Below are 121,896 nucleotides of genomic sequence, written 5' to 3' on the forward strand. Positions count from 1 at the left end.
TGTCTATCGAAGCCGCCCAGCTTCTAGCATCTTTTCATCGCCCAACATGCCTCAGTTACGATACCTATCAGGGGTCTCTGTGTAGCGTGTAGCTCCTGTGGAATACATCACACATATCTTTCATATTTGTTCACACAGACTATTACACACAGTGCAGAAAAAAAAAAAACCTTAACAAATAATTCAAGAGCTTGTAAATCAAATCTCACACGTTTAGTCAGGGAAAGATAAGACAAGAGGGAAAGAAATAATTCATCTGGATGAAATAGAATAGGCCAGGTTACATCTGCTAGAGAGGCAAACTACACTGTGTAGATCATAAGAAATGACAATGGTATTATCATTGCACACATCTATTAGCAAAACCATTTCAGTATATGATTGAAAAACCAAGAAAAGCCTATGTTACAGCCATCTGCAGATAAAAGGTTGGCAAGAATATGTTTTTGGAATAAGATTGGAATAAGACTGGATAAAGACTGTGCACAGTTCCAAATAGGGATATTTGATGAATGGTTAAAAATTGTCTGTCTATAAACATTCTTGCCTCTTTGCCTCATCGGGCTTTATGTAAAATGCCTCCCAAACTATTGTTAAATCTGGTTTCAAGCAGCTTCTCTTTCCTGCCAAACAGCTTAGTCTATTTCTGATCAGTGACCTTCCACAATGTTTCATCTCCCAGCAAAGCCAAAGTTTAGTTTAGTTTAGAGATACAGCGCGGAAACAGGCCCTTCAGCCCTCCAAGTCCGCACCGACCAGCGATCCCCGCAAATTAACACTATCCTACACTCACGATAATTTTTACATTTATACTAAGCCAATTAACCTACAAACCTGTGCGTCTTTGGAGTGTGGGAGGAAACCAACGTTCTCAGAGAAACCCCACGCAGGTCACGGGAAGATCATACAAACGCTGTACATACAGCACCCATAGCCAGGATTGAACCCGGGTCTCTGGCACTGTAAGCGCTGTAAGGCAGCAACTCTACTGCTGCGCCACCGTGCCACCCACAAAGTAGGTTCTCCCCGTGACTGTGTGGGTTTTCTCCGGGTGCTCCGGTTTCCTCCTACACTCGAAAGACGTACAGATTTGTAGGTTAATTGGCTTTGGTAAAAATTGTAAATTGTCACTAGTGTGTAGGGTCGTGTTAGTGTGTGGCGATTACTGGTCGGCGTAAACTCGTTGGGCCGAAGGGTCTGTTTCCGCGCTATCTATCACACTAAACTAAACTAAACATGGTTGATCTCTCATCTCCACCCTCTAACATCTGCTCCTCTTTGCTGCAATCTTTTGATTTACGCTTGAAATTTACAGCACAAAGAAAGACCATTCAGCCCATTGACTCTATGCAAGTCCAAAAAGTATTTATGGTCTCTACACTATTTATACTCTGGTATCTATGCCAGTTCTACTTCTCAGTTTCTGTCGATAGCCCTGTAGATTAAGTTAAGCAGCTCATTGCTGACAAGGGCCTTTTGTTCTGGAACTGCTGAAAATCTATATTCTGCACTCTGATATTTTTCTTTTCACCCTACCTGTTCCATGGTTTGATTGTTTTCCAACATAATATTATCAGGTTTGATTGAATAGCACGCAAACAAAAGGTTTTCACTGTTGCTCGGTACACATGACAATAAAGCAAACCAACCCAAAGGTGATGTTTTAAATGTGATAAAGGCTTTTAGTCTCCACTGCATTTTGTGTGAATTCCCATCCTCACCATTGTTTTGGTGATAACAATCTTGTCCATTCCCCCTTCACCCCCAATCAGTAACCGGATCAAATCTCAATTTTAATTCTCTACCTGGTGAAATATGCTTTCCTAATCAACCTGTCCTAATAAATGCTTTGCCCTTTAAACCCATTCATTGCAAAGTAAACATTCACAGCCCAACTAATCTCTTCTCATAAATACGAATCAACAGCCTAGCATCTACATCATGAATTTTTGACTGCACCTTCACAGACAGAATCACACCCTTCCTCTGATGTGGCCTAACTAATGTTTTACACAGTTCCACATTCCCTCTCTGTTTTTGTATCGGTAAAGAGAGTTTTCCTCTCACTTTTTTACCATTTATCCTGCTACCCTCAGGGATGTGCTGCATAATCACCATGTTTCTATAAATACAATGATCCGTTTCTCTCTATTTGTACCCCAGCAAGTAACTCTTGCTTTCCCTCTCTCTCCATCCCTCCCCTTCCCAGTTCTCCAACCAGCCTTACTAATAATAATAATGATGGATGGGATTTATATAGCGCCTTTCTAATACTCAAGGCGCTTTACATCGCATTATTCATTCACTCCTCAGTCACACTCGGTGGTGGTAAGCTACTTCTGTAGCCACAGCTGCCCTGGGGCAGACTGACGGAAGCGTGGCTGCCAATCTGCGCCTACGGCCCCTCCGACCACCACCAATCACTCACACACATTCACACACAGACTGTCTCCGACTACATTTTATCTCTGCTTTGTTGTTACCTCCTCCCAACAATGATCTACATTTTCCTTGATCTCATTCCCTTTGTCCTGTTTTCACACCTTACACTTCCTTATCTATGTACCTCATTCTCCCCTGACATCAGTCTGAGACATCACCCATTCCTTCTCTCCAGAGATGCTGCTTGTCCCACTGAGTTACTCCAGCATTTTGCATCTATCCGATTTAAACCAGCAACTGCAGTTCCTTCCTACACATCTGACTATTGGTTTGCTCACTTTTCCCAAGTGCATTCCCTTCGTTCAAGTGGGTGGAACAGTGCCACAGCTGGTAGAGCTGCTGCCATAGCACCAGACACGGTTCGATCCTGACCTTGAGCGCTGTCTGTGCGGAGGTTGCATGTTCTCCCTGGGACTGCATGGGGTTTCTCCGGATGTTCCAGTTCCCTCCCACAACCCAAAGACATGCAGGTTTGTAAGTCAATTGGTCTCTGTAATTTGCCCCTAGTCTGTAAGGAGCGGGTGAGAAAGAGGGATAACATAAGTAATCGATGGTCAGTAGGGACTCAATGGGCTGACAGGCCTGTTTCCGTGCTGTATCTCAAAACCAAACACTTCTCTGAAATGAACACTACTTGCCACCTGTTTGCCCCATGTAACCAATCTATTGATTCTGTGTGCAGCCTACAACATTTGTCCTTATTGTCACTACACTGCCAATTGTTTAACTACTTGCACACATTTGCACACATCTTAATCATAGCTCCTGAATTTAGATCCAATTTGTTGAGTTTGCCACAGCTCCACAGAAAGCAAGATATTTTGTATTCAGCTCTTTGGAACCCCACGCAAGTACTAAAGCCACCATCAATCGTTGCTGTTAGAGTCATACAACATAGAAACAGGCCCTTCTTCATGCTAACTCAAAGGCCTGCTTTTATGCTTCAGGAATCTAAAACAGGCCCTCCATCAGGCTAACACATCCACGCCGACCAAGATTCCCCCATCTAAGGTGGCAGAGCAGTGCAGCAGTAGAGTTGCTGCCTTACAGAGCCAGATCCCGGGTTCAATCCCGAATACTGGTGCACTGTGTATGGAGTTTGTACATTCTCCCTGTGACTGCATGGGGTTTCTCCACTTTTATGTTTATTCAGTCACATGGGTCCTCATCACAAAGCCTTGTTAAACTAAATCAAATGTACCACAGTGTGACCCGTCATTTGTAAGTCAGGCACAACGTTCTTTTAACAAATCAATTTATCTTCCACTTAGAGGTGGCATTGATTGATTGATTGTAAGATACAGTATAGAAACAGGCCCTTCAGCGCACAGAGTCCATGTTGACCATTAATCACTCGTTCACATGAGTTCTATGTTATCCCACTTTCTCACCCACTTCTACGTACGGGGGACAAGTTACAGAGGCCAATTAACTTGAATGGTGTCAGGTTAGGAAAAGGGAAGTACAACGAGACCTGGGTGTCCTTGTACATCAGTCACTGAAAGTAAGCATGGAAGTACAACCGGCAGTGAAGAAACATAATGGCATGTTGGCCTACATAACGAGAGAAGTTGAGTACAGGAGCAAAGAGGTACTTCTGCAGTTGTACAGAGCCCTGGAGTATTGCGTACAGTTTTGATCTCCTAATTTGAGGAAGGATATTCTTGCTATTGAGGGAGTGCAGCGTAGGTTCATGAGGTTAATTCCCGGGATGGCGGGACTGTCATATGATGAAAGAATGGAGGGACTGGGCTTGTATTCACTGGAATTTAGGATGAGAGGGGATCTTATAGAAACATATAAAATTATTAAGGGATTGGACACGCTAGTTGCAGGACACATTTTCCCGATGTTGGGGGAGTCCAGAACTAGGGGCCGCAGTTTAAAAATAAGGGGTAGGCCATTTAGAACTGAGATGAGGAAAAGCTTTTTCACACAGAGAGTTGTGACTTTGTGGAATTCTCTGCCTTAGAAGGCAGTGAAGGTCGATTCACTGGATTCATTCAAAAGAGAGTTAGATAGAACACTTAGAGAGTTAGATAGAGCTCTGGAGGGCCCATTCCTGCTCTCCAGAGATGCTTCCTGTCCCGCTGAGTTACGCCAGCATTTTGTGTCTGTCTTCGGGTATAAACCACCATCTGCAGTTCCTTCCTGTACAAGACAGACATTGCCACTGGTTCTGCTTAAGTAACAGCAGGGAATCCTTCATTTGGTCTCCTTCATTTGCCATCACCCCACATATATAAAATAGTAATTCACCTCTTTGATAGGATCTTGGTATTCACAAGTAGCTCGTGTTTTTGGTTATAATACAACTAATTGAATTGGAATGAATAAGTGCTTGAATAAACTTTCAAGAACACGGTGCATCAAAATACAAACAGGGCTCCTCTTGAGTGCTCAGTCTAAACTTGTATATGTAGCATTAAAACACTGCTTCCAAATTGAAGCTACTTTTTTGTACAATTCGCACACATTTAAAAAACACAAAGTGCTGGAGTAACTCAGCGGATCAGGCAGAATCTCTGGAGGACATGGATAGGTGACGTTTCAGGCTGGGACAATCCGAAACGCCGCCAATCCATGTTGCCCACAAGATGCTGCCTAACTCACTGAGCTACTCCAGCATTGCGAGTTCTATACAAAAAGGGTGCCGACCCAAATCATCGTCTGTCAATGTTGTCCAGAAAAGCTGCCTGACCTAGAGTTACTCCAGCACTTTCAGTTTTAATCTTAATATTATAGCTGCTTGGGAGCAAACAGAACAATTTCTTTACATTAAAGTAGGGGAGAAATCTCAAACTCTCTGCAAAGGCAATGGATGTTGTGCCTATTGTAGCTTTCAAGGCTGGCTAGGGTCAATGGATCAATAGGCAGGACATCACTAAGATCAGGTAACGGTCTGTCATAGAGGCCAGTCTTGATCTAATAGGTTGATGGGCTGAATGGCCAGGTTGGGAACATTGGAACAGGCCAGCAGAGTAGTGCAGCAGTAGAGTTGCTGCCTTACAGTGCAAGAAACCAGAGTTTGATCCCAACTATGGGTGCTGTCTGTACGGAATTTGTACATTCTCCCTGTGACTGTGTGTGTCTATACGGAGTTTGCACATTCTCCATGGGACTGCATGGGTTTCCTCCAGGTGCTCTAATTTCCTCCCACACTCAAAAGACGTGCAGGTTTGTAGGTTAATTGGCTACTGTAAATTTTCCCCCTTATGTAGGATAGAACTAATATATGAATTACCATGGGTTGGCATGGACAAAGGGCCTGTTCCATGCTGAATGTCTAAACTAAACTAAACTATACACGTGGACACAAAGGACTGGAGTTAGCACTCAGGCAGGTCAGCAGGTCATGCAGGGTGACGTTTCGGGTCTGGACCCTTCTTATGACATACTTTGTTTCTATCTCCAGCATAAACCAGCATCTGCAGTTAGTTTCTAAACATGTGGACATTTCTACCCTCTGTTACAAGGTTAATTCTCATCACCACTCCGATTCATCATCACATTTTTCCATCTTTAGCCACATTATACGTCTTCAGTCGTTCAAGGTACTGGTGTCACAGGCAAGGCCATCCCCAAGTCCTCAGCACCTCCCCTGTCACCTTCCTGCCTGGCCTGCAAATCCTCCTCAAGACTGTATTCACTCTAGCATCTTGACTAGCTGTCCATTCCACCAGCAGACCTACAAATGTTCAGACCTATCTGTCTGTGTGTGAGGGAGACTTGAGAAAATGTAAACTTGTTTGTTAATCTCAGATGAAAGGCAGGGTTGAACTCAATTCTTATTTCGCAGGTCACAACAAAATGTCAGAATGAAAGACATAGAGGGACGTAACTACATTTGCAACCAAGATAGATACAAAATGTTGGAGTAACTCAGCGAGGCAGGCAGCATTTCTGGAGAAAAGGAATAGTGACATTTTGTGTCAAGACCCTTCTTCAGATTCTCAGTCTGAAGAAGGGTCTTGACCTGTCAAGTCACTTGTTCCTTTTCTTCAGCGATGCCGCCTGAACCGTTGAGTTACACCAGGATTTTGTGTCTATCTTCGGTGTAAATCAGCATCTGCAGTTCCTTCCAACACAACAAAATGTTCAACATTGATCTCTCAAAGCAGGGCAGTGTCCAAATTCAAAGATAGACACAAAATGCTGGAGTAACTTAGCAGGTCAGGCAGCATCTCTGGAGAAAGGGAATAGGTCATGTTTTGGGTTGGAACCCTTTTTCAGATTGAAAGATAGAGTGTGGGGAGGGGGGGGGGGGGGGGGGTGACGCTGGATGTGAGAAAAGACCCAGAACTTGGATATCTTCAGCATTTTGTGTCTATCTTCGGAATAAACTCGTATCTGCAGTTCCTTCCAACGCACAATGTCTTAATTCAGTTATTTCATAGCATGGGTGACAAAACACGTTAGACTTAACCAGTTGGTTTAATTCCATATAAGAGCAAGATTAAATCACATCATCAGCTGTTAAATGAACACCTGGGTTTTACAATTGTGCTCTCTGGTTGCAGATCTTTGAACACCCTCCCTCTTCCGGCTGTGAAACACTCCATGAAGCCAGCCTCGCGAAACCACTTAGTCTCACAGCTCCTTTTGCGACGGGGTCCAACCGATAACACCATTTCCCTCTGAGGTGCCAATGGTTAGAGGCGCGAGGTCGATCAAGCTAGTCTGGTGACTAATGATGATATAAGCATTAACGCTGTTCGATTTCCAAATAACTATCGTCTTGTGCGTGTTTGAATCGGACAAGTCGCCAAAAACAATCAATGCGACACCGCCGCTTCTGGTCGGGACTTTGCAGGGGATAAAATATTGGCCAGGTTTTAAGCAGAATTTGTCAGAATCTACCGCTAAATGGATAAAGTTTGTTGATCGTCTAAAGCGGACGCGGATGCATTTTTAGACGGCGAGGTATTTTTTAACCAACAGTAACCAACAAGTTGGCTTATCTTGTGCATATAAGCCTGTAATCAGAAGTCCTCGCTACGGCTTTTACATTGATAGCAATTTTGATAGCAAAAGTTCGGCGAATTAAAGCGTCGATTCTGTTTCCTATCGCCAGAGTGACTGGCTGTCCTGAGTCACCTTGCGACAAGGGAAACAGTGAAGCTGAGAAGGATGGGTTCAGAAGGGAGAAAACGGGGGTGACATTTACAGATAATCCAATTCCCAAGCTTGGCCGGAGCTCCGAGATCACTTGTCTAATTCTATCTGGCCAAACAAGTCTCGCACGCAGTGAACTTCCCCCCACCCCCAGCAACACCCACTGGGATGATAGAGACTTTAATGCAAAAATAACAAAAAAAAACAACATTCCTTTTTATTCCTTGCATTCATAAATATACAAAGTTAAACGTGGGAGGCAGGGTGCAAAAAATAAGACCCGCAATCTCCGCTTCACTTCAGACTTTCTGCGCCTTCCTTGTCCTGCACAAGATCTTTTTGAAAGCCTTCCTGAAGTCGTGGTTGAAGATGGTGTAGATGAGCGGGTTGAGGGAACTGTTACAGTACCCAAACCAGAAGAAGAATTTGAAGAGTGTCTTGGGCGGGCGGCAGCTGTCGGGGCAGATGGCGGTGAGGGAGTAGGTAAAGAAGAAAGGGAACCAGCACATGACGAACACCCCGATCACCACGGACAGCACGAAGGTGAACCTCTTCTCGCGGTTGTGTCTTCCCTTCCAGCGGCCCGCCTTAGGGATACTACCGTCCTCCGGCTTGTGCAGGCCGCTCACCACCTTGCCCTGCACCGTCTGCGTCACTCCCGTAGCCTTGGGCCGGACCTCCAGCTTGGACTTGGCTGGGCAGTGGTGGTCGGAGGACGAGGATTCATCGTGTTCCAGCCCGTTGGCTTCTGCCGCTTGGCTGGGACACGCTCTGCTGGTGCCGTTCCTCCTGTCGCCGTTGGGCGAGGGTGAGGGACGGAGCCCGTTGTGCCCGGCGTTCTTGCCGGGCTGTTTCTGCCTGGTCCTCGACTTGGCGATCTGGTAGATCCTCACGTACACCAGGATCATGATAACGCAAGGGGCGAAGAAGGAACCGATGCATGAGGAGATGATGTACCATTCATCGTCGTTGATCTCACACTGGGGGTTGTCCCGGAGGCCTGTCTCCTTGCCGATGGAGATAAGCGGGGGGAAGGAGATGACGGCGGCGATCACCCACACCGTGACGATGATGCATTTGATCCTCCTGGGGGTGCGCTTCAGGTTGTACTCGATGGCTTGGGTGATGGACCAGTATCTGTCCAGGCTGATGGCGCACAGGTGCACGATAGACGAGGTGCAGAACAACACGTCCAAGGCCAAGTAGATCTCGCACCAAACTCTGCCAAAGTACCAGAAATCCATCAGCTCCTTGGCCAGAGAGAAAGGCATGACCAGAGTGGCGACCAGGATGTCGGCGGATGCCAGCGACACCAGGAAGAGGTTCTGCGGAGCCCTCAGTCCTCTGCTGGTGAACACGGCGATCACGACCAGCACGTTGCCGAAGATGGTGGCCATGATGATGAAGGCGACCACCGAGGTCAGGGTGACGGCCGCCTGCACCGAGTAGGAGTGGACATCGTGGGGAGTGGTGTCGTTGCAGCTCCAATTACACGGGGTGACTACCGGCCCCGCCATCGCAGCCCTCACCGACCCATGCACCCCTTGTAACTTCAGCATCAATCACAGCGGCGGCGCCTTGGACTCGCAAGGCGACTTAGCCCCGTGCATCGTCGGCGGCTTTACCTGCAAAGCTGGCGGGCGGGCGGGCAGTCTCCGGCGGAAAGGTGGGCTTGGAGTGTGAGCACAGGACAGGCAGAGTCGGAGCTGAAGAGGGGGACAGCGAGCGCCAGGGAGCAGCTGAGCCGAGCACAAACACAAGATAAGAGAGCAAGCCCTTCGCCTGAGCAGCCGTCCGCCTTCCCTTTATATAAACCCAGCGGCGTGAGGCGGTGCAGGACACTTCATCGTCAGGGCACCACGTGGGCTCTGTGTCGGCTTCAAAGGCGGAAAGTTGGGCGGAGGGGGGGCGAATCTTCCGCTGGTACTTGGAGTCCTTCAGTCAGTGAGTCAGTTACCGATTGAGACAGAGAGAAAGAGAGAGGGGGGGGGAGGACGAGAGGATGAGAGGCAGGGAGATGGAGAAGAGAGAGGAGGGAACCGAGAATGAAGGGGAGAAAAGGGGGGGGGGGAGACAATGAAGGGAAAGAAAGGGTGAAACAGTAGTGGCCCCGCTGCCAACTCTTAGGCGACTCGCTAAACCCCGAGACGACCTCAAAGCTACAGCAGCCTCCCAGTCCCCTTAATTTCATCAGTTTTGTTGAATAACATCAAGTGCGAAACTGTCGCCTGTAACTCCGTCCGTGGTTAATCGCACCCAACTATATGTGGAAACAAATAACCGCAGAAGCTAGTTGATACACAAAAGGACACAAAGTGCCGGAGTAACTCAGCAGGCCAGGCAGCATCACTGGAGAACATGGATACGTTTCAGGAGAACGCCTGAAATTTCGTTGTATGTATTTACAATGACAATAAAGTATATTATTATTATTATTATTATTATTATTATTATTATTATTATTATTATTATTATTATTATTATTAGTGATGTTTCGGGGTCGGGGGCTTTCTTCAGCCGCCGTGTGTTGGCACAGAGGACGCTTACAGCAAATCGGGAGTAGCAGAGTAACCGGGAGAAAGGCAACCGCTTCTATTTATCAAGATTAAAATAGTGGAGCTGTAACAATATTAGCGTGTATTGACATGGCAGGAAGTCTGTGGTCTCGGCAGCGCTACAATAAACCAACACCTCACTGTGCCCGTTCCCTCCGAGAAATTATAATGTGGGCCCGCGATTGTAAACGATAGCAAAACCTAATTTTGGTTTGAGAAGGCTAATTTATATCCTGCAAATATTCTGAAGCACGGAAGATGGACACAAAATGCTGGAGTAACTCAGCAGGTGAGGCAGCATCTCTGGAGAAAAGGAATAGATGACGTTTCGGGTCGAGACCCATCTTCAGACTGAAGAAGGGTCTCGACCCGAGGCGTCACCTATCCATGTTCTCCGGAGATGCTGCCTGATGCGCTGAGTTACTGCAGCTTTCTGTGTCCATCTTCGGTTTAAACCAGCATCTACAGTTCCTTCTTACACAAATATTCTGAACCAGTCTGAAGAAGGGTCCCGACCCGGAACGTGACCTATCCATGCTCCCCAGAAATGCTGCCTGACCCGCTGAGTTACTCCAACACTTTGTGCCTTTCCTTTGTAAACCAGCACCTGCAGTTCTTTGTTATTGTAATATTATCTGTCAGAGCGGCAGCTTGCATTGTGTGTCTGTAATAATGTAGAGGGGGGCGCATTGTAAACCCGGTGTTTCATTAGAATGGATAGGCGAGGATAGTTAGCTGAGTTAGAAACATAGAAAATAGGTGCAGGAGGAGGCCCTTCGGCCCTTCGATCCAACACCGCTATTCATTGTGATCATGGCTGATCGTACCCAATCAATAACCCGTGCCTGCCTTCTCCCCATATCCCTTGATTCCACTAGCCCCTAGAGCTCTATCTAACTCTCTCTTAAATCCATCCAGTGATTTGGCCTCCACTGCCCTCCGTGGCAGGGAATTCCACAAATTCACAACTCTCTGGGTGAAAACGTTTTTTCTCATCTCAGTCTTAAATGGCCTCCCCTTTATTATAAAACTGTGGCCCCTGGTTCTGGACTCGCCCAACACTGGGAACATTTTTCCTGCATCTAGCTTGACCAGTCCTTTTATAATTTTATATGTTTCTATAAGATCCTCTTAGTTGTGCGGGGCAATTTTTTTTAACACACACAGAGGGTGGTGGGTGCCTGGTTCGCGCTGCCAGGGGTGGTGGTGGAGGCAGATACGATAGTGGCGTTTAAGTGGCTATGGATCATGTGCAAGCAGAGGAGATAAGTTTAACTTGGCATCATGTTGGGCACCGACATTGTGGGCCGAAGGGCCTGGTCCTGTGCTGCACGGTTCTATGTTTCACACTACCTGATTATAGTGCAACTTGCGACTATAAATGGACACGTCCTAACGACAACTCTGGTTGAGCAAATGTTCCATCGATTTCCAGCTAGTTGTCTATTTATCCGTATCCCAGGAAAGCAGGCGGATATTAAGCTGTGATAAACCACGAGGAAATGACTGGCGTTCTTCTCTTCTTGGGAATGTGTAGGAAGGAACTGCAGATGCTGGTTCAAACCGAAGATAGGCACAAAAAGTTGGAGTAAATCAGCGGGTCAGGCAGCATCTCTGGAGAAATGGAATGCGTAACGTTTCGGGTCGAGACCCTTCTTCAGACTGTGTTCACTGACGCAGGGTGAAGGCGTTTTTACCCCCCCCCCCCCCCCCCCCCCCCCCCTTTGTAAGGCGCTAGTTCGTCGCTGGAGATCGACTCTTTGGATTTACAGCGAACGCACGTCTTCAGGCGACTCGAGTCTGTAGGATGAGAAACGTCATTCAGGGCTCATGCTAAACAAACCACTCAATCGAGCTGCCGGAGCGACTCAGCAAGTCGGGCAGCATCTCTGGAGGGAGTGCGATGGAGGGCGTTTCGAACATGTCTAAACCCCGAACATTGCCCCCATAGATGTTGCTTGATCCGCTGAGTTCCTCCAGCAGGGTTTTAATTGCTCGGGATCCCAGCGTCTTCAGTCCCAGAAATACGTCCTGTCCACATTTTATATTTATACTGGAAATAATTGCATTTGAAATCCCCCAAGCCTGCATTAGCAGCCTCCCATCCGCGGCGCTGCCCCAGTGGTAAAACGTTGCAATAACAACACATCAAAACGTGTCCATTTATCTATAGCCACTTCAACGATTAAACTGCCAACCAAAGTATCTTTGCTGCCAACCGCTTAGATGGAAGAGCGCACCGTTTGTCGGCGGCAACAAGGTAGGTGACGCAGCAAGGAGGGGGGTTACAAAATCAGACTGGGCAGGTCTGTGGCAGATGACGTTCAGTGAGGATAAAAGTGAAGTCCTCCCATCTGGACTTTTAAACTGTGGAAAGTACGGCAGTGGATGTGGAGATGTTGAGAGGTTCTTCTACAGAAATTAAAGAAAGTGAATGGACAGTTATATAAATTGATATTTTAATGGCGGAGATTGAAAGATTCTTGATTAGTGAGGATGTCGGGGGTTATGCGGAGATGGCAGGAGAATGGGGTTAAGGAGGAAAGATAGAGCAGCCACGATTGAATGGCGAATTAGACTTGATGGGCCGAATAGCCTAATTCTGCTCCTAGAATTTATGAACTTATACCACCATCCCTAAGACCCCAGAAATGAAACTTAAGTTCAGGAGGGCTGGAATGTAAGGATGGGCTTTATCGAATAGTTGATCAAGTGTCTGGATGAATCGGAATGTCATCAGTTCTTGGCCCTGCTTGGATATTCATGACAGTTCCAATTGAAAGAGTTGAGCTTTGAGAATAACTTGCATTGACAGGATACACCCTTCAAATGCGAAAATTGAGATTCTGTAATTTAGATGAATAAAGGATTTATCAAAAGGTGGATAGAGGTTTCATTGAATAAACAGGAGCGGCACAGTAGCGCAGCTATGGAGTTGCTGCCTTGCAGCACCACAGACATGGGTTCGATCCAGACGACGGGTGCTATCTGTAGGGCGTATGTACGTTCTCCCCGTGACCTCGTGGGTTATTTCCCGGGTGCTCCGGTTCCCTCCCACACTCCAAAGACCTACAGGTTTGTGGGCTATTGGCTTCAGTAAGTAGTAAAAATTGTGTGTAGGACCGTGTTAATGTACAGGGTGATCGCTGGTCAGCACGGAATGGTTGGGCCGAAGATGCTGTTTCCCTGCTGTATCGCTAAAATCTAAAGGGGGCAAATCCTTAACGTTAGACCGAAGGCAGCAGTGGATTGAACTGCATCTTCAAAAGAAGTGGGGTAGAGGACGCTTTGAAAACAATTAGAAAATGCTGGATACAGTATTTTTATTTTGGTTTTTATTTCCGTGACCCAACATCAGCAGTTTCAATAAAATCATTTGCAGAGAAAACCTTGAGTTCACTTCCTCAAACAGTGGTATTAATTGAAAGTTCCAAAAGCGAGACTGAGATTTTTCTTATGATTTTCTGGGCATTTATTTCCTAGAGATTGACCAACATAATAAAATTTGAGGCAGATGACAGTAGCATGGACACAAGGTTATCCATTCACCTATGAATGGATAACCCCCAAAAAATGCAGGTCCAACAACTCTTAAAATTAAAGCAGGAAATGCTGGGAATATCAAACAGGTCAAGCAGCATCCGTGGAGGAGAAATGGAACGTTTTTTGGCGGTTTTGTGTGTGTGTGTGTGTGTGTTTGTGCTGAGTATGTGTGTATATATATATATATATATATACAGACTGGACTTTTTTTCTCGTTTATCATATTGTTTACAGTGTACTATGTTTAAATTTTCTGTTGTGCTGCAGCAAGTAAGAATGTTATCTATCTATCTATCTATCTATCTATCTATCTATCTATCTATCTATCTATCTATCTATCTATCTATCTATCTATCTATCTATCTATCTATCTATCTATCTATCTATCTATCTATCTATCTATCTATCTATCTATCTATCTATCTATCTATCTATCTATCTATCTATCTATCTATCTATCTATCTATCTATCTATCTAGTCTGTGGCTGCCGCCTGCCTTTATTCCTTTTGATTCGTTCCATCGTGTGATGTCACAATGCCCAATGTTCACATATGTCCAATCGGAATGGACTCATTTACATATGCCTTTGCAGGAGCCCCAGCCCATGGTGAACGTTCCATTGTGTGATGTCACAATGCCCAATGCTCAAAGGCATTCTTGCCATAGAGGGAGTACAGAGAAGGTTCACCAGACTGATTCCTGAGATGTCAAGACTTTCATATGAAGAAAGACTGGATAGACTCGGCTTGTACTCGCTAGATTTTTGAAGATTGAGGGGGGGATCTTATAGAAACCGATGTTGGGGAAGTCCAGAACAAGGGGTCACAGTTTACGGATAAGGGGGAAATCTTCTAGGACCGAGATGAGAAAAACATTTTTCACACAGAGAGTGGTGAATCTCTGGAATTCACTGCCACAGAAGGTAGTTGAGGCCTGTTCATTGGCTATATTTAAGAGGGAGTTAGATGTGGCCCTTGTGGCTAAAGGGATCAGGGGGTGTGGAGAGAAGGCAGGTACAGGATACTGAGTTGGATGATCAGCCATGATCATATTGACTGGAGGTGCAGGCTCGAAGGGCCGAATGGCCTACTCCTGCACCTAATTTCTATGTTTCTAAGTTTCCCTCTTCTCACCCCTCTCCCTCTCCCACCCATCCCACTCTCCCCCACCCCCCTTCGCTCTCTACCCTATCCCCTTCCCTCTCCCCCCCTGCCCCCTTCCCCCTACCCCTCTGTCCCTCTTCCACCACTCCCCCTGCCCCTCTGACCCCTCCCCACTTTTCCACCTCTCCCCCCTCCCACTATCCCTCCCAACTCTTTCCCCCCTCCCTCCACACTCTTACCCCTCCCTCCTCCTCTCCGTCCCCATCCCTCCCCTCCCCATCCCTCTCTCCTCCCTCTCTTCCACTTCACCTCTCTCTCCCCTTCCCCCTCCACTCTCCCTCCCCACTCTTTCCCCTCTCTCCACCCACCCCTCTCCCCTTCCCTCACTCCTCCCCTCCCTCCCTCCCCACCCACCCCCCCCTCACCCACATCTCTCTCCCCATCCCCCTCTCTCACCCCCTACCCCGCTCTCCTTTCCCTCCCAAATCTGTCCCGTTTCCTCCTCCACCTCTCCCCTCCCTCCCCTCTTCTCAGCCCCCCACCCCCCCCCCCCCCCCACCTGTGTGTTTGGGGGGTGGTTAATGTGAGTGTGATGCCTCAGCCCCCCCCCCCCCCCCCCCCGCAAACGCCGTTGGGGAAACAGACCCAACGGGTCTGCACTTGGTCTAGTTATTATATAAAAGTCTGTGGCTGCCGCCTGCCGTCCGTCCGTCCGGCTGCCGGCTGCCTTTCTTTCTTTTGATTCGTTCCATCGTGTGATATCACAATGCCCAATGTTCACATATATCCAATCGGAATGGATCCATTTACATATGCCTTTGCAGGAGCCCCAGCCCATGATGAATGTTCCATTGTGTGATGTCACAATGCCCAATGCTCAAAGACATTCTTGCCATAGAGGGAGTACAGAGAAGGTTCACCAGACTGATTCCTGAGATGTCAGGACTTTCATATGAAGAAAGACTGGATAGACTCGGCTTGTACTCGCTAGATTTTAGAAGATTGAGGGGGGATCTTATAGAAACCGATGTTGGGGAAGTCCAGAACAAGGGGTCACAGTTTAAGGATAAGGGGGAAATCTTCTAGGACCGAGATGAGAAAAACATTTTTCACACAGAGAGTGGTGAATCTCTGGAATTCACTGCCACAGAAGGTAGTTGAGGCCTGTTCATTGGCTATATTTAAGAGGGAGTTAGATGTGGCCCTTGTGGCTAAAGGGATCAGGGGATGTGGAGAGAAGGCAGGTACAGGATACTGAGTTGGATGATCAGCCATGATCATATTGACTGGAGGTGCAGGCTCGAAGGGCCGAATGGCCTACTCCTGCACCTAATTTCTATGTTTCTAAGTTTCCCTCTTCTCACCCCTCTCCCTCTCCCACCCATCCCTCTCTCCCCCACCCCCCTTCACTCCCTACCCTATCCCCTTCCCTCTCTCCCCCCGCCCCCTTCCCCTACCCCTCTGTCCCTTTTCCACCACTCCCCCTACCCCTCCCTCCCCACTCTTCCACTTCTCTCCCTCACCCCACCCCTTTCCTCCCCCACCCCTCTCTCTCCCCCTCCCTTCCCCCTCCCTCCCCTCTCCCCCCACACCCCTTCCCCCTACCCCTCTGACCCTCCCCACTCTTCCACCTCTCCCCCCTCCCACTATCCCTCCCCACTGTTTCCCCCCTCTCCCCCCACCTCTCTCCCCCTCCCTCCATACTCTTCCCTCTCCCTCCACACTCTTACCCCTCCCTCCTCCTCTCCGTCCCCATCCCTCCCCCCCCCACACATCTCTCTCCCCTCCCCATCCCTCTCTCCTCCCTCTCTTCCACTTCACTTCTCTCCCCCCTTCCCCCTCCACTCTCCCTCCCCACTCTTTCCCCTCTCTCCACCAACCCCTCACCCCTTCCCTCCCTCCTCCCCAACCCCCCCCCCCTCCCACATCTCACTCCCCATCCCCCTCTCTCACCCCTTACCCCGCTCTCCTTTCCCTCCCAAATCTGTCCCGTTTCATCCTCCTCCTCTCCCCTCCCTCCCCTCTTCTCAACCCCCCTCCCCCACCTGTGTGTTTGGGGGGTGGTTAATGTGAGTGTGATGCCTCAGCCCCCCCCCCCGCAAACACCGTTGGGGAAACAGACCCAACGGGTCTGCACTTGGTCTAGTTATTATATAAAAGTTTGTGGCTGCCGCGTCCGTCCGACGTCCGTCCGGCTGCCTGTCTGCCTTTTGATTCGTTTCCATCGTGTGATGTCATAATGCCCAATGCTCACATATGTCCAATCGGGATGGATCCATTTACATATGCCTTTGCACCAGCCCCTGGTGAACGTTCCATCGTGTGATGTCACAATGCACAATGCTAACAGATGGCCAATCGGAATGGATCCATTTACATATGCCTTTGCACCAGCCCCAGCCAGATTCCCACCCCGCAACCGTGCTTTGGAGGAACAGACCCAATAGACCCAGGTGGTTAGTGTGACGTCTCACCCCCCCCCCCCCCCCCCCCCCCCCCCCCCCCCCCCCAACGCGCGTTGGGGAAACAGACCCAACGGGTCTGCACTTGGTCTAGTATGACAATAAAACTCTCTTGACTTGACTCTTGAAATGAGCAGTTATTGACCTGAAATGTTAACTCTGCTGCCTGACCTGCTGAGTGTTTCCAGCATCCAGTTTGGCACATACATTGTGGGCCTAATGGCCTGTTTCTGTGCTATGCTGCTCCATGTCCTATGTCCTATGTTCAGTTTATTTTTTTTAATTTCACTAGACCTTAAAGTCTGATCTCAGAATAAATGTTTCATTATGAGGTGCAACCATCCTAATTCATTCAGTGTTTCATACCAAGGGTATTACATTCTTAAGAACCAAACAACCTTGTAATAACTGAATTAATAATCCCGCACACCAGTAGTATTACTGCTTCACTGCTACATCTATCAACCGTATTTGCAAACTTCTAATTATCTGCAACATGCTGCAAAGCCAATATCATTGCTACCTTTGGATTTTATAATTCAGAAGGATTATAGATTTTATTGTTAATAATATGAGTTTTATATCAGGCACTACTTTCTTCCTATAAGGAAAATAACCAATCATAGCATTAGGGCCAAATGTGCAGAAATCTGACATATAAACAGAAAGTGTTAGAAATAATAGATCTCACAGCATTCACAGAGAGAAAATCAGCGTTAAAATTTCTGATCAAAATTGAGTTGACAGAACTGTTAAAAAACAAAGAACTTAAGATGCTGGTTTACAAGCTTCTTCAGACTCAACGACTGTAGATGTTAAGTCTAAGATGGGTCCTGACCAGAAACGTCACCCATCCATGTTCACCAGAGATGCTGCCTGCCCGCTGAGTTACTCCCACACTTTCTGTCTTTTTTTTTTTTTTTACATAATTCTTGTTTATCTTTCTATGAATGCTACCTGACCTATTGCATCCGCTGCTCTAGGTGTCAGCTGCTTTACATCGGTGAGACCAAGCGTAGGCTTGGCGATCGCTTAGCCCAACACCTCCACTCGGTTCGCAATAACCAACCTGATCTCCAGGTGGTTCAGTACTTCAACTCCCCCTCCCATTCCGAATCCGACCTTACTGTCCTGGGCCTCCTCCATGGCCAGGGTGAGGCCCACTGTAAATAGGAGGAACAGCGCCTCATATTTTGCTTGGGTAATTTACATCCCAGTGGTATGAACATTGACTTCTCCAATTTCAGGTAGTCCCTGCTTTCTCCTTCCTTCCCCTCCCCAGCTCTCCCACAGCCCACTGTCTTCTCCCCCCCCCCCCCCCCCCACCACCCCCACGCCAGTCTGAAGAAGGGTCTCGACCTGAAACGTCGCAATTTCCTTTGCTCCATAGATGCTGCACCCTCTGAATTTCTACAGCATTTTTGTCTACCTTCGAATTTCCAGCATCTGTAGTTCCTTCTTAAACATGTTGAGTATTCCCTGTATTTTTTGTTTTTATTCCAATCAAGATCTGGCTCTAATACATGCACTCGTCAATATATTCCTATAGAATCTTAGGATAACTCTTGGTATGGAAAGGCTCCATTGAATCTATAATGTTGGGGCAGCACAATGGCAAAGCTGCTGCCTCACAGCGCCACAGATCTGGATTCAATTCTGACCAAGGGTGCTGTCTGTGTGGAGCTCACACATTCTTCCTGTGGCCACGTGGGTTTCCTCCAGCTGCTCCGGTTTCCTTCCACTTCCAAAAAACACGCAGGTTTGTAGGTTGATAGGCCTCTGTAAATTTCCCTGTGTATGTAGGCAGCGGATATGAAAGTGGGATAACATAGACTAGTGTTTGATGATCGTCGTAGACTCGGTGGAATGAAGGGCATTTTCTATGCTGTGTCGTTCAATCAATTATCTCCCAATATACATATCCCATCTGGTCAATAGTCCTGCAAATGGTTCTCTCAGAATCTTGCCCGATTCCTTTTTGAAGGCATTCACTGATCCTTTATTCCACTATGAATCACCAGTGCTAAGAACTCAAGATAAAAATCACCATCATAGAACTTAGGAATCAATACTCACACAACTGAACGGTTTCTGTATGACCTCCAATAAAGTGTTTTGCGGACATTGAACTGCATAGTAGCAGAATACCACAAAGGCCTGTGAAGCCAGTAAAATTAACTAAACTGAAAGTCAAATATTCACCAATTCGCTGGGGAAAATTTCAAATGTAAATGTGTGGAAATCAGACAGAATAATAAAGTCAGCTTTAGGTCAAGGCATTTGTGTGAAAAATGGACCGTGATTCTTCAAAGGACACTTGTTCCTAAGCACCATTCTAGCCTCGCTGCTACCGTGTGAAAATGAACTCGGCGTCACAGAATGTAGAAGGGTGCAGCACTGGAACAGGCCCTTCAGCCCACAATGTTGATGCTGTGCATGATGCCCAATTCAACTCATCTCCTCTGCCTGCACATAGAAACATAGAAGATAGGTGCAGGAGTAGGCCATTCGGCCCTTCGAGCCTACACCGCCATTCAGTATGATCATGGCTGATCATGATCCATATTCCTCCATTCCCTGCATATCCATATGTCTATCTAAAAGCCACTTAAACGCCACTATCGTATCTTCCTTCACAGCCACCCACGACCTTCTGTGTAAAATAAACTTGCCCAGCCCATCTCCGTTAAACTTTGCCCCTCTCATCTTAAAGCAACAATCGTTGCCATCTCAATGGGTAGTAGCAGGAGACAGCCAAGTGGTGCATCTGAAATGCTGGCAGTTTGTTACAACAATTCACATTTTATGTGGTGAGTCTTTAATGGCCTGATGAGCCTACTTGGAGAACATGGGCATGGTGAGAGTAAACTCATGTACTTATGTTCATGCCTGATTAAAGGTGCTCCATTTGGTCACTGCTGTACTCGATGAGGCATTGAATCTGTGGGCTGATTGTATAAGATACAGAAAGGGTGATGGAAAATCATGTATTAAAACAATGAAGACTGCGTTAAACACACCTGACATCGTGGAAACCATTTAGAAATCTCAGGCTCTGCTTTGAAGTGAACAGTACAAATGACGGGTATTAAAAGTGAACATTAAAATTGCAAGTGGTGGATATCTGAAGTTTAAAAAGAAAATGCGAAGAATACTCAGCAGGTTAGACACCTCTGTGGAGACAGAAGCAAAATCAAAGAATCAATGTTTCAGGTCGACCATTGGCCGGGTCTTCATTAACCCCGTTTACCGTGCTACGTATGCTGCCATATTTCTGCACAGCAAACTCACTGAAAATTAAAAACAATCTAGAAAACAGAAATAGACATAAAGTGCCAGAGTAACTCAGCAGGTCTGGCAGCATTTCTCGAGGAACAGGATAGGTGATGTTTTGGGTAGGGACCTTACCTGAGACTGAAAGTAGCATGAGGGGGAGGTGAGAATAGACCAGGACTAATCAGGGCTGGCAGCAAATGACCACGGGCAGGGAGGTGCTCTGGTAGGCCCAATGTTGGCTAGGGAGGGTGTGATATCAAGAGTTAGGTAGGTATTTAGTTAGTTTAGTTTATTGTCACGTGTACCGGGGTACAATTAAAAGCTTTATGTTGCATGCGATCCAGTCAGTGGAAAGACTATACATGATTATAATCGAGCTGCCTGCAGTATACAGATACAGGATAAAGTGAATAATGTTTAATGCAAGATACAGTCCAGTAACATCCGATTAATGATAGTCCGAGGATCTCCAATGAGGGAGATGGTAGCTCAGGGCCGCTATCTATTTGGTGATAGGGTGGTTAAGTTTCGTTTAATTTTAGTTTAGAGATACAGCGCAGAAACAGACCCTTCAGCCCATCGAGTCCGCACTGACCAGCACATTAACACTACCCTACACACACACTAGGGACAATTTTACATTTTTACCAAGCCAATTAACCTATGTCTTTGGAGTGTGGGAGGAAACCGAAGACCTCGGAGAAAACCCACGCAGGTCACGGCAGAACATACAAACTTCGTACACACAGCACCCGTAATCAGGGTCGATCCCAGGTCTGGCGTTGTAAGGTAATGGCTCTACCGCTGCGCCACCTTGCCGCCCAAGAGATAACAGCTGGGAAGAAACTGCCCCTGAATCTGGAGGTGTGCAGAATTAGAGGGATATAATGTGTTGAACTGTGGAACTGGTTAAAGGGGCAAGGGGGAGGGGAGGAGATTGTTAGGAGAAGATACTTACAATTAGAGAATTCAACGTTGGGTTGTAAACTAGTGGAAATGTATATTAAAAAAACACAGGCAATGTTAGAAGTACTCAGCAGTTCAGGCTGTCTCTGGCGCTGTGAGGCAGCAACTCTACCGCTGCACCACCGTGCCGCCCTAGTCTTCTTTTCTGTCCTGGAGAAGGGTCTCCGTTCTGAACCGTTGACTCTGTTCCTCTTCCCCCAGGCGCAGCCTGGCCTGCTGAGTATATCCAGCATTTGCTGCAAGCGTCAATTTGTCCGGGGATTTCAGCACCGCGGACAGAGCGAGCCCATGCTGCCCCCTGGTGACAGGCGGCGCCAGTGCAATCACGGCCGGGAGCGCCCTTGTGCCATCCAGCGGCCACAGCCTCGCACACCCATCACTCGCTTCGACCTTATCGAAGAGATTGAGTTACTGACAACTCAATTGTCACCCATTGTCGCCTTCTCAATACAAAAAAAAACACTGGTCGGAAGTGCCCGTTAGGCTCCAAGCACAATGAAAATAACAAAATGGGATAATGTGTGCACATCCTGTGAATTAAAAGGCCATTTGTTTAATTCTGTAAAATTAACTGGATTGTTTTACCCAGTGGGATAAATTAGATTTCGTCTTAAGGAGGATGAATGGATGTTTTATTTTCGGGGTCATTCCATCACCGCTTCCTTTAAAATGCTCGGCTACCTGGAAAACATATTTAATTCAACTAGTCACATCACCCAGTACAAACACTGACCTGAGAAGACGTCATTTGTTTGAATTAAGAGACCTGCCGTCTCCTGTTATTAGCTTTCTTTTAAATCTGTTTTATTAAACAAAAACAAACAGCTCTTGCAATATCCCGAGGCCACGCAGCGTCTCCGATTCACCGTTGAGAGAGTTGCGGAAGTGCATTCTCTCGCAGTTCAGGAAACAAGAGAGTGGACGATGATGTATAGATCAGAACATTCAGAGTGTACCTGGTATCAGTATCGGTTTATTATCTTCACGTGTACTGAGATACAGTGAAAAACGTGCTTTCCAGATAAACTATACTGTACGTGAGTACAATCTAGCCATACATCAGTAAAAGTCAAGTATGCTTAATTGTCATATGTACCGACAACGGAACAATGAAGTTCTTACTTGTAGTAAGTAGCATGACAATCCAATAAACACACTACTCATAGTTAATATAATAAACAAAACAATACATTAAACCCCCCAATAATAGTGCACGAAGCCCGTCGGCCCTAGTGCAACCAACACAGTTTATAATTCATAGTTTACTTAGTAAGTAGAACAGGTAACGCAAAGTGAAAAATACCAGATTGTAGAATACAGTGTTGCAGCATTATAGCGTTAGGTGGAACAAATGTACCGACTCCCAGCTTAAATGTTTCATTTTCCACATTTCCAAGCTACGTGGAATGAGGCAATTCGGACCATCGTGTCGATACCACCTCCTTTGGAAAATAGCCCTGACCCGAAATGTTGTCTGCCGATTCCCTCCACGGGTGCTGTCTGACCCGCTGAGTTCCACTAGCACTTTGTGTGGGGGGGTTTTAATTCAAAATTCCAGTATCTACAGTCCCTTATGTCTTCCATCCCATTTCCTTGTTACTTTGCCATTAATTCCACCCACTATCCACATTCAGAGAAGGCGGGCTCAGTGTAGGAATAAAGAACTGCAAATGCTGGTTTATACACAAAATGCTAGAGTGATGAAAATATCACCTCCCTTCAACCCCAACACAAGAAGGCTGCAAAAAACAAAGCGCTGGAGGAACTCAGCGGGTCAGACAGCACATGTGGAGGGAAATGAACAGAACCTTTGGGTCGAGACCATTCTGAAAGAGGAGAGCGGAGTTGATCAGTATAAGCAGATGAGGGTGGGGTGGGGAAGGAGCTGGCATGTTAAAGGTGGATCCATGTGAGGAAGGGTCAGTTGCGGGTGGATGGGGGAAGAGGGGTAAAGACGATAGAAGGAGGGACATGGTCGACAGCAGTAACTAGGAGCTGTGGGTGGAGAGGGAGGAAGATTTGGAGACCAGATACAAGAGGTGGGATGGGCAGATGGGAACAGTGGGGAGGAGATACGATGGGAGAAATGTGTGGGAGATGGGCAGATGGAGTGAGTGGGGAAGAATCAATGTGGATAGAGGGACAAAGAAGAAACAGGTGACCCAAAATTAGAACATTCAATGTTTGTGCCACCAGGTTGAAGACTACTCAGATGGTTAACACGCATCTGCAGTTCTTTTTTTTCTACATCCTCACCCTTCCACAACTGATTAAGTGTGCTGCAGCCGGTGAAGTAGCAGGAGTGGTGCCACTTACACAATCACAGGATATCTTTGAGATAATGAGGATAAGTTCAGTATGTCAGATCCTTTATTGCAAAATTTAAAAAATGTATATCCAGGACCCCAGATACCTTGCATGCACTTCCGTAGTATAGATTTAGGTTTCGAGATACAGCGCGGAAATAGGCCCTTCGACCCACGAAATTCACACCAACCAGCGATCCCCGCACACTAGCACTATCCTACTCACAAGGGACAATTTACAAACCTCTATGCCTTTGGAGTGTGGAAGGAAATGGAAGAAAACTCACACAGTCACGGGGAGAACATAAAAACTCCGTACAGACAGCACCCGTAGTCAGGATCGAATCCAGGTCTCTGGAGCTGTAAGGCAGAAATTCTCCCACTGCACTACTGTGCTGGCCCATAGTTCCAAGGAATTTTTCTGCAGTCATTTGGAGAGGGCTTCATTTCAGTCTGGAGTTCAGTTGAAAATCTCATGAAAGACTGAACCTCTGACAAGTGTCCCCTCATTGTTGCGTTAAACTTCACTCTGAACCTTTGTGCTCGTGTCTGGATTTAACCACAATCTTTAAAGTCAGAAACAAGCAATCAATGTCCATCACAAGGCCAACTTTTTTTCTGAGACCAATACTAACTGTCCGGATTAATTAAATTATGATATCACAGCTTTCATAGACTGCCGTAAGCAGGACTGGAAGGCAAGGTGTATGCCCATCGAGGTTGGCTGCAGAGGTTTTGCAGGGCAATCGCTCTACAAAGCCTTGAGTGCACTGGACATCAACGGAATGGAGAGGAGAAGAGCCATCAAGAACACCACAGAGGCAGTGGAGAAATATAGAAACATCGAAAATAGGTGCAGGAGTAGGCCATTCGGCCCTTTGAGCCTGCACCGCCATTCAATATGATCATGGCTGATCATCCAACTCAGTATCCTGTACCTGCCTTCTCTCCATACCCCCTGATCCCTTTAGACACAAGGCCACATCTAACTCCCTCTTAAATATAGCCAATGAACTGGCCTCAACTACCTTCTGTGGCAGAGAATTCCAGAGATTCACCACTCTCTGTGTGAAAAATGTTTTCCTCATCTCCGTCCTAAAAGAATTCCCCCTTATCCTTAAACTGTGACCCCTTGTTCTGGACTTCCCCAACATCGGGAACAATCTTCCTGCATCTAGCCTGTCCAACCCCTTAAGAATTTTGTAAGTTTCTATAAGATCCCCCCTCAATCTTCTAAATTCTAGCGAGTACAAACCGAGTCTATCCAGTCTTTCTTCATATCAAAGTCCTGTCATCCCAGTAATCAGTCTGGTGAACCTTCTCTGTACTCCCTCTATGGCAAGAATGTCTTTCCTCAGATTAGGAGACCAAAACTGTACGCAATACTCCAGGTGTGGTCTCACCAAGACCCGGTACAACTGCAGTAGAACCTCCCTGCTCCTATACTCAAATCCTTTTGCTATGAATGCTAACATACCATTCGCCTTTTTCACTTCCTGCTGCACCTGCATGCCTACTTTTAATGACTGGTGTACCATGACACCCAGGTCTCGTTACATCTCCCCTTTTCCTAATCGGCCACCATTCAGATAATAGTCTACTTTCCTGTTTTTGCCACCAAAGTGGATAACCTCACATTTATCCACATTATACTGCATCTGCCATGCATTTGCCCACTCACCCAGCCTATCCAAGTCACCTTGCAGCCTCCGAGCATCCTCCTCACAGCTAACACTGCCCCCCAGCTTCGTGTCATCCGCAAACTTGGAGATGTTGCATTCAATTCCCTCGTCCAAATCATTAATATATATCGTATATAGCTGGCGTCCCAGCACTGAGCCTTGCGGTACCCCACTACTCACTGCCTGCCATTGTGAAAAGGACCCGTTTACTCCTACTCTTTGCTTCCTGTCTGCCAGCCAGTTCTCTATCCACATCAATACTGAACCCCCAATACCGTGTGCTTTAAGTTTGTATACTAATCTCTTATGTGGGACCTTGTCGAAAGCCTTCTGAAAGTCCAGATATAACACATCCACTGGTTCTCCCTTATCCACTCTACTAGTTACATCCTCAAAAAATTCTATAAGATTCGTCAGACATGATTTACCTTTCATAAATCCATGCTGACTTTGTCCAATGATTTCACCACTTTCCAAATGTGCTGCTATCCCATCTTTAATAACTGATTCTAGCAGTTTCCCCACTACCGACGTTAGACTAACTGGTCTGTAATTCCCCATTTTCTCTCTCCCTCCCTTTTTAAAAAGTAGGGTTACATTAGCTACCCTCCAATCCTCAGGAACTACTCCAGAATCTAAAGAGTTTTGAAAAATTATCACTAATGCATCCACTATTTATGGGGCTACTTCCTTAAGTACTCTGGGATGCAGCCTATCTGGCCCTGGGGATTTATCAGCCTTTAATCCATTCAATTTACCTAACACCACTTCCCGGCTAACCTGGATTTCACTCAGTTCCTCCAACTCATTTAACCCCCGGTCCCCTGCTATTTCCGGCAGATTATTTATGTCTTCCTTAGTGAAGACAGAACCAAAGTAGTTATTCAATTGGTCTGCCATGTCCTTGTTCCCCATGATCAATTCACCTGTTTCTGACTGCAAGGGACCTACATTTGTTTTAACTAATCTTTTTCTCTTCACATATCTATAAAAGCTTTTGCAGTCAGTTTTTATGTTCCCTGCCAGTTTTCTTTCATAATCTATTTTCCCTTTCCTAATTAAGCCCTTTGTCCTCCTCTGCTGGACTCTGAATTTCTCCCAGTCCTCTGGTAGGCTGTTTTTCTGGCTAATTTGTACGCATCATCTTTTGTTTTGATACTATCCCTGATTTCCCTTGTTATCCATGGGTGCACTACCTTCCCTGATTTATTTTTTTGCCAAACTGGGATGAACAATTGTTGTAGTTCATCCATGCAGTCTTTAAATGCCTTCCATTGCATATCCACCGTCAACCGATTAAGAATCAATCGCCAGTCTATCTTGGCCAATTCACGTCTCATACCCTCAAAGTTACCTTTCTTTAAGTTCAGGACCCTTGTTTCTGAATTAACAATGTCACTCTCCATCCTAATGAAGAACTCAACCATATTATGGTCACTCTTGCCCAAGGGGCCACGCACAACAAGACTGCTAACTAACCCTTCCTCATTACTCAATACCCAATCTAGAATAGCCTGCTCTCTCATTGGTTCCTCTACATGTTGGTTTAGAAAACTATCCCGCATACATTCCAAAAATCCTCTTCCTCAGCACCCTTGCCAATTTGATTCACCCAATCTATATGTAGATTGAAGTCACCCATTATAAATGTTTTACCTTTGTTGCACGCATTTCTAATTTCCTGTTTGGTGCCATCCCCAACTCCACTGCTACTGTTAGGTGGCCTGTACACAACTCCCACTAGCGTTTTCTGCCCCTTAGTGTTTCGCAGCTCTACCCATATCGATTCCACATCCTCCAAGCTAATGTCCTTCCTTTCTATTGCGTTAATCTGCTCTCTAACCAGCAACGCTACCCCATCTCCTTTCCCTTTCTGTTTATCCCTCCTGAATATTGAATATCCCTGGATGTTCAGCTCCCAGCCTTGGTCACCCTGGAGCCATGTCTCCGTGATCCCAACTATATCATAGAAACATAGAAATTAGGTGCAGGAGTAGGCCATTCGGCCCTTCGAGCCTGCACCGCCATTCAATATGATCATGGCTGATCATCCAACTCAGTATCCCGTACCTGCCTTCTCTCCATACCCTCTGATCCCCTTAGCCACAAGGGCCACATCTAACTCCCTCTTAAATATAGCCAATGAACTGGCCTCGACTACCCTCTGTGGCAGGGAGTTCCAGAGATTCACACTCTCTGTGTGAAAAAAGTTCTTCTCATCTCGGTTTTAAAGGACTTCCCCCTTATCCTTAAGCTGTGACCCCTTGTCCTGGACTTCCCCAACATCGGGAGCAATCTTCCTGCATCTAGCCTGTCCAACCCCTTAAGAATTTTGTAAGTTTCTATAAGATCCCCTCTCAATCTCCTAAATTCTAGAGAGTATAAACCAAGTCTATCCAGTCTTTCTTCATAAGACAGTCCTGACATCCCAGGAATCAGTCTGGTGAACCTTCTCTGCACTCCCTCTATGGCAATAATGTCCTTCCTCAGATTTGGAGACCAAAACTGTACGCAATACTCCAGGTGTGGTCTCACCAAGACCCTGTACAACTGCAGTAGAACCTCCCTGCTCCTATACTCAAATCCTTTTGCTATGAAAGCTAACGTACCATTCGCTTTCTTCACTGCCTGCTGCACCTGCATGCCCACTTTCAATGACTGGTGTACCATGACACCCAGGTCTCGCTGCATCTCCCCTTTTCCTAGTCGGCCACCATTTAGATAATAGTCTGCTTTCCTGTTTTTGCCACCAAAATGGAGAACCTCACATTTATCCACATTATACTGCATCTGCCAAACATTTGCCCACTCACCCAGCCTATCCAAGTCACCTTGCAGTCTCCTAGCATCCTCCTCACAGCTAACACTGCCCCCCAGCTTAGTGTCATCCGCAAACTTGGAGATATTGCCTTCAATTCCCTCATCCAGATCATTAATATATATTGTAAATAGCTGGGGTCCCAGCACTGAGCCTTGCGGTACCCCACTAGTCACTGCCTGCCATTGTGAAAAGGACCCGTTTACTCCTACTCTTTGCTTCCTGTTTGCCAGCCAGCCAGTTCTCTATCCACATCAATACTGAACCCCCAATGCCGTGTGCTTTAAGTTTGTAAACTAATCTCTTATGTGGGACCTTGTCGAAAGCCTTCTGGAAGTCCAGATACACCACATCCACTGGTTCTCCCCTATCCACGCTACTAGTTACATCCTCGAAAAATTCTATAAGATTCGTCAGACATGATTTACCTTTTGTAAATCCATGCTGACTTTGTCCAATGATTTCACCACTTTCCAAGTCGTTAATAGCTATCTGCACATTCAACTCATCCACCTTATTACAAATGCTCCTTGCATTGAGACACAAAGCCTTCAGGCTTGTTTTTACAACACTCTTACCCCTTATACAATTATGTTGAAAATTGGCCCTTTTTGATTTTTGCCCTGGATTTGTCTGCCTGCCACTTTTACTTTTCACCTTGCTACCTATTGTGTCTACCCTCATTTTACACCCCTCTGTCTCTACACTCACACATTTAAGAAACCCTTTCCCTTTAACTCCATCCTCAACTATCCCATTGGACACCCCACCCCCCTTATTCAGTTTAAAACCACCGGTGTAGCAGTGGCAAACCTGCCTGCCAGAATGCTGGTCCCACACCTGTTAAGATGCAATCCGTCCCTTTTGTACAGCTCCCTCTTACTCCAAAACAGATCCCAGTGATCTAAGAATCTAAATCCCTGCCCCGTGCACCAGTTCCTCAGCCACACATTCAGGTCCCGTAACTCCCTGTTCCTGCTCTCGCCAGCACGAGGAACTGGAAGCAAACCGGAGATAACAACCCTGGAGGTCCTGCTTTTCAGCATTTTTCCGAGCTCTCTAAAGTCACGCTGCAGAATATTCATCCCTTTCCGACATCGTTTGTGCCGACATGCACTACCACTTCTGGCTGTTCACCTTCGCCCTTGAGGATTTTCTGTACTCTGTCCGTGACATCCTGGATCCTGGCACCAGGAAGGCAGCACACCATCCTCGAATCCCGTCTGTTGCCGCAGAAATCCCTGTCCGTACCTCTCACAATGGAGTCTCCCACTACAATGGCGTTGCCTGACTTTGGCCTTTTTGGTTTTGGCTCAACAGCCCTATTCGCATCGAAAGCCAGTCCGCCGCTCAGTGTAAAAACGTCTTCTGTCCTGACAGCTTCTAAGTGGGTGAACCTGTTCACAAGAGGTACAACACCCGGGGACGTTGGCATTCCATGCTTCCCTCCCTTTCTCACTGTCTCCCACCTTCTCTCTTCCAGTACCTTAGGTGTAACAATCTTACTGTAGGACTTGTCGAGGAACGACTCCGTTTCTCGGACGAACCCGAGGTCATCCACTTGCTTCTCCAGTTCCCCAACACGGTCCTTCAGGAGCTCTACCTGGATGCACTTGTCACATTTGTAGCAGCCAGAGGCACTAGCAGTGTCCTTGACCTCCCACATACTGCAAGTATCACACGGAATCAGCTTGCCTGATATCTCCTTCTTTCGTCTCTCCTTCTGCAGTGTTTTGCGTAGCCTCCTCGCCTTAGACTCTCGAGCCAAAGACTCACACTTTACTCACAGGGCATTTGACTCTCGAGCCAAAGACTCACACTTTACTCACAGGGCACTTCCCTCACAAGGCCGCTCACTCACTGCCGCTCCCTAAGAGCAGTCTTGCTTATATTGACTGATAAATTGCCATTTGGGCTAGAGCCAATCAGTGTTTTCTCTTGCTAAACTTCTCCTGCTGTTGCTTCCAAATCTACAGCAGCTCTGAGAAGGCCTCGAGATGGCTCTGGATCAGGAGAGAAGGTCCAGGGGGAGGAGCGAATGCCACCTGAACACAAGTCGTGGTCTGATCAACCACGTCTGGGTCGCCTGGGTGAGGGCGTCTGATGTTGAAAGACCCGAAACACCCAATGACCCCAGGTTACATCACTGATGATGTGTTCAGGGGCATCAATAGATGTATTTTTAGCAATCATTAACATGAAAATTGGAACTTTTAAAGGATGTCATAGAGCACAGAAAAGGTCCTTCAGCCCAACTTGCCTATGCCAACCAAGATGCCTCATTTATGCTTGTCCCACCTACCTGCGTTTGTCCCACACACCATCAAACCTTTCCTCTCTGTATTACTATGCAACGCCTTTATGTAAATATGATACAATGTGTAAAAAAGTGTCAGAGTTTATATAAATTATGCGCAGATATTAGGTATTTAAAATAAGACAAGTGTAATATCTCATTAATATGATACAAATGTACAAATTGTTCATACTTGTTTTATTTTGACAGACTGAACATTTCCCCATGTACCTCAGCATATCCTGCAATTGTGTAAATGGTGTGTTCTCCTGCTTTGACATTAGCTGGAGAGTAGGTGTCACGCGTTGCTTTGTACAAGCATCGATACATTGGGTATTTTCATAGAAATAGAAAAGAGGTGCAGGAGTAGGCCATTCGGCCCTTCGAGCCAGCACTGCCATTCAATATGATCATGGCTGATCATCCAAAATCAGTAACCCGTTCATGCTTTTCCCCCATAATCCCTTGATTCTGTTAGCCTTAAGAGCCAAGTCTAACTGTCTTGAAAACATCCAGTGAATTAGCCTCCACTGCTTTCTGTGGCAGAGAATTCCACAGATTCACAACTTCCTTCACTGTTCAGTAAAACAGCTCGTCCCGCGGAGACCAGAGGCTGGGAGGCTGGAGCTGGCAACGATGGATGCAACTGGTGAGCAACAAGGCCGGTAGGAGAGGAGAGGAGAGGGAACCAGGGTCTGGCCTACTCTACCCTGGAGGTTGGCTGTAGGATGCACTCCGCAGGGAACAAAGGTGGACGGGATGAGGAGAGGGATGTGGCGTCCAAGGAAGGAGATGGTTGGAGGGCCACAACAGCCTGGGATTTGCCTGGAACATGCACAGGTCATAAGAACTAGAGCGTAGACTTTGAAAATGCTGCCAAAACATGACGCCTCTTACACGCAGGCTCAGTACACTATTTCTGTACAGTTGCTTATTGGGAAACAGGAATATGACAATACTCTATTTTATGAAAAAGAAAATCATTGTTTTAGCACTTTGCACGTGACAATAAAAGCTCTGTTGAGATGCAGTAATGGTCTCTATTATTATGCTCAGTGATACAGAAATGATCACATCCCCAAACCCTATCAGTCTGCCACCATTTAATGCCATTGAGAGATACAAGAACTGTCAGCCACCAAGTAACCAACTACTGGCAGGAAACCTCAGCACAGACGCTAGAAACAAGCCATTAATTTGTCCTTCGTGGATCCGAGGGATTCTGAGGGAGGGGGAGGAATGTAATGGGAACAGGCTGGTGTCAAAAGAACAATTAAAGGAATGCTGAGGGTGAATGTCTTCATATTACCATTCTCCGAAAATTAACACACTCACTGAGTTTGAGCGAGTTTAGTTTATTGTCGCGTGTACCAGGGTAAAGTGAAAAGCTTTCAGTGAGCAGAAAGACAATACATGATTACAATCGAGCCATCCACAGCGTACTGATACACGACAAAGGGAATAAAGTGAATAATGTTTAGTGCAAGGCACCAAGACCAGATGGCATTAATACTGATTGAAAAGAAATAATTATGACTCCGGCAAATGATCAAAACTACATCCATCAGATTCTGAATTTCATATTTGGTAGAAACGCTATCCACATTCAAGAATGTTCAAGTCAGTGAAAATGTCCATTTCTGAATGGGTCCCAAAGGGTGAATACCGTACTCTCCCTGATTGCTCCCAAAGATTTATGGGCTTAATGACATTTGACGTAAGGCTCCTAGTAAATGGTGATCCTTAAACTCTTAAGGAAAATGATGGCAGGATAGAGATATATTTTCTCCCCCAACATGCCAAGTGTTATAGGACAATTAAATGCAGGTGATTTAAGAAAAATGTTTTCACTGATTGCTCTCAGGCTGTGGTATGCACGAGTGGAGTTACTGACTGAATCATCTCCATTTAGAAGCACGTTTGGAAATAATTAACGGGATATGGGATTATGGTGTCTAAGTACCATGGTTACATATCTGTTGTGCTGCTGCAAGTACGAATTAATTTTGTTCCATTTCGGTACATATGATAATAAAACACACTTGACTTACTTACCGAATAGTGAAAGGCCTAGATAGAGTGGATGTGGAGAGGGTGTTTCTACTAGTGGAAGCATCTAGGATCAGAGGCCATACCCTCAGAATAAAAGGATGCACCTTTAGAAAGGTGATAAGGAGGGATTTCTTTAATCAGAGGGTGGTGAATCTGTGGAATTCATTGCCACAGACGGCTGTGGAGGCCAAGTCAATGGGTATATTTAAGGCGGAGATTGACAGATTCTTGATTGGTGCTGGTGTTAGGGGTTATAGGGAGAATGCAGGAGCATTAGAGGGAAAGATATTTCAGCCATGAATGAATGGCGGAGTAGACTTGATGGGCCGAGTGGCCTAATTCTGCTCCGATAACCTGGCACTCAAGGCCACAAGCAATTACCTGCATAAACAGATTTTACTCTGTAAAATTATACATAGCCGTCTAGAATTTTGAAGACAGTTGATTGCGTACACACAAGATGTGAAAGAAAATGAAAGTATGTGTTTGAAAATTATTGCCCAGCAATGCACGGCCTCAAATCCATCTCACCCTCTGCCCCACTGCTTTTCAATTCAGGCTACATTGCTCTCAGTGTCCAAAATGACTTCAGTTCAGCTCAGTGCAATACTTCACAAGGTAATTATGGATGAGGCAGCTGTTCTGCCAATTATGGTTCATCCACCCAGAAGCCCTAATAGTAAGTAATAGTCAATTTATTCTCAAAAGATTTAAGGTTTTCCAGTTCCACGGCTCTATCTGTTAGTCTGTTCCATGCATTTACCATTCATTAGAAAATCTTCCTGTTATGTGCTTGAATATTTGACCCCTCCAAATGAAAGGTCAGTCTAAAGTGATTTAGCCAATTCCTCAAAAGATTGGATCTCCATTCAGAATTGATGGATAGCTCATCGTTGTGGATTCTTTGCAACCACCTCCTTAATGATTTACTCCTTTCTCATTACGAGTTTATCACCAATCTTAAGGGTCGTGATCCGAAACAGCATCTATCCATGTCCCCCACAGAAGCTCCAGCATTTGGTGTTTTGCTCAAGGTTCCAGCATCTGCAGTTTCTTGTATCCATATCTCCTTAAAATTTGATGATGTCTGACCAAAGCCTGTAGATTTGATGGCAACTTCCTTGGACTTTCCATCCTCTGCTTTGGCCTCACAATACGCTATGTTTTGGCTACATATTGGTTTCATTAATTGCTGCATTGTGTGATTTAACCTACTTTACACAACATGGAAATAACCCATAAACCCAAACATCTTTGGGATGTGGGAGGAAACCGGAGCATCCGGAAGAAACCTCACACAGTCACAGGGGAATAGACAAACTCCACACAGACAGCACCTGAGATAAGGGTCGTACCCGGGCGTCTGGTGCTGAGGCACCAGCTGTGAAGCTGTGAGGTGAGTTAAAGGATTAATAGTAGAAATTCTATTAACTGCAGACGTATCATCAGCCGACTCACGCACTCTTTCTAATTCAATTCCAGTGCAAAAAATCCTCAGAGGCAGTACATTTCGAGAATAGAAAACTGGAAATATCTGGAGCTTTAAAAGAAACCTTTAAAATAAAGTTTAGTTTTAGTTGAATTTAGAGATACAGCGCAGAAACAGGCCCTTCATCCCACCAAGTTCGCACTGACCAGCGATCCCCACACACAAACACTATCCTACACACACTAGGGACAATTTACAATTTTACCAAGACAATAAGCCTACAAACCTGTACGTCTTTGGAGTGTGGGAGCTGGGAGGAAACCGGTGCACCCGGAGAAAACCCACCCGATCACGGGGAGAACGTACCAACTCTGTACAGACAATCCGCAGTCAGGATCAAATCCGCTGGTGCCGTAAGGCAGCAACTCTACAGGGCCTCTCCCACTTATGTGTCCTTGGCACGCAAATTCCGCGACCTTGTGGTCGCGTTGAGGCGCACGGGCATCGTATGGCAGCGCGGGGCCAGTCCAACTGAGAAGCGCGGAGGGGTATGGAGTTGTGCGCGACATCGCACATGCCCTCCACGAAATTTTTGTAGCGAACAAAATCTTCGCGCGCCAACGGCCTGTCGCGGAACTGACGGCCAAAGTGGGACAGGCCCAAGACCCTGGCGCGACGCAACGTCTCACCTTCAACAGCAGCAGAAGCAGGCAACCAATCACCAAACTCAGCCTGGGGCTCACGGCCGTTGCGGTACCTATCCGCCCCCACTTCTACTCCCAGAGCAGTGCCAAGAAAATTGAAGATGGGCACAAAATGTTGGAGTAACTCAACAGGACCGGCAGCATCTCTGGAGAGAAGCAATGGGTGACGTTTCGGGTAAAGACCCTTCTTTTCAAACTGAAGAAGAGTCTCGACATGAAACGTCACCCATTGCTTCTCTCCAGAGATGCTGCCGGTCCCGCTGAGTTACTCCAGTTTTGTGTCCATCTTCAAATGACGTCACGAGCTCCAGACGGCTGTGCGTACGCATAAAAATCGCGCGCGACCTTCGTGGGACCGTCGCGGCTCAACGCGACCACAAGGTCGCGTAATTTGCGTGCCAAGGACACGCAAGTGGGACAGGCCCTGACTGCTGCACCACTGTGCTACCCTAAGTAGTCTTCTTACTTGCTGTAAAACACTGCCTGGCTTATTATATTTTTCCATTCAATTTGCATTTAATGATTTTTTAAATATTCATGTTTTCGCGGTACAATAATATATTTTGAACAAAATCAAAGGAGTTTTGCTTTGCATCTGTATTACAGGACTGCAGGAGCAGGACATATGCTTGAACAGAAAGAATGATGCAAGTCACGTTCATCATATCTCTCAGGCTCTAATGACTTACTCGATTCTAACTACAAGCTTCTCACCACAGGAACTTCCCTTGTGGAACCTGCAAGAAAAATTAGGTTGGATCACATGTAAACCCTTTTTGGTACCATTAGGAACTGCATCACTTCTGTTGAACATTATCGCCAAAACAGTCAATACCCTTGGTAGATAATAAACATGCCACTCATCTCAGCTGGCTCATACATTAAAAATAACTTAATCCAGAGAACATACCATAGCTTCCTCTGAAATGTTGGGAAATTTGCAGTTAATTGCTCTGTGGGGAGATTAATAAAACACCTTTAGATTAATAAAAACATTAATTAAATTTGATTTGTATAGGAAGGAACTGCAGATGCTGGTTTACACCGAAGATAGACACAAAATGTTGGAGTAACTCAGCGGGTCAGACAGCAACTCTGTAGAAAAGGAATAGGTGACATTTCTGGTCAGAACCCTTCTCGACCCGAAACATCACATATTTACTGTATCTTCTCCATAGATGCTGCCTGAACTGCTGAGTTAAGTTTGATTGTTGCTCTTACGGGTGAAGATTTGAGTTAACCTGTGAATATTACTAATTTATTCTACTTTGCTATGTAATGTTTTACAATTTACATTTGTAATTTATTACGAATTCTGTTAAGTTTTACCTTGACAGAAAAAAAGTCCACCATCTGTAGCTGTATCTAAAATCTAAGCAAACATAAATTATATATTGAATTAATAGAAATATTTATTTCAATGATTCAGTGATACTTTATTGTCACATGTACCTAGGAACAGTGAAATTCTTTGTTTTTGCATACAATACACAAAGTACACGGCAAGTATCTGGCACCGACAAAGTTATGAAAGTACTCATGAGTCCGGGTGGTCTGTCTTTGTTCTAGGCGAATCTGCCGGGTTCCTCTGTTCTTGGCGGCCCGATCGCCTCTCCATGGCCCGTCCTCAGCCCTCTCATGGTTCACCAGTGAACCGTCCCTCTCTTCTCCGGTCCTTCAGCCTTCATGCCCCGGGGGACACGTCCCGCAGCCAACCTTGTATATCATCTAATAGTCAAGATCTGCCAGTCAGCACCAACACACTGAATGCCAGAATAACAGAATTCTACTGGACTTAAATTTGGCTATTGAAACTAAACTTTACAGAATGCTGAATTAATCCTTTTTTCCCCCCCCATCAACCCTCTCATAATTCCATTCTTGATCTCATTCAATGTTTCTCCCACTGATAACTATTAACTAAGCGTTACAGCCCTAGTGTATACGATTGCTTGCTGTTGCTTTAATACTGGTCGTACAGCCTGAATGAGAACTAGGTAGACATGGGCAACATGGTGGCACAGCTGGTATAGCCTCAGCACCAGAGACCCAGGCCTGATCCTGATCTTGGCTGCTGTCTGTGCAGTGTTTGCACATTTTTCCTGAAACCGCGTGGGTTCCATCCGCATGCTCCGGTTTCTTCCCACATGCCAAAGACATTTGGGTTTGTAAGTTACTTGGCCTCTGTAAATTGCCCCTGGTGTGCAGGGAGTGAAATGACAAAATGGGGTAACAGAACTAGTGTGAGTGGGTGATCGATGGTCAGTGTGGACCGAACGGCCTGCTTCCATGCTCTTATATCTAAAGGGTAAAATCATACAACACAGCAATTAATTAGTGCATTATAAAGACCAAGCAAAGGACTGCAAATCCATGGACGTTGTCATAAAACATAGGATTTGGTCAGACGTCATCAACACTTGTGAAAAGATTAAAGAGGCAGAGACACAAGGAACTGCAGTTGCTGGAATCTTGAGCAAAACAAAGTGCTGGAGTATCTCAGCAAGTCAGGCAGCATCTATGGAGATTTCAGAGAGGTGCAGGTGAAGTTGCAGGTCAGCATCCATCCCAAAGATGTGCAGATTTGTAGGTTAATTAGTTTCCGTTTAAAAAAACAGAGACTAATTAAACAGAAACTGCCCATAGTTTGTACGGGATATGAGATGACAGTACTTCTGTGAACGAGTGAACCATGGTCAGTGTGGACTCGATAGGCCAAAGGGCCCAATTCCATGCTGCATCTTTAAACTAAACAACAGATGAACAGAGAGTAAGCAAGCAGCTTTGACCTTGTGATTTACATGGGCTACAACTTGTTGCCCCATTTCTCAGATCATTGGACAGATCAAGATGAATTGCATCACACCTTCCACAATTTCTCCCATCACCTTACTCAACAATTATAACTGTGCCAGTTGTGTTCCTGGGTAAGGGTCCTCATCCGTGGTATAAAAAAAACCCATCCACCAATGTAGGGAAAGCCATTATTTTCTTACCCTGCATCTTGGGGGCCTATATTTAGTATTTGCCATGACTAGAATCTCTTTAAATGGTGCATGTATATTTTTCATGATGTAACATGCAATGTTGTAAACACTAACACTAATGATTTAAGCACGTTAGGAACAATCCTGGGGATACGTTCCAGCTTTGCGTGATGACAAAGATAGTTAAACAGACAAGAAAAACAATCTATTTCCAAGAAATGGAGCAATTGCTAAATCCGATTAGTTTCTCATCGATCCAGCTTCCATGCCTTGTTTTGAAGTGCGTCTATGTTCTAAAAGAATTATTTTATTTTACAAAAGGCAAGTTTATTATTTTAAGACATATGTTTATTTCTTATACCAAGATTGTGAATAAAGTTTGTGAAGCCTATCACTTTGCTTTTACAAAATTCAGGTTAGTCTGTGTGGAGTTTACATGGTCTCCCAATGACTGCATAATGCCCCACAACCTCAACCCCCCATGCGCAGTTTCCTCTCCCTTTAGATCTGATGTGCTGATTTGTGGATGTACATTCCCCCAAATGTACATAGGAGGCAGGAGAGTGTTGATGCGAATGGCCCACAGGTAAATAAGTGAAAGCCAGCATGGACTTGATGAACTGAATGGCCTCATACATCACAAGGAAATATTAAGTATTTCAATGAGATAAGAGTTTTGATAAATTTTGTTCCATTCCCCAAACAATTCTTGATAAATTTCATTTTCCTCTTACCCGTTTGATTACAGTTTGGTTTCCCGCAGGATTTTGTGTTCCCATTTGATGCACTTGAATCACTTTGCTTCTGGAAATGCTATTTGCTTTAAAAATCTCAGCTGAAATGTAAATACCTCTGTGATACAACTGACTCAATCATTCTGCTCGACTGCTCATGATCAAAGTGTGAAGTAGGTCAGAGTTACAAAGCATAAGGATGTGGCAGGCAGAACTATAAACAGATTCATCAAACGTGCAGATTAGGAGGTTTTTATGTCTTTGAAATACAAGTGAACACAATATCAAATATTTTCCCTTTGTACTCAAATCCTCATGCAATAAAGGCCAATAATATTGTTAGCTTTTCACATTACTTGCTATACCTTCACATTAACTTTCCACGATGCATGAACAAGGAGATCAAAATGCCTCTGAATTCCAAAAGCTTTCAATCACTCACCATTATTTAAAAAAAACATTTACCATATTTTTAATCAAAATAATGTCTAATTATTCTCCATTATATTCCACGTACTTGCCCATTCTCTTAACATATCTATGTCCTCCTGAAACCTCCATAGTCTCACAGTCCACACTGCCATCTAAATTTGAATCATTAGCAAACTTCCTGAAATTTGAATTTTGTTGGCACAGAAAGAGGCCGATCTATTCCGAAATGGAGGAGAGTGATAAATGCCAGGGAATAGACCAGCTGCTTCAAGACATGGTACCTCTGTAATACTGGCAAGACACATTCTAGCTGAGGCTTTACAGCACCCATTAACTATCCAAACCTTCAATACAACATCAAAAAAGGTTTCATATTGCATCCATATTGTAACTGCAAATTCATCCAAGCACACGCCAACACTGGAAAATAATTAACCATCAATTACACCTAGTTTACCCCGATATTATCCTTCACCCGAGACTGACGACACAAAGACCAAGATATGCAACAGCCATCTCTGGAAAGTGGCATACTGCTTGTGAGTTTGATGTGCTTAAGGTCTTGGAATTTAATTTCACCATCTCATTCAACAACGGAGGAATAGTTTAGTTTGTTGTAACATGTACCGAGATAGTGTAAAGGTTTTGTTTGCATGCTGTCCAATCAAAAAAAGATTATACGTAAATATAATCAAACAAAGGTAAAGAGTAAAACATTTAGTGCAAAGATGTAACATTGAAGTCCGATAATGTCCGACTAAAAAAAGCTCAAAGGTCTCCAATACGGTACTGCACTCCAGCATATGAGCAGACCGTTCAGTTGCCTGAATACAACTGGGAAGAAACTGTTCCCGAATCTGGAGGCACGTGTTTTAAACCTTTGTACCTGATGCCTGATGGGAGAGGGTTAAAGTGGCAGTGATCGGTGTGAGACTAGTCCCGGATTATGCTGGTGGCCTTGCAGAGGTGTGGATGGAGTCGATGGAGGGAGATTAGTTTGTGAAGGCTGTGCACCTGGATGGAGTAATTCAGCATACACCAGACTCACAGATGACTCATTAACAATGCACATCTCCACTGAAGCTCTCCAATCAACTAGTTTTCCATTGGGAGAGTTATATGACTAGTAAGACTTGCTCATTATTTTATTTTAAAGCATTGTTTGAACATGGTGTACTGATATTTATCTCATAAAGTTGTACATAGAACAGTACAGGACAATAACTTTATCCCACAATGTTTGTGTCAAACATGGCACCAAGACCATCATTTACCTCCTGCACATAACCCATATCCCTCCAGATTCATATGCTTATCAGTCTTTTAAATGCCACGAACGCATCTGCTTCAACCACCACCCCTGACAGTGCATCCTAGGCACTCACCACCCTCTGTAAAAAAACACATCTCCTTTAAACTTTGCCGCTAGAAGTTGAAAACAATTAGCATACCCATTTAGTTATTGTTAAATATCAACCAGGATAGATGAAAGTCGTAATTAGCGAGAGGCAGTTTGAATGCAAAGATGCATACCTTTTAGTATTTTTAGCATTTTAGTGGGATATGTTTCTTGTTTCAATTTTGCTAAATCAATGATGAACTGTTGCATCTTTAGTTTGTGAGATACTAATCTCACTCTACCCATACTAATCTAATTTCTACCCATTTGTGCGAGTTTATGAATCAACTATCAGATAAAGCTAAATCATGTTAGTTTAGTTTTTAGAGATACAGCACAGAAACGGATCCAATGGCATAGTCTACACCGACCAGCGATCCCGTACACACTAACACTATCCTACACACTAGGGACAATTTAAATTTTTTAATCCAAAACCAAATTAATCTACGAACCTGTACACTTTTGCAATATGGGAGGAAACTTGAGCATCCTATGCGGTCACAGAGAGAGCGTACAAACTCCGTACAGACAGCACCCGTGGTCAGGATCAAACCTGGGTCTCTGGCATTGTAAGGCAACACCTCTACCGCAGTGCCAGTGTGCTGCCCGTGTCAGGTAAGGTAATGGGGCTGACTCAGTTTTTACATTTTTCTAGGTTAAATGAAATATTTGCCTCAGAACAAAAAAAGTGATTTTCATATTATTAGAGCTTGATGGTTTTTCAGTTAATTCAATCAATTTCACACTTGCTAAAATAATAACTCTAGGCATGATCAACTCCTAGGTTCTACAATTATATTGGATTTAAGGAATATGATCTGGCAATGCGATTACATACTTCAACAGAAATTCAAGCCAGTTCTTATAAAAGCATGGCGTTAGTATGCCAGAGAAACATCAAGTGTCTCGACCCAAAACATAGTGCATTCCTTCTCTCCAGAGATGCTGCCTGTCCCGCTGAGTAACTCCAGCATTTTGTGTCTATCTTCAGTGTAAACCAGCATCTGCAGTTCTTTGCTACACAAACATCCGCAACACAGGTTGGTTGCCAGTCTACTTCACTGGTGGAGATTTCATCACTCCAATCAGTCACAGTCTCAGTAATTTTATGAAGGATCAAAAAGATATTCTGAAGTGCCAGATTTTTATCCAGGTTTACAAAGGAGCGCCGAGATTACGTTTTTTAAATTCTTGGTGAAATCATGACATCCTTGGAGGTAACACCTCAAACACTCTGGATTAATAAAAAGAGCGCTTTCCATGTTGCACTGACAAAGTGTTTTAACTCATCTTGCAAAATAAATCAAGTCAGCCCACTTCCATCTGTCAGCATCTTGCCATAAGCTCTTAACGCTGACACTCAACAAGCAATATCAAACCTGCGCAAATTTTGCAATTCTTAACCACTGGGAACCATCTTAATATATTTTACAAGAATATAAACCTAATTAACCAGGAAGGAGAATTGTATCTCGTGTTATACATGTACTCGGATTTAAACAGATATTCTAAACCAAATGGGCCCTTACAACAAAGATAGACACAAAGTCTATCTCGGCGGGTCAGGCAGCATCTCTGGCGAAAAAGGATGGGTCATGTTTTAGGTTCTTCAGGCCCTTACAACTATTGTTTATAAGTGAGAGTTTCTGTGATTTACAAATTCAAAGCATTTCTTGCACAAATGCTTGAAGACCTAAAATTCATGATCAAAATAAACATTTCATTAGTCAGGGCAGGCTTAATTAAAATACAAATAGTTGTAGTTACAATATTGAAAATGTAAAGCAGCCTTTAATGTTTAATATCATCAGAATTAATGTGTGTGTGTGTACATATATGTGGGTGTGCGTGCATATCTGTCAATCACTATTGTGTGCTGTGTACAATTGTGCATGTGGTTTGCGGTTTTTGTGTGACATTTTGTGCAACATTTATTGCCCATCCCCAATTGCTCTCCAGGTGGTGGTAGTGAGTCAACACCTTGAAATGCTACATAACAGTACACCCACGGTGCTGTTAAGCAGGAATCCCAGGATTTCTATCCATCAATGAAGGAAGACCAAAGATATATCCCAGTCAGGATGGTGTGTGACCTAGTGGTGACTTTACCATGTGTCTGCAAGGTTTGTTCTCTTGACGGTAGAGTGTACAAGTTTGCAATGCTATTAGAGAAGCGTGGGTAAGTAACTGCAATAGATTTTGCAGCTCTATATACTGCTAGTGGAAGGAATGTCATGAGAAAATAACCTTCCTAATCTACACTCACAAACATTTGAGCTATAATCAAGATCAGTGATAATAATCAAGAAATATTTAGAATGTGAAAATGTCAAGTTAATTTATAAATGGTACCACTCCATCTGATACACGGGTGGGGGAGGGGGGTTGAATCACATGGGGGATTGGATTGGGGAGAGTTCACCAATGAGATATTGAAATGTTTTGTTTGAATTAAAAATGTTCACATTACAACCATGAAAAAATATATTTTTGTACATTAAATGATTTTCATGTGCAGAGGTATTGGCTACATGCCACAATTTTGCTAAGTGCCTTTAAAATCTTGTTAACACTTACATCTACTGCTTGGGAGCTGCATTAAAAAAAATAAAGTGAAGTTACTTGATAGCTTCATTGGAAATAAAAATGTCCCAAACCCGTGAGCTGTGATCTGTCCAAAGATCTGGGAGACTAAACATAGTAAAGGCCATCAGATTAGTTTCAAGGGAGGAATGAAAAGAATGTAGTAAATTGGCCAGATCCCCAATTTATAACAGCAGCTGGCAAAGGAATAATAATTTTTTTTAAAGGAAAAAAATCTAAATTACTTCTGCAAGGTATGTAACTTAACAATTTAAAAGGTACTTCCATATGCAAGGAATAAATCAATACAAATCATTGTTACCAAATTGAAACGATTTTCATGAGTGTTGCAAAATTATGTCCTTTTGCATTTGAGGTGGCTTGGATGGGACAGTGGCACAGCAGTATATTGCCTTCCAGCTCCAGAGATCTGGGTGCCCTAATGAGACCACACCTGGAGTATTGTGTGCAGTTTTGGTCTCCAAATTTGAGGAAGGACATTCTTGCTATTGAGGGAGTGCAGTGTAGGTTCAGGAGGTTAATTCCCAATATGTTGATAGAATGGAGCGACTGGGCTTGTATACACTGGAATTTAGAAGGATGAGCCAGGATCTTATTGAAACATAAGATTATTAAGGGTCGTGAATCTGTGGAATTCTCTGCCTCAGAAGGCAATGGAGGCCAATTCTCTGGATGCTTTCAAGAGAGTTAGATAGAGCTCTTAAAGATAGCAGAGTCAAGGTATATGGGGAGAAGGCAGGGCCGGGATACTGATTGTGGATGATCAGCCATGATAACAGTGAATGGCGGTGCTGGCTCGAAGGGCCGAATGACCTACTCCTGCACCTATTGTCTAATTGACCTCCGTAAATTGCCCTAGTGTGTTGAATGCTAAACTGGGAATAAGTGGTCGGTACAGATTTGGTGGGTGGACCGACCTGTTTCCAAGCTGTATCACTAAACACAAACTGACTTGCTATTTCCTTGCTATAAATTAAATCTAAAGGCATGACTTTTTTGATATATTGCATGTTATGTAAACATTATAGCTGCACAGCATAGATGTCATCAACAAAATATTCACCAGGAATTCTTTGGTTTGGTGACTGGAGTCCAGGATCAAATTTTATTTCAACATTCAACAGGATGAGGTTACCATTAGCATTTGTAGTTTATCCATGAATTGGATATGCACTTGAGTCAATCATTACACTAGGTTGTGATGAGGATTATGTTTGCAGCAGGTCTTCTATTCTTAAACGTTGAAGAGAAATTATACACATCTCTCACGCAGACTCGCATTGAGGCTTTTAGCCCAAGGCTAGTGTATTGTATACGTGGTCACGTTTTCCAAAATTTATGTCACATCTTTTTAGCTATTTCCGATTATCCCATCCATTTTGATGGCAGTCAAGCAGATACAAACACAAATATTTTTTAGTTACGAAATAACTAAACTGGGACTTGTAAGTTAATTGGCCTCTGTAAATTGCCTTAGTGTGCAGGGAGTGGATGAGAAACTGATAATATCCAACTAAAGTGAATGGATGATCAGCGTGGACTTGTTGGGCCTAAGGGCCTGTTTCCATGCTTTATCTCTGAACTAAACATTAACCACTTGCAAGGGGAGGGTGTTGGGTTAAGCCATATTCTGAAAGTGAATCTTTTAAAAGATTTGTAAGAGATCTGGTCAGATAAGTGCAAGTAGTCATTAAACATGATCTATATTTTGAAACTAACTTCAATGATCCTTCACAAAGTCATATTGAAGCACATTAAACCAATGATGCACAGAGGGCACACATTTGCATGTGGCCTCACCATAGCAACATTCTGTTCCACATGAGCACGATGATATGTGCAATAGAATCGGCCTTCTACATTCAAAAGTGCACAAAGGCTTTACTTCTGGTAGCTGCACCTTAACAGGAATTCAGGTAGGTCACATTCTAAAAGATAGAGAGGGGAAAATTAATCAGGATTTTTAGGAGCATGTTCAGTAATTAAGTTTTAATTAAATTCATTTATAGAATGCGTAAAATACTACTGCATGAAAATAATTTCTTGGCTGCTGTCTTTAAATGGGAATGCTTATGTTTTAATATTTAGTTAAAGTGGTAGAGTTGGGAAAAATAAAAGTTAACCCTCTTTTTTTAAACTGAGAAAAGTGAATGAATTTATAGAATTAGGAAACAGTATGCAGCATTTCAAATATTCAGAATGTTCCCATTTTTTCAGAACACTTAACACATTGTAGAATAACTGAAGTTTCAGTAAATAGTTTAATATTGTTTACACCTGAAACAATGGCAACACATTTAAATGTCAATTGCTGTGTGCAAAATGAAATAGCAAATCAGATACACAATTATCACCTGTGATACTTGTCTTAATATTCTTACCTGAACAGAAATATTAACGGTCTTACGTTACAATGGAAGTGAACGCTCCTTCCAAAAACAGCAGCCAAAAGTCACCCCCTTCCCACACCCATGGATCAAAGTTAATTGTACAGTTAAGCCTTTAAAAAGTCATGCAACAGTTGCAAAAGACTCAACAACAGCTCATTTACAAATTTACTATTTATAATGAATGCACGGATACACTGAATGACTTTTATAAAAACAAAACAAAAGGCAATTTTTTTTAATATATATATATAGACATAAATGACAATTGTTTTAAAAATATTTGTTAACCGGTTTGTACATTCGTTATTTTGGTGAGTGGATCTAATGGTCTGATTGCACTGCCAAATAAAATATTTGTGCTATCTGGTAAATGGCTGCCATAGAAGATTGGCAAAAAAATAAACAAACCATTATTTAAAGACTTACTGGTTAAATTAGCCAATTTAGTTTCTCCAGAACCTACAAGGGCTGACGCAGAAGAATTGAAAATAAGCTATTTGATGCCACCAGTGATATGCATGTATAAAATTATTGATATAAATTGCAATTAAATTCAAAATGCATCTTGGATGATCTGATCTATTGATCTTTGACTTTGCAACAATACAAGTCCAAATGTTGTAATTTAGAAAGTACAGATAGAGCTTTAAAGGGCCTGCCCCACTGTACGAGATAATTCAAGAGTTCTCCCGAGTTTAAAAAAATCAAACTCGGGATAAGTACGTAGAATGTACGCAGCGGCTACGTCGGAGCTCGTGAATGTCTTGTAGCTGCTCGTAATGCTAACGGCAGGTACTCGGGAAACGTGGTAACTCGTGAAGTTTTTTCAGCACTGTGAAAAATGTCCACGAGAGCCCCGAGTACCTACGAACGGCTATTACCGTAATTCTCTGAGTTCGAATCAGGGGAAACGCAGGTGAACTCTAGAATTACCTCGTACAGTGGGACTTAAGTAGTGCACGAGTGATAAAGCTGTAGTAGATAACAGTTACTTCCAAGGAAGCAACAATTCAATGTGATGATGACTTACTTAAGGAAAAAAAAATCCAATCTTTTCAGATGGCTGGATATGACTCACTAAATTTGAGTTTCTCATCAGTCTAACCTAAAATCTGAGTGAAATAATGAATTTTGCAACTAATCCAATTAAATGACCGTATGAATACTTTTGTAGCTTAATTTAGCAACATTTTTAAAACATTCAGGTAATGGCATAAGGTACAAAAATAATTGCCACTTTAGATTTCAGTAATGCTTTCAATAGTTCAGTAACTATATTAAGATTAATGATTGCACTGCTTCTCAATGCATTTCCTCACTGAAATCCCCAAATTAGTTTTTTTATTGATCTGTAGCCAAAATGCAAATTAGAAGGGAATTTACAAATCTAATTTACAGTACCAGTGAATACAATAAAGTGAATACTGCAAATTTAAAACACCACTCTAAGGCTGAAAACCTGGAGTTATGTTGTTATTTAAAACAGAAGAACAGCGAGTTTTAGACTTCACTATGCATTTGAAAACATAGATACAAAGGCTATTTTTTTGTAACTTCTAATCAATGTGTAAAAGCCGATTATGCTCTATACCTAGACAAATATAAAGTCAGACACAGCATTGGAGAAAAATGAAACCGGAGACATTACAAAAACACCTCAGAATTTAGATAAAAACTGACATTTAGCACATGAACCGAGTTTTGTTGTGGTATATATTAATACAATTAGCAGTGCCATATATTAATACAGTTAGCACCCCACAGTTGTTGGAATAACCACATTCACACCTAATTTTGAAGTTTTGCTATTCAATACAGTTGAATGCACTTTGCTTTGATGTCTGCTTTTTACTTTTGCTCACGTTTTAATTACAAGAACTTTATATTTTAACATACCTTGAATACCAAGATTTGATACGCAGAATAGATAGGATCAAAGTTGAAATTTGGTTACATCAGGAAGTGGCCTTGATCACATTCAAAGTACAAATCAGTGATAGTAAAAAATGTTTGCACTGCAAAACAGATTGCACAATGCGGCCAAGTCAACACATGCTGGAGAGTACGGATTATGTCAAAATAACTGGTTATTAAAGGTTACACTGGCAGCAAAGTGCAATCATCTAAAGAATGCTGCTTCAATATCATTTTGCGACCTGGATTTCTTCATCACTAATTTAGGATATGTTTGAGTTGCAGGTTAAAAAAGTAATCGCAGATAATCAGGCAATATCACTGCAAAAGACAAGTTTTTCAACAGATTACTTGTTGGATAGGTTTACAAGCTTCACAATTAAGCGTAGAGATTATTCCATGTGCCGAATAACCATAATACATCCATCCCTTGGTTTACAGACTTCAATTTCTACTTAGTAAATTTGCAGGAAATGGAAACCAGTTGAAAGAGATATAACAACACAAATTCCGCCGATGTGCAGAATAAGCTCATGGTGGTTTTGTGCAAGGCTCCGAGCAAGTATTCTCCAACAAAGGACCAGGACCAATCACAAAAACAGCAAAATGTAGACAAATGACAATTTGTTATTAATGTGCACTATCGTACAGCTAGGAGATATAGAAGTGGTTTCATTTCAGTGCAGGTTCTGAGTTTTGTCATCTTTTGAGAGGGAACTGAAAAATTCCACTATTTTTACTTCAGTAATTAAATTTAAACCTTAAAAATACAGTATTATGAGAGATGAGTGCAATCAGATGATGTAATAGCCTTCATGTAATCAAAAAGATCCTGATCCTGATTTGGGGATGATCAGCCATGATCACATTGAATGGCGGTGCTGGCTCAAAGGGCCGAATGGCCTACTCCTGCACCTATTGTCTATTACATGCAGTGATATGTACCTGCACCAGCCCGTAAAAGCAACTGGCAATAGACTGAACAAAGACTGAATCAACTGTGTCCAACTGGGGAGCATTCTTCAAGTGAATACTGAACAGATTGACTGGCTTATATCAATACTATGTGCATCTCATTCATAGGATGGTTCCTACAAACAATGACATTTTTGGTGGATTTACTGCACTCGCATTCACATTGATAAACTAACAATAAACTGTCTGGACTCAATCAGCCCATGCATACAGTTTGGAAAAATACATGCAGCAGCAAAAAAGTACTCTTATAGCCCTCCGCACACAGGTTCATGAGCAGATACAACATGAAGGACACATTCAGAACAATACTGAACCTTGGATTGCCTGAACAAACTTTACACTGATCACTATCTGCTTGAAAGCTGTAAAGATATAGGATGCAAGGTGGTTTGGTCACAGGGTTTGGGAAATAAAATAAATATATATTGCCCGTCTATGGTCCAATATGTTTCAGATTGTATATGGGAAAAAATTTACTCTACGAGTCATTCCCATGGATGATTTAAGAAAACATGAGCAATGTCTGGGATCATCCCTATGCTTTACTCTTAAGCTATTTGCACCATCATTGGGAGAAAATGAAATAATGGGCAACAGACTTTAAAAAGCCATAATCCTGTGCATTCTACATAGACTACAGTATGGGCAAGCTATGAAGCAATGCAGTGTTCGACCAGAGTATCTGTATTGTACAAATATTGCCTGTCAGCTTCATACCATTGCTCAAAGCAACTGGAAAACCCGGACACTATGAAGGAACTAATCAAGAATATACAGAATTTAAGGACAATATTTTACTCCCAGAAAAATCATTTAAGTAGTCTCTTACATATATACAAAACATCTGCGTGGGGAGAAAAGATATTTAAACCTTCTCTGCATTTTTGTCTCTCTTTGGTTTAATTGTTCTTCCCACCATTGGCTTTTGCATGCTATCTCGTGTTCTCTAACTTTTATGTTCTAGAATACCTTGCAATTTTCTTCCCTTTTAAAAAAAAAAAACCAACACCTTTTCTAACTTTTTCAAATCTTCCCTTCAACCCCAATATTTTCACGTCTTTGCTTTCAATCAAAAATAGACTTGGACACACTGGAGAATGACAGGCCTGAAGCACTTACAGGCTTTTGCAATTATGACCATCGTTTACCCTCTGGTGACAAAAATCAAAGATGCAAGATAAAACAAGAATGTAATTGGCACCTACACACTCAGAGGAGAATTCCTGAGGGCTTATGCCTGCCATTTTGAGTATGGTAATTGTAAAGAAAATAATATACTGTGTATTAAATACCCAGAATAGCATCTCAATAATACACTGTGTATTAAATACCCAGAATAGCATCTCAATAATATACTGTGTATTAAATACCCAGAATAGCATCTTCAATGCATACTTTTAAAATTATTTATGATTTTGCAAGATCCACTCTCACCCCCACCCACAAAAAAAACCGGTACTTCTCACCTGAAACCTCAGCCCAGCACGGTAAATTTTTACAGGTTTTTTAAAAATTCTAAATGGCTACAATTCCTCTATTACCAGAAACACATACTGCAGTCTTAGTAAAATTGCTTTACATATAGTGACAATAACGCAATTTATATTTTGTACAGTGTATTGAACATTTTGATTCAGTCAAACCATGGCACGATAGGGGCCCTGCATCTTCAAGAACTGGATGATGAAGGACGGGCCGCCAGCTACAATCTGTGGTGGGAGATGGCTGAGTGGGCAGTTCTCAATGCTCATGATGGACAACTTGCTGCAGAGTGCCAGCTCAAAGGGAAGGCTGTGTAAGTTCGGATTATCATTTAAATACAATTCTTCCAGATTTTCCAGTGTACCTAAAAAAATATCCAAAGGTTCAATTAATAGAATATTTAGCATTGGATGAGCAACTTATACAATTGTTATATTGTACAGACTTGTAAACAATTACCCTCATGTGCTCTAGACCCAGGCTGTCAGAGAAAATTAACCAGGCTTCAGCTCTTCACCTGAAACATCACCTATCCATGTTCTTCAGAGATACTGCCTGACTTGCTGAGTTACTCCAGCATTTTGTCTTTCTTTGGTAAACCAGCATCTACAGTTCCTTGTTATTACATTTCAGTTCTTTATCATTTGTTTCAGTCACAATGTTATTATTACCAGCAAATTTAAACAATGTTAAGATACACCTTCACAGTATGCATGAACGAATTCGTAGGAATAACTAAAATAAAGGCTTTATGTTACCATGTTAAAGTGAATAGAGTATCAGAAACAAATTTCTATAAATGCAGAGAAATGTAAAATACATAACCTAAAAAAATATTAGTATCTTTTCCACTTATCACATAGTCATAGTTCATATTTGGCAAGTTTTATCCAAAATGGCTTATCTATTATTGGCCGGTGATCATTACAGAGAGGATTCTCTTGAACTACGAAAAGTGTAGAGAGCATATTGACTGGTTGCATCGGCCTGGTTTGGCAACTTGAACGCCCAGGAGCAAAGAAGACTGCAAAGTGTTGTGAGCACTGCCCAGTCCATCACGGGTTCTGGCCTACCACCATCGAAAGGATTTACCGGAGTCGCTGCCTCTAAAAGGCAGCTAGCATCCGAAACCCACACCACCCTGGCCACACACTCATTTCACCCCTTGCCATCAGGAAGACGGTACAGGAGCCTGTAAACTAATGTCCAGGTTCAGGAACAGCTTCTTCCCTACAGCGATCAATCTATTAAACACTAAAACCTCAAATAAGCTCTGAACTACATAGACTATTATTGTTATTATTGCACTATTATTGTCTTTGTTTTTTATATGTACTTATGCTTTGTTTTTTTATATACCCGTGTGCATATGTGAGTATGCGATATACATATATATACACTTGGAATATCGTGTACAGTTCTGGTCGCCACACCAGAAACGACGTGGAGGTTTTGGAGAGCGTGCAGAAGGGGTTTACTCGGATGTTGTACGGAATGGGGTGTTCAATGGTTCTTTATTGTATACACTGTACAGTGTACAGTTAAATTCTTGCACGAGGAGTCGAACAAACTTAGATTGTTTTCTCTGGAGCATCAGAGGCTGCGAGGTGACCCGTTGGAAGTATATAAAGTATACAAAATTATGAGGGGTATAGATTGAGGGAAAAAAGACTGTTTATCTACCCAAAGTGAAAATGTCAAATACTAGAGAGCACAGGTTTAAAGTGAGAGGAGTAAAGTTGAACAGATATGGGAGGTGATTTCTTTTTTAAACAGACTGATGGGTGCCTCGAATGCACTGCCAGGGAGATATAGCTGCAACATTAACAGTCAAGCCACAGAGAGATATAGATCAAGTGCTGGCAGCTAGAATTAGTTTACATTGGCATAATTGTCGCTGTACATGTGGTGGGCCTTAGACCTGTTCCTGTTCTGCACTGTCCTCTTTCTATTTAAAATATATATTTTTTAAATTTAAACAAAATCAGTACTTAATGCAGGTTTGCTGTTGTCCTGTGCATTTTTTTTTTTAAATCATTGGCCAAGGCAACAAAAAAGTAATTGGGTTAACGAAACCAAAACTTTCACATACGTGTCTCGGGATTTTAAACTAAACAAATAAATGCTGATAACATCTGCAGCCTGCAGCTTGCACAGTCAGAAGTGTGGAGGCACAAGAGATCGGAGATGGTGAAAGAGCAAAAATCAAATCAGGGGAGGAACTCAACAGGCCAGGCAGCATCTATGGAGGAAAATGGGAAAGGGCCAGAGTATGTTTCTGGTCAGACCAAGGGTCCAGGAGGGGACAGAGTTGGGTGATGAGCAAGAGGCAGCTCCAAATTTCCAATTTCCACACCCGCCATTCCTATCTAACTACCATCTTCTCCTAGTCTGATTCTTCTGGCATGTGTTCTGGTTTCACATTTACTCATCTACTTTTCTTATGCCATCCCTACTACCTGCCGAGGGAATTCATCTCAGCTATCTGACGGGAGTCTCCATCTCTCCCCATGCAGATGTCAAGCTTGCTCCGAATGAACTGTACTCCCCCCCCCCCTAATAGCCTGGAGACAAAACACCCCAAAGCCCCCCTGTTCATCATAGCTGGGGACTTCAATTAAGCCAACATCATGAGGGTACTACCAAAATACCATCAGCATGTTTCTTGTCCCGCCAGGGGCCAGAACACCCTCAACCACCGCTGCACATCCGTAAAGACCTCTACCGTTCCATACCCCAGCCACATTTCGAGAAATCTGGCCATCTAGCTGTGCTTCTACTGGCTGCCTACAAACAAAAAACTGAACAGGAAGATCTGATACAGAGAGTTGTTCAGTACTGGTCTGAGGAGACGGATGACATTCCACACGACTGTTTTGTGTCAGTGGACCCGGCCAACCTGAATGAGTATTTCACTGCCTTGACTGACTTTATCTGCAAATGGGTAATGTGACGAAGACAATAATCCAAGTGTTCCCCAACCGGAAACCATAGATGAGCCATAAGGTACACGCCCAGGTGAAGGCTAAGTACACTGTAGACGGCTTGATTGTAATCATTTTTTGCTGATTGGATAGCACGCAACAAAAAGCTTTTCACTGTACCTCAGTACACACGACAATAATAAACTAACAAATTAGATTTCACCATCTGCTTTTTATCTTCTCCACATCACCACCAACCTTTGCAAACTACTTCCTTACATGGATGAACCTTCTTGCCAGCTCTTACCCCACCCTTTCCCCTCAACTCTTCTTGAGCAAGGATCCTGACCCAAAACATTGTCTATTTCCCTCCAACTGCCAAGCATGGTTAGATGGGGTAGATTGTCTATATATTGGTATAACGCAGCAGTAGAGTTGCTGCCTTACAGCGCCAGAGACCTAGGTTCAATCCAGACTATAGGTCCCGTCCGTACAGAGTTTGTATTTTCTCCCCGTGACTACGTGTTTTCCCCCAGTGCTCTGGTTTCCTCTCACACTCCAAAGACACATAGGTTTGTAGGTTAATTTGGCTTTGGTAAACATTGTAAATTGTCCCTAGTGTGTAGGATAGTGTTAGTGTACGGGGATCGCTGGCCGGCGTGGACTCCATGGGCCGAAGGGCCCATTTCCGCACTGTATCTCTAAACTAAACTAACATGGCAAGCTCTGACCTGCCATAAACTCGTACGAGAAATTTGGGAGGTGTAATCTCTGTAGCTTGGATTCTGATAATCCCAGAGTCCAAAGCTCTCTGTTGGCTGCAGTGATGCTGCGATATGTGGCTTCCTCTGGGAAAGTGCCATTAATTACATTCCCCAACTACCCAAGGTGAATTATAAAGAAATGAAAAAATAAAATCACTTTAGGGCAACAAATCTGGAAGGCGAGACATTATTGGGGCAGAATAAAGCCTATGGTATGATGCATCATACCAACATTGCACACTGCTGACTGAGATGATCAGTAGTGGGAAATTAGCTCTCTGGTAGCACATTTTGGAAGCTTAAAGTCAACATTTAAAACAGACCAAAATGAAATGCATTATGGTTATATTTCTACTTGCTAACCCAGGGTTCAAGCAACATCTCCGGAGAGAAGGAATGAGTGATGTTTCGGGTCGAGACCCTTCTTCAGATTTCAGACCCTTCAGATTCAGACAAAACCCATTCCTTCTCTCCAGCGATGCTGCCTGTCCTGCTGAGTTGCTCCAGCATTCTGTGTCCATCTTCAAGATTATGGAGATGTGCACCATAGGTTGAAAAACTTACCGATCTCTTCAGGTAAATGAGTAAGCAAGTTCTCCCCTAGGCCCAGGTGAGTCAGACTGGTTAGGTGACCAATTCCCCTGGGGAGGGTAGTCAGCTGATTGTTGGTTAAAACCAGTTTCTGTAGGGAAAGAAAGGTTTATATGTGTATATAAAACCAAAATGAACACTCAGATCAAATACATCAGGAACAGCAATTACAAAGGTAAAAACTTCTCCACAATGCAAGGCATCTTACCCCAATATTGATAGTTAGTGTCAGTCGCACACCACACAAACAGGCCCTTTGGCCCAACTGGAGACCTCTCCCATCCTTGTAGTGGTCCAAATATCTTTTAAATGTTTCTATTGCACCTGCCTAAACCGCTTCATCGGGTAGATCATTCGATACATACAGCCTTCAGAGTGAAAAGGTGGCCATTCAGATATCTATTAATCTTTTACCCTATCACTTTAAACCTATGCCCTCTAGTTCTTGATTCCACAATACTGGGATGATGACATATTTAAGCTCATCATGATTTTGTGCACCTCTGTAAGATCATCCCTCAGTCCTACACTCCAGGGAACAAAGTTCGAGAATGCCCTGCCTCTCCCGATAACTCAGTTCCTTGAGTCCTAACAAAATCCTCTTAAATCTTTCCTGCAATCGTCAGAGCTTAATGACATCGTTCCAATAACAGAGTGACCAACACTGACCACAATACTCTAAGTGTGGCCTAACCAATGTCTTGTACAACAGTGATATCCCAGCTTCTATACTCAATGCCTTGAATGAAGGCTAATGTCCAAAAGCCTTCTTCACCTCCTTGGCTATCTGAGAATCACACTAAGAACCTCAATGTCTCTTGATTATTATTGATTTACATTCGTAGATTTGTAATTGGTTGTGATGCAAACAAAAATGGAAAGGACCATAGCCAAATTAAAATAAACTTGTGCTAAAATCACCCTACCATAAATACTTTGAAGTAAATCTGAACTTAAGTGGTATCAACCTTTTACACAAAATGCTGCCATATACAGTGCCCTCCATAATGTTTGGGACAAAGACCCGCCATTTATTTATTTGCCTCTGTACTTCACAATTTGAGATTTGTAATAGAAAAAAATTACATGTGGTTAAAGTGCACATTGTCAGATTTTATTAAAGGCCATTTTTAAGCATTTTGGTTTCACCATGTGGAAATTACAGCAGTGTTTATACATAGTCCCCTCATTTCAGTGCACCATAATGTTTGGGACACGTGGCCTCACAAGTGTTTGTAATTGCTCAGGTGTGTTTAATTGCCTCTTTAATGCAGGTATAAGAGAGCTCTCAGCACCTCGTCTTTCCTCCAGTCTTTCCACCACCTTTGGAAACTTTAATTTTTATTGTCTTGTAATAATTTTTTGTTCATGATTAGTCATGTACAGCACTTTGTTGCGACAGTGGTTGTTTTTAAAGTGCTCTACAAATAAAGTTATTATTATTATTATTATTGTTAATTGCTGTTTATCAACACAAGGACCAAAGTTGTGCCAATCAAAGAATCATATGAGACTAAGAAACAATGTCAGTTATAGCAATTAAATCATTATGAAACTGAGAAAAATCAATGAAGCCATTATGAGACTGAGAAACAAGAATAAAACTGTTATAGACATCAGCCAAACCTTCAGCTTACCAAAATCATTGGTTTGGATTGGAACATCATTAAGAAGAAAGAGGGCACTGGTGAGCTTACTAATCACAAAGGGACTGGCAGGCCAAGGAAGACCTCCACAGCTGATGATAGAAGAATTCTCTCTTTAATAAAGAAAAATCCCCCAAACACCTGTCCGACAGATCAGAAACACTCTTCAGGAGTCAGGTGTGGATTTGCCAATGACCATTGTCCGCAAAGGACTTAATGAACAAAAAATACAAAGGCTACACTGTAAGATGCAAACCACAGGTTAGCTGCAAAAATAGGATGACCGGGTTAGTTTGCCAAGAAGTACTTAAAAGAGTAACCACAGTTCTGGCAAAAGGTCTTGTGGACAGATGAGACGAAGATTAACTGGTATCAGAGCAAAGTATGGAGGAGAGAAGGAACTGCCCAAGATCCAAAGCATACCACCTCATCTGTGAAACACGGTGGTAGGGGTGTTAAGGCCTGGCATGTATGGCTCACTTATCTTCATTGATGATACAACTGCTGATGGTAGTAACAGAATGAATTTTTAAGTGTATAGACACATCCCATCTGCTCAAGTTCAAACAAATGCCTCAAAACTCATTAGCCAGCGGTTCATTCTATAGCAAGACATGATCCCAAACATACTGCTAAAGGAACAAAGGAGTTGTTCAAAGCTAAAAAATGGTCAATTCTTGTGTGGCCAAGTCAATCACCCGATCCAAACCCAATTGAGCATGCCTTTTATATGCTGAAGAGAAAACCGAAGGGGACTAGCCCCCAAAACAAGCACAAGCTAAAGATGGCTGCAATACAGGCCTGGCAGAGCATCACCAGAGAAGACACCCAGCAACTGGTGATGTCCATGAATCAGACTTCAAGCAGTCATTGCATGCAAAGGATATGCAACAAAATACTAAACATGACTACTTTCATTTACATTTACATTGCTGTCCCAAACATCATGGTGCCCTGAAATGGGGGGGCTATGTATAAACACTGTTGTAATTTCTACATGTTGAAACCAAAATCTATAAAAATGACCTTTATTAAAATCTGACAATGTGATTTTTCTGTTACAAATCTCAAATTGTGGAGTACAGAGGCAAATAAATAAATGATGGATCTTTATCACAAACATTATGGGGGGCACTGTATGACTATGACTCTTTACGTAAAAGGAGAAATGCTCACATTTTTAAAAACTACCTTCAACTACAAGGAAAGGGACTAAGAGTTGGAAAATGGGATTATTCCAACCAACTTCTACAGGGCTGGCATAAAAACGTTTGTTTCAAAAGGGAGACTCCTGCACAGTAAATTTGAGACTTTTGCAAATCTGGAGTATTTGCAAACTTCTGAAACAAGTTTTGCAGGCCGAGTAACTACACTGTTGTGTTTCTGTATGATTGTACGTTTAACCACACTGCACTTTGACACAATTCTTTAGGGAAAAAGTCAAACCCAATTGATATGTCACAAGTTGTGAAAAAACCCAGCATTACTTGAGCAATAGCGCGGGGTTTTGTTTGAGGTCAGAAACTAGAACACTGCAAGGAATAGGGAACCATCTTCTTCTATGCAAACATTCTGATGATAGATGCTACATGCATAAAATAAATTATCTAAAGCTTCAGACCCTAAAGTTCTGTTGCCTTTATACTGCAAGTGAAAAAAGCATAATATTGCTGCAACAAATCCTTGTTTATTGCCACAGAATCTCACAAATTACAACGCAAAGAGAATGTCCAAACCACGGCGTGTTGGTACTAACCACCACAAAAGCAGTCTAATTCTATAAAGTCCCCTTTCATCATTTCTCTTCCTTAAAGTTAGCTGGCTAACCTAGTTTCAAATGTAGGCACCAACTAAAGTAAATATATTCCATAACATGGCAGCTTTATCTTCTGCTTTTCATTGTAACCTCTTCTTTATTTGGCGGCTTGTTGGTAACACTGGCAGTTGATCAAGGAGGCTGTGAGCTCAAATCCAGATTTAGAAGCTCAATCAAGTACACAATCTAGTCTAGTGCTTCAGAGTAATAATACTCAAGGTGCACTGCAGAGGGAAAAGATAGCCATTTGGTCTTGTTAAAAATTCTGCCCTTTGTTGCTGGTGTATCACATACAGCTTGTTAAATATGAATGGAAGTATTTTCTAGTGACCATGTCCTTTTTTTCGTCTGTTTTGGGACTATGCCGTCCGGTATATGAACATGGTTTTCCAACTACATAGAAAACGGCCTCCTCTACAAAAATGTCTTATGCAGTTAGACACCAAAATAAAGTCCTGCTGTAAAAAGATTATTCACTTTAATTTAATTTACTTGAGGCCAATAGGGCAAATTTTAATGCATAAAGGAACGCTCCTGTGACAATCACACGTTTAAAGTGCTGGGACAAAGCTTAAATGACCCAAATTCTGTAAATTTAGTGCAGATAAGATGGAACTTCTAAATGTATTGCGAACATTTACCACAATCCTCACGAGGATAAAAGAGAGTTGTTAATTTAAAATTCAGCTTATTTGGTGAAGGATATCTTTACGCCATTTGCAACATTCAAGTAGAAAGAAATCAAGGAAGAAAGGGTGTTTTCAGCATCAAGGCTGTGGCATTTTGTTCTCCACCATGCCTGCATAGCAACCATTGAACTGAATTCTCTCAATATACTTCAAACGATTGCAACTTCAAACAGCTCACCCTATAAGTAAATGCATTTAGATTATAAACTCAGCTTTGAATTGATATTTTCATGATTCTCAGGTCTTACCAACCTGATTCATCCTGACATTAGGTGAGGTGAGCCACACAATAGAATTGAACAATCGCTAAGGATTTTGTATGATATTTTTCGCAATTTTTTAAATATGCTTTTATTAAAGATAAGAACATTAACCAGTGTCCGTATAGCATTTAAATCATTCAGCTGTTACCTATGTGACCTATCAATCATTCTAAAAGTTAACTCACTTTTATTAACTTTATTTTAAATCATTGATTTTTTTTTAATGCATTTTTCAACTGCCTTCATTTTTGATTACATTTATACATTGTTTTCTATTAATACATGTATTCTATAATGAGCAAAGTTAAAAAAACAAATGTTCTAAATTTACATATAACGCAGCAGACTGATCAAGGGTTATATACACTTTTAAAGTCATCAGACAGTTGAATTTTCTTTGACATTTATCAACTGTACTCAATTTACTTTGCACGATAGATGTAAATGAATTAAACCATGCAAAATAGTGCAGAAACGCTATTATTGTTCACTCTAAATTGTAGCAAGGGATGACAAAAAATATTATTGCCATGCACTTCAAATAGGATGGGAGAAAACTGGCATTTGGTGGTGGGAGAGGGTGTGTCACCTGAAAACTCCAATACCAACTGCAGCAAAAGCAACATTGGAAAATCCAGAAGTAACACTTAATGTGGCTTGCTAGTCAATTAGACAATTATGTGCATGCAATTTATTTATTTTTTAAACACCATTGGTTCCCATCTGTAATTCTCCAAGGACCGAAGATATAAAACAAACTTAAGATAGCCTGTGCATTTTATTATAACTTGAGAATACAATACAAACAAAATATTAAAGGAAGACAGCCTAGTTTATATTGGATTAAAGATCAAATTCAAATCACTTACTTGCAGATCCTTAAGATAAGCAATTTCATTTGGAAGAGATTCAAGTTTATTTTCTTCCAAGTCCAACTCTCTGAGTTTTCGTAGGTGTCCAATGCCATGAGGCAGTTTTCGAAGGAGGTTATTTGATAAAATAAGAACCTAAATGGAAATCAGTATGATGGCAAATTTATTCCCCTAAATATCTAATGGCTTTCATATTTGATTATTAAAAATGCACCAAATCTTGAGCAAACCTTAAGTCAGAGAATAAATACAATTTGGCAGATTCAACTCTACACAAAGTCACTTTCTGGGGAAAGGAGATTGATTAGGATAGAAGTAACAAACTAATAGCATGAGAAGGGCATGCCACATTAGAATGCAGGGGCAATGATGAGACAATAGCAGAATACAGCAATAGAGCTGGAAACCTAGTTGTGAAGACAGAATCATTTAGAGTTTTAAACAGCTTTTAGGGAACCCAGAAATTGAACAATAGGATTGATAAGAGTTGGGAAAAGAGTCAGCTTTCTTTCAAATTTTAATGCTTTTATGTTCCATTCTATTCACAAAAATAATTCACTGTACTAAATATCTCTACACGCTGATAATTTAATACAAGGATCCAACGTCTTTGTCACATTTAGCAATGTTTGATTTTTCATCACATTAAGGATTTTGGAAGTGACCTGAGGACTGAGCAGTAAATTCATACATTCATGTCGGGAAAGTTATGGTTTGCTTGTGTGTATGGAAACCAAACAAAACAGGCTGTGGACTTCACAGTTTAGTCCACTTCTCTTCAAGTTGGTTCAGTGTCAAACTCTCACCCTAGGCCCAATTTGTTAACTATTCCTACTTTCTCATTGGCAAAGGATTTTTAAAAATGCTATCTTTTACTTCCAGGAAACAGGTAGATACAACAAAATAAAATCCCACATGTTAACCTTTATAAAATTGAAATAGAGGCTCGACGTTTACTAAATTTGATGAAAGAATGGAGCAACTGGGCTTGTATACGCTGGAATTTAGAAGGATGAGAGGATATCTTATGGAAACATACAACATTATTAAGGGACCACAGTTTTAAGAATAAGGGGTAGGCCATTTAGAACTGAGATGAGGAAAAACATTTTCACACAGAGAGATGTGCATTTATGGAATTCTCTGCCTCAGAAGGCAGTGGAGGCCGATTCACTGGATGAATTCAAAAGAGAGTTAGATAGAGCTCTTAGGGCTAGCAGAATCAAGGGATATGGGGAGAAAACAGGAACGGAGTGCTGATTGTGGATGATCAGTATGATCACATTGAATGGCTGTGCTGGCTTGAAGGGCCGAATGGCCTACGCCTGCACCTTTTGTCTATGTATATTACGTATATGGCATGTTTAGATGTTTTTCGTTTTCATTTCACAACCAAACTCCTCAAATTCTATTTTTCTTGAGCAAGTGAATTGCCTGAAATCCAGGATAACTATTTAAAACTATTTATTGTATATACTAAGTCACTCCTTACAGAAAAAAAGTTTAAACTTACAAATTTCCCAGCGTATAAGCCTCAAGGCAGGTTTGAAAGATTTAAGAATCATTTAAAAAATCATTTGTTTAGATTTCCTTACATACCAGCAAACCACAACGTTCGTCTCCATGAATGTATAAATTTAGCGTAAAACCCAGTTGGTATCTCAGTTCCAAACAAAATCCTTTCTTTGTGTAGCTAATGAACTAAGAACTACACTTCGAAAGCAATAATCATGAGAAATAAAACACTCATTATTTACTGTTCTCCTGCAATAAACCCCATCAATTAATTTATATGCCTCTGTAGGTGCGCAGAATGAACAAATGGGCATGTGAGCTTTTGCAATCAAAACCAGAAAACTAACAGGGTTGTATGGTCAGGTTTCTTACCTCCAGTGAAACCAGGCCTAAAACATCTTCTGGAATTTTTGTGAGTTGGTTAGTGGCAAGGTTCAGCTCCACCATACTTATCCATGTTCCAAAATCCAATGGAAGTGAAGTTAGCTGATTGTCCTATAGCGTATAGAAAATGGGTTAGTTCTTCAATTATCGCTTGGTTGTTTTAGATCTGAAATCCCATTTCTTCCTTTCTGTAATTACTGTTTAAAAATTGAGCATTTTCCCCATTGCCTACAAATGTGATTATATGTGCCAATTAGTAATTAAATTAGGACAGTAGAAAAGTGATCACTCCAATATTCAATAAATCACTATTAAATAAATTTTCATTTGCATCCCAGAATTGAAAAATACTGCAGAATTATTTTTAAAATTATTACTAAAAACATATCTGCCTCCAATGGCAATATTTCAACACGATTCGAGACATGAATATGTCCTGAACAAGTTTCCTGCCAATTATTTAAGTGAGATTGACCAATTGCAAAATGCATAAATGGAACAATGGAAGGACACAGAAACGCTTTAACACCTAAAGTAGGTCTTTCCATAATTACATTGAAAACTCTTACCTGCTGACAAAATGATATGTAGTTGAATATCACCTATCAGCATCAATTAGTAGAAACCACATCATTGATGATAAATCAATTACCTTAATTTATGTGCATAAAACGCATCATCAAGATCCCTAAAAGTAGTGTGCAAGGTGATTAATTAACAGGGTATAATGATGGGGAAAGGAAATCTTGCTTCAGGCAAATTTAAAAGTCAGAGCATTAAGAATTTCTTACATTAGTGAGAAGGCCTAAAATGATGCTGAACTATAAATTGTTGTCAAAGAACTAGCACAAGGCTAGCCACCAGCCAATTTTCAACAACCACAGAATACATTGTATACGTCACCTAATTTTTAAAAGTTCTACAATAAATCTGTAAATTTTTAAAACCTATTTAAGAAACTATTTCCATAATATGAAACTCCTAAATAAAAGGTGATCTATTATGAACTGCAATAATTATAGAGTGTGGAAACAGGGCCTTTGGCACAACTTTCCCACACTGACCAACATGTCCCATCTGCACCTCTCCCACCTGCCTGTGTTTGTCCCATATCCCTCTAAACCTGTCCTATCAATGTACCTGGATAATTGTTTCTAAAACATTGCAATTGTCCCCGCCTCAACCACCAGCTCATTCCATATACCCACCATCCTTTGTGTGGAAAAAAATACCTCTCAGGTTCTCGATTCCCCTGCTCTGAAGACTCTGTGCGTCTACCCGCTCTATTCCCCTCATGATTTAATTCTGCATAAGGAAGCCTCAACATGAATATGGCAGCAACTGAAAGTTTTTAAAATCAAAATGCCAGGCAACATTTCTCAGAGCAAATGTACTGAACTCTGACAGAATCCAGTCGTAGAAATTGTTTGAGCTTCATCCTGTAACTAAAAACGTTACCACCTACCTTCATATTCAGCTTACTCAACACTTTAGCTCTAGAGAAGATCCCAAAAGGTATTTTGTTGATGCGATTATGTTCCATGTTGAGAGAATAGATAGTTGAAAACTGTAACGGTCCACCAACCGGATATGACTGGAAGCAATTCCTTGCTAATGTTAAACTGGTCAAGTTTGCAAGGCTTGAAAGAAGACCCTGTGTGAGAGTGGGAACATTTAAATCCTCCATTTCTAAAATTAATATATACATATAGGATATTAAATATTAATGACAATTAATCATTCATTATAGAAGAAATAAATCATTTTAATAACACTTTGCAATTATAGATTTCTTAAGTGAAGTTCATGGAATTGAAGCCAACAGACCAATTAACGCAAAAGATCAAATAAATTAATGATACAAATATTTAATGTCAGATAGTGTGTCAGGAGCACATGCAGCTAACTGGTTTAAGGATACTGAGAATCTCTGTAGTATAAAACAAAATTAACAAGATCAGAACCGCAAAAACATTTTATTTTTTTATTTGCTACAGAAGTATCAGCCTCAAGGCGACCGTAACCATTTGCAGAGCCAGCTTCTATTTAAGAAAAAAAAACATCTGGACCTATTTAAGTGCCCAATTTTTATAAGGTTTATCAGCCAACTGCACTTAAATTTTAGACAAAAGGCAGGAACTCTTAGCAAGACAACTTACCTCAGGTAATGTTGAAATATTATTGTTCTCCAAGTTAAGCTCATCCAGTTCACTACACCTTGCCAAAGATCTGGGTACAGCTGACAGTCTGTTGTACCTCAGTCCCAAACGACTCAAACTAAACAGATTACCTGCAGAGAATATTGAATATTGAACATTACTGAGGGGAAACAAAAGTTTACAATATTTAGCGTCTTTAAAATGTTTAAAATTTACGTACTGAATTCAAATTACAATATTACTATACCAGTTTAAACTATGCTCCTTGTAATCACATCAATTCAGAAGTTATTCACTGTAGCACTTATAATTATTTAGCACTTTCAAAAAATAGTATCCACAATCTGGTAGAACACTCATTCGTTATTGGTCCTGGAGGCTGACACTCACGGGTAAACCTATAAATGACATTCATTTATATAGCATAATGCTATACTGGGAACTTGCCACAAATCCACACCCTCCCCATGGCTGCACCTGCTACAGGGCATTAATCCCAGCTTTCCCTTTTATCATGGCTGGAATGTGGCATGGATTCCTGCTCTTGCTGCAAGCTGCTGCATCTAGTAGCTAACATGAATCCCTGTCTTCCTCTTTGTTGCACACTCCTGTACCCGTCCCTGGGACAAATCACTGCCTTACCCACTTTCTCTCATGCAGTAAAAATAAAGTGTTTCTGTCTCTGAAGCGGAAGACAGTCTGCGAGGGTCGTATAGTTCAAAGCAACTGTTTAGCAAGATAATAGGACTTTGCGCTATACTCCAGCAACCAATCACTAAGAGTTGAGGCATTTCTGGGGACCCTCAGCATCTGCTCCGTGAGATGACAGACCACATGGTTACTTTGTTCTCTCTCATTGCCTCCTGCTGGAAATGTTGGATGCTGCTATCTCTCCAGCCTGGAGACATCTCTATGATGGCTTTTGGCCATTGAGCTTGTTACCACGGTAAAATCTCTGGTCTGGGGAAGGGATGCAGAACCTATCGAAGAGGGGGTAACAGCAGTCTTTGCGTCAGTATTCCACACTGAGCAATGAGCAATTCATTGTTGAGAAACTATCGGGTGAAAGGACGGGGATCTGCATCAGGTTCATGGCACAGCTGCAGACAGAACAGGAATTCTTGCTAGGTTTCCAGCACAGCAGTATTATCAGTAATCACTCTCTATATAATTTAATAATGACCCCTTAACCACTGTTCCAATCAGCACTTTAATTCCCGGGAATGCATCTGGAGTACTCTGCAAGATACCAGTGTCTGCCAATATCGATCTAACATTTGTCTTGCAGAATCTGTGCTTTAAAATAACTCTCCAAGATTTCTCCTTACAAGCTCAACAGTTCACTCATCCTTAGACATGAAAAGATCTATGTTTTAAAGATTTACAATCTCATTCATCTATATTGTTTAATATGCAGCAATTTCTCACGAGTCACTCAACAAGAATACTCAGTGCCAAAACCAAGTATATATGCAAACCAATTTCAAAAACTTAAGTTTTCTAACTTCAATGTTACAAACATCTAATTTATTACATGATTCTTCAACAAACCCAATAATTCACTGATTAAAATGCTGGAGTAACTCAGCGGGTCAGACAACATCTCTGGAGAAAAGGATTCTCCTTTTGGGTTCTGATCCGAAAAGTCACCCATACCTTTTCTCCATCCTGAGGACAACTGTGAACGGCCCTATTTAGTTCTGGCCTTTTCTCACCACCCGTTTCCGCCCACCTCTATCTTTCAGTATGAAAGGTTCAGACCCAAAATGTTACCTATGCCTTTTCTCCAGAGATCCTGCCTGACCTGCTGAGTTACTCCAGCATGGAGTGTCGATCTTTGATGTAAAGCAGCATCTACAGATGCTTCCTACACAATTCACTGACCAAGGTGGTTGAAAGACTCTGTGAAAGACCAGCACTTTCCACACTCCAAAATTCCCCACATTTTCAAAGCTGCCGCCACTTCCTATGATTGTGTATCCCAAAAAAGAAAACACTATATGCAATTTCACATTCCAACCAGTACAGTCATGCACTGAGTCACAACACAATTCCCTATAAGCGAGTTCGGTATTCCGAAAAACGCAAGGAATCATGGGATTTGTCACAGGTCGTCAGCTATAACGGTAAATAGATCTCAGCGCTACAGATAAAGTGAGCATACCTTTGGTCCGATTTTTTGTCTTTTTTCAGTGGGGGACCGGGCTAGACCTGCAAGCGCTCACTGGTCAATCCCCCCCCCCCACCCACTCGAGACGTCCGGACCAACGGGACACCTGCCAGCAGCCCCAGACCCACAGATCCTCAGCCAGCGCCAACTCCAGCCCAACCCTGCTCCAACTCCAGAGAAACCCGTTCCCCAATGGGCCGCTACGACAAAAAGTGCCAGTTCACCCACGGCCTCAGCCGCTACCCCAAGTACAAGCCGTACCTTGCACACCACCGGCTTCTGCCCCTACAGTACCCGCTGCCTCTTCATCCACAACCCCGAGGAGGAGCGAGGACTCCGGCCTCTCCTGCGCCAGAGCGCCAGCCTGGGCTCAACCTCCTTGGAGTTGGAGCTGGCCCGGACTCTTGGCTTGGGGCTGGGCAAGAGAGGGGGAGGAGGTTGCTGCTGCCGTCAGCACCACCATCACCAACAGTACCCACAGCTCCAGCGGGCGCCCGGCCTTCCTTGGCCGGCAGGAACCCGTCCGCAGACTCTCTCTCCGACCAGGACGGCCCCAGCAGCAGCAGCGGCTCCAAGTTGCCCATCTTCAGCAGGATCCCAGTGTTGGACTGAGGGTAGGGGAGAGGGGGTGGAGGTGGAGGTGGAGGGCTGCCGAGGCCAACCAGGCAGGACAGGCAGAGCCAAGCTGGAGCCAGCGGCTGCAAGTCCGGGGCCATCCCGGACACCTCCGGACAGGGACGGGACACCGGGGAGGGGGACGGGAACGGCCCAACAGCAACTCAACAGCGACGGAGAGCCGACCCCGACTACGGACGAAACGCAAGCCTGCACACAATGCAGCACCACCGTTGCCAAGACTGTTTTATAGCTAGTGACCTATGACCTGAGCATGCGCAGTCAGAAAACCCAACTCGCTTATTCACAAATGCACGGTAATTAAATAATTTTAAATGGTTTAAGCTTAACCTAAAGAGCTTAAGGCATGGATGACTAACTCAGGCAATGTTCTGTTTCTACAAGACCAAATCTAACCAACAGTTAAAAACAGCACCAGAAACTAAACCTCACAGATGGATTCTGATATAAACCAAAAAATGTTCTATTGGCATCTGCATAATTGCTGAGCTAGATTTTGCAACAATGGCAGCAATATTTGATTATTTTGATGTACTTGAATGCACCACTCTCTTTGATAATGACTCAAGCTCAAATAACACAAAATGAAGGCACAAGGATAATATGATTACGATGGGTTCAAATATTTAATTGGCCACTGCCAATCCAGCCAATATTAAGCACACATCAATAAACTATTCATATCCATTTAAAAATACATATATTCAAGGCAGAAAGTTAAGCTATAATGAATATATTACTTGAGACAGGAATAAATTAAACTTTAAATAGTAAAGGCCCACAGCACTGAAGATCTTTTAAATTAAAAATGAAAATGGTATGACCTTCAATTTTTTGTCAACATTCAAGTTCCAAACACTAATGCTTTGGCAGATTACCAGATAGATAAGAAATAGGATCAGAAGTTTTGTCCCCTACCGATTACAGGCTAATTCTAAAGCCAAGTATTATGATCACTGCCCATTTAAAGTTTGTTATTTGGCAGAGCTGAAAATGAACCCGATAATAAAAATGTTAAGTGGTTTTAAAACAGAATATGTTGTGCATTCATTAAAATGCTATTTATTATAGCAATGACTATTGGTAGAGCAACCTATACTGGCAGTTCTGTTATGGTATCAAAATATCCATGCAAGAGTGTAAATGGAGTTTTACTATTGTACATGCTTCGTTCTATTTTCCAGATTTTTTACAACTGCACTATTTTTATATGTACTTACAACCTAGAGCAGTGATAGAGTTGCTTAGTTGCGGATTTATCAACCAAAATTAGATTTTAGATATCTGTGAAAGAGTACATTTGACCATTTCCTGTTTACACAATGTTTTAAATTGTTGTAGAAACATTCTCCTCCTCCCCCCCCCCATCGGAACCTCAATTGGAAGATGGCTTGCATGAGTTTGAATGACAGTAACTGAAAATGAAAAAGGAGCATAGGCTTCGAATCTTAAATAAAAACAGAAAATGCTGGAAACAGTCAGCAGGCCAGGCTGCATACATGGAAACAGAAGCAGAATTCATGCTTCTGGTCAAAGACCCTCATCGTGATAGTTTGATGAAAGGTTTTTGACATGAAATGTTAACTCTACTTCTCTTCCCATGGATGCTGCTCAACTTGCTACGTTTCAAATATCAGCAACATGATCTAAAGGGATAACAGTAAAGTGAAAAAGGGTGAACATTTCACAAAATTAAATGTCACAACATGGATAACTTACAAATAGTCCACCTTCAGACTGGAGAAGGGTCCTGACCCAAAACATCCTCTATCCATTCCTTCCACAGATGACGCCTAACCCATTGAGTTACTTCAGCATTTGTGCTTTGCTCAAGATTCCAGCATCCTTTTGTCAAGCATTTGTGACACATTCATTTATGTAACATGACACTTCAATGCATGCATTTAACCCACATATCTATCTACCTCTGAACCAAGGTGTCAGTTAAGAGTCAACCACATTGCTGTGTTTTGAGTAGTTAACAGACCTTCCCTGAAGAATACGCAAATCAGTAGAGTTTGCAAATCTATAAGTTTCACAATTGCAAATAGAGGTAGACTGCTTGCTTAATTGCCCCCCCCCCCTCCCCCCTCCCCCCTCCCCTCTGTAGTCAGGATCGAACCCGGGTCTCTGGCGCTGAAATGCAGCAACTCTACCGCTGCACCACTGTGCTGCCCTTGAGGCCCAATCTCCAGCTGCTAATTCATTAATTTAACCAAGCTATTGATTAAATTCCACCAGTCAAAGACAATTATAGACTGACATACCAGGCAGAAATTAGGGAGTGTTCAAAAGGGAACTGCAGATGCTGGAATATCGAAGGTACACAAAATTGCTGGGGAAACTCAGCGGGTGCAGCAGCATCTATGGAGCGAAGGAAATAGGCGACGTTTCGGGCCGAAACCCTTCTTCAGACCCTTAATAGAAATTAGGGAGTTCCACTTTGCAAGTGCAATCTTTCAGATAAGGTAGTAACTTAAGGCTCTGATCCTCCTACTGTTTGAATCAACTTGAATGTCATTGAAAGTCAGTTACCAGAGTTATTATACAGGAAACAAATGTCTTGCCATTTTGTACACAAATATTTAGGTTTTGGCTTTGGATGATCAAATGGTGTTGCACATTCTATCGAATCAGAGATGCGAGGGAAACACTGCACAATAGGATCACCAGCACCATGTGGTAAAAATGCTTATTGTACACCAGGCACTTCATCAAACACCAGCAGGCACAAAGGATACAGGAACCACTCGAGAAAACAATGTGTTTACTAATAATGCCTTCTTTCTGTGAAACCATTTCAAATGTTCAAAGAAAGCCACATCTCATCAGTGTTGGTGAAAAACAGTTCAGTATGGAGTCCAAGAACAGAAAATCCCAACAGGTCATTTATGTATGATCTAGCTTGCAAAGCACAGTGAAAGAATATTTGGGAAGAATTTAGTAGACCATGACTCTATTAATTTATTTCATTGACAGTAATGGCCACAGCATCCACGGCATAATCCTTGGGGCCTTGGGTGCATCTTCATACCATCTTTATCATACTACCAACATGTTGAATTTGATAATCACAATAGATTGAAATCTGAACGTCCATAAAACAGCGAAACCTTAATCCCCTATTCTTGCTTGGTCACATAGGCCAGTGCTTCTTAAACTGGTGAATGGTTAACCCAAGGGCAAATGAAATTGTTTTGGGGTGAATGAAACTAGAGCGGTGAATGAAGGGTGAATGGCTTAATTTATTCAGATATTTATATATTTTTTTCTATACTTCAAAAGGGTATTGCCATTAAAGTAGTTAGTAGGCTCTTATTGGTTTTAATGGCAGTGGAGCTGGAAATTTAATGTTTTTTTCTCTCTACCCATGGTTTCTTTACATATTTTTAGGATGTTGAAAAAGTTGAATAAAATAAACACTTAAGAAACGAGTTAACTCATGTTCTTTGCGCATGTGACAGAATAAATTATATATAAAATTATACACAAGTGAGAATAAGACGAAAATTACCAAAAAACATAAGAAAATTTAGTCGAGGGTGAATGAAATTTTGTGAGAAAGACGCAAGGGTGAATGACACTGAAATAGTTTAAGAAGCACTGACATAGGCTAGCATATCCCAAATTTAAAATTACTCTGAAGACAATGAGCCTATCCTGCAGTAATCCGATTGGATTATCTCCACAATCGCAGAATGGAAAAAAAATCCAAAAAAATCATTTAATTTGAATCACTCGGCTTGATATCAAAGCTGAGGTCAGTGGAAGGCCAAGGCCTTGAACACCACCCTGCCAACCAAGCTGTTCGTGTACAGGTATTTCAAGCAAAAAATTATGCCCAATCAAGTGGAGGGACCCAGTCCTAAAAAACAGGAAAACCACAAATTTGCCAATTCCCACCAGTTCTCTAGTTTAGAGGAACAAGAGGGGTCGCAAATCTACTAAGTTATAACAGGACTGGAATAATTTTAGGAAGGAGGCTCACAACGACAATGGATTCCTGGACCATGGTTTACAGCAAAAAGACATTTCAAACATAGAACAGAACAGCAATAGCCTCTTCAGCCCACAATGTCTGTGATGCCAAGACCAACCTATTTGCCCGTGCGCAATCCATATCCCTCTATTCCCTGCACTATCTAAGTCTCTTAAATGCTACTATCACATCTGCTGTAACCTCCACACCAGGCAGCACGTTCGAGCCACTCATTACCCGGTGTAAAGGTAAACTTGCCCCACACATCTCCTTTAAACTTTGTCCCTCTTGCCTTAAAGCTATGCCCTCTAGCATTTGATATTTCCAACCTGAGAAAAAGGTTCTGACTGCCTACCCCATCAGTGCATAATTTTTATACACTTCTATCAGGTCTCTCTTCAACCTCCAAATAAAACAATCAAAATCTGGCCAAACTCTCCTTGTTGCTCATACCCCCAGTCCAAGCATCATTCTGGTAAACCACCTCAGCACCCGTTTCAAAGCCTCCACATCCTTCCTGTATTGAGACAACCAGAATTACACACAATATTCCACATGTAGCCTAACCAAAGTCCTATAAAGCTGCATTTTTAAACACAGAGATGACAAAAAAAAACTTAGAGTGGTATACTTCTGGAATTCTCTACCATTAAAAAAACAAATTGATGTTTAATATTTAATGAGTTAGTAATGGTTCTTAGAGGTTACAGCGACCAAGGAACAGGATATTAAATTTGTATGATTGGTTCTAACCATAACGAATGATGGAGCAAACGTGAAGAGCCGAAAACATCTGCTTCTGTGCTATGTAATTTAATTCCCATTCAGTATCAATTTGAAAACAAAATCGTAAATTTGAAATAAAAATAGAAAATGGTGGAAGTACCCAACAAGTTAGGCAGCACAAGTAGAAAGAGAAGTACTTAAAATTTCCAGACCACGAGCTTTCATCAGATTAGTAGCGATGTAAAGTTAGATTTACACATTAACCATTCCTCTCTACAGCACTCACTAGAAACAAATAAATTGCATTTCATGTAGGGCTCTTGAAAGTATACCACCAACCATTCTGTTCAAAGATGTTTTGAAGGTGAAATGCAATATACTAACTCAGTAATCCAATGTTTATTATAAATATAAATCAAAATCAGAGGATATTTTACTTTTAACCGGTAATCTATTCCAAAAAACTGAACATCTGAAAATAAACGTTTACATTTGAATTCCCCTCGCCTCTTACCCAAGCCAATTTTAGATCATTTCAATTAACCGTTTATATAGTTTGCCCTCAAATTGAGATTTCAGAGACAACACAAACTAGCTGACAGATTGAATAATGTCAAGTACGCAGGTGATCTCAATACTGGCAGCCGGTTGCACTCAAAAGCACCTAATAAAAGGAGTGATAATCAAGGCCTGTTAAATGAATCCAAAGCTTAAGTCGATAAATTGTAGAGTCATAAAGTGAAAGTGTGGAAACAGGCCCTTCGGCGCAACTCGCCCACACCGGCCAACAATGTCCCAGCTACACTAGTCCCACTTGCCTGCGCTTGGTCCATATGCCTCCAAACCGGTCCTATCCATGTACCTGTCTAATTGTTTACAAACGTTGGGATAGTCCCAGCCTTAACTACCTCCTCTGGCAGCTTGTTCCCTACACCCACTACCCCTTGTGTGAAAAAGTTACCTTTAGGATTCCTACTAAATCTTTTTCCCTTCACCTTGAACCTATGTCCTCTGGTCCTCGATTCCCCTACTCTCGGCAAAAGTGTGCATCTACATGATCTATTCTTCTCATGATTTTGTACACCTCCATAAGATCTCCCCTCATCCTCCTGCGCTCAATGTAATAGACCTAGCTTACTCAACCTCTCCATATAGCTCACACCCTCTACTCCTGGCAACATCCTCGTAAATCTTTTCTGAACCGTTTCAAGCTTGATAATATCTTTCCTATAACATGGTGCCCAGAACTGAACACAATATTCTAAATGTGGTCTCACCAACATCTTATACAACTGCAACATGACTTCCCAACTTCTATACACAATACTCTGGCTGATGAAGGCCAAAATGCTGAAAGCCTTTTTGACCGCCTTATCTACCTGCGACTCAATCTTCAAGGAACCATGCACCCGTACTCCTAGATCCCTCTGCTCTACAACACTGCCCAGAGGTCTATAATTTACTGTGTAGGTCCTGCCCTTGTTCGACCAAAATGCAACACCTCACACTTTTCTGTAGTAAATTCCATCAACCATTCCTCCGCCCAACTGGCCAATCGATCCAGATCCTGCTACAGTCGTTCACAACCATCTTCACTATCTGCAAAACCACTAACTTTTATATAATCAGCAAATTGATAGCAATAGTAATCCTCTTTTGAACGTCAGTTGGCTCTCATTTCAACAACCTATTCATATCAATTTAAAAGCAAACTATAGCCTACAAGCGTAGATGTTTAAATCCTAGAGTGTGGAATAATTTCCAAACTAAATCTAAGTAAAATCTAAGTAGTTTCAAATATTGAATACCATATTATAGAATTTTAGAAGAATGGAAATCAAAATGACTTTGTGTTTGTCATTTAATGAAAACTGCCCACAATTCATCTTGAAATAATAACTTCAGGGTAATTTGTAAAAATGTTTTTTTATTAAATTAATCAATTCAAGTTGTGCACAGAAAGCTTAAATGTTGGTTGCATTCAAAATTCAGGCAATTATTGTTAATCTCTTTCAATGCCAATAATTGAACAACAAACTGCAATATTGTCAGTATATTCCTACATAACACTGCAGTTGAGAAAAGCTACAATATAATGAGAGCAAGTGCAAAAAAGTCCTATCATAATGTGGCAAGTAATTCTAGGATAAATATGCTAGTAAATATGCTGGTTGCCTTGCCAACAGTCTGTCTGTCCTTTCTTCTTTCTGGTATTTTTTAGTATGTGTTAAAAAGTATGTTTTAGTGTTCCTTAGTTTGTTTCTATGTGTGGGGGGGCGGGGATTGGGGGAAACTTTATTTTAAACCTCTTACCTCGATGGAGATGCGATTTTTTTTCCGTAGCGTATCTCCGTCCCCACTGCGGCCTAACATCATGGAGTGACGCGGCCTTTCCGGGCGCTCCAAGCCGCGGGAGTCTGCAGGACTTGCGGAGCTTGCAATCCCTTTGCCGGGGATCGAAGTTCCAACCGCGGGTCCTGTGGACTAACATCGTGAAGCCCGCGGTCTCGGGTAAGAAGTGGCCGACTCTGGAGCTCCATGACGCGGAGAGAGTATCAACCACCCCGACGTGGGAGTTTCGATCGTCGGCTGCGGGGGCTTTGATTGTCCCGATTGCGGATGGTTTGACTGCCCCGACAGCGGGAGAACAAGAGAAAGAATTTTGAACTTTATTGCCTTCCATCACAGTGAGGAATGTGAAATCCACTGTGATGGATGTTTATGTGAACTTTTATATGGCTGTGTTTCTCGTTGCTTTTCACTCAGTATGACTGTATGGTAACTCAAATTTCACTGTACCTTAATTGGTACATGTGACAATAAACTGACCTTGAAATCTTGTAATGCAGGTGGATATGTTATACAAGCCTAGGCGGTTATGTGAAAACATGCCTACTCTGTCACCTGCAAAAAATGTTAGAAACACTTTTACAAAGTCCCTCTGCCCTATTGGAACTGGCTGATATTATGCAGCAAAGCTGCTGATTTAGAAATGCAAGGCAAAGTAGATATAGCTTTGTATAAATTAATTCACTACTTAGATTGCTTATTTTGGCACGAGATATATTAATTCAATGATTAGATGTTAAGACACGCCCTTCAATTAGAAGTGTCTAATTTTTATCTGTCTAACATATACTTTTTTTATCTTGCTTCACACTGTATGTTATATATTTATATGTCTATCTATCTACCTATCTATAATATATATAGCATTTCCACACATACCCATTTAGAATGGCAATCGAAATATACCCGATTTATACACAAGCAATGACCTCTTCTCACTGCCACCATTGGGTGGGAGCAGGCACATGCCATGAGTAATTACTCAGGTATAGGCACTGGGCAATCAGTCCACCTTTAAAAATAGTTGTTGTTTTTTAAACACGCATGCACAGAAAATCGTAAAACCGCACATGCGCAGATTGGTCGTGTTGGCAGTCAGATGACTTAAAAAAAAATCTTTTAAAAACACGCATGCACAGATTGGTCTCCTCTCCTGTGGGAATGCGCAGCACCTTGCACGCAGTCCATGGTGCAAAGTCAGGATTACAGCTGCCTTTATTGCCTGTTGTAAGTGAAAGCTTGAAGCAGCGTCCACGGCACGCGAGTGGAATAGTTACGGGTACGGCAGATGAAAGGCACGGGAGAATTAAGTGCCTGTCCCACTTACGCGACCTTTTCGGCGACTGCCGGCACCCGTCATAGGTCGCCGAAATTTTTCAACATGTTGGTAGATCACCCATCTTCGCCAACTTCTTTTCTGCTGATCCCTTGATTCCACTTAAGATTAAACTCACATCTGCATTGATGATTTCCCACTCCTTGCTGTTAGACTTTGGCCATTTCACCAACGGCTTACGTCCTTGCATGTTCTCCACTTTACGATGTGCCTGGTTGCGTCTTGGACTGTTGCCTGAAACTTCTGCCACATCCCGTAGGGTGCTGATGCTCTGCGGACTGTGGATTTCTTCCTGCCGCTGAGTTTCATCCGACTGATTTGACCTTCCTCTTGACAGAATCTGGTCAATGCAGGGCCCTGGGTTGGGGATTTTCATGCATTTCTTCCGTCCCTAATGAATTTTGAGACCACGAGTTGATGTTACTTTAGTCCAGCCACACCTGCAGGTCTGAAGAACGTGTCCAGCTGCTCATTTTTCAAGAGTTTTGCCACTTACCTGATTCAATGTCGTGTACATTCCAAGGTTTGTTACCGGGTGGTCAGTCGATGAGTCATCTCGCAGACTCTGGGGGTATTCTTCTCTTTGAACTTTTTGTAGCCAAGTGAGGGTATCTCTTGTGCCCTAACAAGGTGACGGAACCAGCTGTTAAGGGTAGCTAGCCCATAACAGCCCAGTTGGGGTCTATTTCCTCCTGTCAGCTGTCTCTCCAAGCTGTCACAAGGTCTTTCCCTTGTCGTTAGCTGCACTTTCACAGCAGTCACTGGCTTTTCCTCCAGAAGGTCAGTAGAGCTAATAGGACTTGATGTTTCAATCCCTTTAATAAGTCGTCACTCTTGCTATTTGCAGTGGAATTGGAGTGGTGAAAGGTAGGGTAGGTACGTCATCGGGGTCATCAGGTGGGCACCCTCTTACTTTGACGTTTCATTGATAAGCCCACAACATCTCCAGAGGGCTCAACGGTGATACCTGGCGTCCCAGTTACACCTCCCTCAATTCCATACCCTCCCGTCTTGAAAATTCAGCGGCGACTAAAAGAAGACTCTTTGGGCGACTAGGAGACCTCTCACGACCATACAGGCGACCCCTGGCGACATGTCGCAGGGTGTCATCAGGGGGCATGTTGGCAGGGGTCGATTGTATGGTCGTGACATGTCACCAGGGGGTTGCCTGTATGGCCGTGAGAGGTCTCCTAGTCACCCAAAGAGTCGTAGCGTCTTTCTGGTCGCTGCTGAATTTTCAACATGTTGAATATTTTCAGCGACCCATGACGAGTGCCGGCAGTCGCCGGAAAGGTCACGTAAGTGGGACAGGCCCTTTATGCCTGCCTAAGATCGATTATTAAAATAATAACCGTTTTAATAATAAATCTTTATTAAACTTCATGTCCGTTATTTGACTTTTCGGCAGAGCGGCCTTTCAGTGAGTTGGCGTTTCGGCATAGCGGCCTTTCGGTGAGTTTGCTTTTCATCGTCCCACCCTTTGTTTCCTACGCTTTCAGTTATTTGGCTTTTCAGCTTCCTTTTCGTTCGGTTATTTGGCTTCCATTTCTTTGCTTCGGCTTCTCGTCCTTCGATGTCACGTCCGCACACGCTCCGGCCCACTGGGTCTACGCCGACCAGCAATCCCTGCACATTAACACTTTCCTGCACCCACTAGGGAGAATTTTTACATTTACCAAGCCAATTGACCTACAAACCTGTACGTCTTTGGAGTGTGGGAGGAAACTGAAGTTCTCGGAGAAAACCCACGCAGGTCACAGAGAGAACGTACAAACTCCGTACAGACAGCACCCGTAGTCGGGAACGAACATGGGTCTCCAGCGTTGCATTCGCTGTAAGGCAGCAAATCTACCGCTGCACCACTGTGACCGCCCTTTATTAAACCAAATAAAAGTAGAAATATAATTTGTTATTGTTCCTGCTGTTCCTGCATACTTTCTCTAGCAAAGAGACTATTTTTAGATAGATTCAAATTAAAGCTCATTTAATAGGGTTAATTTCACTTGACTATTATAACAAAGAGGAATTTTTCTTCTATGCAAATTTGCAAGGGCCTCTTAACTATTTGAAAATGCACCCAGGTAATGGGAAAGGTTTTTGATGATAAAGGAAGCCTATTTAAAAAAAATATATTGTGCACTACTTCTGAAAAAGATAAGACAGCTTGTCAAGAAATGGGAAGCAATATCCATCCCGTTGGAAACAACTCAAGGCCGGAGCTGTAACACATTGAGATAGAAGATATTACCTGTATTTGTCATTTTGTACAAGTGTGTCAGGAGCACCAACACATTTATTATAATTACCAGACACAGGAGGCTGACATCTGGCTCATCAGCTCCCATGGGATTACATCTTTGCGATGTGGGAGGGAATCGGAGCACACTGAGGAAATCCTTGCGATGATGCGGAGTATGCAAGTTGTGCATGCAGTACCTGAATGTAGTATTGAGCCCAAATTCCTGAAGCCATTAGGCAGCACCAACATCTGCAGCACTGTTTGAGCAACAACTTGCAATGATATAGCAGCTTTCGAACAAGTCCCAATTGTCTTCAAAGGAGTATTAGCAGGAGCACACTAAAGCACCAAATAAGACATTAAGAATGGCAACAAAACACTTGGACCGTAAGAAATATTGTGGAACACTAATGCACTGGAGTGAGATTAACCAAGGCTAATGTAGAATTCAAAACACGTCAAGGCTTGCAGATTAGCCGAAATACTGCATCGCCGTAGCATTAAGGGCCTGTCCCACTGACGCGGCTGTCTTCGACCTTCAAGCTCGAGGGCACTCGCCTGGAAAACCATCAGCGATGAAACCACGAGCTAGATCAACCGACTGCACACACATACACACACAAACAAACACATCGCAAAGGCGGGGGCCAGGGAAAGCGGGGGAGCCCTGTCTGAAATTCACACCCGCGATGAACACAAAGGTAAAAGACAGCCACTTTGCAAGTTTGAGTCGAGGGCAAACTCTTTGTTGCAGTGGGACAGCCCCTTTAGTTGTGTTTAGTTTTGAGCTACAGCATGGAAAAAGGCTCTTCGGCCCAAGCCGACCATCTGTTTACACTAGTTCTATGTTATCCCACTTTCTCATCCATGCCGCACACTGTCTGGGGGAAATTTACAGAGGCCAATTAACTTACAAACCTGCAATCCTTTGGGATGTGGAAGGAAACCCACACAGTCACAGGGAGAATGTGTAAACCCCACACAGACAACTGTCGAGGTCCGAAATGAACCTGGGTCTCTCAAACTGCGAGGCAGTAGCTCTACCAGCTTCCCCCTCTTTGCCTGTGTGTAAAGAATTATTAATGCTAAAAAAAAACCTGTGGCTATTGATTATCAGTAATTATGAAAAACCCTCGTAAATTAATCAGGTGGTATCAATAGCAGCAAAGAAATACTGCGGGGGGGGGGGGAGGGGTGAGGGGTCAGTGCTCAAAAACACCTAGAAATTCTCTACCAACATAGGTACTACTGCCAGTAATGCAGTCTCAGCAATTATGCTAACAGATCTGAATATTGAATTAAATGCAAAGCTCTGAAAATAGAGTCTCTGGGAATGAAATTGTGCATTGATTTAACATGTCTTATGATCAATTATGGGCATGGATTAATTCATATTACAAGGCAAGGGATTTCACTGCCAGGGATAGAAATTCTTCTCAATACACAATGAAAAAATTCTAGCAAAGCTACAATAAACTCTTCCTCTGTAGTCTCTCTTATTTTTATATTACAGATGTTCTGAAATGAATTTAACAAAGGTTAAAGGATGGTAGTCAGACAAGTTGATTAAATTAGTTTCCATTTAAGAGCCAGTCATCAATGCAGATTACAGGCTTTTATCCCAACTGTCAGTGCTGGATTTGAACACAAGTCCCAGAGGTGAAAAGGTAAGTGATCGACTGTAATACCACAGCAACATATGCCGAATTGGAGCATGAGTAAAGAAGAAAAAGCTGCAGGTTGATTTTCCACAAGCTTGGCCCAGGACTGCATTCAAAAGCAAAATGCTGGAAATACATTGCAAGTCACTTAGAATCTGCAAAAGGAAAGGTGTTCTCGTTGTCTCTGTACTGTACACTGACAATGACAATTAAAATTGAATCTGAATCTGAATCTGAATTCTACATTAGCCTTGGTTAATCTCACTCCAGTGCATTAGTGTTCCACAAAATGAAATTTTGTATGCACATTTGCACTACAAATCAGATTAGAGATCAGAGAAATAAAAAAAAATTTGAAAATAAGTGGGTGAAAATGTGGTGATGATAAGAATGAAAGCACATTGCTGGGGAAAACAAAACTAAAGGAATTCACAATTGGAACGTTAAATAATGCTCCACACTAAAGATTTTTTTTTTTTTAATTAAATTTTTATCATTAACAGAGTATGGATATCATCAGCCATACCAGCATTTAATATCCATCCCTACTTTGTCCACAATTCAGGGCACAGTTAAGTAACACTTTGATAGGCATGATTAGTCACATATTTACCAGATTGGACAGGGATGGCTCATTTCCTTTGGTAAAGCAAATCAGAGAAACAAAAGATTCGTAATGATCATCAATTACTTTTATAGTTAGCAGAATGGAGACCAATTTCATAATGTTTTCAATTCATTACTCAAATTTAAATTGCCTGGCAGACAGTAGAATTCAAGCTCAAGTTTATCAACCAAATCGTCCAGAAATCTTCCAGCTATTCCAATAATATAACAAACACACCACAGCACCCAACCAAGTGTCATATTAGTAATCCTGGCACAGTTATGTTCTTTGTTCTTAGTTCTTTGTAAATAATTTAAGTTACTTCAAAAGCTACAAATTTTAAAAACAACAGCCAAGCACAATTTACATTGATCAAGTACACCAAAATTAATGTTAAATCTGGTATTCTGAAACATGCAGTCTTTTACTAAACCTATAGAAATCTACTTATTTGCAAGTTATTTTCATTTTTACACACAAGGTTTTGGAAATCAAACAATGAATGAAATCTGTGGGAATTATCACTAGAGTTATAAAAAAAAGTGGCAGAATTTAAAACCATGTATAGATCTTGAACCAGGCTAGCTTCAAACTTAATCTTAATCGAGAGCAGAATATGGGAATTGCAGAAGCTCAATTCCCATTTCAGTCAAACCAATGAAAGATATCGTGATCAACATTTGGCAAAGTTATGACAAATTATCACCTCCACTAACGTTGGACAATTTAATGCAGAATGTAATTTGCATAATAATAATTTTCTCAGCTCAAAGACCTTAGTCTTTTAGACATTTGGTATTAATTCCACTCAATTACATTATTACAAAAATATTTGGTCTATAATCCCGACATCAAATCAGGTTTGAAACCAACTATATGAGGGATGTCCTGTATTGTAATATGCCTAGTACATAAAGCTTAATCTTTTTTCATAAAAACACATTTACCCCAATTTTTTTGCAGAATGCTACTGAGACAAAGTTCCTGGAAGCCATCTTTTGCCATGTTCAGACACAAGAGATTGGCACACAAGAAAATCTAGAGCAAGAATGCTAAGAGCATCAATTTACAAGGATAGCAGAATTTTCTGAAAGTTGTTTTCCCTGCTAAATAACGTGTGCCACCGAGTCTCCAGGCTGCTACTATTAACTAATAAGTATTATTTAACCTGCTTGAAAGTAAAGCACAAGAAGATAGAAACTCAAACACAGAATTTCACATGGAACTGAAGCCAGGTATACGGTTTCTAGTTCAGGCAAGATACTGTCAGAGCATATATTATCATCCTGGAGGGATATATCGTCATTAAAGAATCCAAGGTAAAGTTAGCCAAATTATAATGTCCACTTGTTGGTAAAATACTCAACTAAAATGAAAAACTTCAAAAAGAGTTTTAAATGTTAAGCTGTGGCCTTAATGACTAAGTATCAAGCATTTAGATGAGTCAATGAGTCAAAGGTAATAGTTTAATGTTTTTAGTAAGCAAATAAAGTTTGCAGATTTGTGGTGGAGGACCATGCAATTTTGTAAAATGACACTGGCTAAATTGCAAAGCTCTTTCAGACTGAATAATGCTCCTAAAGCTTTTACTGTGCATATAGTCATGAATTAGCATTAGAATGTGTTTAACTTCAAGATATTTCAATAACCTAAATTTCAATATTTCAATAACCGGATTACAATCCAGATACAGAAATGATTTGATTTGAAAGAGAAGTTAGACAAAAATGCTGGAGAAACTCAGTGGGTGAGGCAGCGTCTATGGAGCGAAGGAATAGGTGACGTTGTGGGTCGAGACCCTTCTTCAGACTGATGTGGGGGTGGAGGGAAGAAAGGAAGAGGCGGAGTGTGTGATTTGAAAGAGACATTGTTGTTCAATAAGGGTTTGAATAAGGCATATTATTTCAGTTTCACTACCATTTTGAGACAGTGCCATTATTAAGCACAGAAATCTAAGAACCAAGATATCCCAACCGTCTTTTCCTTGCTGTAACTTACAATGTTCCCCAACAGTTTCTGAGAAATGCATAGGCTAAACAAAAATGTCCACATTTCAAACAAATTGCAAACAAGTGGGACGATAATAATAAAAAACTCTTTAGGCTTCTTGCATCCATAGTTTAGGGTAGCACTTCATGGAACAGGATCATAGCTCTTTCCCAGCAAACATGATCATCAATTTGCCACTTCACCAAATAATTTGTATTCAGGGATTCCAAGTGGAAAGCCAAATACGTTAAAATAAGTGCTAGGGACTTAAAATGATAGAAGACTAATTTGTTTTTTTTTTATATTATTAGACTCCAGGCTTTTCAGACATCATTTTCGAAGTGTATTGTATATTTCCATCCGTTTTTTTATCCATCCGTTTTTACTATTGGGCTAGTTCAAACTGGCAAAGAAACACCAGCATTCTGCCACTTGCAATGATCCCGAAATGTGACTCCTTTCCATTGCTGAATTCTACATGGAGTCCTGACAGCAGAGCCTGAATTTATTGGCAATGAAATTAGCTCAACAATCCTACAGCCGCAAAACTTGGCAAAGAGCAGTAACCTTATTCCACATTTAGACTTGAGTAAGAAACAAACGTTCAGTTACTTGATTTATGTTAATGCTTTTAACATGCATTTTAATTTTATTTAAGAAAATTTTGGGTTTAGACAATTAGACAAAATAGTTTTCATAATTTAATAGAAACTGGTAGTTTCCCTACATTTCACTGTTCAACTCTGGATTGAGTGGTGTGGCTGGAGACAATTGGAACTGTGCATCCATACAAAGTTAGCATGAGCATGAGGAAGGCAATGTGAAGAGTTTAGATAACAATCCAAAATACTTCAGTAGTTTTAGGGAATGAATGACCACTGCAGTACAGCCCAATTTTCTGTGAAATCGACTGAATAGTTCATCTCAGATATGCAGAATTCAACAAATTATTGGAATCTAAACAGTACGTTTTGAAAACCTTCAGGATTTTATATCTTAAAATTATTTAACTGTGGAGGAAAATAAGTCTGCAGAGCAATGGAAATGATTCCTAACTCCTTACCTATAGTTTCAGGCAGATCAAGCAGTTCATTGTGTTGCAAGTCAAGATTTGTGATTTGTGTGCAATTGCCAATCTCCGTCGGCAGGTGTTCAAGCTGATTGTGAGCCACATCCAGTGTTATGAGGTTACAGAGCTCACCTGTCAAAAAAAAGATGGTCAAATATTTTATTACAAACAGATTCACCATGATCAATAAAACCAGACCAAGACTTAGACCACCAGGTAGACTATTGCCCAAGGTAATTTTGAGATCATCCTGGGCATTTTGTCCTTATGAATATCTAGCCATGAAGAGGTTCAAATAAAGTGTCTTACTCGGGGCAGATTGAAGTTAGTTCATCTATCCTGCCAAAAGGAGGTTATACTGGAGGAGGCCAACATAATATTGGATCTATTTTTTATGAGGATAATTATAATGACACATTGATAACACTGTTCCTGCAGTGCTAATGGGTAGTTCTTTTAATGAACCTCTTTGCAAAAACAAAATAGCTGCCACATTTCCCTGTGTTGCTGTTAGCAGCCCATCTACTTACATCAGTGTGGTTAGAAAAGAAAGTTCTGTTGAGTCCAATCAATACGTTAATCATTTACAGTGTGATTCAGATTCAGATTCAATTTTAATTGTCATTGTCAGTGTACAGTACAGAGACAACGAAATGCATTTAGCATCTCCCTGGAAGAGCGACATAGCAAATGATTTAAATAAATAATAATAAGTGATAATAAGTGTCCGGGGGGTGGGGGGGTGATTGGCAGTCACCGAGGTACGTTGTTGAGTAGAGTGACAGCCGCCGGGAAGAAGCTGTTCCTGGACCTGCTGGTTCGGCAACGGAGAGACCTGTAGCGCCTCCCGGATGGTAGGAGGGTAAACAGTCCATGGTTGGGGTGAGAGCAGTCCTTGGCGATGCTGAGCGCCCTCCGCAGATAACGCTTGCTTTGGACAGACTCAATGGAGGGGAGCGAGGAACCGGTGATGCGTTGGGCAATTTTCACCACCCTCTGCAATGCCTTCCGGTCGGAGACAGAGCAGTTGCCATACCATACTGTGATGCAGTTGGTAAGGATGCTCTCGATGGTGCAGCGGTAGAAGTTCACCAGGATCTGAGGAGACAGATGGACCTTCTTCAGTCTCCTCAGGAAGAAGAGACGCTGGTGAGCCTTCTTGATCAGAGTTGAGGTATTGTGGGTCCAAGAGAGGTCATCGGAGATGTTGACTCCCAGGAACCTGAAGCTAGAAACACGTTCCACCTCCGTCCCGTTAATGTGGATGGGGGTGTGCGTGCCCAACATCGGATGTGGAAAATGATATCATTAATCCTCAAGGTAGAACGCAAAGTGCTGGAGTAATTCAGTGGGTCAGGCACCGTCACTGGAGGACATAGATAGGTGACATTTCGGGACGAGACCCTTTTTCAGATGGATATCCATGTCATGACGCAAATACAATAAACGCCAAAGTATGTACCGAGGCCTCAATGGAGTCTAACCCAGCCCAATCGTCCTAACTTTTGTTACGAGATCTGATCAGCTGGGATTGTTCTCTCTGTAGTGCAAGAGGCTGAAGGGTAACTTTAGACGATTATAAAATTAAGGGAATGCACAGTGTAGATAGTCATTTTTTTTTTCCCCAAGAAGAGGAGAATCTAAAACTGGGGGACATGTTTAAGGTTAGAGCGAAAATATTTAAAGATGATCTGAGGGGCAAGGTTTTCATACAAAAGATGTTGGGTATGTGGAACTAGATGCCTGCGGTGGTGGTAGAAATAGGTACAATCTCAGCATTTAAAAAGGATTTGGACAGCTAAATTGATTGAAAAAGAGAACAAAATGGGACAAATGTGGAAAACTAGAATTAGCGTAGATAGACATCTCGCTCAGCACAAACAAGTTGGCCAATGGGTCTGTTTTCATGCTGCACAACTATGAATATTTTCAACCTAACTTCAAATCCTCCCTAAATACCACTTTTACCATGTCTTCAGCCACCTATTATTTATGCTCCGTATTTTCTCCTCCACCATACATTCTAAACAAGTCACTCTTAGACATCTTGCTGATAATGGCAGTCAATTCTTAGCATAAGCCTATTCCCCACTGAAGTCATTTTTTTTCTGTATTGGGAGTCAGAGGCTTAAATGTAAAATACTTATAGCAGTCATCAAAAAGTTAATGCCTCAAGGGCAGTCCCACATTGAATCATTTCACCCAACTGCCTTTGTTTTTGTTAATGTGTTCAGCACGGGTGTTACATTGGAATCTCCCATGTCTGTCTGTGCTCCCTCCAATATCAGTGTGGTTGTACGAAAGTATCAATGAACGAATTAATAGTCCACATTTACTTGACTGAAGAACATGTGATACTCTACGGTTATAACTGACAAAGTTTATTCTAATGTCCAATCTCAAAGGCTTCCATCAAATCAGTGATCTCAAGTTAAAGAAATTCAAACACCCTCCTGTGTCCAGATCACATGCATGGTGTAGCGCAAGTCACAGAAAGTAAATAAAAAGGGTGAAAGCTTAAATTCTATCAGTTCACAGACAACCCCCACCGTCAACTTCCTTAGAAGATCACTGCAATTATCAGCAAATTTTGTGATGCCCCTAAGAAAGGAATCATTGCTGAATCTGGTTCAGAGGACTGTGATATTGGGGCATAGAGTTCATAGTAGTATAATGATTAGATTGTTCTTTCCCCTTAAATTGACCAATCTGGAATGGGAGTTATCTGAATAAGATATGAGGGGTCTCAAAGGTATGAGGGGTGATCGAGCCTGGGTTAATTGGAACCCAAGTTAGCAGTCAATGCTGTAATGGAAGCATTTCAAGCAGAGACTTGAGAAATAATCAGGTATATTCCCAGGTAGACACAAAATGCTGGAGTAACTCAGTGGGACAAGAAGCATCTCTGGAGAAAAGGAATGGGTGACGTTTCAGGTCGAGACCCTTCTTCCTGACGAGCAAGCTTGCGATCCTTTGTGGAGTCCATGTAGGAAAGGAAGCGTTTGTTGAGGGCGTGGATCTGGCGTTGAATGAAGTGCAATTGGAGTCGGTTGCAGGTGTGGTTGAGTGATGCCCGGAGCAGTGGGAGAGTCATAGCGAGGGCCTGCTGGTGCCAGCGCATTGCCGCCAGTGTAGAACGCAGGGCACGGAATGAGAACTTGTGAAAAATGGCAGATCGACTACCGGAACCTGTAGTCCATGTTGGGTCCGAACCAAGAAGAATGGTCTCAACCCAAAACGTCAACCATCCTTCTCTCCAGAGATGTTGCCTGTCCCGCAGAGTTACTCCAGCATTTTGTGTCAACTTCAATTTATCTGCAGTTCTTTCCTACAAAAAAAAGTATATTCCCCTGCAGAATAAAGTTGGACAACCCATTGCCTGACAAAAAAACCCAGCAGAAGGCGAGGCGTGACATGTTGCAGTCACATTTAGGAAAAGAACCTCTCCAAATCGTTGGACAACTTTCCCATAATAATAACCTATAATAAACAACAAGATGTTCAGTGTATTTAAAAAAACAAAGTTGAGATGGGAACTGGCGCAAAATCTCTTGAGGAAAATGAACCACAGTGGATATCAAAGACTAAGTGTGTTTAACATCGGGCAAAGGTTGACAAATAGCTCACTGTCCTTGGTCTCTGGATGCTTGCAGACATCGATCATGTCTTAGTCTGCTTTTAGTTTTCCATGCAATGCTCAAATCTGTGTGAATCCTTCTTTGACAAAACTTAACCCCCCTTCCCCCCACCAAGCTCAGACAATAATCACTTATTCAATATTTAGTCTTTAACAGAGTCCACGAGCTCTTGTGATCAGAAATGGCACTCCCATTTAAGATCGCAAGTGACATCCGAGTTCCACCCAGGTCTGTTCCTCGTGGTAATTCAGACGTTATTTGGCATTACCTTCCTCAGATAATCCGGACCCCATTTTTCAGGCTTATCTGACCCTTTGAACATCCCCTTGTAAATCTGTAATTCCACTAACTATTGATCATATAGATTTATCCAGACAAATCTTTGCTCTCGATCTTTCTGAATAGACAGCACAGTGCTTTGAGGCAGACATGCATCAGCTCAGTTCTGTAGATTCCCCTTAGATGACTACAAAACCCACCATCTTTTTGCAGTGAAGCATCAGCACACAACTTACATATTCGTTATAGCACTGTTATCATAAAATGTGGGAGGCAAAGTTAAGGGATATTTAACTTACCTTGATAAATCTCATCGTTAAGAATACAATACACAACAATTCACAAATAACATTACAAATTGTTACATTAGAGAAAATATTTACATTTAACAAACCCTTAGAAGGTGCATGATCAATTAATCAGCATCTCTCCCAGAGATTCCCAGTCCTGAATGCATATTGCATATTATGGCTTGTTTTGAACGGTGATTGGCCCGAAATATAAATGTGTCACAGGTGCTGCTTTGCCTGCTGAGTATTTCCAATTTTCCCATTATTTAATCTGTAGCTCTGCAAATTATTGTAAACCACCATAACTTGTAAATATTCACTAATAACTGAGGTGTAGTATTCACTAATGACTGATAGGTGACAGGGTGTGATAAATTGACAGATTAGAAAATAAAGCACCTGTCAAGAAAGTGAGATCAAAATGAGATAAACCAAGGAACTGCAAATGCTGGTTAACGAAAAAGACAAAGTGCTGCAATAACACTTTAAACAATTCCTTGTAAATCCGTATTTCAGGCAGTATCTCTGGAGATCATGGATATCCATGTTCAGTGGTCTCCGTGGATGGTGGATATCCATGTTCTTCAGACATTCTGACTGACTACAGCACTATCTTTTTTTAAGCTGCTAAAACATACTTAAGTAATTATATTACTTTGATCTATTAACAGATATAGTATGCCAACATTGCAAATTTTCATTAATTATGCTGTTTAATCATAACTTAACCGCCCTTCCCCCCACCAAGCTCAGACAATAATCACTTATTCAATATTTATGCAATGATCAAATAAATCCTGCCACAAAAGCTATCACAGATTGGTAATAAAATTATAATTGCCCAATCTCTAGGAAGAGAGCATAATGGAATTAAAGTAGCGATTAGTGTTTTACAATCCCATTTCATTATCAATCGTCTGTGAATCTATCAAAAAGCCCCCATCATATTTTTAATGTAATGGGGATAATTGAAGAATCTTGCTGATATTGCTCTTTCCTTTCTCACAACGATTTTAAGAATACATATGAATATAGTACTGAATGAATGAGGCATTAACTTACCTCAGGATCATAAAGGGATACCACAAATTTAGTGGTCTCCAAAGCAACGGCTTCATTAAGGCAGTAAAGCAAAATAATATTGGACATCTGGTAGCATTTACAAGCATTTGTCCATTTGCGAGATCCAGGCGATGAATGTCTCGATTTTCATTTCATTTGAAACCTTATTTACTACACTGTGGTCAAACACCAGCCCTTCAACATTATTTGTTGTCAAAGAATTGCATTACAGTCTATACAGATCTGCACAATTTGGCATGTTTGCAATCAGAAGCGCATTACAATGAACATCTCAGAACGCTGCTTAGAATGAAAAATTGAAATTGCATTGATTTTCAAAATGTCACCATAACATCTATAGCTAATATGCATTAAAAATGTTACTCTAATTTGTATGTGCAATCCAAACATAAAAACGCACCAATAAAGTATGAAACAGAAAATATTGATATGTCACTAACATTTTCAGTGAACCTTCAAGAAAATGATGCTCAATTGTACTGGATGTGCATTAGACTTACCTATTTCTGCAGGAAGCTGTTTAATTTTGTTCTCTCGGATACTCAGCATTGTAAGTTTGGATAGGTTTTTAATGTCCTTCTCCACAGTAGTTATGCGATTAAACCGTAGGTAAAGAGTGGTAAGGGAAACCAGCTTGTACACTACTGCAGGGATTTCTCGAAGTTTGTTATGCCGCAAATCAAGCATTCGTAGCTCCTTCAAATTATCAAGAGAGTCAGGCAAACTTGTAAGCGAATTTTCACTCAGTGCCAGGGTGACCAAGTTCACAAGACATCCCAGTTCGACTGGCAAACACTGCAACTTGTTACTATACAAATAAAGCTCAGTTAATTGGGTCAATTCTTTGACTGATGTTGGAAGCACGTGAATTGATCTTTTAGCCAAGTCCAAACGCATTGCATTCTCCTCACGACACTTGTTTAACTCTTTAACCACTTCAGCATTGGTAGATTTTTTACGTCCCGGTGCTGGATTTGGCCGTTTTATTGTATTGTCCACTTGGAATTGCACACCTGGTTGTCCTCCACTAGATTCCTTCTTTCCTTCTTTGGCATCTTTCCCTTTGGTTTTGGACTCTCTCTCTTTCCCATCTTTTCCAAAGCCACCAGAAGCTTTTCCATCCTTTCCCAATGAAACTTTAGGGTCCTTTTCTTTGCTGTCCTTTTCTTTTCCTAATGTACTACTCATAATGGCTGCAAAATCAGTAGCCAAGTTGATAATATTTTTGAAAACAAACGGTGGAACAATTTCTCTTCTTCAAAGGTTAAAGGTTATGTTCTAGGACACAAAGTAAAACGAAGAAAGTCTGATATGGCACCAAACTGCACATCTGTCATTAAAGGACATATCCAGTTTTAATCAGGAATGGAGATGCAGTCCACTTGTTCAACATCCTTACTCTGATGTATCATTTACGTCAGCAGAAATATTCCTGCAAAAAAAGATAAAATATTGTTAAAATTACTTCCAGTAAATTAACTGCCTATGAAGCAATTTCTTAAATCCTTCCAACCAGGAATACCCAAACTAAAATATTATTTTCATTACAAATCAGGATTCAAAGACTAGAATTGCTCAATGACCAACTACAAATCAATGGTTTTAGGTTTAACCACCTGCAGCATCACAAGTACTAGCAGAAATCAGTACAAATGAATCCGAGAGGTTTATTTGTTTTTTTTTTTACACAAAGGATGGTGGGCATATGAAACGAGCTGCCAGAGGAGGTAGTTGTGGCAGGCACTATTGCAACGTTTTAAGAAACATTCGGACATACATGGATAGAATAGGTTTACAGGGATATGGGCCAAACGCAGGCAGGTGGGACTAGTGTAAATGGGACATGTTGGTCTGTTTCAGCAAGTTGGGCCAAAGAGCCTGTTTCCATTCTGTATAACTTTGAATCAGAGAAAGTGAGTGGAGAAGATGGGACAGAGGCTGGGAGTTAGAGAAAAATCGTTGAGATAGTGGCAGGCCAATTTTCTCCCTTTACTGTGTCCCAAATAAAACTAGCTCTAAATGAGATTTTGGGTCGAGGGCATAGTTAAAAACACATAAATGCAAGCAGATGATAAGCTTAATGAATTAATCACCCAAGGTGGAATATAGTAGCTTTTGATATTGTATTCTTTAGTTGCAAAAGCAAAAAAATAAATAAATAAATAAATAAGAATACGTGCTACGTATTATTACTCTTTCACTCATTCAGTTATTCTATTATTACACTATTCCTTTTGCATTACTTCAGGTGGCACGACAATCTTTGGATCATTCTACTGTTTGCATTAATTGTTGTATCTATCATTACCGTGTATAATGTCTACTATAGAAACTTCATGTTAACAAATAATTTTCTGGGGGTTCTTTCATACGCAGGTTGTCCATATGCCAGAAGCTGGAGAACCTGAGAATGGACTGCATCAGGGCAGAAAGGCTTGCGATTTATATTGGAATAGCAGGAAGTTTGTGACTGTTATACGAAAAGTTGGTAATTTTCCAATTCGTAGTTGTGTAAAGAACAGCATCATGGTCAGATCTGTTTACAGCACAACATGTGGACATGCATTTTTGCCATTAATTTTTCTCCATGATTGCAAGAGGAGTAAATGTTGTTAGCCTGAGTTAGAGATTCTGGGATTTTATTCCTCTGCTTCCAAGCAAGGTGATGTGTAATACTGCTTTCAATTTTTTACAATTCAAAACTTAACCTAGGGTGATTTAATTGCATCATCGATCTACATAATATGTTTTCAGGCAATTAAAAAATACCAGTTACCAGGTCCTGATTTGGTATAAAAATAATTAATTCCTAAAATCAAAAATAAATGCACAGGTTAACGAGTCCAATAGTTTAAAAAATTGCATGGCTTTTCCTTCCCAGGAAGCATTAATGGTAAAATGTTAGCATTTGATTATACCTCAAGACATACAAATCCAGCTGAACATGTTATTTCATGTTCAAAAGAGCCTACCTTATCAAACTTTTAACACCATTAGAAACCAGTGTGACTGAATGCACATTCATGTGTCACAACTATAAATTTGAACACTGCAAATTTTGCAGATTTTCATCACAGACTATGATTAATTCCATTATATCGCTATGCACTACTGTGAGCAGAGCTTGCCATTCTAGGAGGCATTCCATCCCCCGCTTCCTTTTCCCAGCTTCGGGGATAATTTCATCAAATACCAAAAAACAAAAATGAACACTCAGAATGTCAGAGAAGCCAAGGAAGCAGTGAAATTTACAAATACTGCAAAAAATCCAAATATCGCAGAGTTTGCTTGCCATTTGTTAAATCAGAATCCATTGACAAAAATGTCTCATATATATTTACCTTGGTGAGGATATATATACAACAGATAATCCTCCGACATTTTCGTCACCTCCAACGGGATCCCACCACTGGCCACATCTTCCAATCTCCTCCCCTTTCGGCTTTCCGCAGAGAACGCTCCCTCCGTAACTTCCTGGTCAATTCGTCCCTTCCCACCCAAACCACTCCCACCCCTGGCACCTTCCCTTGCAACCGCAGGAAATGCTACACTTGTCGCCTTACCTCCCCTTCAACTCCATCCAAGCACCCAAGCAGTCTTTCCAGGTGAAGCAGAAGTTCACCTGCACCTCCTCCAACCTCCTCTATTGCATCCGCTGTTCTAGGTGTCAACTGCTCTACATCGGTGAGACCAAGGCTTGGTGATCGCTTCGCCACACCTCCGCACAGTTCGCATTAACCAACCTGATCTCCCGGTGGCTCAGCACTTCAACTCCCCCTCTATTCCATATCCGACCTTTCTGTCCTGAGCCTCCTCCATGGTCAGAGCGAGTCCCACCGCAAATTGGAGGAGCAGCACCTCATATTTTGCTTGGGTAGTTTACACCCAAGCGGTATGAACATTGACTTCTCCAATTTCAGGTAGTCCTTGCTTTCTCCCTCCTTTCCCTCCCCAGCTCTCCCACAACCCACTGTCTCCACCTCTTCCTTTCTTCTTTCTGGCCCCCCCCCCCCCCCCCCCCACATCAGTCCGAGGAAGGATCTCGACCCAAAACATCACCTATTCCTTCGCTCCATAGATGCTGCCTCACCCGCTGAGTTTCTCCAGCATTTTTGTCTATCTTTGATTTTTCCAGCATCTGCAGTTCTACTTGCCTTGGTCACTTTACGCGACAGTAATAGTAAATCTGTTGGTCACCGATCCTATAAACTTAATCCATGTCCTTACCAACCTTGGTTCACTTACATGATATTAAATCAACTGAATGCACTGCACTAGTCAAATCAAATGCATGGCAATTTTGCACTGCCAACTCAACACAAAATCATTTATCATTCAGTTGCCTGGAGAATGAAATGTCTGCAAGAGTAACTCCAGCTGTTAGTGTTTAACAGCCGTCAGGTAGCAGCTAGAGAACTCAACTAAGGACACCAATATAAATGTTGCTCAGTGGAAAATAGTTTAAAGTTACTGCTTAAAAATACCACCGTTGAGGATTTACTGAGAGACGTTACCTAAATATACAAAGGTACACGAATATACCTTTGTATATTTAGGTAACATCTCTCAGTAAATCCTATATTAAAACAGCAGTGTCACATTTCATTTTTAAAACATTGAATGTGAGGGGTGGGGTAGGTTAGAAGATACTAGACAAGATATAACCAGTTGTTGGGGTAGAGGGAAGTCATAGAGTGATACAGTGTGGAAACATGCCCTTCGGCCCAACTTGCCCACACCGGCCAACAATGTCCCAGCCACACTAGTCCTCTTGCTTGGTTCATATCCCTCCAATCCCGTCCTATCCATGTACCATCTAACTGTTTCTTAAACAATGGGATAGTCCCAGCCTCAACTACCTCCTCTTGCAGCTTGTTCCATACACCCACCACCCTTTGTGTGAAAAGGTTATCCCTCAGATTCCTATTAAATTTTTTCACCTTAAACCTGTGTCCTCTGGTCCTCGATTCCCCTACTCTGGGCAAGAGTCTGTGCATCTACCCGATCTATTCCTCTCATGATTTTGTACACCTCATCCTTCTACGCTCCATGGAATAGAGACATAGAAACATAGAAAATAGGTGCAGGAGTAGGCAATTCGGCCCTTCGAGCCTGCACCGCCATTCAATATGATCATGGCTGATCATCCAACTCAGTATCCTGTACCTGCCTTCTCTCCATACCACCTGATCCCTTTAGCTACAATGGCCACATCTAACTTCCTCTTAAATATAGCCAATGAACTGACCTCTCCCTATAGCTCACACCCTCTAGTCCTCTTAAAGCTTGGGGAAAGAGTAGAAAGTGACAAGAGAAGGAAGAAGAGGGCCCTCTCTCGACAATGTCACTATGTTTAGGTTACTAATGATATCAAGCAGAGATGGAAGAACAGAGACCACACAAAACTTAACATCACGCTTTAATAACTGCAGTGCCTCCTCAAAACTTTTTGAAAAGCAGCATTCTAACCAAATCTCATTTCAGGTCAAGCATTCACTCAGCAGTAACGACTTACAAACCAGATTCACCAAAAGTTATTGAAACAAAGGATGAGGATATATTATGAAATTAATCATAATGGAAGATTTAAGACTCGAGACAACTCCTTACAATTAAAAAAAAGTAAAAAGTGCTGCATTGTTTCCTTTTCAAATTATAACGCATTTTTATAGACTGCTAGATTAAAATCAGAATTGTATCACATGTGTATTATTTGCTTATATAAGGTACTGCAGATGCTAGTTTACAAAAAAAAAATCCACAAAATAGACGGATAGGCGACTTGTGTTAGGACCCTTCTTCAGAGATACAAGGAAGTGCAGAATTTCTCAAGAAGGGTCCCAGCCAAAAATGTCACCTATCTATATTTTGCAAAGATGCTGCCTGATCTGCTGAGTGACTCTGGAATTTTGTGCTCTTTGCTGATGACCAAGGAGGACAGGCACAATATTTAAAAACAAAATTATTTTAATAACACTCAGTGATATTACCAGGATTTTTTAGAGCATGTATATGTCCACAAAGCAGGTAACTGTTCTGGAAGGTTAGAGCGCATGGAATCCAAGGAGAACTAGCCAACTGGGTGGAAAATTGGCTTAACGGAAGGAAGTAGAGGGTAATCAGACTTTACCTGCACTATACGTTACTCCCTTTATCCTGTATGTACATTGTGGACGGCTCGATTGTAATCAAGTATAGTCTTTCTGCTGACTGGAAAGCACGCAACAAAAAGCTTGTCACTGTTCCTCAGTACATGCATCAATACACTAAACCAGTGGTTCCCAACCTTTTTAAGCTCATGGCCCCCTTGGGATCTTTTAATTTTTCTGTGGTCCCCCCTGACATTATTAACGGAAAAAAAGTATTTCAATATTATAATACCTTCCATAAAAATATCAGTGTCTATTAATTGCACATATATTCTCTTTTATTCTATTCCACAAACATCAAAAATATTTCAACTACATAGATTTAAATTTATTAGAACTGAAATTTAGGAGGCAACAGGGTGGTAGCTCTGTGGCCCCCTTCATTGAACCTGTGGCCCCCTAAATCCCAATATTTTTCTGTGGCCCACCTGAAATTTGCCATGGCTCCATATGGCCCCATGTTGAGAATCACTGCACTAAACTAACCGAATAGAACAAGTTAAACTAGAATTTGAAGCTGCTACTCTCTCCACCGCTGACCCACAAAAGAAAAATGACATGTGGCACCCAGACTTCCCCTTTCTAAACTCAACGACAAGTTGCTTGGTCTTGTTAACTTTGAGCAAGGGGTTGTTGTTTTAGCACCACTCAACCAGGTGTTCCATCTCTTTCCTGTATACCAACTCAACACAACCCATGATTTGGCCAAGCACAGCGATGTCAGCGAGTTTATAAATGGCATTGGAGCAGTGTTTAGCCATACAGTCATATGTTTAAAGAGATGAGAGCAGGTGGCTAAGCCCTGAAGTGCTTCTGTGTAGATGGCCAGCAAGGAGGGGATGTTACTGATACTCACTGATTCAGGTCTGCCGATGAGCAAGTCAAGGATCCAGTTGCTAAAGTTGCCCACATTCGTTTTGAATGGAAGAAAGTTTTACAGAATGCCAAAGGTAGACAAAAATGCTGGAGACTCAGCGGGTGAGACAGCAACTATGGAGCGAAGGAATAGGTGACATTTCGAGTCGAGACCCTTCTTCTGCAGGATGTGGGGGTGGGGGGGAGGGGGGTGGCGGGAAGAAGAAAGGAAGAGCCGGAGACAGTAGGCTGTGGGAGAGCTGGGAAGGGGAGCGGAAGGAGGGAGAAAGCAAGGACTAGCTGAAATTGGAGGTCAATGTTCATACCTGGGTGCTTCATTTATTTTTAAGCCAATGACGGGGTCTGCGTGTGTATTCAGTGTTATTGAAAGAGAATATGCTTATTACCACATCAGAACAGTTAAAAGGTCATTACCACAGAGCTGAAACTTTCCCGGCATTCTTCAAAGCTTTAACTGCTCACAAGCATTCAGCCAGTGCGGCAAATTATACCAATACAATCAGAGCCATTACTATGTTCCGTGTTTTAATTAAAGTGTAATATGTTAATTTACATGTTTCTAAAATGCACAAACTGCTTAAAATCTTACATTCTTCACACAAATTAGTAAATCAAATAATTAGTACTCTGATAGATCAGAAGTACCTTTGATGTTACAATGTTTAAACAGCAACTTTTCAATTTCAGCCTGGGTCCATTTTTAGGACATCTGTATATCAAGGGAGCAATTAGTAATTCTTAATTAAAATATTTACATAACCATTGCTATAAACCAAAATAGAAAAAGCAATAAATAGCCCCTGAACAACATGGATGAAAAAAACATTACATTGGAGGAGGGGGAGACTGATGCCATAATTCAAATAAAAACCAAGCACTTACAGTAATACGGTTCAAGATATTACACTTCATGGTCCTATCTGTCCAAAGACAAGATGCAAATACAGCAGCTTTTATCTGGACATACTGACTCAAATCCAAAGTGTGAAACTAGAACTGAAATGCAACAAGGATAATGCTACTTTTCTGTAAAGCCATTAGGGTTGTACTTAAATGTTGAGCAAACTAATAAATGTATCAGCATAACAGAAATGCATAACATAAGTTTTAAGTGCAATTATATTTTTGGTTATTCATGAATTATTGGAATCAGCAAGTCATAGAGGAAAATGTCATAATCATTTTGGTCTGAGGCTTTTAAAGCATAGTATGCTGCTAAGAGCTTTGTGATGGGCCCCCAACTGAAAACTTAACTTTTTAGCCTCCGAACAACACTGCATGTGCAGCTGGTGGCATTGCCACTGGTATTCAAAATTATATCCCGCAACATGAAGGGGGGAATCAAGAGCACTGGACAATGCTCTAATCTCCTACCTTATTATTCATTCTGCACACCAGTTTATAAGATTGACGCCACCATTAATCATCTCCAAGACTCAGGAAGTTATCACTGGTTATGCAAGGAATTGCTTCCTTGCAATGCAATGCTCTGAAGAGCAAATCAAGTGCACCATAACAGAATACATACATTTTCCTGCCCATTTCTGTGCTGTACATCCAATGCAATTCCATGCATTATGTGCTTCCCCCAGCATTCTGCAGATTTTCTGCACAAAAATGGTTGAGCAAAAGCTTTCATCTTTATTCGAAATTCACCAATGTTAAAAAAAAAAAACGCATGCAGATCTACGATTTTAAAACAAAAACGTTGAAGTCAATTAATGCCGATTTATAAGCCTCAAGATCCTTTACTTCTATCACTGAACCTTGGGATTATATGTGTTTAAAGCATATTTTCAAAATTCATCAAGCATTATGCAGGCAGGATTATTTTCTCCCCCACTTTTCAATTTAAGCCACGAAATGTAGTTGGAACTCTGAAGTCATGGAAAGTTATAAAACCCCTGAAGGAATGAACATGCCCAATTATTGGAACAGACTAGAGAAGACCTTGAACACAGTACAGACCTTTAGGAATACCTATGTTCATGCTCCTGTCTCTGATAATTGGATCTAATAGATCAGATGCCCTCGTGTTGACACGAGAACCTACTGAGAGATTTATTTCAACGTATGACATAGCTGGCCTGCAAATACGAAAACTATTTTCTAAATATGGCAAAGGTGCAAGTTGTTTGACCTCAACACTATAAACATCAAATATTTCTCTTTCCTCATCTGATACCCTTTGGTTCTTTTCACCTCTAGACTTTGTTACTATCTCTACCCATCGACCAAGCACCTCCCTCACGTGCATACTCCTATCACTTACCAGGTTTTGGCCTACTCCTGCAGCTCATGTTGTAGATACTGCACTGGCGCCTCCTCATTCTCCCCAGACCCCACCTTAGAAGTTGTTGGCGACACAGGGGAGGTCGAGACATCCGTGAAGGGGACAAGGCGATGGCCGACAGGAAAAAGCGATAGCTAGTGAGAGGGGAGGGAGCCCCACGGTGACCGTGCACATCCAGTCGGTGGCAGAGCCCTGAAGAAAGTGCTGTCAGCCAGGGGCTACAACGAGTCACAACAACAGCCGTTGTGTTGGGGAAGGGCTCGCTGGTGCACCAGAAGTTGTTCCCCACATCTCCCTCATCCTCATCCACCTTCCCAGTGTTGCACCGACCATGGCAATAGGGGGAAAAGCATAGAGAACAAGCAACACTTTCATATCAATGAAGCAGACGGGAAGCCCCCACCACCCACCTGTTGCAATAACACGTGTCATTCAGGAAACAGGACCATCTGTTTTGAAATATTTACTTAAGCGCAAGCTTACGTAACTCACGTATTACACAAGTCAGGGAGCGCTTGTTGTGCTGCTCCTGAGATGTTGGTATTAGAATCACCACTGACATGTTGAACAGGTACAAATGTCAACTCAAACTCAAAATAAACAGTAGACAGTACTAGCGATAATAATTAGTTACAAGGTGGAGTACGGGAGATACATAAGGAAGATCCAATTTAATGCAGACAAATGAGATGCGATTCATTTATATTAAGAAAGCAAACAAACCATCCTCTCAGCAGTCCCCAGTTTCAAGGATCACTGATTTTCAGTGCATCTGTGCATTCTGATGTGTCTATTGTGAAATCTGCAGACTGCCACAGGGTTGGTCAGATGTACAAAATATTTTTTAAGTCTTCAACATTAAAGTAGGTGCAGAAGAGAAGAGACTCAAGAGTGAAAACACATTTATGAAGATAGACACAAAAAGCTGGAGTAACTCAGCAGGACAGGCAGCATCTCTAGAGAGAAGGAACACATTGATGAAGTTGGCAGTACAAGTTGAGAAGGCGTTTTTTCTTTAAAAAGCACCAGAGTCTGAAGAAGGTTCCAACCCGGAACATCGCCCATCCATTTCTTCCAAAGATGCCGCCTGACCCACTGAGTTACTCCAGTAGTCTTTTTTTTTTTAAACAGCATCTGGACCAACATTAAGCACCAGAGATCTGGGTTTGATCCTGATTATAGGTACTGTCTGTACAGAGTTTACACATTCTCCGTGTGACTACGTGGGCTTTCTCTGGATGCTCCCGTTTCCTCCCACATTTCAGAGACGTGCAGTTTTTAGGTTAATTGGCTTCTGTAAATTGCCCCTAATGTGTAGGATGCGAAATTGGGATAACATAGAACTAGTGCATGGGTGATCATTGGTTGGCACAGACTCAGTGGACAGAAGGGCCTGTTAAAATTGCTTTATCTCTAAAACTAAAACAAGTTCCTTGTGTCTACCAAAGGAAAATTATCTCATTAACAAAGTCATATAGAACAAAAGCCAGCTGAAACTTTATAAACTAGTACTTGGGCTGCAGCTTCTGTACCCTACATGAACGATGTTAGTGCCTTCACTAGATGTAAAGAAAGCTTTCCGGGTTGGTAGATGGGAAGCATGATTTCAATTCCATGGTGAAGCTTCAATGGTAACTCAGTTCACTCAAAAACTACAGGAAAATTTGGTAACTACATTTTAAAAATCTAAGATATTAAAACATTTCTCCAATAATTTATATTTGGATGTAACATTCTTTAATTCCAAATGTCAAGGCTGTAGGAAAGTATATACTCATGCTCATGAGATTTGGTATTGGGATCACCACTCCTGACACGAGACTTGAACAAGTATAGAGGGCATAACTTCATGGCACTTACCCAAAATAAATAACATTTATATATTTCAAAATGAATCCTCAATTGCCCACTGATTATAATTAAACTCAGGGAAGTTTCTTTCCGCAGTTATTAAGGCAACAGAACCATCCTATCAACAACATGAGAGCGGCCCCGAGCTACTATCTACCTCATTGGAGATCCTCGGACTATCTTTACATTCATGCACTAAACGTTATTCCCTTCATGTGGATGGCTCGATTGTAATCATGTATAGTCTCTCCGCTGACTGGTTATCACACAAAAGCTTTTCACTCTACTTTGGTACACATGACAATAAACTAAACTTAAGGGCCTGTCCCACTGTACAAGGTAATTCAAGAGTTCTCCCGAGTTCTCCCCTGATTCGAGCTCGTGTAATGTACGTAGCGGGTACGTAGGAGCTCGTGGATGTCACGTAGCGGCTCGTACGAGTAACGGTAGGTAGGTACTCGGGATGGCAATTGGTATTAAGTTGTAAATAAATTGCCAACTCAAAACCAAAATCATTAATTTCTAGAACAGCACCTGATCCATCAATGAAGTTCCAAGAAAGCTGTTCATCAGCTTGTGCAGGCTAGGTCCTTTCACATGTTCACTGCTAGAATGCCAGATGGCAACAATTTACTGTTCTTCCTGATTGTCAGCATGTGAAGTGACTCATTGAAAAACAGTGTGAAACAATGCTGACTGCAGGAGCAACTTACCTCATACATCACTAATGGAAAGGTTGCCAGAACACCAAAGATAGACACAAAATGCTGGAATAACTCAGCGGGACAGGCAACATCTCTGGATAGAAGGAATGGGTGATGTTTCGGGTCGAGACCCTTCATCAGACTGAGCATCAGGGGAGAGGGAGTTACAGAGATAAGGAAGTGCATGAGATCAAAACAGATGCAGATCGAGGAAGATGTAGAATAGACCATTGTTAGCTAGGAGAAGGTGACAACAAAGCAGACAGAGATACAAAGTAATCAGAGGGACAGTCAGATTGGTCGGAGAACAGAAGGGGGAGGAAAGGAGAAAGAGGGAAAGTTAGAGAAATCAATATTCATACCGCTGAGGTGCAAGCTGCCCAAGCGAAATATGAGTTGCTGTTCCTCCAATTTGTGCTGGGCCTCACTGGACAATGGAGGAGGCCCAAGACAGAAAGGTCAGTGTGGGAATGGGAGGGGGAGTTAAAGTGTTTAGCAACCGGGAGATCAGGTAGGTTTAGGTGAACATGGGTTTGGGAGGGGTAGACAAAATAATATACGTGTATGAATACCAAGAGGTAACAACTGTAGTCAATATGCACAGATGAAAGAGGAAATGGAAGTGGAGGGTTGAGGATTGCGTACCAATAACAGAAGGCTGCTTTATTGTGGATGGTTTCAAGCTTGGAACATTATTAGAGCTACACTCAACAAACTAAGCAGAGAGTATTCAATCACACTCCTGACTTATGCCTAGAAGTTAATTACTCACTGCAGGATACCCAGCCTCCAACCTGTACTTGGCATAACTGTATTTACATGATTAGCCCACAGTTCTTATAAAATATTAAGTAGAGAAAAAAGGCAACAAATAACCTCGGAAAATTATGAGAGGAAGCAGTTCGAAGAATTTTGAAATCTCCAATTGCATCACAATTCCTGACCCAATCTACTGGCAAAATTGCATTCAACTTTCAGGTTAGCTTTATCACAATGCAATTTGAACAAATAGCCTCTTTACTTCAAGAACATGACAATGGAAAGAGTGAACAGGAGATTTACAAGGCTGTTGTCTAGAGGATTTAAATTATGGGGAGAGTTTGGATTGGCTGTACTTGTTTTCCATGGAGTACAAAAAAAACACTAACCTGATAGAGGTGAACAAAGTCATGACAAGCTTATATAGCTCACATAGTTGGAATCTATTTTACAACGGTAGAGGTAACAAAAGCAAGAGGATATATGTTCAAGGTGAGAGGAAGAAGTTTGAGATTTGATAGAGATCCAAGGAGAAAGTTTTGGTTGACATTTAAAAAGCATTCCTAGCAGACATTGTGGAACTAGATAAAATTACTAGGTTTAGAAGATATTATTTAGTTGGATACTTAAATAGGCAAGGAAAGGACACAGAGCTAGTCTTAGTGTAGGTGTACTGTTAGTGTAGCTAGTATTCCCTCACAACCACCCATCAACCTTGCTCTATACAACTGCAGAATTAGATTTAACAGGTCATAGCCGCGGCAGAGAGTGGGAGCAGGGCCGGAGCCGGAGCGGCGGCAGGAGAGAGCAGGGATGGAGGCCCCGGGGATGGCGGCCGACCCGCACCTGCAGCAGTTCATCGAGGTGGAGAGTCAGAAACACAAGTTCCAGCAGATGATGCACAGACTGACCGAGCTGTGCTGAGACAAACCAGGCCCTCGTCTAGACAGCAAGACGGAGACCTGTCTGGTCAACTGTGTGGAGCGCTTCATCGACACCAGCCAGTTCATCCTCAACTGCCTGGAGCATACCCAGAAGAGCAAGTTGCCTTCAAAGAGCTTGAGCGACTGATGACCGGCCGGCCGGCCAGCCACAGGGATGTAGAGGCACAGCTGGCAAGGCCAGATGTTGGCACTGCCCGCTGGCACGGAGCGGGGCAGGCAGTGGCGAGACAGATGTGGTAGCAGCTGCCGGAGCTCTGCCATGGACTGGGCAGCAAGAACCATTACACTTACACATGCGTAATGGGGACATGACTGGACAAGTGTCCTGGCGTTCAGCATGTGGACCTTGTGTATAAAATCGTGCACAGATCATGTCAATGGAAAAAAAAAAGAAAAAAAAAGTTTGCAATCAATGCATTGGTGTGACAGATGCACACCGATGCCACAGAAAGCATAGCTTGGTTTGGGAACAGCTCTGCCCAAGTTGGCTAGAAATTACAGAAAGTTGTAGAATTAACCAGTCAATCAGACGAGACTTCCCACCATTGACTCCATCTACACTTCACTCTGCCTCAGAAAATCAGCCAACATAAATTCTTGGCCCATCCCAGCCATTCCTCCTTCTCAATGCTTCTGTCTGGCAGAAGATGCAGAAGCTTGAAAGCTCTCATCGCTAGACTCAGGAACAGCTTCTTCTCCTCTATTATCACACTTCTGAACAATCTTTCCATAAGCTAAGGTACTGTTCGATTCACCTCAACCATATTCAAGACATTGGACTTTGTCTAAGGAACTGATGTGCTACAATGCTGCACACTGTATCTTCTATTTTATATATTCTGCACTCTGTACCTTCCCCTTTGCTCTATCTATTGTATTTGAGTTTGAATGGATTGAATCTATGTATGGTATATCTGATATAACATATCTGATGGCAAGCCCAACAAGGCTTTTCACAGTACCTCATTACATGTAACAATAATAAGCCTAACAAATGCTGCACTGTGGCACAGCGATAGACTTGCTGTCTTACAGCACCGGAGATCCGAGGTAGATCCCAACTACGGGTGCTGTCTGTACGGAGATTGTACGTTCTCCCCGTGACTGCGTGGGTTTTCTCCGAGATCTACGGTTTCCTCCCACACTGCAAAGACGTACAGGTATGTAGGTTAATTGGCTTGGTGTATGTGTAAATTGTCCCTAGTGTATGTAAGATACTGTTAATGTGAGGGGATCGCTGGTCTTGCACACTCGGTTGGCTGAAGGGCCAGTTTCTGCACCGTTTCTCTAAAACTAAATTCCTTCACTCATTACAAACAGAAATAACATGCATGATAAGTTGTGATTCCTTCTGTGGAAACCGAGCAATTTGCTATTGCAAGATAAAAGTTGTAGTAAATCCTACAAATAGGCTTAGTAAAATTCATACATCTTTTATAGATTTCCAAAAAAGCCCATAATTTAAAATAATGAAGCAACAAATATACTCTTCCAACAAAATTTGTGATTCATGAACAAAGTAAATGCTTAAGTATTAAAAATTTCAAATATTTGAATCCTAAATATACTGTTACTAGATGGTTTCAACTTATTTGGTGCAGAAACAACATACCAGTAGACCAACAACTAATTGGCAATATTTCAACTATTCAAACCTATTTATTATTTGATCTTAACATGACAGAGTCTGCAGAAACTCATTACAAAAATGTTAACCATTCCTTGTAATTCTTGGCCTTTGCAAATTTACGTCACCCAACATCCTACCAACCTTTTAGAAAAATCACTTATGAAATGAAACAAGATGCTTCAAAGAACATTATGCAAAGCATGTTCATTGAATAAAATCACCCTCAGTCAAGTTTATCAATTTGTTACACCGATGGCAGATCCACTTTTTCAACTTTCATTTCATTAGGCACAATCATCTCAAACCAGGCGAGATGTCAATACTCAAGCATCTTCAGTCAGAGACTGATTGCACCAATGTGCAAAACTGAGAGACATAGGAAGTCCTGTTTACCAGCTGCTATAAGGTTATATAATGCGCATAAATAACTGCACTTTTTTTAATTAATTGTATTTTAACTTGTATTTTAACTTGTTAAGTATGGAAGCTATTTGAGGAAATGTGTGGTGTTATGTCTGTCTTGAAGCTGTCGTGGCACTGTAATTTCCTGTAAAGGATTATTAAAGGTATAATCTAATCTAAGTCCCCACTATGGCTGAATGAAAAGAATGCTCACAAGCGGTCCAAAACTGCAAACATTAAGGCCCCGCCTACCAACTGGATTGGCGCAGCCTTTCCAACCGGGGACTGGCCAGAGCTTCAGCGGCGGCGCAGCGCTGAATTACCATCGCGGAGCGGGACGATGCCTTGCTGGGGATCGCCTGTGTTGTAACACCGTGGAGCGGTGGTTTGCGGAGCTTCTAGCCGCGGGCGGCGCTGACTTTAACATCACGGAGGCCTGGGACCCAATGCCGGGGGTCGCCAGTGTTGAATCTCCGCCCAGCTCGGCCTGTAGACTTCGGAAGCCGCAGTCTCCGGTAAGAAGAGGCCGATTCGGAATGTCCAAGCCGCTGAGTGTGTTCCGATCCGTTCCGACGCCGGAGCTCCGATCATCCTGTCGAGAGGGCCTGAACATCGGGCCGTCCATAGCGGCGACTGCGGAGGGCTCAAAGGCCCCGACCACGGGTGAACAGAGAGGAAGATGACTGAACTTTATTGCCTTCCCTCACAGTGGGAAACGTTGATTCCGCTGTGGGGGATGTTCATGTTAAACTCTTTTACGTATTGTGTTCTTTTTATCTGTATGGCTGTATGGCAACTCAAATCTCACTGTACCAATTTATGCATGTGACAATAAATGTAACGAACTTGAACTAAAAATTGTTTATGAATGTTAAAATGTAAAACGGGATTGCTTTGCTTCAAAACAACCTGCATTCAATTTTATTCCACATGTATAGAGAGGCCTTACTGAATCAAATTTTAAATACGCTTTTCCAAATCTTTGTTTTGCTAATCAAGGAACAACCCCAAAAGCAATTTTGCCCAAGGTTAAGATTCTGCAATATTAGGTTTCTACTCCACTTCTTGGCATTGGCCATCAGTGCTGTGGCCCTACCTGCTTCATCACATACTAAATCTGACTGTTCCAATCGCCAGGTACAGAAGGGGGAGCAAAACAGGAGGATATACGGCAGCAGCTACTGCTATCGGAAGACCATTATTGTGGGACCTAGACTGGGGTCAGTAACCATCTTAAGTAAGAGTGAATGCAATGGATTTGAGGTATTTGCCATCTCCACCCCCAAAAAAGCCAGTTAAAGCACTGATAGGACTACACCTGAATGATGGGGCCATGTTCCACCCCGCCAGAAACACGGATCCACACCATTACCATGCTTTGTCTATCCTTGGAGAATGGTGGCTGACAGATGAGGGAGGACAGGAGCTTCCACTCAATGGAAGCCACAAGGTCTCAACACAAAAAGTCACCTATCCCTTTTCTCCAGAGATGCGTCTGACCCACTGAGTTACTCCAGGTTTTTGTGTCTATCATTCTTAGAAAGAATGAAATATAGTACAAATATATAAAAAGAGTTGATGTTGCTTACGCTATTTCTCCCTGAAACAAATATACCTGATGACTATGAAGCAGGGCTTTTTTTCCCTGTTGCCAGCCGGGCAACCTAGGCAGCTTTTTAGGTTGCCAAATGACAGTTTAGGTGGTCATTGAAGATTGCTTGCATTTAAGACTGCTTGCACCGAGTGCAATAATGTGCTCGGACAAAGGGCGGGGTTACGTCGGAATTATGCTCAATGAAGCATTCACATATTACTTCTGCTTGAAATAAAGTCACAAACTAAACATATTCTCCAATCAAGACATGATATATACCACAATGACATGCAGCAAAATTATAATACAGTATCTCAACTCTTTTTACACATTGCAACTAATGCAATTTCTATTATTTCTTTCCACTTCCAAACAAAAATGTGATTGGAGTATTCAGCGTATAATCAACCTGTGTCAATAAAACCTGGACCATGGTAACATATATGCTTAACCATGCACACTACAGATTGACGCAAACATGTTTTCTGTGAATGACCGAAAATTATCATGACATGGCCATAGCATGGGTCGTTATTGCTATTGGTACAGAAACACTCACTTCTCACATAATTTATCCACAACAAAATATACAGGCTGCAAGGAAATTTCTAAGGGCATTTTATGATAATAGCTGTCAAAACCGACTATACCCATCTGACAGGTTAAACATTATACTAATTGGCAAGAGATGGTCAAAGGACATAACTGCAGCAAATGTTCTTTTGGTAATATGTTTAAAGGTGTCAAAACGCCACATTACCGGGCATTCAGATTAGATGTATGTGCTATGAACAGCAATGAAGAAACCCAGTTTGTATGCACCAGATTAAAAAAATTATTGATAAATGCTGTTTCCATCATTCCCACTTCAGAATTAACGTTAAAATTTCAACTGAAATATCTCCTGACCACATTTGTGATGTATATGACCGACTGTAGAAGTAAAACCTGGATAAATCCAACGTATAGTTGTGAATGTTGCTCATTAAATATCTACAGTACTGATACTCAATATTAAGAGCATTGATTTGCCGTTAAAATGAATTCTGTAATAACGTGTCAACAGTAGAAGTGACAATCGAACACTGCGGTTTTAATGTTTCACGAGCACAATTTAATTAGTCCATCTTTATGGATTAAAACAAATAATAACATTGGGAATTATAACACATTTGATTGCATTCCGTAATCAAACATAGTCAATGTTCGCTCTGAAGACATTTTCAGCAGAACAGGGTCGGGAGGTGGGGGGTGGTGGTGTGAATCAGTGCGGGATGGATGGATTGGTTGGGGGGGGTTGAAAAGGCAATCTGGGAATTAGTCGCAGCCTCATTATGAATTGAGGCAGGGGAAGTAGGGCGTGTTGGTTGGAGTAGGTAAAATTGTGAGGGGAGAGCGCGGGGGATGTCAGAGGAGTTGAATGGGGTGATCAGTATGGGATGGACGGAGGGGGGGGTCTGTGCAGGATGTATGGTGGGATCAATACAGGATGGATGGGGTGGATAAGTATAGAATGAATGGGGGGGGGGGATCAGTACAGGATGAATGGAGGTAGACAAAAATGCTGGAGAATCTCAGCGGGTGAGGCAGCATCTATGGAGCGAAGGAAATAGGCAATGTTTCGGGTCGAGACCCTTCTTCAGATTGATTCCCCCATTCTTCGTGTTGAAAACTTTGCAGCGACCATAATGAGGCTGCGACTAATTCCCAGAATGCAGGAACTCCTCGCAACCATGAAGGCAACTCCTCTCGAACATATGGTGACCATGTGGCGACTGCATAGTCTCCTGCAGTCGCGTAAAAGGGACAGGCCCATAAAGGTCCCTGACTAACTCCTCAGAGTTGATAATTGTCTCTCAAGGAATTTTACATGTGGGTGCAAAGATGGCTGATCCGATTGATCAGGACTTACAGACTTCACTGCACGAGAGAACATATTTTCAAATAGGACGTTCATCCAGTCCATAAATGTGTTTTACTGTTACTGCTTTTCCGTTTGCCATTCCCATTGTACAAGTCCTTGCAATGGGCTTTAGATCTACCTCGTATATCATTCACCCACAAGGTGGCGGCGACACTGTTAATAGTTTGCCTTCAATGTCGCATCTGCGAATTGCACACGCAGACTGAAATTATTTTCTTACAAACAGTCCAGTCGAATATCACCATACTACCCCCGATTAGCAATTGTTCAGAAATAGCCTACTGAGCCTGCATGCAAGAGGCGCCATGCTTGCCGCTATTTTACAAATCCAATCCTCACTCAATTGTTATGAGCGGTGCCAGATTCCAGCAAAGCCCAGGGTTCTGTGGGCCTCCAGCCATCGCTGTCCCTAAGGAAGTCCTCAAGATGCTTCCTTTGCATGCCTGGATCCTATGCTGCAGCAAAGCTTGGAGAAGTAGGTTTGTTTTGGTAATTTGGAATGTGGCACAAGATAATTAATTCAAAGTTGTTGAAGGATCACCTCTGTAATGCTCGTCATATCTTCTTGCAGAGGATGCTGCTGGATTTTGTTCTGTTATGCTCAAGGATTTTTTCATGAAGCATGGTTGATACTTCTCCTGTACCTTGAGGCACTTCCTATGATATCATCCACATCACAGCTCCATGGCTTGGGACTGCCTCCAGACAGCTGGATTACCCAACATATGGCACTGAACTGTTAATGACAGATTTGGGAAAAAGGGGCTAAAAATCAAAGTTTATTTAATTTATATTTTTTTAATGGAAACATTATCAGAAATAACATTTTTGTTGCATTGTAAATCCAATAACCATTAATGCTCAAAGCATCCTACTCCACATTCAATCCACTTACACAGATTGCATTATGTGTCAATTTTCGTGAAAGGCATTCAAATCAAATTTGAGTTCCTTTCCTTTTACACAAATGTATTCATGACCAGCTTTTAAAGCAAGCCTGTTGAGTTAATTTCTTGAACCGTAGCAGTCCTTGTTGCAAAAGTACTCCCAAATAGTATCAGACAGACGGGAGTTCCAGAAATTTGCCTTAGCAACAAAAGAACAGCATTTATGTTCACTCTCAGGATAGTCCGAGATTATGCAAGAAATTTGGAGAGGTGACACTCTCATGAAACTGCCTCCCTTGTATTTTAGGCTATGGAAATTGCAACTTTAGAAAATGAAGTTGAAGCAGCTTTGTCAAGTTCTTGCAATGGTACATCTGTGAATATTTCAAGGTGCTGGCTATGAATCCAACAGACCAAGCTGCTGGGCTTTGTATAGTGCCAAGTTCTTTGTTGGAGCTGCAATCTTCTGCACTCGGTCAACTGGAGTTGATGCAAAGGTTTTGAAAAGTTACTTGTTACAGAAGATCCAGTCACTGGTCTACTCTTACTACCTAAATATGATGTTCTTCCATTAAAAGAAAACTATTAAATGCCTTCCTTCTTCCCTTTAATCCCAACCAAATATCTCCAGGGTGTAAATGTACTGGATTAGACAATGTTAATGTCACTTAACCAACTAATAAGTTTCTGTTAAACATTGCAGAATAACTTGCCTTTTATCACCCACCCATTTTCTGCCAAGGTCATGCTGCACAAAGAGAAACTACATTTTCTGAAGAATGTCTTTAAGTATTAAGGACCTGTCCCACTTAGGCAATTTTTTCGGCGACTGGACCCCACCCACGACAAGCTACCACCTAGTTGTCATCAAGCTACGGGAAGCTACCAACAACTGGCAACCCATTAGGGTGTCCACCTACGACCACACAGGCGACAACCTACGACAACCAAAGACAACCTATGTCCACCCGCGACAAGCTACGACCCTATCGGCGACAACTAAAGATAATTCAGTCGCTGGTACCTGTCGCCGGTTGACGCAGGTAGGCGCCAATGGAATTCACTGAAGTCAGCACCCGGCGACAACCAACATCACCTGGCGACAGCCTGCGTCATCCTGGTGACAACCTACGACAGGAGAAGACAAACCTCAAGCCCACAGTTGCCAAAAAGTTTTGAACATTTCAAAATCCAGTGGAAACCAGAAAAATGTTACGACTCTTTAGGCAACTTGAGGAGACTACCCACGACCATACAGGCATCACACCGCGACCATGTGGCGACAGCCTACTAACCTGTAGTCGCCGAAGGAATCGCGTAAGTGGGACAGGCCCTTTAGGCACCATTTCTGACCTCTTGATGAATGAAGGGCTTTTCGATGAAACAACCAAGGTTAGTTGCTTAGGATGTAATAGGAAAGAACTACAGATGTTGGTGTATACCAAAGATAGACAAAGTGCTGGAGTAACTCAGTGGGTCAGACCGTATCGCTGGAGAAAACGGATAGCATTTTCAGTCTGAAGAAGGGTCCCAACCCAAAATGTCACCTATCCTTTTTCTCCAGAGATGCTGCCTGACCCACTGAGTTATTCCAGCACTATGCCTATCGTTAGTTGCTTAGGAAATTGACTGATGCAATACCATGAGGCAAAGGTGATTAGCCTCCAAAGATATGACAGCCAGTTGCATTATATTTCATGGTTGTTCAATAATACTGTTTTGTATATTTTAAAAGAAACATATCTTAGAAGGGTATACATAACGTGGTTGTGAACTGCAGAAAATAAATTATTATTTCAACTTCCAAACAACATACAACTGCATATACTCTGTTTTTATTTTAAATCTCAATTTACTTCAACTAAATGATAAAGTTTGACATAGAACTACACCATAGATATGAACAGATTTTCAAAAAATTGGTCAAAGTGGCTTTAAGAAGCATCTTAATAGGAGAAAAGGAGGGAGAGAGTAAAGAGGTTTAGGGAAGGATTTCAAAAATTATAGGCAAAATTACATATGGAGTAAAAATTTAATTCAGTGTTGACCAAAAAGTCAGAAATTGAGATGCCCCAGCATCTTGCAAGGTTACAAAGGTGCAGGAGTGTAAAGAGTTAAGGTCGACCATCGAGAGATATGAATCAGGGTGAAAATTATATCTTTCTCAACCAGGAACCAAATGTAGGCCACCAAACACAGACATGAAGAGTGAACGGGAAAGTACAAGTTAGGGCATGAGCCACAGAGTTTTGTATAACCTCGAGCATTAGGGTGGGATGTCAGCCAAAAGTGCATTAGAATACAAGTGCATTAAAAAGAAGGTAGCAAAACTGTTGGGTGAGTATTACCACGAGCCAGAGTAAAGCCAAGAGATTTTAGGAAGGCACGTCTTGGTTCTATCAAGGATGTGTGGTCTGCAGCTCTTCTCATGATGGCACACATCTAATAACCAACATCTTAAAAAGTGTTACATTCTTCTCTTTGGATCCTTGCCATGCTTAAATTGATTACCAAGCCTCCTGCAGCACACCAATATACAGGCTACACAAATCAAGTCAAGTCAAGAGAGTTTATTGTCATGTCCCAGATAGAACAATGAAATTCTTGCATCTGTAAGTTATTGGGGCAAATCCTCCAAAATTATGGAAGAACTCGGATAAGGACATGGACATTTTAAAAAGACAGATTTGCTGGCTGCAACGGAAAAACCCCCAATCCACAGAAAGAATCAGTTTCAAGTTTCAAACCTGTCTGGCCTATGGACTTGGGCATCACACAACTATGCGAATGGTGTGGGCAGGAAAGGCTGAGACGGAGATAACGAGATTATCTTGGAAACACAAAGGAAGGTACCAAGCCTCAGCAGACGGTGGTAAACAGGACAGCAGCAAGCACAATCACCATCGTGGATGACCCATCCATCAGGACAATGGGAGCCCATGTAGGCGATGGGATAACGATCAGGCTGAGGGATCATGACATCATCAAACTCCTTATCATCGGAAGCCCATTGTTCATGCCAGATTGAAACTGGGAATCATCAAAAGAACCCTTTTATCCAGAGGACCACCTGGGGGTTTCAAAGGAAGCTCAGGTATAAAAGCAGGAGTCAAGCCAGAACTCGCTCTCTTTCTGCTCTGCTGGACAGCTCGTGGGCCTGCATCGACCTAGCTGTGAGTATCCCGGTGACCTGGTGAAATTCCCGAAATAGGATAGAGGTTGAGAAAATAAAGGGAAAGGGGGGTAAAATTGTGTAAAGTAAGTTTTACGACGTGCCCTATAGTTTTCCGTCCATAGTCTTAGTTTAAAGCATAAGTTTAGCCACGTATTATGTAGTGTTGGTGAGATTCGATTTCTCATTGTTTAATAAAGCCTGTAAATTTTAGACTTGCTTTGAGTCCATCTTGGTTTCTGTTTTCTCTCATCAGCACACTCTGGTCAATTCAACCTTTTTATCATATCCCACCATAATTCCGAGGTCTAGAACCTAGGGGAATCCTTTTTGTTGTATTCTCTCTCTTGGAAACCGCTCGAGTGGAGTGGTGGCCGTTTGACCCTCCGACAAGGGAGAGAATAACTCGGGCAGTTGGGCCCGAAGTGGAGTAAAGGGAAACGCAAAACCCCTACACATCACAGTTAATTAAGTACTTTTACAGCGTTGAAGATGAGAGAGACTATCAATATAAAATCCCCCCTCGGTGTACAGGGAGAAAAACACAGGCTCCAGTTTATTAAAAGCATCCACGCCCAAGCTGTTTCCAAATGCAACATTTAATCTTATATTTAGAGATTTCCACGATCATACATATATACTGATTTCCTGCCATGCTGACAAAAACCCACTGCGAACTAAAATTTCTGGGTCAATTTGTGATAAAATCTTTTTAGACTTTCCTCGGTAAAGCATTTGAGGTCAAATGCCAAATTACCTAGCAAAATGTTACTCTAAATAGTTGTTGGGACTAGGATGGATCAGCATGTCAGCATATAACATTTCATCATTTTATAAAGAAAGGATTTTGCTGCACTGTGTTCATTAAAATTAAGCCTCAAGGTTAGAGAGGTAAAAGGATACTTAAAAAATATTAGCGGGATCAGATATTACAATAAGGGCATCTAGTTATACAAATGGTTTATTTCATTGTAATACACGCACAATGCATGTCTGAAGAAGGGTCTCGACCCGAAACGTCATCCATTCCTTCTTTCCAGAGATGCTGCCTATCCCGCTGAGTTACTCCAGCATTTTTGTCCACCTTCGATTTCAAGCAGCATCTGCAGTTCTTTCATACACATCTGACCCGTGTCATTTCCCCCAATTACAACAGATTTGTGACAAATTAGTCTTCCACATGACCTTAAAGGCTTGGATCCTATTCTACTGGTCACCAGAGTCAGATTGTTACTGTATTTAGAAAACCAAAACAAGAGTTAACAAACAGTTTTATGTAGACAATGCCATTCCCACAAAAATAAGGTGCAGTATTCATGTAGTTACAATTATTTCCAATTACATCCTCGATTTTATGGATTTTTACAAATTTACAGCTACTCTAAATTAAATCTTCACAGCATTGTCAGATTTTTGTAGATTTTCTACCCATTTTTAATTATCCATGAATACATTGCCCAAGTAACTCCACTTGGAATTAGATTACAATCAATTATGATCAAACCGAACAGCAGTGGTAACAGGGGACTGTGGCCTACTTTAATTCAGTAAAAATGCTAAAGGAACTCAGCAGGTCAGGCAGCATCTGTGGAGATGTCTGGAGGACTGGAGTGACAGGCTAACCTGAGATTAGATGAGTCAATGTCCATGCCATTGGGTTGTTCGCTACTCAAGCAGAACATAAGGTGCTGGCAGGTGGTCTCACTCCAACAACGGAGACTGGGGACAGAAAGTTTGGTATGGGATTGGGAAAATATATTAAAATGGCTAACAACTGGGAACTCCAGCAGGCCCAGGCATAGTGGTCTACACTTGGTATCAATGATGTAGAGGAGGCCACAAGATGGACACAAGATTTTCTTGTGGACTTTGTATATGAACCTAATATTGCTGGACTGTTGTACTGGCATGCTCTACATCAAACCCAATAAATTTTAGCGTCGGGCTAAACACTTCCTGGATGAGTTTCTACTCTGCACCTCATTATTTTTACCAGAAACAGATCTGCACTTCATTCCAGTTCAAATAATACAATGCAAAATGGTGCAATTGTATAGCAGAATACAAAACTGTATTTTGCTGAGTGGTTTACACATTTCTAATGGGCAGGAATAATAATAAACATTTCACACACCTACTATTATAGTTCACCAAAATCGTAATGACAACACAGAAAAGCACTTTCAACTTACAAATATGTTTTGGATGTTTAAAGCATTAGCACATTACTGAAAGCTCAATTTGTGTAATACATTACACAGAAACGTGCACTTCAAAAGCTTTAAGTTGAAAGGTTTCGTTAATCAATACTGTTCCAGTACAATACATTTTTCATCAAGCCACAATCAGATAATGACAGAAAGTTACTTTAGAACCATTTTAAATCTTCACCTGGTTATATGCACTAGCAAGCCAAACTATAGTTCAAGGAAAAAGTTTGTATTTTAACCTCTCACCTCAAATCAGTACCTTTATGAAATGTCCAGACGGCCTAAACTATTAGACTTCTACAAAAAAACTGTTCCAAATCAACTCTGAGGCAGCCTGACAATACAACATAAATCTTCCAATTTGTTTCAAATAGCAATCTCAACCGACCAAGAACATTGTGATGGATGGTGTAAGCAGAGAAAAACTTACATTGTTAAGACAGCAAAAAAATGTAGACTTTGCTCTGAAATCAGTTATGTTGAACATAATCTACGTGTGATTGATTGCTGGCACTAAACTGAAAAAGTGTTCCACTCGCCAAGACTGATAACATTCAATGAACAAAAAAAAAACACCCAATGTTTTTAAATGCGATAGACAAAATGTTTGGACGAACATTTCAGGAGCATATTACATTGGTTAGGAAATATTGTAGGTCCCAACTTACTGTAGTCAATTCCTTTTAAATTCTGGTAATAATTATTTGCCAGCACACAAGTGCATGCAACAAATTCACCTGTTCACAATGGCAATGCTTGCATTATATGCAGATTACACGTTTTAGATATTTTTGCTCACAAGCACAAATATACAATGGTTATGAATTCTGGAGTTTGTAGATATACTCTTTAATACTGCAGGAAAATGTAGACATATCTAATAAGATTGATAGCCAATATAGTAGTGGTTGGCCTAAATTCAAAGATATCAGGAAACCACATCTTTAACACTAAAAACAGAACTGTCCAACAACTAGAATGAATTGACACTTTTAATTGAATAGTTTGCATATTCTACACCAAATTGTTTTCCAGGGATATTCCTTAAAATAATCTAATTTCACCAGGTAGACAAAAAAGCTGGAGAAACTCAGCGGGTGAGGCAGCATCTATGGAGCGAAGGAAATAGGCAACGTTTCGGGTCGAGACCCTTCTTCAGACTCACCAGGATCATGCCACATCCTACCACAACTAGGTTCCAAACCCGAGTCAACAAGCTGCTCTTGCAGCAAGGAGAGGGAGACTCCATAGAAATCATGGCAACATTTGACCAAATGAACATAAGAAACCATTGTAAAACTAGTTAATGGTCAAAAAGGAAAACACTTCAGTGGTTAAAGTCATACCTCAAAGGAAGAGGATTGCAGGTACTAGAGGTCAACTCTCACACCTTCAAACCATCAACACAGAAGCTACTCAGGGCAGTGACTTTACTCCTTTATGGAGACCTACAAAATCCTGATCCTCACCTACAAAGCCCTCCACCATCTGGCCCCCCCCATATCTCACTGACCTCCTCTCCCCCTACCAACCCTCACGGTCCCTCAGATCCACATCAGCCGGTCTCCTCTCCATCCACAAGTCCAACCTCCGCAGTTTTGGGGACAGAGCCTTCTCCAGGGCAGCTCCCAGGCTCTGGAACTCCCTCCCCCAACTGATCCGCAATTCCGTGCCCTCACCATCTTCCAGTCCCGCCTCAAGACCCATCTCTTCACCTCTGCCTATCCTTAGCCCCACGTCCTCCTCCCTTTTCATCTGTGCATTAATTGCCTCATATTGTGTTTTGAATTGTATTCTGTCTTTACTTTGTGTACTAGTCATGTCTCTACTATTTATTTCATTACATGTTTTTCCTCTACCTGTTAAATTTTTGTAAGGTGTCCTTGAGACTCTTGAAAGGCGCCCATAAATAAAATTTATTATTATTATTATTATTATTTATGGTCAAAGTGAGATGCTCACTGCTAATGGAACAATGTTAAATTTCATTTGCAACTCCTCAGTAAACGAAGCAGCCTTTACCTGCACACAGCAAGACCTAAACACGTTCAGGCATGATAAACAAGTAAAACTTGTGCCATGAAATTAATCCGGGCAAGTGAGATGTTTGAACTTTGGCAGGCTATGGGGGATATAAGTACAGAGTTTATGGCAGGACTCTGAAGAGCATTGATGTAGAGAAGAATCTTGGGGTCTAAGTTCATTACTTACCAAAAGTAGCAACACCAGTAGATAGAGTGGTAAAGAAGGCATATGATATGCTTGCCTTCATTACTCAGGGCATTGCATACAAGCTGCAGGATGTAATGCTGCAGTTTTATACAATCTATCTTTAATATTACGGACCTCTTTATAACAGATTTTGGTTATAGCGGACAGCGTACTCACAGTAATCAGACACCACAGTCTCTTTAATAACATATTCTCTGGTAACATTATGGAGGGGCATTTAATTGACAAGCAATTACTTTGATCAACACTTGTGCAATGATGCAATTAAACAATGTTTAGCATCTTTATCAGTAACAAAAATATATTTTTAGCTGTTAAAAAGAACTTTGTAATTGAAAACAAGTCATTTCGCAGAGTGACTGCTAGATGATTGGAGCAAATTCCTTACTCGGTTATAGTGGACAATTGACAATAACGGGCATGGTGCGTGCCTGGAACATACTGCCAGGGATAGTGATGGAAGCAGATGTGTTAGTGGCATTTAAGCTATGAGATGAGTACATGAATATGCAAGGAATGGAGAGATATGAATCATGTGCAGTCAGAAGAGATTCCCATTCCTGTGCTGTATTCTTCCATCTTCTAAAAATGCTTGTCAATGACATCCCCAACAAGATGATATCTAACCAGCCACTCTCGACATTCAATGACCCATTCTATCAGCACCCTTGCAGTGACCACTGGCTAGAACCAGACACGCAAGTGTCATGGCTAAATAAGCAGGTCAGAGGCAGTTGTCCTACAACATGAGAATTATCACCTGGACTATCCACCATCTACAAGGCTCAAGTCAGATCCAAGATGGAATATTCTCCCTTTGCTTGGATGAGTGCAGCTCCTAAAAATCTCAGGAAGCTGAATATCATCTAGGACAACGCAACCTGCTTCACTGACACACCATCACATCAATAAATATTTGTTTTCTCCATGTGCAAGAAGCAACTTGGCGGGTCAGGAGAAAAAGGACATTTTAAGTAAAAACTCGTGATTAGACTGATGAAGGGTCTCAACCAATCATTATTACCAAATCATATTTACCCTCAATTATTTTACAAATATGCCCTGTAAATTACAAATTTACAATTACAAATATGCCCTGTCACTGTATGTCATGTTGTCACTTGCAGGCGGAGCACCAAGGTAAATTCCTTGTATGTGAATAATTGGCCAATAAACTTAGTCATTCATTCAATAAAACATTAGTGGCATAGCACATAGAGGTTCAATGTAAACTATTTAGCATACTGCTATAGACATGAAACATTTCTTCTTTAACGCAAACTGACCAATTTCCCAAAAGTCGGCTTTCTAGGTGTCTCTCTCCCCCTCCATCCTAATGTGGGAACTAGTGAAAAAAATCTGTCATTAGCTGCAAATATGAATAACAGCGGTGATATTCTGAATAGGGTGTTCGATGTCCATGCACATCATTTTGGCTACCAAACAAGTATTGAGTTTCAAAGCATCAACCACGAGAAAAAGAGTTTCAGTGTTATTTGAATACTAGACTTCACATACGTTTGGAACCTTTTACACAAGTAAACAACCAATATTTCAGGGGAATGATCAGGCAAGCAGCTATTGGAGAGATACCCAAATGTTTAGTTAATGTGCCAACTTTTAAGCAGTGTCTTAAAGGAAAGGAATGCAAGAGGTGCTTGGTTTAAAGAAAGGAATTCCAAAGTATTACATTATGTTGCCTGATGGAATTACCATCAATAGTCAGAAAAATGCAATGATTCAAGGACATTTCAGGATCAGGTAGGGGACAATACACGAGACAAGTTAAACAGATTCAAAGAGTTTGTTGAACTATCTGCCTACTAAGATCAGCAAGAAAAGATGCAATGGGTGATAAGCTGGTTTGTATGGGATAACAGGAGGCAGAGGCTTAAAAATCACAGAGGATGAGAAATTCATCAACAGAGCATTCAAAGTCAATCAGATCTCAAGGAAACAATGCCAGGTTTGCAATTTTAGCAGCAGGGTGTTGGGTAGAGAATGTGTAGGTGAGTACAAAAATAATAACCAGCGCCAGCATTTAATATGTTGGAAAATAAACTACAGTCTAACCTTGGCTAAATAGAAAACAAACATTCAGATACTGCAAGACCACAGCAAAATGAAAATGAACAGCATACACATACAAGTTCCAAAGGGAAGAGAGGTTTCAGATACCCTGGAATATTGGTGATGCTCATTTACATTTGCCCATGTTAAGCTTGTATCCCTTGACTTCCTTCCAATCCAAGTGCTTGTCCAAATGCCTTTTAAACATTGTCATTGCATCTGCCTTCGCTATCTCATTTCACAGCTTGTTCCAAATATTCACTACCCAGTGAAACTTTTAACCACGGGGCTCCTTTAAATTTCTCCCCTCTCACATCAAATCTGGGCTCTCAGGTTCCATACTTCTCTTGGAAAACAGATTAAGGACTATCTAACCCCCTTAATTTTGTAAACCTCATGATCACCCCTCTGCTTTCTACATTCCAGTGAGAATATTCCCTCCAATCCTACCACTCCTTCTAACTCAAGTGTTTCATTCCAGACAATGGTCTGGTGAATCTCTTCTGCTCTCATTGCTACCATTTCCTTCCGCTCGTGTGGTAAACAAAACTGTACACAATACACTCTAACCAACGTTTTGTACAACTGCAACATGTTCCAATGCTTTTACTCAATGCCTGGGTCTAGGAAAGGATGTATACCAAATGCCTTTCTCATATCCTCATCAACTGATCATCACTTTCAGGGAAAATATGAACATGCACCCAAAACTTTTTCTGCACATCAATGCTTCCAAGGTCCTTGCCATTTACTCTTTATGTCGTAACAGAATTTGACCTCCCAAAGTTCATTATCTCACACTTGTCTGGATATTCCATCTGCCATTACTCCAACCAATCTTTCTGCTAATCAATGTCCTACTGTATCTTTAAACAACTTTCTTTATCTAATTTTCGCATCATTTGCAAACTTAGTCGTCATAGTCCCTCTATCTCCTAGCTCCAACCCCTGTTTTCCACTTTTAACAAATATCCAGTCAGAAAAAACACTCATCCATCATTACCCCCTGCCGCCTATCAATTTTGGATCCAGTTCAACAATGCATCTCAGATCCCTGTGCCTTAACCTTCTCAACCAATGTGCATAAGCAGAGCATTGTCAAAAGCTTAAAGTCCACACGGACAACATCTATCGCTCTACCTTCACCAGTCCCCTTGTTTTTCTCCTCCGAAAACACATGGTTGACCTGCTGCAGTCCCAGCTCCAGTTGTTACTGTTTAGGACTTTGGACAGGGTCAGTTGGGTACAGAAGCTGGATCAAATCTAATTAACCAAACACGAGTTGAGTACAGTGAAAAGAGCAATTTGAGATATTGCTGGCAAAGGAGTGCTGGCAATAACTGAGATACCTTGAGAAAGACCATGGTCAAGTAGTTTTGGCAAGAGTGCAGGGCTTGATGGATAACAGACAGATCTGATGACAGATGGTTAAATCTGCTGTGCATCGGATATGCTCAAAGCTTCACCACATTTAATGAGAGAAGATGGGGATAATTCCTAGGGAATTAACAGGCCTGAAAAGTAAAAATCTCATTGTATGTTTTGAAGGCAAGGCAATGAATGGAAGAGACCAGCAGTTGCAGAAATAATATGGCAAATAGGTGAAAAACAAAGTATGTGACACATTTAAAAAATGCAATCATAATTATTTACACAAATCAAGTTTGAGAGGTCTAACGATAGACACAAATTGCTGGAGTAACTCAGCGAGTCAGGCAGCATCTCTGGAGAAAAAAGGATCAGTGACGTTGTGGGTCGGAGCCCTTCTTCAGACTGAAGGTCTGGCAGACCACCTCAGACAAAAGAGGTCTGCCAGAATCAAGTGATAAAGGATACAAGGAAGTGAAAAGTGTCATCGAGACCATAGAAGCATAAAGACTATGTAACTTGTCAAAATAGAAGAATGTATCTCATTACGAATACAAGAGTTTAAAGAAAGGTAGTTCAGAAATAACTGTAGCAATGAAAGAAAACAAGGCAAATTGAGAGAGATTGAAACCATATTGGGTAAGAAATGAAAAGTATATTAGTATATAGCAGGAAGAAAAATGAGATCAAGCAGGGAAAGGACTGTGAGATGCATGGAGATAGACAGGTCACTTGAATGTGCAAGAGCAATATATACTTGAGAGCTTGTTGGGAGGCATAGTGAAATTGAATACTAATGACATAATTTGGCAACCTGCAGACTAAACTTGTTTCAAAGATGCAAAGTCAATCCAATCATCCGTCTGAAGAAGGGTTTTGGCCCGAAACATTACCTATTTCCTTCGCTCCATAGATGCTGCTGCACCCGCTGAGTTTCTCCAGCATTTTTGTGTACCTCCAATCATCCAGGATAAGGCTATAGATGACAATTATTGTTTGCCCATGGAAAATACTTTATGTAGGGAAATGCATAAGTGGTCGTCATTGTACATCTGCTGCAGTCATGGATGGGTAGAGTGAATGATATTGCATTGGATTATTATTTCCAACCAACTAATTTTCAACCAGTAATACTATGATGACAAAAGTCCAGTGTTATGTACATTGCCCAAAATATTTTGTACAAATCAAATGAAAGGCACACGCAGCTTCACTGAACACGCAATTAAAATGAAATGTTCTCCTCTTCCAGCTTACCATATAAAATTAACTATTTTACAATTATCTTCCAAATATCTGATATAATTAATAAATTATAGCATTCTTATTTTAAATTTCTGTATGTTTAAAAAAAATAAAAGTGCTTGGCAATTTATTAAACATAAAACGAATTCTGGCACTTTACAAACCCTGAACTTTGCAAGTCATTCTGTCCTTGAATTCACTATGATCATGCAAAGGTAGGTAGGACTACCTGGATTCCCACAAGCAGTCCTTTCAGAACTACAACACTGAAAAAAAAACCTCACTATGTCAGACTACATCTCTGCATAAAGGAATAGTTATTGCCTCTTGCAAAGAGATCAGACACAAGAACTGTTACTTTCGATTTTCCAGCATCTGCAGTTCCTGCTTAAACAAGAACTGTTAGCACTGTTTCGCCCTCCATAGATGCAGGCTACCTTACCCAAGTATATCCCGTATTTACTACTATTTCACACATTGAGCACGTGTATTACTTTGCTTTCGCAGATTCTAAAACTATTTTTAAAAGACAACAGCAGTTCACTATTACCATAATGCACAGAATATGGGGGGGGGGAAATGACTATAACATGTAGACATAAAATGCTGGAGCAACTCAGCGGGTCAGGCATATGGGTTGTACATTTGAAAAATATATCTCAAAACACAATTATCTTAGTGTTACACGTTGCATTTTAACCAGCCTTAATACATGCTCCAAATAAGTCCGATTATTTAATAGATTTAGTACCATAATTATTTATATATGTAGTTCTGCCTGCCAGATCTCGACAATAGTATAGAAACAAACATATTTCAACATTTCTGTCCACCCAAGTCTGCATTAGTATTATTAGTCACGTATATTAAATGGTCTAGTGAAAAGTGTAGCGCAATTTACAATGCCTTCCAGACCTTCAGATTTACAAAATAAATCATGTTTTCTCTCTAGTATATCTGATTAAAAAATTGTCCTCATTCGGAAAATCCTAACCCCTCCTCCTCCCAAACCAAAATGCTTCACGTTTAAACAATGCTTACACGCTAACATTTAAGAGCCTTCTTGTTTACAAATACAGTTTCAAAACTATTAAAAATACGTCTTCAAAAATAGTCTCACTTCTTTCGTCGTTCACGGCTAGGGAGTAGGGAGGAGACTTTAGTTCTTGTCTTTCTCCCCCGCCCCCTTTTTTCCTTTTGCTGCTGAATAAACACATCACAAAAAGCCCTGCCAAACGAGTTACCTCAGTGCCTGCAGAATCTGCGCCGACTTGACGCGAAAAGGGAAACCCATCGTATTTTTTTCCCCCAAAATAAATATATATTACAACAATGTGCATTTCCGCTTTTTTTCGGTTCCCACAACAGAGTCGCCCTCACACCAAACAACGCCCATCGCAGCCAGCTGGCCATCCCGCCCCGACCGACCGGCCATCCCGCAGTGGGTGCATTCGCTGCCTTTACCTGCACCAAGCGAGTGGCGAGCTTCTCTCTCTCTCCCCCACTCACCGGCTGCTCCCTCGTCCCTCTTGCTCTTCTTCCCCGAGGTCCAGGCCTCGTTGACAGCCCGGGCAGCCGTAGGACAACAACGGCCCCCTATCAGCCTCCCCGCCGCCGCCGCCGCCCAGCTCCCTCTCGCTCCGGTCTATTCCGGCCCGGTCTGGTCCGCTCCGCTCCGCTCTACCCAACGCCAAAGTCTCGGCTTCGACGGCCGCCCGTAAACAGGAGACTGTGTATTGATGATATATTTGTATTGTAACAACGAGGCCCTGGCGGAGGCAGTGCCCGTGTGAGTGAGTGAAAGTGAGACAGAGACCCAACCAGCCAGCGCCCGGCCCTGTGCCGCCTCTCGCACTGCGCTGCGCTGAGGGGCGACGCGGCGACACTCAGACGCTGCACCTCCCCAGCCCTCCGCACCGCCGCCATGGCGTCACCGATACCCATTAGCTCATCGCGCACCGAGCGCGCCCCCGCCCGCCACAGCGTCGGGGTCGCGCTTTGGGAGATTTCTCATGTCTGCCCTTCTGTTGTTGAAAACCTCCCCCTCCATACAGAAAACCTCAGCTATGGAGGTTCGCTTGGGCAGCTTACATCCCGGGTCTCGACTCGAAACGCCACCCATTCCTTCTATCCAGAGATGCTGCCTGTCCTGCTGAGTTACTCCAGCATTTTGTGTCTATCTTAAACCCCAAGCAATAAGAATATTGACTTCTCTAACTTCAAGTAACCCTTGCCTTC

At 42.0% G+C, this 121,896-nt stretch overlaps 3 protein-coding genes across 3 annotated transcripts; 1 reads left to right on the forward strand and 2 right to left on the reverse strand.

Moving 5' to 3' along the window:
* Positions 1-6,866: 6,866 nt before the first annotated feature.
* On the reverse strand, positions 6,867-9,361 carry adra2a (adrenoceptor alpha 2A). Its single transcript, XM_033033982.1, has one exon. The coding sequence runs from the start codon at positions 9,114-9,116 to the stop codon at positions 7,857-7,859; it is 1,260 nt and encodes a 419-aa protein (XP_032889873.1). The 5' UTR covers positions 9,117-9,361; the 3' UTR covers positions 6,867-7,856.
* Positions 9,362-45,152: 35,791 nt separating this feature from the next.
* shoc2 (SHOC2 leucine rich repeat scaffold protein) lies at positions 45,153-121,550 on the reverse strand. Its single transcript, XM_033033983.1, has 9 exons — positions 121,123-121,550; positions 87,849-88,780; positions 82,053-82,190; positions 63,298-63,428; positions 62,604-62,792; positions 61,127-61,249; positions 59,237-59,374; positions 53,927-54,044; positions 45,153-50,038 (listed from the first exon to the last, which is right to left on the reverse strand). The coding sequence occupies exons 2-9, from the start codon at positions 88,534-88,536 to the stop codon at positions 49,830-49,832; spliced, it is 1,734 nt and encodes a 577-aa protein (XP_032889874.1). The 5' UTR covers positions 88,537-88,780; positions 121,123-121,550; the 3' UTR covers positions 45,153-49,829.
* timm8a (translocase of inner mitochondrial membrane 8A) lies at positions 100,735-101,304 on the forward strand. Its single transcript, XM_033033984.1, is given in 1 exon segment — positions 100,735-101,304. A coding segment is annotated over 1 exon segment (258 nt). The 5' UTR covers positions 100,735-100,793; the 3' UTR covers positions 101,052-101,304.
* Positions 121,551-121,896: the final 346 nt, after the last annotated feature.

This window comes from Amblyraja radiata, chromosome 15, assembly GCF_010909765.2.
Source record: "Amblyraja radiata isolate CabotCenter1 chromosome 15, sAmbRad1.1.pri, whole genome shotgun sequence".
NCBI classification, from domain to species: domain Eukaryota; kingdom Metazoa; phylum Chordata; class Chondrichthyes; order Rajiformes; family Rajidae; genus Amblyraja; species Amblyraja radiata.

What these genes read in the sequence shown, in the direction of transcription:
- adra2a (XM_033033982.1), bottom strand. Translation starts at nt 9,116, where the DNA reads ATGCTGAAGTTACAAGGGGTGCATGGGTCGGTGAGGGCTGCGATGGCG.
- shoc2 (XM_033033983.1), bottom strand. Translation starts at nt 88,536, where the DNA reads ATGAGTAGTACATTAGGAAAAGAAAAGGACAGCAAAGAAAAGGACCCT. An exon ending in ATATTTCAACATTACCTGAG is followed by an intron (nt 62,793 to 63,297) that starts GTAAGTTGTCTT and finishes ACTCTCACACAG; the next exon opens with GGTCTTCTTTCAAGCCTTGC. An exon ending in CTTATCTTAAGGATCTGCAA is followed by an intron (nt 54,045 to 59,236) that starts GTAAGTGATTTG and finishes CTTTCCCTACAG; the next exon opens with AAACTGGTTTTAACCAACAA.